At 39.3% G+C, this 121,896-nt stretch overlaps 6 protein-coding genes across 7 annotated transcripts; 5 read left to right on the forward strand and 1 right to left on the reverse strand.

Moving 5' to 3' along the window:
• Positions 1-18,825: 18,825 nt before the first annotated feature.
• On the forward strand, positions 18,826-49,717 carry LOC134817454 (uncharacterized). Its single transcript, XM_063826594.1, has 17 exons — positions 18,826-19,692; positions 20,042-20,203; positions 20,689-20,813; positions 20,966-21,044; positions 21,382-21,544; positions 21,846-22,040; positions 24,675-24,819; positions 25,141-25,285; positions 25,961-26,085; positions 27,464-27,536; positions 27,683-27,751; positions 27,884-27,956; positions 28,410-28,555; positions 28,917-29,057; positions 29,436-29,563; positions 47,265-47,386; positions 49,509-49,717. Exons 1-17 carry the CDS (start codon positions 18,826-18,828, stop codon positions 49,715-49,717), a joined length of 2,967 nt encoding a protein of 988 aa, XP_063682664.1.
• Positions 49,718-49,787: 70 nt separating this feature from the next.
• On the reverse strand, positions 49,788-55,504 carry LOC134816463 (uncharacterized). Its single transcript, XM_063825315.1, has 11 exons — positions 55,188-55,504; positions 54,599-54,768; positions 54,211-54,290; positions 53,820-54,002; positions 52,670-52,891; positions 52,336-52,517; positions 51,975-52,103; positions 51,370-51,869; positions 51,037-51,250; positions 50,684-50,818; positions 49,788-50,490 (listed from the first exon to the last, which is right to left on the reverse strand). Exons 1-9 carry the CDS (start codon positions 55,307-55,309, stop codon positions 51,120-51,122), a joined length of 1,719 nt encoding a protein of 572 aa, XP_063681385.1. The 5' UTR covers positions 55,310-55,504; the 3' UTR covers positions 49,788-50,490; positions 50,684-50,818; positions 51,037-51,119.
• LOC134816464 (uncharacterized) lies at positions 49,900-60,882 on the forward strand. The gene is made up of 9 exons (XM_063825316.1): positions 49,900-50,007; positions 56,006-56,213; positions 56,410-56,559; positions 56,897-56,999; positions 57,812-57,948; positions 58,240-58,380; positions 58,559-58,672; positions 58,779-58,911; positions 59,635-60,882. The coding sequence occupies exons 1-9, from the start codon at positions 49,969-49,971 to the stop codon at positions 60,110-60,112; spliced, it is 1,503 nt and encodes a 500-aa protein (XP_063681386.1). The 5' UTR covers positions 49,900-49,968; the 3' UTR covers positions 60,113-60,882.
• Positions 60,883-62,284: 1,402 nt separating this feature from the next.
• Positions 62,285-64,255, forward strand: LOC134816615 (homeobox protein HEX homolog pha-2-like). The gene has a single exon (XM_063825548.1). The coding sequence runs from the start codon at positions 62,712-62,714 to the stop codon at positions 63,672-63,674; it is 963 nt and encodes a 320-aa protein (XP_063681618.1). The 5' UTR covers positions 62,285-62,711; the 3' UTR covers positions 63,675-64,255.
• Positions 64,256-78,284: 14,029 nt separating this feature from the next.
• Positions 78,285-101,016, forward strand: LOC134816472 (uncharacterized). Of its 2 annotated transcripts, none has more exons than XM_063825328.1 (6): positions 78,285-78,343; positions 83,359-83,398; positions 83,674-83,809; positions 83,934-84,035; positions 87,677-87,732; positions 98,059-101,016. In XM_063825328.1, exons 1-6 carry the CDS (start codon positions 78,321-78,323, stop codon positions 100,786-100,788), a joined length of 3,087 nt encoding a protein of 1,028 aa, XP_063681398.1. In that variant the 5' UTR covers positions 78,285-78,320; the 3' UTR covers positions 100,789-101,016. The 2 variants fall into 2 exon arrangements, with proteins under 2 accessions (XP_063681398.1, XP_063681399.1); XM_063825329.1 differs by having other exon boundaries at positions 78,311-78,343; positions 83,359-83,402; positions 83,677-83,809.
• A 531-nt stretch (positions 101,017-101,547) lies between these two features.
• LOC134816473 (single-minded homolog 1-like) lies at positions 101,548-120,587 on the forward strand. The gene is made up of 14 exons (XM_063825331.1): positions 101,548-101,670; positions 107,312-107,469; positions 110,495-110,565; positions 110,848-111,071; positions 111,324-111,493; positions 111,912-112,015; positions 112,213-112,394; positions 113,331-113,437; positions 113,744-113,897; positions 118,417-118,479; positions 118,608-118,713; positions 118,916-119,314; positions 119,601-119,744; positions 120,072-120,587. The coding sequence occupies exons 1-14, from the start codon at positions 101,618-101,620 to the stop codon at positions 120,171-120,173; spliced, it is 2,037 nt and encodes a 678-aa protein (XP_063681401.1). The 5' UTR covers positions 101,548-101,617; the 3' UTR covers positions 120,174-120,587.
• The last annotated feature ends 1,309 nt before the right edge of the window (positions 120,588-121,896 follow it).

Consider the following 121,896-nt stretch of genomic DNA (forward strand, 5'->3'; position numbering starts at 1 on the left):
GGCCGTTATCGAGCCTGCTGCCTGCTGCCTGAGGTACCGGGGCAAAACTTCTATACTACCAATGGTAGAGATCCGTAAGGATTTTTCCCTACTCCGCTCGAGCCTATAACGGGTCATTTGTTGGAGGACTTCGCCGCGCAAACTAGCATTCTTGCTTCGCAGATCGTTGCGATCTGCTTCGCAGAGCAACGATCTCGATGTGGATGCAGGATGGATTGACATCGTTTGATCATTGTTAATGATCGGGCCGGGGGGGCGCTACTTCGTAGCACTTGCCATCGGGCCTAACATTTCGAGAAGAAAGCGGCACGCGCTACTTCGAAGAAATTTAGACGAGTAACTAGGTAGTGCGCCATCGACAGTGAGTCGCGCATGCCGACTGTAGGATGGTTTTTTAGCGCTATAAATTTCGGCCAGCACAATTTTATTCAAACAAATAGATATTAAGTATCCTTCCCGACTTCACCTAACCATGTGCTTTCGCGCCACTGCGGGCGCGCTTGTTTCACAAGTCAAGAAAAGCACCTATCCACGAACACCGATGGGAAGGTTCGTGCGCGCGCGCGCAGTGCTGACAACAGCGTCTATGTAGCGCAGGTAGTCTTGGCACGTCTCGTCGTCTCCCTCCAGTAACTACTTTTCAGGTCTTTTCAGTTAAGACAGCTAATGCATAAGGGCTGACACAAGTTAAATTTATAACAATGTCAATAAATTTTGTAAATTTATAGCTTTCTGCCAGAAATAAATTTTCGGTTTCTATAGTGTATAGGGGTTAATTAGATATAAACTGCAGTACAGCTGTACTTACACCTACATTCACAAGCACAAAGCATGCAAGCTCACCTGGTCCAAAGAGCGGGAAACGGAGGACAAGGTCTGGTGACGTCATAGTCACGTGACCTCATAGGCTCATAATCACGTGACCTCAGACCCAATCAATTGGGTTCGGGCATGGTCAGCCCCCTGTCACCCGATCTTGAGGTGACGTACGACACCTCGTTTACGCGATCAATGTCTGAAGGCTACAAATTTTTACATGCCAAATTCACAAGATTCTTAAAGAGGTGTGCGAGATGACGATATACATAGAGTGTAGAGGCCGCATAATTATGAGGTCTACATAAGCGATTCATAATATCACGACAGGCCCTATAGCTCAGGTGACGTACGTGGTGTGATGATCGAATACTTTAATCGTAGGCTATGATAAATGCCTCATGTTCATTTTAATTTTGTAGTATTCACTTTTAAACGAATAAAATAAAAGAATTGTGGTATTATAATACAAACAATCAAAATTCACGATCAAATTATATCAATAAACAAATATTTACTACTATGTTACTGAGAAAATACTACAATATAATCAAGGTACGATGTTGGATACCTGAGTTCTATATCTTTCGATAGCAACTCCATCTATGTATCTGCTTAGCTTCCATCACTGATCCTGGTACTTGAGATTCCAGGTGTGGCTTTAAACAATGTTAAACCAAAGCCGCCTCTTGGAACACTGCTTTCTTTACTCTCTTTGTAACACCAAAGTAGTTTAGTAGGGCTGGTAAGGTATGATGCCAGAAGCCTCTACACCCAACCTCTACCGTAAAAAGCTGAGCTTTCCACCCACTGCCATGCAGCCCAGGAATAAGCTCTCTGTTGTAACGTGCTTGTTTACGTTCTACTTGGTCACTAAAGTTACTCTCGTCACCAACTGTCAACTCTACTAATATGACCACCTTTCCTTTATCAGACCAGACTACAATATCGGGACGTTCTGCAGTTCCGTAGATGTGCTGGGGGAACTGTGCTGGGAGGTCATCTTCGTCCCAGATAATCTGCCAATCTTGGTCTTTCTCAAAAGGGCTCTCTCTTTTCATCTTCGTCTTCGGTTTTTGGTAACAGCTGCTAGATGACTTGAAGCCTGTCCAGTCCTGAACTTCAAGTTTAAAATCTTTGTTGTTGAACTTCTCGATTTGATCCAGTAGGGATTTCGCAATGACCCGCAGCACGTTGTCATGCCTCCAATTGTATCGTTTGTTGTTCAGCGAGAAGTTGCAGGCTACCAAAATGTGCTTAATGTTGCAGTGTCTCCATCCGCAAAGTGGACAGTGTCCTGTGTCAGCATAGTTCCACAGGCTCATGTTTGCTGGAGTATTTGCAACGTCATGGGTTGCATTGAGGTGGAACTTAAGAAGAGCAGGGCTCATCTTGTAGTTGTAAATAAGGTTGTTCCAACCTAGGTCTAGCTGCATGGTGTTTTCCCATGTTAAGAATTGTCCTTGAACTCCCTTGTCTACCAGTGTCAACAGGATATCCTGCTCTGAGATGTGGGATACCAGTTCTTTCAGTTTTTCCTTTTCACTGGCTACACTCCTCTTGGATCCCAAGCCCATCCTGCCTTGCACTGTTACCCCTACTAACTCTCTGAAGTAGAGATCTCTTTCTCTAGCACTCAGCTCATTAGTGTAACCCCACCGACTGCTCCCTTCTTGTTTCTTGGCCCTGTGCTCGTAGACCTCCTTAACTTTAGGATCCTTGCTGTTCTTTAGAGAGTAACCTTTGGACACCTGAAGGAACTTGTATAAGTCCGATAGTCTTTTAAGATTCAATCCAAAGCAATCCTTATTTCTGTAAAGCACACTGACAGTAATTGTCTTTGTTACACCTAGCCATTTCTTCAGATACTTCGTACATATTGCTTCAAGATCTTTGACAAAACTAACCGGGAGATTGTAGATCATCAGGTCCCAGGAGAGCTTGCTGGTTAGGAGGTTGTTGTAAATCCAGCATTTCATCACTCCATTAAGGCCTGATCCGTCCACTGCCTGAAACAGTGTAATCAGTTTGTCTTCTATCAGCTTCTTGGTATCTTTGAGGCCCAGATCCACATATATCCAATGGCCAAGAAACTTCATCGGTGTATTTCCAATAAACTGGATTTGAGCTCCATCTATGAAAATTTCAGGGTCATAGGACACATACCTTCCATCTATAACCTTCATCCCCAGGGATACGCATTTACTCGGCTTGGCTTTCATTTTCCTTGACCAAGTAAGAAATCTTTCCATCACATCTATTAGCTTCTTCATCTTTTCCAGCCTGGGAGACATCAGAGTTAGGTCGTCAGCAAAAGCACGACTTGACGTGCTGCTAGAACTAAAAGACGGCTTGTAACCCAAGTCGCTTTGATTTTTCAGGAGATCCAATAGTAGGTTGAAAACTATTAAGAACAGTACAACCGATAGAGGGTCGCCCTGAAAAAGACCTAACATATAAAAGAACCAGTTTGTTTTCCAGTCCTTTGTCACCACTCTCACAATCAGCTCATCATAGTACCTAAACATATATTCTATGAGCCAGTTTGGGAACTTATAATGTCTTAGAGCATATATTATCAAGTTGTGGGGAACCCGGCCGTAGGCGTTCATTAGGTCCACCCAAACTGCAAAGATCTGTCGTCTATTAGATTTGGCATCCTTCAACTCTTCCATCAGAGCCTGAGTATGCTCGAGGCAACCTGGTGTCTTACGCAGGAATCCTTTCTGGATAGACGTGTCTATGTAGCTATTGCTGACCATATACTCTAGCATTCTGTCCGCTAGTAATCCCATCTGCAACTTCCCACTAGTGTTTGTTTTAGTGATGTTTCTGAACTTACTAGGGTCATCTAAATCCTCAGTTTTTGCTATCAGAATGGCTTCACCTACTCGCCATTGCAGCGGGACTCTCTGGCTTTCCCATAGAGAATCCAGCAATTTGAATACTGCTTTCGCCATTCTGGGACATCTCTTATATACCAGATATGGGACTCCATTCGGACCAGGTGATGATTTATTTCTACGGCTTTTCAGCTTCGTTTGAAACTCATCCCAGTCTAATCTCTCCATCTCAAATGCAGTCTTTGGTACTGGGGCATCGGGCAGTCCTTTAAGCTTTACATATAGAGCACTTCTCTCCTTATCACAGTACTCATTCTTAAAGAATCTGTCAGCCACTTCCTTGGAGAAATTAGGGGGTTTGTTCTTCTTATCCCCGTCCAGCAGTTTCCTTCCAAATTGAAATGGGTTTTGTTTAAACTGTGACTGTTCCTTTTTGCTCTCCTTATTCTTCTTCTTCCTGAGCTCATTACGACGGCTTTTGTTGTGTAAGCGCACGAGTCTCAGGTACTCAGTCTTAGCTTGAGCCAACATATTCTGATCATTGCTTCTCCTAGCATCTTTCTTGTTTCTCTTAGCCTCTCTCTTGGCCAAGCGAATAACTTTTGTCTCCTTGTTCTCCTTTTCTTTCTGGGGAACACGAGGTTTCTTCGCTTCCTCTTCACCGAATCTGCTTTCCAGATAGCTGTATACCAGCTTTTCTACCTTCTCCAGTCGAGACTCCACGTCCTCTGCTGCTACATTGTTCACCAAAACAATCAGGTCTTCATCAATTCCCTTCCATACTCCCTTCTCTGCTGCTGTTGGTAGTTTAAGTTTCTTTGTGACCTCCATCACTATGGCAGGCGGTTCTAAGTCTTTAAAGTGGAACTGTATATCAGAGCTTGCAGGTCCCGTTTCTGCGCTGTGGTTGTAAACCTGGCTTGTTCCCTGCTCCGACAAATTATTACGGATGTCATCTCCCCTCACCTGAGGCTCGGTTATGAGCTCCGCCGGTCTCATCTTACATCTCCACAGATGTTTTGCGACTTGTTTGAACTCGCGCTTGCACCATTGACAAATATTGTCGTCCTTTCTCAAAGGTCCTTCATCAGTTAATCCGGGTTGACCTTTGATGCTCCCCACCTGATCGGAGGTCTTGAGGCATTTATCTGTATATTGTTTTGTAGTGATTGCTTTCTGTAAAGCGGGGGCCTACTAAGCCTATTGCTAAACTCTGCACTTTCGCAGGGGTCATCAGTCTTTCCAGATGTCACCAGTCTTTCCCAGGCGTCACTCGGTCTTTCCCAAGAGTCACTAACACTTTCGTCAGAGTCAGCTGTCTTTCCCGCTGTCAACAGTAAAACTCGCCTCCCTGCAAGGCGCCATGTCCATTTCCATTGTGAGAAAATACTACAATATAATCAAGGTACGATGTTGGATACCTGAGTTCTATATCTTTCGATAGCAACTCCATCTATGTATCTGCTTAGCTTCCATCACTGATCCTGGTACTTGAGATTCCAGGTGTGGCTTTAAACAATGTTTTAAGGGCCCAACACTCAGCTCACTCAGTTGATGGTAGAACAGTGGGTCTTTGTGCGATGTTGTAGCAGGGACTCCACTTCTTGTTTTCTCTTGCTAACCAGATTGCATAGGAACATCTGAGAGCAACCAAAGCCGCCTCTTGGAACACTGCTTTCTTTACTCTCTTTGTAACACCAAAGTAGTTTAGTAGGGCTGGTAAGGTATGATGCCAGAAGCCTCTACACCCAACCTCTACCGTAAAAAGCTGAGCTTTCCACCCACTGCCATGCAGCCCAGGAATAAGCTCTCTGTTGTAACGTGCTTGTTTACGTTCTACTTGGTCACTAAAGTTACTCTCGTCACCAACTGTCAACTCTACTAATATGACCACCTTTCCTTTATCAGACCAGACTACAATATCGGGACGTTCTGCAGTTCCGTAGATGTGCTGGGGGAACTGTGCTGGGAGGTCATCTTCGTCCCAGATAATCTGCCAATCTTGGTCTTTCTCAAAAGGGCTCTCTCTTTTCATCTTCGTCTTCGGTTTTTGGTAACAGCTGCTAGATGACTTGAAGCCTGTCCAGTCCTGAACTTCAAGTTTAAAATCTTTGTTGTTGAACTTCTCGATTTGATCCAGTAGGGATTTCGCAATGACCCGCAGCACGTTGTCATGCCTCCAATTGTATCGTTTGTTGTTCAGCGAGAAGTTGCAGGCTACCAAAATGTGCTTAATGTTGCAGTGTCTCCATCCGCAAAGTGGACAGTGTCCTGTGTCAGCATAGTTCCACAGGCTCATGTTTGCTGGAGTATTTGCAACGTCATGGGTTGCATTGAGGTGGAACTTAAGAAGAGCAGGGCTCATCTTGTAGTTGTAAATAAGGTTGTTCCAACCTAGGTCTAGCTGCATGGTGTTTTCCCATGTTAAGAATTGTCCTTGAACTCCCTTCTTCCCTTGTCTACCAGTGTCAACAGGATATCCTGCTCTGAGATGTGGGATACCAGTTCTTTCAGTTTTTCCTTTTCACTGGCTACACTCCTCTTGGATCCCAAGCCCATCCTGCCTTGCACTGTTACCCCTACTAACTCTCTGAAGTAGAGATCTCTTTCTCTAGCACTCAGCTCATTAGTGTAACCCCACCGACATTTATATGAGACAAAAATTCATTACCCCGCTACTAAATAGTCTTCATTCTCGGTGGCGTCTACTACTAAGAGAGACAAAAACTCAGATGGTCTCATGAAAGAATTTATCACAAAATTAACACAAGAGAAATAATAGGACACTGTCTAGCTGACGAGAGGAGGGAGAGTAGGAAGTTCGAGACCGCTTCAAAGGTAATATTTTCTTTATAAAACGGGAAACCATTGTCAGATGAAGTACTCGACATTACATTTCGCTATCCGAAGAAACAGGTTCGTCGCTACAGGGCTCACTTTGACTAGTTCCTGAAAAGGTACATTTAATGTAATTAAAAATACAATTTAATACAATGTAAATGTTGCTGTTACAAAACCAACAGCCATCAGTAACAGTGATAATGACCGTAAATCAATAATTTAAGAATATCTAATGCAGTTTACGGTACTGGCAAACATAGGAAAACTAAAACAAATAGAGAAGGGCCTTTTTAAGACAGATTGCAAGAAATGATTAGCATACGATTACGATAACCATGAACCGAGCTACACCTGAGATAAGATTTGAGATTGAAGTCACACAGAAAGGCGTGTAACTTATAAATATGCTTATAGCTCCCAACGTAACCCCTAGCAACTCCCTATATAAATATTGCTGATGACTATCAGAATGAGGATATTTGGTAAACCTCTTCTCACAATGCAATGGAAGAAATTATCAACAGCAAAATCAACCGCATCATAAAATTTGTGGAACAAATAGTCAAAAAGATTAGAAGAGGAAGCTCCCTTTGGGTAACCTTCTAGGATTTAACATCAGGAAATAACCTAATTCCAGGAAATAACATCAGGAAATAACCTACTTCTAGGATTCAACATCAGGAAATAACCTAATTCCAGGAAATAACATCAGGAAATAACCTACTTCCAGGATATAACATCAGGAAATAACCTACTTCCAGAAAATAACCTACTTCCAGGAAATAACATCAGGAAACAACCTACTTCCAGGAAATAATATCAGGAAATAACCTACTTCCAGGAAATAACCTAATTCCAGGAAATAACATCAGGAAATAACCTACTTCCAGGAAATAACATCAGGAAATAACCTACTTCCAGGAAATAACCTACTTCCAGGAAATAACATCAGGAAATAACCTCCTTACAGGAAATAACCTACTTACAGGAAATAACATCAGGAAATAACCTACTTCCAGGATTTAACATCAGGAAATAACCTAATTCCAGGAAATAACATCAGGAAATAACCTACTTCCAGGATTTAACATCAGGAAATAGTTTCTATAGTGTATAGGGGTTAATTAGATATAAACTGCAGTACAGCTGTACTTACACCTACATTCACAAGCACAAAGCATGCAAGCTCACCTGGTCCAATGAGCGGGAAACGGAGGACAAGGTCTGGTGACGTCATAGTCACGTGACCTCATAGGCTCATAATCACGTGACCTCAGACCCAATCAATTGGGTTCGGGCATGGTCAGCCCCCTGTCACCCGATCTTGAGGTGACGTACAACACCTCGTTTACGCGATCAATGTCTGAAGGCTACAAATTTTTACATGCCAAATTCACAAGATTCTTTCTGGGTGTTACCGAGAGAAATAGGGTGTCCTGAACTAGGCGAGAAGTCCCCATCAGCATTTAGGATATAAACGCCCTCAAAATATATGCAGTTGTCTGGATACTCCTTCAATCTGTATCCAGTTCTTAACAAGTCCTGGAGATTCTTTGATATCATTATTCCTTCCAGGACATCTCTTGTAAACTGTGTGCAGGATAATTAAAATAAAAACAAAGTTATTAAAATACAACGTACCATGCTTTCTGTTTACAGGACTCAGGAGAGTGTTTGGTGTTTTCTACCTGGCACACGTTCCTTCAAAGTTTGGCTCTTTAAACACCAACTCACTGACAGAAGAAATAACATATTAACTGCGATATATTCGTTCTGTTAAGACAAAACTAATATGTACAGCGTATTCATTGTACTACTATTCAATCAATAAGATATTTTATTCGGGAAGATAATCAAACATCAAACTTCATCGGTGAATTTCTATCGACACACTAGCTGCAGTTTTTTCTTTACAAAATTAAATTAACTTACCACAGGATGTTCGGACCAAAATAAGTGCCAGCAGGAAGAACATGGTCATTGTATAGGTGGACAATTGTGGACATATTGTAGCTAAAACTGATATAATTTATTGAGGTGAGGACGAAGTAGTTACTTTAATTATACTACGTGGCCACAGTCAATGAAACGAAAAGTAGGCAGTACAAAATGCTATTGAAAACAATGCATATCTTGGCAACCCTAAAAATATGAGATGCAATGACCAATGACAAAGGTGGTAGCTCAGTTTAAAATCTTCTGGAGTATAGTATCTATTATTTAACACAAAAGAATTTAACAAGAATAAAAAGTTTGAGTGTTTTCGAGAATCATGGGCATTCGGCAGTATAAGGAAACAATACAGTACAACTAACTGAGCTTTCTGAAAATTTGATAATATTAATCTCAAATCTTATCCAACGAGAAATTTGTCGAACACAAATTATTCAAAGCGGCTAACAAATGTGAAATGACTAAAACGACACGCGCGGCGTCGGATATGAGGACAAAAGCGCGGGTAATTTTGGCACCACTGTACAGTGGTGTCGAAATCGTTGGGTGGGTTCATGGCTAGAGCCCTTTTTACCGCCGTGAGGCGGGCGCGCGCTACTGCAAGCGCAAGGGCTCTGGATAGAGCAATTCCCGACCTCTGAAGTCTGATTGCAACAAAAATTGGTAAGCTTACTCATTGACTTTCAAGAAAGGTGTCCGAAAAGTTTAAAGCATATCCAACCATCAGACATTATGTTACAGCTAAAAGCAGCGTATTTTGCCTCATTTTGATCACTATATCAACTCCGATATCCACCAAATTTTTCGGACAGTTGTGAAAGCCCTATTGGAAGGTCGTCGCCAATTTTTAGAATGATCTCATTCAAGGAACTGTAGATATATCCAAATAATACGACAAAAATCAACGAATTTGGTCAAATTTTGCGACTTTTACAGCTAATTTTGCTCCAAAAGCCGCGCACCATCAAATATGGCACCTAGACGAAACTCACTGATCTTTCCAAAAAGGTATGACAAATTTGGTATTGTGAAAATTCTCACAGTCTCTAGAAAACAATGGTACAAAAATTTTCAAAATCCGAGCAAGTTTATTTTTATGGTGCACCCCCTAGAGCTAGTAACATCCGTCAACATGCAACAACCACCTGTGAAGCAGTGGCGTAACGACTAACGAAAGGCCCTGCTGACCCCGCTGTGCAGGGGGGCGCCGTCTTAGGGGGGCGCCAAATCGTCGTTTGAATGTGGGACAATTTCGAAAACTTAACTAAAGTACTAACAAAACTGTGCGTTTTGCTCTAGATACACACTTTTTTAGAGACTTTACCGGCGTATTCTCTAAAATCACCTAATTTGTTCAATTTTAGGGCCCGCCGCGCACAAGTGCGCAGCCACATTATATATTGCAGCTTAATTAAATAAAATGAGAATCGCGACGAGAAACAAATATACAATTATTCATTTTTATAATATTTTAAAAATGAATAATCAATAATAGTACAATTTTTGTTATAAATATTGTACTATTATTCATAAATAAAATTTAAAAATGAATGCTTATTCATTTTTATATTTTAAATTTTGTTATAATTGCAAAGCCAAATGTTATGCTTTTATTAATAATTCACCATGGCTTATGTTATCATACGTTGTATGTAGGAGGTGCACCATAAAAATAAACTTGCTCGGATTTTAAAAATTTTTGTACCATTGTTTTCTAGAGACTGTGAGAATTTTCACAATACCAAATTTGTCATACCTTTTTGGAAAGATCAGTGAGTTTCGCCTAGGTGCCATATTTGATGGTGCGCGGCTTTTGGAGCAAAATTAGCTGTAAAAGTCGCGTAATTTGACCAAATTTGACCAAATTCGTTGATTTTTGTCGTATTATTTGGATATATCTTCAGTTCCTTGAATGAGATCATTCTGAAAATTGGCGACGACCTTCCAATAGGGCTTTCACAGCTGTCCGAAAAATTTGGTGGATATCGGAGTTGATATAGTGATAAAAATGGTGCAAAATACGCTGCTTTTAGCTGTAACATAATGTCTGATGGTTGGATATGCTTTAAACTTTTCGGACACCTTCCTTGTAAGTCTATGAGTAAGCTTACCAATTTTTGTTGCAATCGGAGGTCGGGAAGGATACTTAATATCTATTTGTTTGAAGAAAATTGTGCTGGCCGAAATTAGCGCTAAAAAACCATCCTACAGTCGGCACGCGCGGCTCACTGTCGATGGCGCACTACCTATTGTATGACCCGCTGCGCACAATTGCATTTTATGTTTACAACCTACCAGGACGCGCGCCGAGTTGGACTCGTCGACGGTCCAATATATGGAACAGATATTTTACGAGTATCACCCGTTAAACGATTGCACGGCCCCTGTATTACGTACGCGTACAAACAATACTTAATGAAACGACAATGGGGGTCACGACGTGATACAAGGCTTATGATCTTTTGCGATCTCAAAAATGAATGTGTTAAAATTATACTGAGTCAACATTTAAACAAACTTTTAAAGGTACGACTATATGGAACAGTTTGGTTGATAAAATATTCGACAAATGCACTCCTAATGAAAACAATGTCATGGTCCCTGGCTCTAGTAAATTTTCCGACCTTTCCTCCCCCATCTCAATTATCAAGAGCCGTATCAAAAAGCTTTTACTTGTAACCCAGCAATTGACAACACCCTGGTGTGAAATTGAGTGGCTCCCCCTAAATAGCTGGGGCATTGAACCAGCTTAGTTGAACAGCATCCCATCCCTTGCATACAATTAATTACAAAAGCGGTAATTACACCTGTTTCAAAAGCATCCTGTCTGGAAGTTCCCTGACTGCCGTGTGAATCTTTGGATCTATTTTTGGATCTATTTTTATATTGATATGATTTTTATATACCTTGTTTATTTCCATGTCCGCCCGAACAAACCTGGCACCATCAAATCTTACCTCTAGAAACACCAGAACTCATCAAGCCTAGTGTTAAACTTCGATAAGAATGAGCTTGTGTTTTAAAACAGAGTCCTTTGACTTTGTTATTTTAAAATTGAAGAATCGTTTGGCCACAACTCACTTCGTTCGCATTATAGATCTTCACATTCACTTTCACTTTCACCATCACGCACAGTACAGGGTCATACCTCAATACAAAATTATTATAGGGCACAAGAACAAATTTGTTTACAATTATCAAAATTTGTTGAGCCCAGCAGCTTTCTTTCCTCTCTTCCCCCGTCGTCTGGAGTGTGTGATTTTTGTCGATGTCCGAGCTCTTATACTTATATTTATCTTTAGTTTATGGTTAACTTTCTGTGATTGGACTCGGTATTTTCGTCCCGGCCGAGTGGGACGATGCTTGCTCGCCAGTTAAGCTATACTGTAGATAACACTAATTTCTACAAACTGTAGAATATTAAATATAAAATGTGTCCAGTATGGCGCAAATGCATAATTTGATTATTTTTCGACGCCGTCGCCGGGGTGAGAGTTATCCGAAATAACTGCATGCCCCTACGATTGCGTCACCACTGGTGAGCAAGCATTTGTTTGTTGTTTAGTTGTGTTGAAAGGGAACATTACTTGATTAATTCATCCATTCGGATTTTAATAACGATGAGCTATGATATATACCGTTCACCTTATATTATTGGATCATATAATACAATTTTATTATATGATAAGATTTTACAAACGAACTTGGCACACAAAAGATTATAATGCGGAGGTTGGCTGGCTCTTTGATAATAAATACGACACTCCAATTTACAGAATGCCTGCTATAGAATAAAACAAATAAATATTATCAGACTATACATACAGCATGAGTAACTGGTGGATAAGCCCTCGGTAAAAACGGATCCGGAAAAGTCATTGTGGCACTCGGGTCCTTGGTATTGTCGTCGGTATATTGTCCATTACCTACGTTCTGCTTTCATAGTTTAAACAATAGTGAGTTCTAAATATACAGCTTTAAACCGACTAAGTATGAATGAATGCGGGGAAAGCTTAAACGTGCACTATCAAATAATCAACACAGCCACGCCCCGCTTGATTGGACAATCAAAGATTTTGACTGCAACAATATTGTCTTCGAAAGATCACTACTTGCTGGTCACACACATGTCAGCGAAATTCCCCTAGTCTAGTGTTTTCCAAGTCTTGTTCTGTGAGAAAAGTATGTGTGAGAAAGTCTTTAATAAAATAAAATGAATGTATATTTTTGAATTTTTAACATTCAATTTGATAATGCAGTATAAAGAAATTTTTAATTAGCACTGTATAGTTTAAGATATTTATATTAGCTTATTATAACCATTGATACAACGAACATAATTTTTCAACAGCTCTCCAATATCCATCTTAAAGTTGCATCTTATATCCTCAAACTACACAATTTAAACTTAGGCATATATATAGTGTAGACTTTCTGTCACAACAAGACTGTAACCCATAGTAACAAACACAAACAGAACCCCTAACGTCTGCTAACAATTTTCTTCTGATCCTCATATGAGCCCTGTCTCTAAAAACTCAACTGAACTAGCGTTTTGGTGTGTGCAAAAGCTTTCAGGCACGCACATTCCCTGCCCCGTTAGTTGCCTGTCCCTTCAAAATCAAACTAACAGTCAAGGACAAAAAGGTCATACACCAAATGAGCATTATATTTTTATAAATTGTTTTACATCTCTTTACTCTGTAAAATGTGCTAAAAATTAAATTTAAAATTTCAATCAATCTACACTCCTAAAAAAATTTAAAAAGCATGAGTAACTCGTAGTGATGTATGATTTCTAGAAACTTTAAATTAAATTTGGCGCTCACAGGTCCTCATGATCATGTGATCGCCGCGTGAGGTTCTGTAAATGCGCAGGGCACCTTCGAGCTTATATTATTCACCTTACTGAGGCAGTCAACCAACGCGCGGCTTTATTTTTATGATATGATATGTTTTGATTGTTATTAATAAATACCAAAATTTAAATTTGTTTTCCTAAAAATTTGTTTTCCTAGTCTGAATTCAAAACTAGTTGACCAGCTACGTACAGTTTCCTGGACAACTGGAACCTTTTGGGCCCTGCACAAGCCAATAGCATGTATGGTCCTGCAGTGGGGTCTCCTTGTCCTTGGATCTGTGTTTTGATCCGTCTTTTCTTAAAATTTTCCATTTGTGTCACTTAGACTCACCTATTATATGTTAATCGACACCACTGGTCCTAGTTAGATTTAGCCATGGCACGACTACTCAAACGTAACAGTTAAATAGGTGTGACATACTATTATATTCTTATATTTATATCATATGAATTGATTGCACTGCTAATAAATAAAATACTATGTTTTACTAAAAATACTTTGTTTTACTTTACTGTTCAATATTGTAAAGTAAGTGAAGATTGGTAAAACACTCAACCTGTTTTGAAGTGCAAACTATATTATTGACTTTACTATGCATGCACTATATAGGGCAACCGGTTTACTAAGCATATTACTGGGCGGCACTCAGCCTGTCATTCCGCCGAATCTCTATTCGGCGTTTATCTCTATTGTTTATGAACATTATAGCCTGGGATCCCGGCCCCAGGTAATACAGCATACAGTTTACTACAGATAAAACCCGTTCTAATACCGTTGTGTCCCGATTTACACCGGTAGAACTATCTAAACTAATATTTTATTTACAGGCTTTTAGGTTTATAACCTACCAAAACGTGCGCCGAGTTGGACTCGTCGACGGTCTTGGGACAAATATTTTACAAGAATCACCCTTGAAAACAGACCAAAGCAGCCGTATTTTCTAAATGGAACATTGAGCCACTGCATGTCACTTACACAGTAAATCTGTTTGTAATTTACGCATCTCTTTAGGCAGGAATAGTAATCATAACTTTAGTCGTATGAGTCATGAGTGCCAGTGACTAACATAATTGCTTTGTGTTTGCTAGATAGCTATAAAATATACACAGAAAAAGTGACCATTTTGCAGCTGTAATTATTAGGTTTTTGCTCATTTTGGTAACAATTTTTTGTTGACTTAAATCAAAAATTAAAAAACAATTTATTTATAAATCTTAAATGAACAAAGATTCTCAATAAAAGGTTTCCACTCGATCACTAGATTCCAGAATGGAACATCTTAAGGAAAAAATGATAGAACTATATTCAATATTGTTCTTAGATAGTCAGTTGTTATTGCAGTAAAAGAAATCCATCCCAACTGAAGATAAAGCAATTTTAATGTAACATGCAGTAAACAAAACGTAACCCCAAAAAACCGATCACAATGTAGATCCATATTCATTGCACATGCGCTGTACTGCACTCGTTACTATGCAACTTACTATTTTTCGACAAACTTGCACGTGGGCGGCCATACAGAGAGAAACTTTCAAATTATAATATGGATTATCAGCATTGTTATCAAAATGCTGCTGTATAAGTTCAGTCAATTCTTTTGAGAAAGAATCAAGAGATGTTGTTGATGTACATTCCAAAAAAGGTACCCCCATCTCTTTTGCTTTGTCTCTCCATTCGAAGGATTTTAACAGTTCATTTGTGTGTTTAGGCTTCTCCATATCCTCTAAGTCTAGTGCTGTCACTGTGCTATCTACATCTCCCAAATCTGATTTCATACAAACCATCACCATCAGTGCGGTGTTGGACCAGTTCTGAGCCATCGGGATCCACTTCATTATCACATTGTTTAATGAATCTCTGTCATCAATACTAAAGCAAGTCAGGAAAACTTTACTTCTCAAAAACGTAAATTGTCTGATGTTATCATACTCCTTTTTCCCACTTGTATCCCAAATTTCGACAATCGAATCCTCAGTTTCAACCTCAACTGGTTGAGGACTCACATCTGGTATCCATGATAATGGCCAATTTCCTTCAGAGTAGCGGGCCAAAAGAGCAGACTTCCCTACGCCACTATCTCCCAGTAGCATAACTTTAAACTTCTTTTTTGGTGGATCAATTTGACCAATATCAGTTGCTCTGTCGTCAGATTTGGTGTTTAGTAGCTGACGTCGTTGGAAGTCAAACATTGGACGGCCCATTTCAAAGGCTCCTAAAGAACTTTTTCTTCGAACTCGTGACTTTTCATACTTGTCCAGATCCTCAGACTGGCTCCCTAGTATAGAAGATGACTTCATTCCATTATCTTCATCTATTGATGATTGGCTTGCACTTAGAGTTTTATTTACTGGTGTTTTTCGGTTGTTACTCCTTGGTCCTCTGTTACTATTTGATCTCTTAATGGAACCAGATCTCTTAATGGATCCAGATCTTGATACCTTGTTTACTGACAAACTCTGAGTCCTCCGTACTGAAACCTTTCCCGATGATTGGGGTTTTTCTTTACTAATCCTTCTAACATCTTCAACTATTTCCTCTCTTCGTTTACGACATCATTTGTATCTTCTCCTATCTTCTCCTCGTTGAGATGAGAAAAATCATCGTCAGCTGGTTGCTCAACTGATAAGCTAAAATGAGAAACTTCTTCAGTCATATTGTTACATACTGGAGCTAGCAACAAAACAAAACACTTACGAAATGGGTGGGCTAGGTTTGTGCAGTCTCAGGATGCAGTTAATTTTAATTAACTTGATTAGGCAATTAGGCCACAACATTGTAGATGTACGAATTAACCCGAATTTTGAGGACAGGCTACTCTGTTGGCTTATGAGCTTTGATATCAACAATATCTCATGGTAATTAATTGTCCTTCCATATCAACGAGTAAAAAATTAGATTACAGTTGAAACAATATTATTCCTTCATCTAAACTTCTAACTGCTTCGTGAACAGTCAGGGCCTGCAGCTAACATTAATGAGCACATGCGGTTATATTGTTCTAAATAAAGAGTTTCTCATGTGAGAAGTAATGGATCACAAATTTAAGCGATTGGGTCCTTATTTTGTGACCCCCTTGGGAAATCACTATGTTTTCATCGATATGCATATTTATTTGTATTGATTTATATTATAACAGTATAACGATATAAATCGATATCATTACATAAAATGTGGTCGTGTGGATGGCTGAGAATTGTGACTGAAAATAGCAGGAGTTTAGTGTTTATGTAAGTGTGTAATTGCACAACAAACACAAGCTTCCTACACTCATATAATAGTCAAAGAGCGTTGCACCAAACTCATTGTATTTGTTGAAATTGTGTGGTTAGGGAACAATCCTTCATTTTCAGTTACACATTACGTATGTTGTTACTCTATTTCTAAAATCATAACTCGATTTCAAATCATTACTTTATTCGAAATTAGGAAATACCTTTATAAGAAGTGTTATTTTCTCGAATTTCGAAATGCTCATTTGACGCTGCGTAAACTCTCCCTCATAGCAGTTATGAATGGTGAGCCAGATGTCTTTACAGCCCTTGTTCCACATGTTTTCTGTTTCTCATCACCAAGTGTGAGAATAATAATAACTGTGATACCTGAACTCTCAGAACATGTCTTGTACAATACCCCCACTTGAAATACAATCCGTCTTTTTCTAGCTACGCTTCACATGGTACAGTTAATCACAATTGAATCGAAATTTGATCCAGTCTTACTTGCCCAGTGCCCACTCATAAAACAGCTCATAAAACGTTTTGAATATCAAGGTGTCGAATTAATTGCTTGTGTTAGTTATGGCATTTTTTTTCAACCGAGGGAGATGAAATAACAAAACTGACGATATCAGATATATAGTAATGAATTTAACTACTAACGTTAGTTTCTCAAGACATGAAATAAGCTGATCTACTCACTGATATAATAGTAATACTTTGTAACCTAACTTAAACTTATCATTTGCTGATCATATTCTTGTACAAGTTTTAGATAATTTTAAGATTTCCTTTTAGAAACTCTATTTACAGTACGCACATGTCACCATGGTAACCATGGCAACTCTCGTCGTAATCCACAATCGCATTAGGTTTTCCAAAGTAATCTGCAAATAATACCCTCTTAATTGAATACAGTGTATATTTGAGAGAGCATGCTCGTAAGAGAAACACGTGGCATTGTAACGTGGTTAGAGTCACGTGATAGGAGTCAGCACTCTCACTGTAACCATGGTCACGTGATAACTGTCAATACTCCTACTGTAACCATGGTCACGTGATCAATGTCAATACTCACACTGTAACCATGGTCACGTGATAGGAGTCAGCACTCTCACTGTAACCATGGTCACGTGATAGGAGTCAGCACTCTCACTGTAACCATGGTCACGTGATAACTGTCAATACTCCTACTGTAACCATGGTCACGTGATTACAGTCAATACTCACACTTTAACCCTGCTGACTATGTGCTCTGCGTACCACGATCCCTTCACTCCGGTCTTCTCAGTGATAGTTCATTCTCTTCTTAGAAATGGAAATAAATAGTCACCCATGTGGCAATTTGAATCATGAATTTGAACGCGACTATTCTTTGCTCTGAATTTAGTGCATCAGATCCATTGGTTCAGATTTAGTTTCCGGTGACGTCACAATTCAATTAGTTTTACACCCGTTGAAGTTCACTAGGGAACAGCGCGCAGGGGAAGGGCTGGCGAGTGTTTAATAAGTAAGCAACATGCACATAGTCCTGGTTCAATCAATAAGTGAGGGGTTGCCATGGTTACAATTCAGGGTTACTAGCCATGGTTACTATTAACGAGATATCACTGAAAGGAAGTGTAAGTGAACAAGTTTTATTCTCACGTGCAGACCAATAACAATATGATATTAATCACAGGCCTGGTCTGATCACTGGCCTGTGTTTTAATTGTGTACAAAGTTAGGCCTACTACCGGGCAATCACCAACTCATGAGTTGTTTGATATGACCATTTCAGCATTGGATGTGGTGAGATCGAAATGTTGATCACTGAGCATATCCCGATCCGAATTATAATCGCGTTCAATTTACGCTGATCCTGTTTTGTCAACTTTACTGCTTTATTAAAACACTATGATATATTTGTTATTTTATGGTCATTATGTAGCGGGTTTAGCGGGTTAAGCGGGTTTTCAATGCAGTATTGAGTATGTTTTCAGAATAACCCAAATAAATTACATTAATAGAAACTTAATCCTCAATAAAACGTTAAATTTAAGTACATGCTACCTCATAACCCGTGCGTTATGTATTTTGATTCATGGTGTTATGACGACGAAGCCAGGACGACTCATTTGGCATGTTACATGTTAATTTGGTCCTTTTAGCGTGACGCTTATTAACCATTTAATTAAACCGTCGCAGTAGCATTAAAATTTGGTAAATCCTTGTGTTGTTTTAATCCCAATAATGATTCTGGCACACCCTTCATGCCTGCCTATAGGTCGATCTAATCCCAGTGCTTTTCTCAGAATGGTAATATGTTTACTTAGCCTACTCCTACTACTCCTACTACCTCTCCTCTCCTCTTCCTCTTCTCTCAAACTAACACCTATCTTAAGTGAACACGCACTTTGTAACGACCACACACAAGCTAAATACTACATCGACAAAAAGGAGCCGGGCTCCTCAAAATGGATCATATATCTGGAGAGTGGTGGAGGGTGTTCCACCAAGGAGCGGTGTAAGGAGCGGTACAGCTCCTCTACTATCCTCATGTCTTCAAAGTGGCTGGATGACTATGTTGAGATAGACGGTCTGGATATTTTGTCATCAGATGACGAGAACCCTTTCAGTGACTATAATCATGTGTATTTGCCGTATTGTAGCAGTGATATGTATGTAGGAATGAACGAGAAACCTGGTTCAAGTTTTGATAAAGAAGATGGAAACTTCGTATTTGCTGGTTACCACATTGTACAAGGTCTCATGGCGGATCTGAAAAACATTCCAGAAGCTCAGTTCGAGGATATAGTCCTTGCTGGTTCGAGTGCGGGTGGTATTGGAGTTATTAACCATATCAGGCTAACTAAGGGACTGTTCCTCCCCACTTTCAGTGATGTTCGTGTTCGGGGGGTTGTTGACTCCTCCTGGTTTATTAATTTCGAAGACAATTTCCTACTTTTCTGGGACTCTACCAGTGCAGATGAGCTTACAGGGTACAAGAGTTTCCCTAACATGGTTTCTGATGAGGATACTAGAAAGCAGTGCTCTCTTGAGTATGGGGGAATGCCCTGCTGTTTTCAAGCAGACTGCATGGAACATCACATGGCTTTTACAGATTTAGAGCTATTGTTCATACAAAGCAAAAACGACATTTATCTTCTTCAAAGTTCTTTGGTGAGTACACTCGAATTTATTTGGAGCTTTCTAGGTAAACTTTTTAAAGTGAAATTGTGAATAAGTTTTAAAGTGTTATCACTTATCGTGAACAATCCTTTTTTTAATTAACATTTAAAATGTTGTTCATCACTTCAGTCTAGATCTATACTAACTAATACAAAGGTGAGTTCATAGTGTCGTGAATAATGACGTATATGTGACGTATGTGTGACGTATGAAGTTACATATGTGTGACGTTTGTGAAGTATGTGCCCAAACATTCCGTGCCTCGTTAGTGGGACTTATATAGAATAATTGAATAACTTATTTTGATAAAATAACATAAAATTTGAAATACTCTACCCAGATAAGGTCCCTGCAGTCAAGATCCCTCCAAAAGAAAGGATTTGACGCTATAGCTCTGTCCCACGTAGCTGATATAGCGTCAAGTTACAGTGGCGCTATGATACTATCTGTCAACTCTACCAAGAACACTAAATTATCATACTACCTGACTTCCTGCTTACAGGTTGGAATGTCTTATCAAGCAATTGTTAACTTTATCAAGGCTTTAAAAAAGTCTTTATCCACTTCTAAAAGTTGTGATATAGTGTTTGAGATCCTTATTAACCATATCCCTCGCCACTAAGATCAACGATGTTATATTTCAGACAACATTTCTAGCATATTCCATGCCCGATTGTAACTTTTGTAACCTCTACTTGTAACCTTTGTAACCTCTACTTGCAACCTTTGTAACCTCTACTTGTAACCTTTGTAACCTCTACTTGCAACCTTTGTAACCTCTACTTGTAACCTTTGTAACCCCTACTTGTAACCTTTGTAACCTCTACTTGTAACCTTTGTAACCTCTACTTTTAACCTCTACTTGTAACCTTTGTAACCTCTACTTGTAACCTTTGTAACCCCTACTTGTAACCTTTGTAACCTCTACTTGTAACCTTTGTAACCTCTACTTTTAACCTTTGTAACCCCAATAACTCTAATTGTCAGCACGTTTACCTAGCTCCCTCTTCTTTCTGGTCTAAAGGTCAGCCCCTCAACCAGCTGGACGAGAAGGGGTTTGCGGAGATCTACCAGGCTCTTAAAGACCTCGACCTCGAGACCTTTCCTATCAAGTTAGCTAATCATCCTGCTGATTTGTTAAACTGCCAGTTGTTTTGGCGCGAAGTTTTACGTTTTTAAGGGCAATTAAGTTGTACATAATCTGTGTATTTGATTATAAAATGCGTAATAAGTTATGTTAATTTTATTAGTATATATTTCCTAGGTTTAATCAGTTGATCAGACCTAAAACGATGTATAGTGTCAAAGTTGGTCCTCCCGAATATCCAGAGAAAACACTATCGGTAAGTAAATTAAAAGATATTTAAAATTTGCCTATTTTAATTGCTTCATCAGTCATCTTATCTTTTATGTTTCTTTAGCGCATGCCAAAGGTCGTGTCGTCCACGTGGGAGGTGGCCGACTGCCGAGGGCTGTCACTTTCCGTGCCTGTCACTAAGGCTGTCACCTCGATAAGTGGTGAATGCTGGCCTTCTGCAAACAAGTGACAGAGCATGGCAAAATGACCAGTGGCAAATTCGGAACTTCTCTCACACCAGGGTACCATGGGTTTAGGCAGGTTGTATCTTTTAAAGAGGGGCATTCTTGATTAGAAACTAAGCTCAACTTCGCTAAACCCAGGATGTTATATCAGAGTGGGCTGCTGACTCCTCGGAGATGATCTACGTGCAGGATGGTTGTGTGGGTATAGACTGTAATCCTACCTGTCCTGATAAACTTGAGTTTGTTTACACTACCAACTCCTGGTCCGACACTGCAAATATAACTGTCATGTCCATATTAGGTTAGTCACTACTCACTGGTAATGTCCATATTAGGTTAGTCACTGGTAATTTTCATAATATTAGGTTTGTAAAACTCATCGTTTACTCGAGGGTTATTGACAAAGTTGTTCACAGTATGTCTTACATGAATTGACTGTAAATATGTACACTAGAAATTTCCACAGCCATGTCAAGCAATTTCATCATGTTTCTATACTTTCATAGATTTTCTATGTCGTATTTATTCAATAACATTATAACATTGATTCAGAGGAAGTAGCAAGTAGCTATTTGTCAGACCCTGAAATAGCTCCCCCTCAGGTTCCATAACACTGGTATGTCTGATAATGAAGCTAGTAATGATGGTCCTGCTATCCTGGCTCCAGATCCAGCAGAGGGATTACAACCTGGGTGTTGTGGCCACAGAGAGTTTTATACCCGCTCTGGGTCCATCTGATATGATGAGTGTTTCGTGCGTTGATCTTAGTCACTCCATCACGTACGTTATCGACAAAGGTATGGACTTTATCTGTTTTGCTGATTGATCTGGGTAGAGGTGGGGGACGTGAACCGTAACTTTCCTGGCACGTGACTGTGGTTAGCCAGTCAGCTTCCAGTATTGACCAATCAAAATTTAGAATCACTGTCACGCGTGAGAACAAATATGTTTCACACCCTCCACCAGTATCACTGATCGATAGATTGATTTATATTAGATTGATGACTTATTTTCGGCTTAAACTAGATATTGATGAAACATGAGTGAGATTTTAAGCGATCGTAAAATTAAAATGGGGGGGGGGGGGGGGGGGGGGGGGTGTCACGTCCGTCTATGTCCGCTTGTCTCATAGAATCCAAAAAGGACAGGACATAGGCGGACATAGGCGGACATAGGCGGACATAGACGGACATAGGCGGACATAGGCGGACATAGACGGACATAGGCGGACATAGGCGGACATTAATGGACACCTAAATTGCTAAATAAAATGTTCAAGTTTTGATGTTATAGGGGGATCATGTTTTTTGTCCGTTCGGTACCCTATATTTTCAAAACGGACTAAAAATAGAGCGGACAAAAACGGACAAAAATGGACAAAAACGGACAAAAATGGAAATAACATTTAGATGCTTCCTCCTCCTACTCTTCCTCCCCCTGGGTCTTCCTGATCTTCCTCAGTCCTCTTCCTCCTCCCCTCCTCAGTCCTCCTCCTCCTCCTCCTCCTCGTCCTGAGTCCTCCTCATCAGTCCTCAACAGTCCTCCTCCTCCCCAGTCCTCCTCCTCCTCCTGAGTCCTCAACCTGGGTCCTCCTCCTGGGTCCTCCTCCTCCTCTTCATTCTCCTCCTCTTCCTCCTCAGTCCTCAGTCCTCCTCCTCATCCTTCTCCTCAATCCTCCATACTCCTCCTCAGTCCTCCCCCAGTCCCCCTCCTCCTCCTCCTATTCAGTCCTCCTCCTCCTCCTCCTTCTCAGTCCTCCTCAGTCCTCCTCCTCCTCCTCCACCTCCTCTTCCCTCTCAGTCATCCTCCTCCTCCTCCTATTCAGTCCTCCTCCTCCTCCTCCTCCTTCTCAGTCCTCCTCAGTCCTCCTCCTCCTCCTCCTCCTCCTCCTCTTCCCTCTCAGTCATCCTCCTCAGTCCTCCTCAGTCCTCCTCAGTCCTCCTCAGTCCTCATCCTCAGTCCTCCTCCTCCTGGGTCCTCCTCCTCCTCTTCATCCTCCTCCTCTTCCTCCTCGGTCCTCAGTCCTCCTCCTCCTGGGTCCTCCTCCTCATCCTTCTCATCAGTCCTCCTCCTCCCCAGTCCTCTCCCAGCCCCCCTCCTTCTCCTCCTCCTATTCAGTCCTCCTCCTCCTCCTCCTCCTCAGTTCTCCTCAGTCCTTCTTCTCATTTCTCCTAAGTCCTCCTCCTGAGTCCTCCTCCTCTTCCTTCTGAGTCCTCCTCCTGAGTCCTCCTCCTCCTCCCTCTCAGTCATCCTCCTCAGTCATCCTCCTCAGCCATCCTCCCCAGCCATCCTCCTCAGCCATCCTCCTCAGTACTCCTCAGTCCTCCTCCTTCTCAGTCATCGTCAGTCCTCCTCCTCAGTCCTCCTCAGTCCTCCTCCTCCTCCTGGGTCCTCCTCCTCCTCCTCCTCCTGGGTCCTCCTGGGTCTTCCTGATCCTCCCCAGTCCTCTTCCTCCTCCCCTCCTCAGTCCTCCTCCTACTCTTCCTCCTCGTCCTCAGTCCTCCTCATCAGTCCTCAACAGTTCTCCTCCTCCCCAGTCCTCCTCCTCCTCCTGGGGCCTTTTCCTGGGTCCTCCTCCTGGGTCCTCCTCCTCCTGGGTCCTCCTCCTCCTGGGTCCTCTTTCTCCTCCTCAGTCCTCTTTCTCCTCTTCCTCCTCCTCCTCCCTCTCAGTCATCCTCCTCAGCCATCCTCCTCAGCCATCCTCCTCAGTCCTCCTCCTTCTCAGTCCTCCTCAGTCCTCCTCCTGAGTCCTCCTCCTCCTGAGTCATCCTCCTCAGTTCTCCTCCTCCTCCTCCTAGGTCCTCCTTCTGGGTCCTCCTCCTCCTCCTGGGTCTTCCTGATCCTTCTCCTCCCTCTCAGTCATCCTCCTCAGTCATCCTCCTCAGTCATCCTCCTCAGCCATCCTCCTCAGCCATCCTTCTCAGCCATCCTCCTCAGTACTCTTCAGTACTCTTCAGTACTCTTCAGTCCTCAAAATGTTTGTCCGCTAATGTCCACCAATGTCCGCTAATGTCCACCAATGTCCATCCAAGTCCGCCAATGTCCGTCCGGGTCCGCCAATGTCCGTCCGAGTCCGCCAATGTCCGTCCGAGTCCGCCAATGTCCGTCCGAGTCCGCCAATGTCCGTCCGTGTCCGCCAAAGTCCCAAAAAACACGTCCGTTGTCTCATAGAATCCAAAAAGGACAGGACATAGGCGGACATAGACGGACATGACACCCCCCCCCCCCTGTAACGTAACGAAAATATTTTAAACGGTCATATCCTGTCGAAACCCAGGATGCATGACATGAAGAATTCGTTGTACCTTTGTATGAAAAGCATTAATGTATTCTGTGTAAAATTATCTTTATCCCGGTTGTTGCGACAAGTGAAGATGCTCTTATTAGGGAAAGGAGTTTACTCAAAAAGCATTAATAGCTGAACCCCTCAGATGAGGGTGAGGGAGGTACAGGGTTCAAGAAACTGGAAAATGATGTCGAGGGTAACGGACCTCTCCTGGGAAACGGGAAAGTAAAATTATCGAACAAGCCCTCCAAACTCTCAGTTATCTCTACACATCTCAATAAAAAGACAAGGTATATTCCTGATCTCTTTGTTCGTGATGTTCTTTATCGATAGGTGAAACAAAGTGGAAGAATTCTTGTCTCAGTGTCTAAAAAACTTTCTTGTTTGTCTAGAAAACAGCTTAATTAAGTCAACTTCATTAAGTCAACTTCATTAAGTCAACTTCATTAAGTCAACTTAATTAAGTCAAATTAATTAAGTCAACTTAATTAAGTCAACTTAATTAAGTCAACTTAATTAAGTCAACTTAATTAAGTCAACTTAATTAAGTCAACTTAATTAAGTCAACTTAACTAAGTCAACTTCATTAAAACAACAACACCCCTCAACAGTAAGAAGCAGATCCTGGACAAGGTGTCCGTGTACTTTAACCCTTCCTCTTTTGTGGGTATTATGGGTCCGAGTGGGTGTGGCAAGACCACATTCCTGGATGTGGTAACTGGACGGAGAGAGATCAGCAGTCATCAGCAGGCAAAGGTACCGTGGAATATGTTTAATTTTGTTTTGTTTGAGAATGTTGCATTGGCTATTGTGGCTTCTAAGACTCGCTTGAAAGATTTTTAGTGTGTGATTCAAACTCATTCCTTGAATTATTGGTCGGCCTAAAGTCTAAACAACATCTTTGTAGCGCTTACGCAGTAGAAGGAAACCAAGATCTCAAGTAAATAACCGTTCCCAGATTTGTTGTCTCTATTTGATCAGTAGTTGTGAACTGTGAACTGTGAACTGTGAAGTGACTGTTAACTGTGACTGTTAACTGTTAACTGTTAACTGTCTCTGTGAATGTTGTTGTTAGTTTGATGCTGGTTACACTTGTCCCCCAGCTGTATTACTGTTATAGACCAGTAACAACCCAATTGACACCCCGCCCACAATACTCGCTGTTTATTGAGATATTGCAACTCTGGAATCTTAGGAATTACGTGATAATGTTGGTTTAAATACTTTGATAAAGTGATAAACAGTATTTAAGTGGTTGGGGCCGGTTGGGGCCAGCTGGCTATCTTAGTTGCGACTGCTCAATTCTGTTTATATCAAGATTATTTATAATCGTGATAATCATGAGATATTTATTAGAACATTATTGCATAATTATGATATATTTGTTAAAATTTGCTAAATTAACAACATATCACCGGATCCTCTTATTAGATTCTGATAGACGGACAGGATTTTGATGGGATGAAGGAGGAGTTCACTAAAATGTTGGCGTATGTGCTGCAGCTGGAGAGACCGTATCATGAGGCACTGACCGTCAGGGAGAATCTCACTTTCGAGTTAGTGTGAAATAGTGAAATATTGAGATAGTGAAATATTGAAATAGTGAGATAGTGAAATAGTGAAATAGTTAAATATTGAGATAGCGAAATAGTGAAATAGTGAAATAATGGATTTATATAGTATCCTGTCAAATGGTAATCTCAAATAGTCGAGTGTCAAATAGTGGTGTTACTTCTTACTTCATTGCTGCTAATGACTAAATGGTGACTCATTTCATATAGTAGAGGCTCTTACGGGCAAAAAGACGTGTTTTCTGCTACGAGTTTAGAGACCTAACCGCTAATTGGACACAATAGTATGATGTCTAAGAATCGATAATATGTTAAGAAGTATAAATTTGGCCTTATTAGTCACGTGCTATACCAATGCGCGTTTTAAACTTTGACAGTCTATTACTCTAAGGCAAATAAAGTAATTATATTCATATTTTGTCAGCAATAAGATTACATTTTTTTCTATTTGGTGTGAAAATATGAGCTAGAACGGACATAATCTCGCTGAGTTATAGCTGTTTGAAATTTATGATGAACGCGCGGATGCCAATTGATAACAACTAAATGCTTTTGCGCGTAGTGCGCGTCGAAAATTTGGCAAAAACGCTTGCGGAGTGACAATATTCAAACTTCGATAAAGTATATGAAGTGGGTACTTCTCGGAAAGGAAAAATTTAGGCAAACACGATGTGACTATTTTTGGGTTGATTTAATACAACTGCAAAAAATTATTCAAACTTCAAGCAAAAAAGTCAAAATTTTTACCACTTTTTTGGATTTTTACCCCCAAAAAAATAGAGGGATTTTTCAAATTTTTAAACCATCTTGTGCGGCTGTGTTTTAGCTATCTCCATGCAAGTTTTGCCGACATACCAACAAAATTAACTTGTTCAAAATATCAAAAAACATGGTTTTTTTGGCCTATTTTTTGCCCAAAAATCGGTTTTTTGCGGGTTTACCCCCAAAAAGTCAGTCCAATCATCTTAAAACCACTTTTAATCGATTCTACGGTCAAAAATACGCCTAATAAGGTGTATCTGGGGTCCCTAGCGTATCGGGCAGACAATGCCCCTAAGAGCCTCTACTAATAGGAAACGTGCATAATTCATTACCATTTGATCCGCATAGTAGGCAATAGCAGACATTTAATGTATAGGACCGGAATGAAGGCTATATGGTATGTGGTATGTGGTTACGATATTACTCAGATAATTCTACAGGACCTGAGAATGATTAATCACGTTACCTTATGATCAATGAAATGAAAATTTATCTAGATCGTTTGGGCAGGGCCTTAAAGCATATCAATCAAATTAAATCAAAGAAAATGTGCTGCGTCTCATATCTCTGTCTCAAGCTTATACACTTATAACTCTACCAGGGCACTGATGAGACTTCCCAAAGACTGCCCTCTCAGTACTGTGTTTAACAGGGTCGAGACTGTTCTTCAAGAGGTGCGTCTTTCAAATACTCATTGCACAATTATCATATAATTAATAATACCATTTCCTTATTTTCCACCTTTAAATAAAATCATGAATTCCTTCATCTTTACTCGATATTGTTTTGTGATATTTTATTTTATCCTTCCTTATCTTAGTGTGGATTAGATAAGATAGCTGATGCAGTAGTTGGTGGAGATGCTGGGGGAGGTATCAGCGGTGGCCAGGTTTGTAATCTAGATTTTGTATCACAACTTCTCGTCAAATATCTAAGAGGCTGACAGATAATGAGTCATTACAATACGATTTTACCCAATCGTTTTACTTCTTATCACTAGTGTAAGTGTGTTCTCTTTCAGAAGCGGAAGCTATGTGTAGCACTCCAGTTGATAGACTACCCCAGTATCATCTTTTTAGACGAACCAACATCAGGTTAACACCCTAGTTGTAGTGATAAGAGTTGACGGTAATAATTATAAGTTTAGTGTAATGATAAGAGGATTAGTTGAGGTTTTCCCAAGCGATTTATTCTAATTTTGATCATATTATCACCGCATGACACATAATCATGTATTGTCTTATTGTTTTGAGGTGTCGAAGAGTAAAATGCTATCACCCGTCCATTAAGGAACCAGTCATCAATACTCTGTCCTAGGCCCTTCATCCCTTCACCCAAAATTATTATTAATGTGGATATTTAACACCCTGCTTAATGGTCACTTCAAATTGTTTTCATGTGTCTTTGTAATTTTCAATTATAACATGACGGTTAACGATTAACAAAACCCATCCTCCCTCATTGTCTCCTCAAATTCAACCCAACCACAAAATAAGTTAAAACTTAAATAAGTTAATTAATTAATTATAACTCCATCTGCCCCTCAGGTCTAGACTCTACAAGTTCGTATGAGCTGATGGCGATGTTGTCCAAACTGCAAGTCAGCAAAAGGTGTATAGTGCTGACTATACATCAGCCCAGACAAGAGATATTTCACTTGTTTACTCACATTCTACTTCTCGTCGGCGGACAGGTTCGTTCATACAGCATATTATTCAGCGTGCGAAGTATGTGCATATTTTTTGTTGCTCGGCTTCAAATTATAGGCTTTTCTCCAGTTATATCAATCGGTTTCCTCGTTATATATGTAGATGTTGATATATCTTAATGGATTATGGGTGATCAGGTATGGCCTCGGCCTCTATACGGCCTCCGCACGGCCATATAGAGGCCGTATCCTGGCAACGGAGAGGCCATACCTAATTAATGACCTAATCTATCTCTCCTCTTTAGTGCAAAATGGTCAATACTGCTATCTGTATTATGAAATGAATCGAAATTTTATTCAATAAAACCTTTGTTTGATAAACTAAACCAGCCATTTTCACAACTAGGTTGCATTTTACGGCTCACCCCTGAAAGCTTACGGTGTCCTGGAAACAGCTCTGAAGAAGAACAATGTGGAAATCAAAGATTTTGTGGGGGACGCTGACATCAAAAATGAAGCTGATTTACTGATGGACATGCTCAATAACGTTAGTCTTATCGAATTTCTTACTTTAATTGTGCAACTTATGAACTGAGGTCCCACATCCAAAGTGGTGATCCGAAAGTTTTGACTTTTCTTTTATTTCAAAAACCGGTTACTTAAGTCTAAGAATTGGGAGGTATCCATGGAAACTGTGACACTTTATGGAGCTGAAACGTTTTGTAAACTTTCGTTATCCAAAAAATAATTTAATCTGAAAAACTGTGAGTAAGCAATTAAAATTGATTACTCACATGACACATATTATATATATTACAAAAATGTTATCTTATCACCGATATTGCTCAGATTTGACTGTATGTGAGCATTAATTGCTGAAAGAAATCTCAAATCACCGAACATTTTCTGATTCTTCTCTCCTCAGGAGAATGCACAAAAGATAATGATAGATTACTACAAAGAGACAGAGCTGGAGAACGTTAAGGAAATAATCGCTAAGACAAAACTTTTACAACCGTTCAACAAGGATACGATCACATCTAGAAAGAAAATGTTAGTTTTAACTTACATATTTTAATTTATCTTATTATAATATATTATTATCTATCTTATTATTACATATATTATATTATATATTCCAAGTTCACTTACAGTTACACTGTGAACCTCCGGCAATAAATGTCAAAGATTCTCAAGTAACGCCATTTCTTTACTGATTCACACGTCACATCTAAAATTATTTGAATGGATGAAATAAGGTCAGATTGAGTCTTTAACTTCAACAAAGATCTGGCATTGTATGAACCTTTATACTCGTGACGTGATGTGTGCGTCATGGCTGTAACTATATTTCAACTGGTTCAGAGAACCAGTACATTTAATAAAACACTCCCCCGCACGACGTGAGGCGCCCCTGGGTATCACGTGTAAGTGAATACTGTTAACACTGTAAGTACTGTAAGTATTATAAGTTATGTAAGTAATGTAAGTACAATATGTCGGCATAACATAATGTAAGCAGCAGACTCACAGACACCCCACTTTCCCTACATCATGTACTCTCTCCCGGACAAGAGAGAAGAGGAGAAACCTTAACTAAATTTACACTAAAACCATTAGCTACGTAACCCGATCTTGCGGCTTCAGAGAGCTGAACCAGGCTGGCTTCATCCCAGCGGAGTTGTGATGTAGCACTGGTAGTTTGTTGACTGGGATGGGAAAATTAGTGGTCGGTTGTCTTGCAGTGCGAGATATACTGTTACTCCGTATATTATCAATAACTAGCTACATATTGCATCACAGTGTTGATAAGACGGAGATTGGATTGTTTACGCGGATACATTATGTGACTAAATTTAGCAGCACGTTTCTGCACTGATTACAGATTACAGAGACTTGTGTTACCCTATAATTCGGCAAATATTTGGATTCGAAATTTTGTGTTTCGGTAAGATCGAATAGTTGGATAGTGAATATTCGGCTGACAGGATCGTTTTGGAGATCCGGATATCCAGTTAATTCCGTATTCGTTCACCAAATACCGAATTCTACCAAGTTACAGTATTAATAACTGATATCGTCATTCATTAATCAGATTATAATAAGATAATAAGTGAGTATAATTTGAGCTCACCTAGTTTTAGACACTGAACCATTTCCATTACATCATTACCGGGCTACGATTACTCATATTCTGTTTTAACAGAAACCGTATTACTGTGGACATGAAACTTTTTGGATAACTGAACAAAATCTGTAGACATATTATGTTCTTTCTATGTTATAAGAAAATTATAGAATTCACCAAAAAGTTGTTTGGCCGAGTTTTGCCATTACATGTTAAGTTCGACTTTTTATTGTTACCTGGGATTTGCAGTACCCCGGTGGTCTTAATAAAGCAAATATACTTCAGATATCTCTGTGAGTTGCAGTAAAGTAATCATGGTTATCTACTAGGGGCACTCGTAGCATCCATCGTCGTCATGAGAATAGTCCATGAAATTGCTCAGATTTTCAGGTTACTCGCAAATATTACTCGAATCCTGTGCAAGTGCACTTTTATAGATTAAGCTAAGGTTAACGGCCGTTTTACGAGATGTATAATATCGTGAGCAATAGTAAAATATTATCAGAAGAAGTTTTTATATTTTCTAGACTGGTACCCTTTAAAATATAAATTTACATTTTTGAGGACGAAAGTGTTTTTTCGAATTTATCCGTATTTTGTAGGTAAGCACTGAAGCTCCGTTATTGAGAAACATAAAACGTACAGCAAATCAGATTACAAAGGCAAAAGAATACTCTTGAAGATAATGATTATTTAACTTATTTAAAATACAGCTTCAACTGAATCGACGAAAAATAATTCGAAATAAATTGTAATTCAGGTTCACAGTTACCCGCCAATTCCCTAAAATTTATCAAACAGCCACATTTGATCCTGTTTTAAAAATCGTATCTATTCTCACCTTTACGTTTTACATCTTTTTAATCGCAGCTTAACATAATAATAATCAAATCAGAGTCGTGAAAAAAATTGCAACTATATATTATATTTCTTAATTCTTCATCGATCCATCGAAAGGTTGGTCAAAAATGTTGCCTAAAAGACGTTTGAACTATACCTTATTTGTCAACTGCAAGTTAATAATTCGTCTCTTAGATCTGAAGGTTTGCTTATCACGCCATTATTTAAGCTTTTAAGTGATGGAGAGATCGAAAACTTAAAATTAACGAATATGGTATTCCTTTATCCACATTTAAATCGTCCAATAAAGAAACATTTACGGCACGCACGAATTTAATGACGTACAGGATGTTTCTAGAGTCTTTGAATAATTTAATTTTTCAATAATTTGAGTCAAATTTCATTCTGGATTCGTTGAGTTACTTGAGGCGGCTTCTGGTCCGTCTGCAACTGGAACCTACAACAGCTAGAACCTCTGCAATAATTGGAACCTCTGTTACAGCTGGAACCTCTGTAACAGCTAGAACCTCTGCAATAACTAGAACCTCTGCAACAGGCAACAGCTGGAACCTCAGTAACAGCTAGAACCTCTGCAACAACTACAACCTCTGCAACAGCTGGAACCTCAGTAACAGCTAGAACCTCTGTAACAGCTAGAACCTATGTAACAGCTGGAACCTCTGCAACAGCTGGAACCTCTGCAACAGCTAGAACCTCTGCAACAAATGGAACTTCTGCAACAAATGGAACTTCTGTAACAACTGAAACCTCTGCAACAGCTGGAACCTCTGTAACAGCTGGAACCTCTGTAACAACTGGAACCTCTGTAACAGCTGGAACCTCTGCAACAGCTGGAACCTCTGCAACAAATGGAACTTTTGTAACAGCTGGAACCTCTGCAACAGCCAAAACTTCGGCAACAGCTGGAACCTCTGTAACAGCTAGATCCTCTGCAACAGCTGGAACCTCTGCAACAGCTAGAACCTCAGCAACAGCTGGAACCTCTGCAACAGTTTCAGTAGTTTTGTCCACGAACCATCTCCATTCCACCCATAGGTAGACAGTGACCTTCTTGTACAGCTCACTGTTGAATACTGGATTCAGGAAACTGTTGAAAGGGATCACCACCAGACCAAACATTTCGAATACCATAGGAGGGGCAGGGTTGGTGGCCATGTACTGGAAGTAAGCTGCTGTGAAGATGAAAGGAATCCACCCAATAAGTTGTGTTCCGATCATTAGAGCCACTTTTAGCGTCAGAGCATTGGAATTGTTGTCCTGATTTCCGTTGTGTTGACCTTCTGCTGACGCTGCTGCCAAACGAGCTTTACTTTTTCTGTCCGCCCTCACGATCCTAGAGTAAGTAACCACGACAATACTAAGAAGCACCACCAGCACTGCAAAGTAACCCAGCTTGTATGTCTCGTACGAACCCTGAGCTTTGAAGATGTTGTGAACACAGAGTCCTGTGTTACCATAGTAACCTATTTCTATCGTGTCAAAGATCTCTGGTTTGGACGTTATATTCCTCATGCCCGCTAAAGCTTGGTATATATTCGCATCGCCGTGATACTTGTTCCTATAGATTCGTTCCAGATGGGAAATATTCACAGGATTTTCACTGAAGAACGGATTATCTTCTATGTTTGAGAAGAAGATTTCCGTCCTGAAGACATTTTGTACAAAAGCGAAGGGAAGCAAAGGAAAGATCGAATGAGCCACGTTTATCAAAAACATCATTATGGAGACAACGACAACAGCTCTCTTTCTAATATTAGTCCCAACTCTGCTAGTGCAAGTCAAGCATCTCACCACACTTACACAAGCAACCAATATCAAAGACCCATGAGACGAGAAAGAGAAGAGGACTCCAAGGGCTGAACAGTATTCACTTCCTCTCCACCTCCGCTCTATGATACAGTAGTCTCCTTTTAACTCTAGGACTACTGCTGCTACCACCACACAGCATAGGTAAACCCCCATTAATCCGTCATAAACGAATATTTGGAGTCGCAGGATTTGGTCAATTTCTCCCCTTTTTGAACCTGGTTCTCCCAGATAACACATTCGTCCCTCGTAAATATTCAGTGTGACTATTAACAGCCCAATCACTGTAGTTACAGCTAATATAACCTTGGAGTGTATGAGGAATTTAGAGGAGGCCAATATCCCGAAGTCACATGTTTCACACTCGTCAGCTCCGTTAGCACAATCCTTCACGTGATCACAGACCCTATCCTCTTCTATCCAGTAACTTGTCTCATTACTGCAATAAAACCTGTCCGGGCACCCTTTCTCATCTGCCTCATTCTTGCAGTCAAGGTGTCCATCACACAGAACAGTAAGGTGGAACGCCTCATAATCATTATACATATCGGTATACAAATCTCCGCAGAAGAAGACCATATCGAGCATGTGTAGAAAGGTAAATTCCCCACTAACAATGTTATCGCAAAACGAAACCCACATTCCTTCTACGAAGCCTGGTTCAGTACTACAATTGTTTTTGCAGAGCATGGATAGGTTAGTGTTTAAGTCGGCCAGTATGTTCGCTATACGACCATTATCAAAGAGTTGTGTAAGACATTCGTAAATGGGGTTGGTTTTTTCGGGATCCTCATGATTTGAAAGGGGTGCAGATTCAACTTCTACCGTGCAATTTAGATCATTGATCACCCCGTCATGTTCTGCTAGCCAATAAGTGGCTGGGGATAAGCAAAGTTTTATCCCGCCCATAAAGTTTGGACAGGAAAGTAGCGCAAAGTCCGGACAGAAGCACTCATCTGAGCCATCTTCGCACTGTTGAACACTGTCACAAACCATTTCAGAAGAAATGCAGCCTGACCCGTCAAAGCAGTAAAAGTAAAATGCAGATGTGTTAGCCGGGGCATCTGCCGCGCAATGGCATTCGTCAGTAGAACAATGGGATACACCATCACAGACAAGACTGATCTCTAGCTTGCAGAACCAATTTGTACTCATGGTGGTCCTGATATACTCTTCAAGATTGTGAACACTATAGAATTTACCTGTGCTCGTCAGATCGTGGAATATGTCAAAGTTGAATCTACATTTGAAGTAATCATCAACATCAGACATTTCATCAGAAGCTGCGATAAAGCTCGTGTTGGAAACTGGAGTTACTGTTGCTAACAATTTAAAGCAGTCCAATTTGTGCACCGGATCAAACAAATCTGGTACTCTCTGAAATAACCTGTAGAGTTTCCTATAGTTGAATGTCAGGGAATTTTCAAGCTGCTCAATCATCAATATCTTGGTTACAAGGACCATAGTAAGAAGAACTAGTCGCCGCATGACGTTACATGGGATTTATTGGCTCTAAAGTCTTTACTATTGTTTTGGCTATCTAGAAAGCTGTAGTACAGCTAAGCAGCTACATCAGGTCTGACACAGCACCTTTTCTTGAAGTCCGGCCGATCCTGGACCTACCTAAACATAAAGCAAACTTGCTCGTCAACCGAACAAAATTAATACATAAAAAATATTGCCTGAAGAAATGAATGAATAGTAAGAAGCCTTATATATACATTTTCTGATGCATCAATTTACGGTAAATATATTATATATATATAATATCAATTTGGGCAATAAATAGATTTAAATACCGCAGAATATTTAAATAGCAATTTAAATGAATCTGTTTATTGACAATTTGCAGTTTATCTAAATCTCTTTAAGATAAGATTCTCAAATTGTCTTAATTGTTAATCGATTAATATTTCAAAATTTTAAATGGGTATGGAATTGTTCCTTAATCTTCTGCACCCTCTGCAGAGAAAACAAAGCGGCTATTTAGATATTAAATAATTTTAAAGACCATATTATAAAGGGTGTTCATGATACAACAGTACGGTTTCAAAAGACTGAAATTGAGATATTATCGATTTACAGCCTGGTTTTTCGGCCCTATAAATCACATTATACCAGATATTGAGCTAAAAATCGTAGTTAATTGTAGTTTAGCTTTACTTTTCATATAAAGTTGGTTTGATTTAAAAATATAAATTTTTGGGTTGAAAGCGTGTATGCCCAATGCTCATATATGGACATGATCGATTGATTGATTGCAAACCGAGACGTTGCCCGGGTGGTTCTAATGTCAAAATTTAATCTCTTTTTTGTTTTCTTTTTTTAAAATTAAATACTTTTCAAATTTTACAGAGTACAGCAATAGATGAATATAAAATAGAATCGTTCAAAATATCGCCCCCATCTGTAAAATATGATGGGCACCCAAACACGGTAAACACATAGTGAACTATGTCCGCAGTAACTTGGACCCATTACATCGGATTAATCTAAATCCAAAAATTTATGAAAAACTATTTAATAACAAACAAATCCATGGTGAATAACTGTGGATATATAGTCAAAATTGGTAATTCAATACGTCAAATTCCAGATACATTAGATACAGGTCTGATATGGTCATTAATGTGTGAGAAGGTGTGCGGGTGAAGTGTTATATGATGTTGAAAGTATAGGAAGGTAGATAAAAAAATTAATAAAACAAAAATAATAATAATATGGGAGCAAAGAGACTAGGCTAGACTGTTGTTTCACTATCCAATAAACATTTCCATAGATGCTTAGTGACCTCAGCTTTGAAAAAACTAGTAGACACAATCTGTCTTACCTGTAAAGGGAGTCCATTCCACAGTATATGGGTTCTGTAGAAAAATGATTTTGCCAGTGGGCTATTTGAGGTACATGTGGTGTGTGAATTCTGACTTAACTTAGGTAAAATTGATGACACAATAGACAGACTGTCGAGGTGGCAACGTCTTAGTCGAGAAGTGCCCTGATATAAAGAGAGATAGTGAGGCAGCGATACAGGAATTATATTGTTAAGAACTTTGTGGAAAAAAATAAGATCATTCAAGTCAAACTTTTGAGACAAAGGGAGAATGTCTGTAAGCAGTCATCACTTGCTTCAGATTCGTAGATTATTTGTAATAATTTAGGTTACGAACAACAAAAACGAAATTAATAATGATGGTATAAAAGGGTACGAAACAAAATGATTAACAATCCAATTACTACAAAATACACTTCCTAATTACTCTGACTTATAACGCCCTACATCTACTGTAAAACACACGTCCTTACTCTACCCTTACCTATCACGGTTAACCCTCGTTAACCGTCTCTAACGGAGTCTTACCCTTAAACTACACTTACATAACACTTTCAGCCCTCGCTGACCGTCCTTATATCAGGCCCAAATCCACTATAGTTCATTCTCGCTCTACCTGAGCCCGATTGTTGTTGACCCGAACCCACTCGTGTTGGATTAACCCGTGTTAACCCTGGCTACAACACAGCCTTTTCCTGCTCTCCTGAGTTAACCAATGTTGACTCTCCCTACACCTAAGCCAGACTGCTCATGTCCTCCGCACAGTTCCACTAACTACAGTCCACGATAATGCTCTCTCCAGGACCCTAACGTAACAGGTCCTGGCTCCAAAGTATCCTACATCAATGGCCCTCGATTCGGGCAAACTCAATCTCTTTTGCCAGCTCCAGCCCCAGCCCCCAGATATAAATAATGCCGCGTGCGTGTTTTCACTCGACATATCCAGACACCCAAGCTCACGTGCCCCTGCTCACACCTTAGCAGCTTTCCTTCTCTCACAAAGCCCTCCCTCTGTATCATTGTTCCAGGGTGCAGGTGTTATAACTCCCATCTTTAAGAAGCTATCTTTAATCATATATCTTCACAAAGCTTTTTCTCTATTTGATTGTTTCTCCTCTAGGGTGATATATTTCTCATCTGCCCAGGTGAGGTTCCACCCATAGTCTCCATTGTCTTCTCTTTCCCTAACTTCATGTTACCGGCCACCCTTTGTAATAGCCATGTGCCATGTGGTCTTGTAGAAGGAGGTAGTAGAGAGGGTAAATTGAGAGCCTGGAAAGACCACTTTACCAAGCTACTTGGACAACCTCCAGTAGTCCCAAACGAAGAAGTGGACATACCAGTCGTACATCCACCACAAAACATCAGTGTGGATAAGTTCACCAAGACCGAACTGGAGGAGGCTACGAAATCGATTAAAGAAGGTAAGGCATTTGGAGAGGATGGAGTTGCCCCTGAAGTACTGAAGAGGGTAGATGTTGATGATTTGATCCTTGACTTCTGCAATAAAGCACTAGTTGATGGCGATGTTCCTGACCAATGGAAGCACCTAAACATTGTGCCTGTTCCAAAGAAAGGGAATTTGACCAAAGTAGATAACTATAGAGGTATTGCACTGACATCTATAGTGAGTAAGGCTCTCAATAAGATGATACTGAACAGGATCAAACCTGCCATGGAAGTCATCTTAAGGATCAATCAGAACGGATTCAGAGAGAGTAGGTCAACAACTAGTCATATTCTTGGCCTAAGAAGGGTATTTGAGGGAGCCCGGGATAAAGATCTGACCGCGGTAATGCTCTTCATTGATTTCAAGAAGGCATTCGACAGCGTGCACCGTGGACTCCTCATGAAGATCCTCCTGGCATATGGAATTCCCAAGGAGATTGTAGGCTTGATACAAAGAATGTATGCAGATACATTTGCTCGTGTGATTACCGAGGATGGTCTGAGTGAAGCATTCTTCATTCTAGCAGGAGTGATGCAGGGAGGCACTTTGGCGCCTTACCTATTCATAATCGTAATTGACTACATTATGAGGGTGTCCCTAAAGGGAAGGCGAAGGGACTCTGGGTTAACTCTACACCCTAGAAGAAGCCGTCGCTATCCGGCAGTCAAGGTCACTGATGCGGACTTTGCTGACGACCTTGCTCTTATAACAGATAGTGTTGCAGAGGCACTAGATTTCCTCAGGAGTCTGGAACTGGCGGCCAACTCAGTTGGACTCCACCTCAACGAGGGGAAAACTAAATACATGAGAATCAACATAAGAGATGATGATAACCCGACTCTGGTTGCTGGGAGTGGGAAGAACATTGAGAAAGTCGATGACTTCGTATATTTGGGTAGTAGAATGAAGAGTTCGGAGAAGGACTTCGAAGTGAGGAAAGCTAAGGCATGGGGAGCGTGTCACCAGATGAAGCTTGTATGGAAGTCGGATATGCGTAGAGATCTCAAGATACGACTGTTCCTGGTTACAGTCGAGTCCATCCTTCTATATGGCTCTAAAACATGGACGGTCAGCCAGACCCTCGCAAAACGTATTGATGGATGTTATACGAGAATGCTGAGGATGGCACTGAACATTGACTGGAAAGAGCGGCAGACTGACGCCAAGGTGTATGGACACCTCATCAGAGCATCTGATAAGATAGCTGCACGGAGGATGAGACTCGCAGGTCATTTAGCCAGACATGAAGAACTATTGAGTCATCAACTTCTCTTCTGGGAACCCCTTCAAGGACATCGTCGAAGGGGAAGACCACATCTCACATACATTGACATCCTTCGGAAGGACACGGGGCTTGACGACAGCAAAGAGATTAACAAACTCATGCTGGATAGACAGATTTGGAAGAAGACTATTTCTGTTCGGACGCTGAAGCCGCCCTAAGTCGAGTCAAGTCGAGTGTAATAGCCATGTCCCGCCTTATAACTCTGGGCTCAAACTGCGATCATAACCTATAATATCTAATATACTAAACTAAAATCACGGCTTACATGTCGACAAGCTTGCACTTTTTGACATATTGCTCAGGTGGATAACTGCGGCCCTCTTCAGACAGAATCCATTTAATAGCTCTCTTTTGGATACTTTCTAATTTATCACTAAGTGATTTATTACAAGGGCGCCAGATTATGGAACAATTTTCGAATTGGCTACGAACCAGGGAGAGGTAAAGCGCCCGGCGACGTTTCTGATCAATGACAATATGGCCATCTCTTCTGACCATACCAAGTTGTTGGCAGGCCTTAGTATAAATTCTGTCGCACTGACTATTCCAACTTAGCTTAGGAGTAACATCTACTCCAAGATCTTTTTCTAACTCTACATACACAAGAGGAGAGCCATCAAGATTATATGCGAATGGAGGAGATAAAGATGGTTTTCCTGAAACAATAAGCACTTTACATTTTGCTGGATGGAATCGCATTTTGTTTCTTAGTACCCAGTCAGAGAGATAGTCTATATCCATTTGTAAATTAGTATTATCAGAAGATGAAAGTATTTTACGCCAGATTTTTGTATCATCGGCATACAAAACAATATCAGTATTATCCGAAAGGCCAAGAGGAATAATGAATATCGTTGATAAACAATACAAAAAGTAAGGGACCAAGGATAGAGCCCTGGGGGACACCAGAATTAACTGAGAGGGTAGATGACATCTCATTACCAATAACCACTCTTTGGTAACGGCCTTGAAGGTAATTGGTAAGAAATTTGAGAAGTGTACCATCAATGTTATATAAGGTCTTTAGCTTATGAAGAAGGATATCATGATTTACATAATCAAATGCCTTAGCAAAATCAAAATACACAACATGATTGATAATGTTTTCGTTAAGAGACAATGCCAGGCTATCACAAAAGTCAACCATATTGGTTGTGCATGACTTGTGCTCTAGAAACAAATATAAAATAAAAATAGTGATAATTCCTAAAAAGGGCACTGCACTCTTAATAGGAAAATGCCACACTGTGTAAATCAGCGCTTAACGACGGAATTCAAACCTCATGTGACAAATATTGCGAAAACTTAAAGTTTTGTATGCTCCAAGGTCCAACGGCCAAAAATAATAACTCAACAAATAAAATTATTTATCACAACGGAACAAGTCCCCATCCTCTTACGAACACTATCGTCCCTAATATAATAGCAAGACATAATATATTGAACAAATTTACTGTAAAAGCCACACTCATCTCAATGATTTGTCTTCAGTATGAATTGTCCGACACGGAGATTATGTGCGGCGACGAAGAGGAGAGGAGACTGTCTCACACTTTCTTGGACAGTGTCCGGCTATTGCCCAAATAAGAGGTCAATATTTCCAGGACTATTACCTCTCCGTCAACGACATAATATTTGAAAACCAACACATTTCCACTATTGTCAATTTCGCAAACCGCACAAAACGCTTAATTGTGCCCGAGGAGCTGGACCAGACCGGTGTGACATAGCGACTCACATGTTGTCTTAGCTCATATTTCTGTTTCAGAAAGCAAAGAAACGTTTTATAAATCTTTACTCCACTGGGAAGTATGAATAAATTAAATTTTGTAATGTTATTTTTATTCATGATTAATATTTGATAAATTATTACCTTTAAATTTGATGGAGAAATAGTTATTTTTCCATGTAGTGTGATGATACTTTGTAGACATTAGTGATGATGTTATGTCATAATTTTTACTTTACTTTACTTTACTTTTTTCACATTCAGCTGACACTTCAGCGTTCCATAATTTTTTTTTAAAAGAGAGGCTGGACCAAGATGGCCCATGAAAGGATAGCATTGAGATGCTCTGCCTACCTCTGGGGTGTGGCAACCTTGTGAAAGGTTGCCGGTGAAATCAGAGTGACTGGTGGAGGATGGTCTATAGAGTGACATGGTTCAAAGTAATACGCTTATATGCCAGCTAAGTTTGGAAGAGTAATCAGAGACGAGACAGCAGATGAGTTAGTACTCTAAGTCACCCCAGTCTGATCCAGCTCTTCCGGCATGTTTAAGCGTTTGGTGCGGTTTGCGAAATTGACAATTGTGGTGATGTGTTGGTTGTCGAATATGTCATTGACAACGTTCCATCATGAATCACCCCTCCCCCCCCCCCCCCCCCCCCCCTTACACTTACCATCCTCCTCCACTAGTAGACGTTAGATCCAATAATTATGTTTATGATATTAATTGGTAATTAATTAACTCCATTTGTTTGATTGATTACAAGTTTAAAATGACTTAAATCGGTTACAAGTTCTTCATAGCTTGATTTCAGATTTCTGTGTAAAGAATGATAGACAATTTCTTAAGAAAAGAAGTTACAAGTATAGAAATGAAACCCAATACTGAAAATCTTAAAAATATTAATCAGCAACACGATATACATACATGTTTACAAAATGAAACGACCGGTTGAGTCAGACAAATGTTTCAATCATGATACAAAACCATGATATCATCAGTGACAACTGAGGTATAGGAACTAAAATTAAAATTACAAAGCTAAAAGTTAACATAAACATTCACTCGTAAAACAAAACTAGGGTTTATTAGATATATGAGTCATTAGATTATAAAAGGAGTTTCCTTTTAAAATCTTTTATAGCTCTCGGCTTGCCGATTGAGCACTGTCAGCAGACGACCCCACCGGCCACCCACAATTATATACATATTATACATAATGAATATTACATGAGGGCACCGCCTCCGTTGCGGGTCGGAATAATCATGTCAGGGTGCAATTTTAGAATATTATTAAAAGAAAAAAGAAAAAAAGTTTCATTGCTGTTTTTTGTAAAATTTGAAAAGTATTTAATTAAAAAACCAGAAAGCTTGTGACTAGAAGGAGCAGTCAGCTATCAAATTGGAACAAACAATCACTTTTTCTTCAGACCACGTTGTTATATCACTTCGAGATGGCCAGGCCTACTCTCATGCTGTCTATATGTGATGATTAATTCTGAAAAACTAGGGACAACTGGGGAATGATCCCAGAACCTCGAGATTTCGCGTCTCTTGCTCTACCAATTGAGCTACTGACCCTGATTCTCAGAGCGAAATCACCACTCATATACAGCACAATTTCATGCTTTGTGTGGAATATCATTTATCATTTATCATTTACACAAAGCATGAAATTGTGCTGTATATGAGTGGTGATTTCGCTCTGAGAATCAGGGTCAGTAGCTCAATTGGTAGAGACGCGAAGAGACGCGAAATCTCGAGGTTCTGGGATCATTCCCCAGTTGTCCCTAGTTTTTCAGAATTAATCATCACATATAGACAGCATGAGAGAAGGCCTGGCCATCTCGAAGTGATAATGATAATTAAATGTTTCGCAGATTGGCAATTGATCGGTGTAGTTGGTGTTGTACACACTGCACTGATAATGATATCTCGTTGAACGTGTAATGTAAATATAGTGTGGATACATGCGAATATATATTCTAAATAACACGTTGTTATAGGTTGTATTTATTTCATTAATCTAGATTAGAACACCCCTTCCTCAAATACGAAGAATTCTAGTGGACACTTAGTTGACACACAATTTAACACGGTCATCATAACAACTATAATAAACCCGTTAACGCAACCAGTTTTATTTGTGAGTATCAGCACTCTCACCTTATCTCTCACCTTATCTCTCACCTTATCTCTCACCTTATCTCTCACCTTATCTCTCACCTTATCTCTCAACTTATCCCTCACCTTATCTCTCAACTTATCCCTCACCTTATCTCTCACCTTATCTCTCACCTTATCTCTCACCTTATCTCTCACCTTATCTCTCACTTATCTCTCAACTTATCCCTCACCTTATCTCTCACCTTATCTCTCACCTTATCTCTCACCTTATCTCTCACCTTATCTCTCACTTATCTCTCAACTTATCCCTCACCTTATCTCTCACCTTATCTCTCACCTTATCTCACCTTATCTCACCTTATCTCTCACCTTATTTCTCACCTTATCTCACCTTATCTCACCTTATCTCTCACCTTATCTCTCACCTTATCTCTCACCTTATCTCTCACCTTATCTCTCAACTTATCCCTCACCTTATCTCTCACCTTATCTCTCACCTTATCTCTCACCTTATCTCTCACCTTATCTCTCACTTATCTCTCAACTTATCCCTCACCTTATCTCTCACCTTATCTCTCACCTTATCTCACCTTATCTCACCTTATCTCTCACCTTATTTCTCACCTTATCTCACCTTATCTCACCTTATCTCTCACCTTATCTCACCTTATCTCTCACCTTATCTCACCTTATCTCACCTTATCTCTCACCTCATCTCACCTTATCTCTCACCTTATCTCTCACCTTATCTCTCACCTTATCACAGTTCACTTCTCGATAACGTATCTCAACATACACTGGACTTCATAACGTAGTTAGTTGAGTTTGAAGAGTATGTTGAGGGTCTCTTAATCGGGCGATGTTGCCTCTTCCTCCTCACCTTCTCTATCCAAAACCTTATGAGAAACTGCCTAAAACTAGACACAGTCATACAGTACAGAATGAAGTTATACATCACGTTTATCGACAGAGCAGACATGGCAATTCTGTACCAGTAAACATGAAAGAATCCCGGGGTTTCCTCGTCTATGAGGTAACGTAGGACTATGTGGAGCGAGATGGGGATTACAGACAAGCAGAACACAACCGCAGTGAGAATTACCGTCATCAGGCCCTGCCGTCGTAGATTGTCTCTCTGTTTTTGTGCAACTTTCCTCGCTTCATAAATCAGCAGTCCAGTGGTTGTGGGGACGACCAGGTTGGGCAGCACTGTCAGGATGGTTCCTATTATAATGGGGCATAATATCCCCCACTTGGCTGAGGAGAACCTGTAGCGGCAGGCGTAGTCCCGGTAATCAAACGTTATATCGTCTTTGTCTACTATGAGCATCATCAGAGGCAGGATAGCACAGTAGATCCAGATCCCAAAACAGAGGTTGTGAGCGCGCCTTTTAGACCACCGGCCGTCATTGAGCGGGAATTTTACGAGCAGGTATTTGGTGGTGGTCAATGCTGCCATGAGGTGCAGACTGGCTGGGAATGAGTAGAATGCCAGGTATGACCTAAAGTGGCAGATTGCCTTTCCTAGGATACTTTTGTTTGCCAGCAGAGAGATGAGGAAAGTTACAAGTACCAGGGAAGAGATAATGTCGCACACAGCTATGTGCTGTATGATTGTCACAGTGAATCTGTGGAGCTTGATGGCCTTGTACTTGATGGTTGCTCCTAATATGATGAGACTGCCGATTTGTCCAGATAGGATTGTGATGAGTGCGAAGCCTGCCCATGTGAATCTGGCCGCCTCGTTGTGGATCCCGTACAGACTGTAGTTTGAGAAATTAGTTTCCATTGTCTAGCATTTATCTGAATGGTTATTGAACAATGAACATGTGTTAGTATCCGTACGATTAACTGTCAATAGTTATCAATTTACACGTGTTTCTAGTCGTATTATCAAACGATAAAACTATTGCGAAATATGTACAACAATTCAAGGCAGTAAAGTTGAGCCACAAAATTGATCAACTATTGCTACTCGTATTTCTGTCAGGACAAACGAAAACAAAAGTTTAAAAGATAAATTCTGGAGAAAAATTCCACAAAAAAGGCACAAAAAAGGCACAAAAAAGGCAAATTTTTAGAATCTAGATAGTGACTCGACGGAAGGATTAATGAATGGTTGTCTCTGTCGCAGACAGTTTGAGTTATTTATACAATATCATAGCCTCTCTGAGTGGCAGTGTCACGAGGGTCAAGTTACAGCAGGGTAAAAATAAATTCTCAGCTTAGTAGATCCAAAAGTGATCATTGAGTAGCCACTGTTGGAAGATTCTCAAGAGAAAACCGAGCAATATGAAAAATCATGTCGGCAATCTTTACATAGTGTAGAAACTTTCTGTTGTGCATAATAGAGAGACGGAGAGGTAATGCTGAAACGCTTACATGAATATTTGAAGTAAGAAGATGAAGCTAGATAGCTAGATGTACAAAGAAATGATAGCTGTTCGAGTCGCTCAAAGTGTACGTATATTTCACTCCGTCATGTCGTTATGATCCTTCAAACGGCAGTATATTATCAACGTTAGTAACGTACTTCTATGTTGGATCTAAAAGACTGGCTCAGTTTCTCAATAATCTTCGTCTAAACCGGCCACTTTCCGTAGAATGATACAGCTGCATCCTTTGCTTTTGTAGTTTTATATGAATTTAATAGTGGTTTAGAATGAAGAGAGAGTGACATATTATTAGCTTACCAAATTGAACTTTTCAACCCAGAAGTAATGACGTAACTTCAATGTTATGTGTTTGAAAAAAAGCGGTTAAATTATTTCTGTTAGCCTGATCAATGATTATTTCAAACATATACCAAACAACTAGATATTATGTATCTTTTTAGTGCAAGGGTGAGCGTTCTCCACTCGATGAGCGCCTTTAGTATTTCTTTACTGGCATGTTCTTCTGAATAGTCGAGTGAGTGATATTCACCAACCCCCCCCCCCCCCTCCCTCCAAATCTTTTGACTGAATTTGAAGATTTAACTTGTTTTCTGTCTCTTATAAAGAGGTTATACTATGACACATGATACGCAGACACTGCGGTACCTGTAACATCATATCTCCACATCCATCAATAACAGTCAATGGACAGCGAGCCAAAGCAGTGTCTGGTACATGTGTCAGCTACAATGTTGTATACCTCTTCAGTTGCCAACTTTGTAATATGTGTTATGTAGGAAGAACGGTGCAGCCCCTAAGGGCACGAGTAAACGAACATCGCGCCCATTACTAAAAACTCATTTCGGACAATACGTTTGTCCCTGAAGAAAACGACGACGGATTCAGCTTGGGTAAACACCTTGTAGAAGTTCATAACATGAAACAACGTGACAATTTCAACCAGGCTTATAAAGTGTCAATTCTCAGTAATAGTAGCCCAAGAACTCTAGAAGTGGATGAACACCGTTATATTCAGAAACTAAGAACTATACGTCCATTGGGGCTCAATGCCATGGACCCGTTTGGGATTCCATTATTGGATTTATCTTAAAGGTTTTCCATTGCATTGGGGCACAAGAGTTATGTTTTTAAAAATATTCATATCGTTTTTAGTTGTGTCATTTCATTTCCAATGTTACACTTTGTAGGAACTGATATTAACCGAGTTTCTGATTCAGGATGTTACTGAAGATAGTAATGAAAATGTTTTAACACCTCAGTACTGTGTTTTACTACAGCTCAACCTGCTCAGTCTGACTATTTGGGAATTTAAACTCTTGACTATGACGTGATATTAGGAAAGACGTTTGCGTCTCGGATTATTTGTGCCGCAAACGTCTATCATTTGAATCGAACATCATCTGAAATACTGATAGCATTCTTATTTACCCAAATTGAGGCAGCAAAGAAATTATACGCAAAAGATATATTGTCCCCGAAAAATGAAATGAAATTTAATTTTAAATTGATCCCTTGATATACCGCGTATGTCTGAACAATCTAATCTACGATTCTCTTCTCCCTTCAACGAGATAAGTAGATATAGCTATCTAGACGCTATTAGCATGTCAACATCAGACAACTTATAAGTGTTAAATATTATGCGCTCTTTACGGGCTCGTTTAAAAGAACCCTAACTATGTTGAAGACAAAAGAAATCCAGACTTGATCACTTATAGTTTACTTAAACAGAAAATAATCGGGAATTTATTGCTTCTTTTTTACTTCAACAATATGTCAATTAGTCGTCCAACGACCAACATCCACTTTATTTTGCACGTACATATTATGTATACTGTGAATAAAATAGTTGTTTTTCTAGCCCAGTCAAAATGAATGAAAAATTATAAATTTATTGTCCAGCAATTAGACCCAACAATTGAGATTATTTTACTTTCCAGCCTTTACGGGGTACTCTGTAAATACCGAATATAATGTTGACCCCAATAATTCCTGTTAAAATTAGCAGGTATTATTGCGGTGTATTGACCATTCATAAGCAATAAACCCCAATAATTGAGACTAATTTATATAAATGCACTGTTCTGGTACTCCAACACACCCTGTATATAATACACCACCGGGTAACACACTCTTTCACAGGCAGCAGGCTGGTGGGTTTATGAGGACAGTGCTGGCGCTGGAAAGTAGAATAATGTTACAGCAAACCCTCTTTCAGATCCTCTACCTTCCTCTTATCTTCCTTTTTGTACCCCTCGTTCTTGGTAAGTTTATACGTTTATAAGTTCGTGGTTTGTAAGTTTGTAAGTTTGTAAGTTTGTAAGTTTCTCTGTTTGTAAGTTTCGAAGTTTATAAGTTTATAAGCTTGTCAGTTAGCAGTTTGTAAGTTTTTAGGTTTGTAAGTTTGTTTGTTTGTCACAAAGGATTTTATTTGTTGCTGAATGTTTCGCATTAAGGCAAAAGCAAACGGCAAATTTTCTGCGATCTCTGCCAATCGTTATGCAAATATGTAAATTAATAGAGACTGCAAAAATGCACTGTTTGCACAGAGTTGTGTACACAAAAGTATGTATATACAACACCAACACTCAACTGTTGTTTATCTTCACACACTACACACTTGACTGAACGTGACATTTTTATCTTTAGCCTGAAGGTTGACACATTCCATCAGTCATGTTTGGAAATCCTTGATGACAGAATTTTAATTCATTAAAGTAGCGGCGAGAACATGAAGGGTTTGAAATATTTTCTCGAGTTGAGCTGTAAGTTTTACTTTACCTTTTTGAAGTTTGATCGATGATAGCGCATCTAAAATACTGTTTGGTCTTTAGTCTGACTGAATCACGTTGTATAGACAACAGTCATCATGAGTCAGCTATGTTTGGAAAACCTTGATGACAGAATTTAAATAGAATCGAATAGTGGCGACGACTAGACCCTTTTCTGGAATAAAATTTTGAAATATTTGTTCAGACTTTAAGAATGACACTGCTTTGAAGTTTAATTAATGTAAAGATATAAGATCAATGCTGGTAATAAGCAACTTCAGAAAGTTCTTAGATCTGTGTATGATGCAACGATCTTTTTATGCCATTCTAAGTTCTCCTGATTTTTCTGCTCGTTAGCAACTCACAAATGATGTGCTGTCAATTTTAATCAAATTCCCGTACTTAAAACAGAGATATGATTATGTAGTCTTTCAGCTTTCTAAGTACGCGACTTAAAATCGAATAAAACCGTCTAGAATTAGACCACTCAGCTAATGACGCCGAAACATCCAAAATATCAAAGTAAGAGCACTTTAATGATTTCTTTGTGACTTGTTACACTAAGCCACACTGTTTCCATCGCCATCTTAAAGGAAAAAGAGCGGTGAGTGGTTACTCGAGTTACACTGGTTACCATGGTCGGTCCAGTGGTCAATGTTTTATTGATTGTCCTCGTGTAAAGGATTTATATTATATTAGATACACCTTTTCGATCAGACTTGTTACTTTTCAAATTGTGTTGCCTCCAATAATTTCATCTTCACTGCATGGGCAATTTCTTAGTAATAAATCAAGAGGTTAGTTGGAGCGCGCGGTGCAGCACATGCGTTCAAATTTTCATGAAAGTTATTCACGGCGATATTTTTCAATCGCGCGCGCGCAGTAATGTGTGCCATGCGGTCGGTTAAGATATGAGAAGAGAAGAAATATTTTTACTCCGAAATTTGATGATCGGACTACGTATAGCGAGCTGTTTTATCCGTCCATATGTCAAAAAGCCAATTGTGAGTCTCGAAATTAATCATTACATTAATCAATTAATAATCATCATGTATATATAATATGGACTTCTATGTATACCTTATGACATGAAATTTGTGTGACGTTTAATTGTGCGATTTTCGTCAAAATCGCACAAATTAAGTGAGCCAACATTAATCTCAAGTGACGCATATTTAAATGAGCGTACTAATAAAGTTCGCAGGCTCAGAATTACGGACGTCAATTTTTCCTTATTATTCCTTATTAACGATACGTCGCACGATGTATGTTATTTGATTTTGTTTAGAATTAGCAAGAATTTAAGTTGGAAATAAAACTGATCGGTTTTTGAAACACTACTGCTTATTGAGATTTCAAATTTTTAATGTTCTCTTATATCTTTATAACTTTATATTATGATGCGAGTTGGAGGGAATTTATGTTCGATTTGACACGAATCAGCGTTCAATTGTGTTACTTAATTGAACGCCAATTGAATCGTTTATACCGACTCTTGCAAAATATTTTCTTAACCTTTGTCTCATGTTAATCAGAGTGCATTATACCCCCTCACATCAATTCAATTGTTAAACTGTAAAAATGTGAAAGTCACATACAACCCAAAACCCTTCAGGATACGTTTACTACAAAGCAGCACAGTCTATCCTGATTATCTCAGTGTATTGCGTGGTCACGTGCATGGGGCCCCTGTTCATGACCTCTATCATTATGAACCTTATAAACGACACTCTGAGGGTATTCCTTATGCAGTATAAAGATGGTATTGGCTGTTTGTACCACGTTGTTTTCATGGTACTGAGAATTGTGAAGCGTTGCTTCTAAGAATCCTTTCTTAGAAGCATCTTTATTCTTTGAAGATTTTAGTGACCGTTTTTATTTAGATTCCAATATTCAAATCAATACAAATGGATTAAATTTAGTTGACAATATTTTAACAATATTTTAAATAACCCAGATTAACGAATCTTCACTACCTGCTAAAATAAAAGCCCGAATTTAATTTTCAGGTATTTTACCGGCTGGTGGGAATCACAACATTCCCAATCTTACTCTGCAGTGTTACCATCTACTTCATGGTTAACCAAGAAATCGACTTTTGGACCTTTTTCCAGGTTTGCTACTGTTCAGTTTCGACCTAACTTTTTATAGGGCAATATATATCTCGAATAGCAAATTTCAGTAACCACAGACCACTGATTAAATTATTAATTGACATGCTGACTACAGAAAGAAAATTAACGTTTGGAGACAGGAATCTACAGTAGACTGGTAGATTGTCTACCATTTAATAATGTATTCTGTAATGAAAGGTGACAACATATCATTCCCTTGGAGCACTGAAACACTCCTCTACTCTGAATCAAAGTCTGTTTTGCCGGGGGCACTAAAAACTGTACTATCATCTCTCTCACTCTCATCTCTCCGGCTCCTCCCTCCCAATCTGGACCTAGCCGAGATCCTAGTACTGATGTCCGTGTGTGTCTCTCCCTCATCAGATGAAGTAGAGGTAGAACTAGGAGGTTTAGCTGGTGGCAGACTGGAGAGCTCACCCTGTATTGTACTGTGGTCTGTGTAATCCTGGTCTGTGTCTTGGTCTGTGATTTGGGGGTGTTATGTGAGTGTGGCTACATATTGCTACATATTACGATGTACAATTCTCTTGCAGCTTTTGTAATAAAGATATCATAAAATTAACTCAGTGCGTTAACCAAATTTGTTGAAAATTTGCCCGAATTAATATTACAGATTTGAAACTGCATGCAATGATTATCTCCAGTCTTAACTCGCCTGATCTAGGCTTTGTTCGCATTGAATAAGCTCTGGAAGTAAGATCGGTATCCGCCTCGCTGAGTACCGTGCTCTCTTTTACTGTAAACAGACTTCCAGTCCCACTCGTAGCGTCACTCTCATCGTATCTGTAATCTGGGGATAGTTTATTTCAGAAGTACTTTCATGGTAATTGGGAGTTAAGCTCATGCTTGGCGCAACAAAAGGTCGTTTCACAAAGAGTTGAACAGATTTTACTCCTAGAGAGTCGCACTAAACTAATATCTGATACTAATCTGTTGACTTTGGGATATTATAAGATCCGCACTTTACGATTAAAAACTGTCCCAAATAACGAAGAGACTAATAAAAACCTGGTTTTGGTGGTTTAACCCTTCCTTTGATAGACCCGTCTACTGCTCTAATGTGAGAAGATATAGACCTAGTGGAGGTGTTGTCAGTGTATCTGGAGGGATCCTGAGGAGACTTCACTGGATCCTGGGTAGTAGATGGTACTCAGATCATCCACTCCTGACTCGGCAAGTAGTTCCAAGTTTGACTTGTACTCTCCTAGTAACTTCTCTTTTTCTGGGGTGAGAGTATCACCAAATTTGATTTTCATTGGGTTTCACGTAAGTGATTAATTAAAGAGGTAAAGTTTCTATTCAAATAAAACCTCTAACTACAAGTCTAGAGGTTCATTGCACCTGATCTGAGGTGCTCCATCTCCCTCCTGCTGGTAGTGATGATATCCAGCTTCCTCCTGTACTCCACCGTACTCTTATAATCCTCTACATCGGAGGTAGCATCAGTGTACTTGCTGAGAGCGGGGCTAGATCTGGGCTGGGTCACAGCTCCGTTAACAGAACTGTGATCAGTACGGATAGTAAGAGTTGGGGGCGGGGAAGGAGGGAGAGTTGGAGTGATCGCTCTCCAAGAGCTTCTGTCTGTTCTCGCGCCGACTGAAGATGCGCGCGTCGCGTCACCATGGGAACCAAACAGACTGGTGATGCCAGAAGCAGTGCTGTGGTCTGTCCAGGCAGTGGTGAGAGATCTGTCTGTTTGGTGGGGTGAAGGGAGGAGGACCGTACTGCGGTCTGTTCGGAGAGTTTCAGCTATTGTCGGGGAGATGGTTGATTCTGAGACGGGGTTGTAAACTGTGCTCATGTCAGTTCGTTCACTTCTGTACTCACTATTCAGCCCCAATCTGAAGAGAAACATTTCACAAGATCATTATCCACTCCAAAATGACTTAGTTAAAAGTTCATAAGATTATTCACAACAATGTAATAACAAACGGTCATTTATATACCTTGATCGGACACTTCTGGCAAAGTTCCAGACGGTACTGTGATCTGTCTTCATGCTGTACTGTGAGCTGTACTGAGAGATACTCTCATACACATGCTCTCTTGACGCTGTCAGCCATAACCGTAGTCGCCTGTCAAGAGGAACGTGGTTCATGAGTTGTTGTTGTGAGCGCCTATCTTAACTAACGACTTTCTTTAAAGAATCACTTTGTTTAAAGCTAAGGAAAGGTTCACGGCCTCTGAAACTAGTACGTAACCACGATGGAAGGTTAAACTGTGGTATAGTAACATTAGCTTCTCTGAAGAGTGAATGGATAAACATTTTCCACTACTCTGCTCCTCAGTCCCCAACCAGTAGCTAACCTGTCCCAGCGGATGGTAAGCAAGGGAAATGTGGCAGCGAACAAGAGGACAGATCCGGAAGTGAGGATGTAAGTAAGCATAAAGCCGAGGGAGAGTTTGAAAGTTTTACTAAGGTAGATCTGAAGAATGTCCCCGAACCCTATCACTTGGCAGGTCGCACAGACTAGATACACTGCCCCTACCTGTAAAGATGGAACTTTTATTAGGATTTACGTTTGGTAGCTGACTTAATCATAACGAAATAATCTCAACCACCCATCTTAACAGCACTTTCTAACTTAGATAAGTTCTTGAATAAAATTAAAAATACTGAACCAACTGAAAATACATCTACCTGAAATACACCCACACTGGTCCTAAACTCCCTGTCCTCCCATCCCTTCTCACTGATACACGCTGACACGCCCACCAGCCCGGTACACAGGATGGTAACCATGGAAACCAGGACTAAAGGGGCGTAGTCCAGCAGGATAAAGAAGTAGTACGCCCATTCGGGGGACTCTCTTTCTATAACAGCGTACATTGGCAGGAAGATGTTAGTTGCTGTGTTTCTCATCTGCAGGTAGCGGGGCTCGTTAGTCTGTAATTTAGCCAGGACACGTACGGTCGGGTTTTTAGTAAATGTCAAAAGTATACTCACCCTGATCGCAGCCGATGTTAGCACACGTACGGCCAATGCTTATGGAATATGAAAGTATTGGCCGTACGTGTGCAATACTTAAGGCCACAGGGGGGGGGGGTCCAAGGGCAAACAATTTTTCACCCCAGTTGGCAGACCACGTACTACCTGACGCTCACACACCACCCCTAACCCCCCAGAGCGCCTAGTTTGTCGTAAAATTGAGGTTAATATTTGCCTATTTTATTAGTTAACCTCACAAATAACCGGTTATTAACATTTTTTGCTCTCATCTTAAGTTAAACTTATCCATGGGTACCAATTAGCCGTCCAACGTCAAGAAAACTATTATATGCCCTTTATTTTTTTGAAAAATTTTCTTAAAAATCTGTCTTTAGGCTCTCCTGAAAACACCTGACTGAGATAGTCACAGTCAGGAAATATGAGGAGATTTTTAAAATTTTGCTTCTAACTCTTTTTATGAGGTTAACTGTCGAAAATTGTCGAAAATATCGTGACGCGCACTCATTGTTAACCTCATATCTCAGCTTAGGAGCAAAATATCAAAAATCGCCTCATATTTCTGTTGGACGAGACATCGACAAACACTTTTGCCAAGTTAGGTAGATTTCTGCCAAAACCTTATTAAATGTTTTCATTGACAATAGAATTACAGGTAAACCTCAAAATTTGACGCGCGATATCTACACATGGGAGACTTTTTTTCGTTGAAGACAGAAGCATTTGAAAATTTAGATCGAGCTCTACAACATATGTCAAAATCTCAAAAATGACCTCGGACCTCCCTGTGGCCTTAACATCTTGTTAAGTACTGAAGGCCCCACATATCCTGACATGATCTGACCTGTATTGTGTACCCGAGTCCTACAGCCCACCCTACAATCCATATCAAGCTGACTAGTAAAGGTATCCTGAAATTCAGATCCTTCTTCTTGAGGTAAACTTCACCAGCTCTAATGACGGTTACCATGGCAACTAATAATGGCATGACCCTGGACGTTAGCAGGGTCAGTATATTCGTTACCACCTGAAAAACTTAGTCTCATTGTTCTGGTCTTCTTCTCGTTCATTAGTTTGCTTCATTATGAACCGACTATCCTATTATCTCATTATCTGACCCAATTATATCCAGATATGCAGAATACAGATAGATATGCAGATTAAAGATTGACCGTAAACGTGGTGCCATGACAAAAGTTATTGATAGTTTTATTGAAGTGCCATTAACAACAGACCTGGAACTGAAGCCAGGTCTTGCTCACATGTACTTCTGGAGGTTGGGAGTTACAGGGCATACTCAGTGTGAAATAGGTTCCTGAGAGATACATTTACAGTCAGCTCTTGGGCGAATGCCAAAATTTTGGCAAAAGCCAGATTTTCGATAATAGCCAATTTGCAAACTTTTGGATAAAAGCTGCATTTTAATGACCGTTCTAAACCTTATGCAATCTTGGAGGGGGATATTTAAAACATATAAGTGATACGAAAGATTTTATTAGCAGGAGCTTTCAAAATACTTGTGTAAATCGTCTTCAGCTTATGCAATCTTTAGCGATCTGCCAGATCCTTTTTGACAGAATTTCTAGATTGCTCTTTTTGTCACGTGACCCTTTACCAACTCACCGGTATGAAGGAAAGCTACAAGCCCCACCAGCACATTCACGTAACTAATAACAAGATACACAGAGGACACCGCCTCCTGACGAGTACTGTAGAACCGGGCTACTACCAGGTTCAGGACCACTGATAGTAGTCCGAGCACTGGTACCAGAGCCATCAATATGATGATGTACCTGCGGGGGAGGGGAGAATATGAGGTGCCTCTTAGTAGACCTGGTTCATTAATATAATGTACCTGAAACTAGAGAGGGACTTTTAATGTTGAGTGTTACATTTATCATATAGAGTATAGACTAGCCAAGCTTTGTCAAGGTTTATTCTGTGAGCTCCTTAAATCGTTGGCCAAAATACGATAAATTATTCATATTACTTACTCTTTGAAGTATAACCTGATAAATATTAGGGGAGTGTGCCAAATAAACACTCACATTTTACATATTTATTCCAAACATTTCAAGAAAATAGTAGGGATGATTCAAGAACCATGACACATTTTCTAAGAATGCCTAAAAGTCGTTAGTAAAACTACTTTTAAGAATTAAAAAGCCCCCCCCCCCCCCCCCGCCCCCTTGAATATATTCATGTTACTCACTCTTTGAAGTACCCATTGAGGACTCTCTCAGAATACGAGTGTTTACATCCTCCCCAAAACTCATAGTCACACCACAGGTCCTTACAACCCGAGAATCCCGGCTCGTTTATCCCAATCGTCATTGTGAAATACCACCAGGGAAATTCCTAAACAGGACCCGAACCTTGGTGGAACAATGAACTGGGGTTTTATCCTGATGGTAATGGCTGGTCACCCCGGTGGAGGTGGTGCCTGTTTTGTTCTGCTAATCACCTCTTGTGGGGTGGTTGTCTTGTTTTAGTAGTGAACCTTCACAACACATGGGGTCTCTTTCCTCTAGGGGCGTGCTGGTAACAAAACTATTAGATTTATGTAAAGAGATAGAAAAGCCAGGACAATGCAAGTGCAGACAATGGCATGAGCTTACACATTGTGACATGTGGTGGAGATTTCAGGTGTTTCTACACGATTAGCTGAATTTGCATAAGCAGCTGGAACGAGTTTCGTGATTGTATGTGATCTGGTTATTCTGGATGCGCTGTCATGAGTCAGTGTGTGGGTGTGTAACAAGAGTTTAGATCTGACAAGACTAAGGAGCTGTCAGCTTGAAAGCTTCAACGTTTGAAGAGGTGCAGGTGTTACCCAGATAGCCAGATAGCGGGATGTGACCCCGTTTTTATGAGTTTTTCCAAGTGACTGATGTTTGAAAGCGGCAGATAATTGAGGCCACAGATTTGTCTGAGTGACAGATTATAGGTGACTGATTTCACAACTAACAAATATAAGAGACATAACATATTACACAATCATAATTTCACAACAAGTAACCCTTATCTCAGGTAACTGTGATCCTGATAGGGCTGTGCCAGGCGTGGATTGGTGTATTCTCTGCAGTAGTGTACGCAGGTCCTACTATTGCCCTCAAGATATGTCCCATGGTTTCAGCCTTATCAGCCTTCACAAGCGGGTTCTTGGTTCCTGAACCCAACATGCCGCCCCCTTTCCAGGCACTGTTTTTCTTTAACCCCACTTTCTGGGCTATTCAAGGTTAGAGATACTGTCATATACATTATACGTACAATTTAGATGTGTTTATTTCATGGGTTGCACTTTATATTAAAACCTGATCTCGACAGAATGACAAACATTGTTTAAGCATTACTGCCATAAGAGGCTAAATTACAACTATTCTCGACCTAATTTTTGTTCGATATTGTATAACTATTTGCTAATTCCGCCTCAGCGATAGCAAAGTTACTACTAAAAGACAAACTGTTCGGGTGTGAAGAATACACCAGCAAACTCTCCTGTCAGATATCCTCTGGAAACTTTAATCTCGCTAGTTTCGGGTTTTTGGACGGAGATCCCGTGACTACGGGGTTTATTTTACTTGGTGGGTACTTGTTATTCTCCTTGGGATGGTTAAGACAATATTACGTCAGCAACAAAATTGCTGTTTACCTTAAGTTTGTTCCGAAAGAGGTTTGAGGTTGGGCCTGTAAAGGGCCAAGGGGGGTTGGCAAAGAATATTGACTGTTACCGATATGATATGAGGGGAAAGGAGGTCAAAAATGGAAAAAAGAGTTGCTGACGTAATATGTGAAAGATCCCAGCTTTGGTAAATGGAAGGATGTGTTTACTGTTTATAACTTCGTGAGGGAAAGGACCTTGATGTAACTTGGCGGTAACTTGGCAAAGTTCCAAGTCAATGATCCAGTATTTCTTACCAGGTTTCATCGTCCTGACCCAGCTGTTCTCTGTCTGGGTTTTGTTATTCAAACACTCTCCTGATTCCATACACAAAGTATTCCTGAAGTGGTTATCCAACTTACGGTAAGTGCTTAAAGTCTATTTTTTCATCCTAATCAGTTCCCCATTTGACATGAAATACGCCTCCTTAGTAATCGGAGGAAATAGACTAGAATTATGACTTCATGATGATCCTGGTCCACAGTCCGCAGATATGTCCTAATTTTGGAAAGCTTTGTGGCAGAGGTTAAATAGTTTGTGAAGTGGTTCAGATGTGCACATGATGTGTACATCCGACACAGCAGTCCGACCAATACATTCAATGTCATTCAACTCTCGAGTTTTGTGTCAGATGTGACACGTGGGACCACATCACCTGACGTCAAATTGTCACGTGGGCTCGTCACAGAATCACGTGGTCGCAAACGAGCCGCGTGATTATATCACTAGGTCACGGGACAGTTGTCAGGGACATCACGTGATGTTGTGATGTCACGTGATAGTTGTCAGGGTGATCACGTGACAGCATGTGCAAGCTGACAGGGAAGTCGGTGGGCGCGTGGGATGATCACCACGTCTATTCACTCGTACATTCAATTAGCTGTAACTTTTAAAAGTAAACCTACGATGGACATGGTACTCATTCAGCCCCCCATTACTGGTCACAACCGGAAGTGAGGGGTTTAGGGTAGGGCTGAGAAGTTTTCAGCTGGTCTGGCTGTCAAAAAATTACATTCAAAGTTTCGTACACAACCCAAATTCCAAACGCTTGAGAGAATCTTTTACTAACCACACTCTATACCACACTCTATACTTCTATTATACACACTCTATACGAATAAGTGAACTGACTTACATTTCTCATGTCATTTCTAATAAATAAATCTAAATTTCAGATGTTCCATAACGCTACCAAGGTTCTTTGCAAACGGGAAGGTGGCTGACGGAGAACTGGTGATTGTTCGTACCAAAGACATAGAACCGAGGAAAGAATGGGCTAAAGTTATCGGCAAGGTTATCAAACAGCAGCAAGGTAATCATTACTTGGAATGAATTTAGAATTAACTCCTTCCTCGTCTAATTGTATCTTATGTATAATTCATGAACATGTCTCTATAGTCTATACTCTAATAGTACTCTAATTGTACTCTAATTGTACTCTAATAGAACTCTAATAGTACTCCAATAGTACTCTAATAGTACTCCAATAGAACTCTAATTGTACTCTAATAGTAATATAATAGTAATATAATTGTACTCTAATAGTACTCTAATTGTACTCTAATTGTACTCTAATTGTACTTTAAAACACCCACTTCTTCAGAAACGTTCACTACGGAGATAGAAGCTGGTCGTATCATAGAGTCTTCCTTTTTAGAGGGGATAGGTCATTTCTTATACAGACGTGGTACTAACTCTGAGACTATACTCGAGAGTCACAATAGAAATTACAGAAACCAGAATGGTAAATCAGAGTTCTTTTGTGGTTGTCGTATTCATGGTTGACGTTTGTAGATAGAAAGATCAAATTCTACGATATCTTTTTGAGTATACATAGTACATAATAATATGAACGTTTTTACTTCTGCGAGGTTAAAAAACTACTAATAAATGATATGTAATTTTAACAATGATAATTTCAGGTGTAACGGACGAGATGTTGGAAAGAATAATCCTGATTCTACGAAATGGTCTGAGACCAGTAAATGAGAGCTCAAACAGACCGGGGGAGCACCGGAGTAGCTCCGTCCATGGTGGTTCGTCTCTCTTTTTGTTTGAATTTCTTCCAATTAACTGTATTCTAGTCGTAATGTTTAATCAATGGTCTTGATATAAAACGCCGTAACGGGTTTTCCTTATCAGGTGGTGAGAAAGGAACCTACAAGATAAAGAACCAGGCTGAGCTTCAAGTCCACCAGATGCTTCTGGCAAACAGGAAACGTCAGTTCCAATCCAAGTTCAAATCAGCCGGCAACAACGTCCGAAATGCCCAAAGGTTAGTTAACCATTTATCTGACAAATCTTACCCCAAACTGGTTAATGTTAGAAAAGTCCCGAAGTAACGTTTCTGTAGTAAATTAAGTTGGGGACATGGTCCAGACCATTGTCTCATACTGTTCATGTGCCATAGATTTCTGATAAAACGGAGTAGTGTAAAATACATCAGGAGTGAAAGTGAACAAATGTTCTGTCGTGTTGCAATGAATGTTGTGAGGTAAGAAACTCTTGAGATCTGCAGAGTCCTCAGCCCCCTGGATATTGGAGTTGATAAAAATCTGATCAGATTTACATCGATAGCATCTCATTATTCTCATTATTCTCATAACTCCATTGCAATTGAAATAGTTAAATTGATTTAAGCACTTACCGTAATTGGTTATTTAATTAGAAGATACAGGCCACAGGGGCTTTAATTGGCCTGGTCAACATGACAATATTGACGTTTTCATCAAGATATTACTCAATTAGATATCATCTGTATAATTCTCAAAGCATTCCCCACCTATAATGAGCATACCAAGCCTGTCCTTACTTAAAACCACACTATTATAATGTAAAACATGACGTAACCAACAACTGTCCTGATATTATCTTAAACGTGCTCACATCACTGAAAATTAGTTAATTTCACTGTATCTCAGCTGACTTCCACCCAGTTTCAGAACAACAGGTTTAAGGTAGGTAGGTACAGTACCGTTACACCCGCACTCTATTTCAGACTGAACAGTGATGGCATTGAGATGAGTGGAGGTCTGACTCCCACCACTGAGTACGGAGCACCAGGAAGCACAACCTCCCTGCTCCCAACTAAACCACCACTCCACGTGACTTACTCGTGTCCCACCCCCAGGAGGTTCTCAACTCAGGATCCTTTGTGTACCATACCAGGGAGCAGGGAGTCCGAGCAGGATGCTGCTGATATGGGGAGGCGGGGCTCGGCTTTCGGGAACTTGCAGAGCTCGTCCCGTGAAGACTCGGATAGTCCCGAACAGAATGAACAAAATGATGATCAGTTCAAGTCATTTATTCGAACCTTAAAACCTCGCAAAGAGAGGTGCGATCAAGTTGAGGATTTTGAGGAGCACAGACTGTCCGATCTGGTTGAGAATTCCGTCTCGGTCAGTCCCGTTCTAGCGGCTTCTTCTCCAACTTCTCCGACCAGTTCAGATTACAACAATATTGTAACCCTGGTGTAGCAGTTTCCTTGGCAAACTTCCTATCAATTTATATCTCCACGATGGAGAAACTAACCGCATTATATACTGTTACTGAGTGCAGATTAGCTGTGTTTCGTTAGACCGTATGAAACATATAATCAGAAGGAAAGGAGAAATTGAATTCACGGACATGGACAAAATCATTTCAGAGGGAATCGTTTCTGTGAAATCCTGCGATTCTGTGAAATCCTGTTTTGGTTTAGTAACTCTGAACATGTTGCTCATAGTAGTATTACAGTAACGAAGTTGAGTCTACATTTAATTTAATTTGAGAAGTTTGTAGATCACATAATTGTGGGTCGGACCTAATCACTTATGCCGAGGTTATGTGGGTTTAAATACAGAAAATAAGATTTTCATATTTTCTTGCGTACTGTTGTACGATATACACATGGTCCCCCGGATTAAAAATTATATTATATTATATTATTTTGATGTTTTGATATGTGGAATGACTGTTATGTTTAGTTGACAATTTAATATAATTGATATTTGTAGATCTTAATGATGACAATGATGTTTTGAAATTGAAAATATTCGAGTTGAATTATTGAACCTTGGTCCGTTGGGGATCTCATTTGAAGTTAGAAATTAGTTTTGGAGAGTTATCAGGGTTTGTTGAACAGGCTAATTTAAATAATAGCGACTCAGTCTTGCACTAGTTGCCCCGAATCTAAGCTAGTTTTTATTGAACAATGATTGGAAATTGTCGAATTTGTATCACATTTTGTTCACGATACGATGTTCTTAACCAATTGTTTAACTTTGAAAATGCTTAAAAATTCCCACTAGAGTTTCCACTACTTAAAAAAATGTAAGACTAAGAGCACATCTATATTAATTTGTATATAAAGATTATTATTTAACACGACTTGATACCGGGTAATAATGGAAAAGCCCCTGAAAAATCGTACATCTAGCTATGAGTTACCGTACCCAAATGTACAAACATATAAGCTTATAAGATAGGGTGGTCTGATGAAGATATAGCTGGACCTAGCATGTCAATCAGCAGCCAGCTAATATCTTAATACCGCTCCATCCCCCATTACGAACCGGAACTTCAGCACTACAGCTCCTGGCATCTCATTGGTCAAAACTGCCCACGTGCCACAACTCTGCTTCCTTATTGGTCAAAGCGTTCTGTTGATCATGCAATTAGGCTGATATAGCCTGAACGTAGCTATGACAACCACCAAATTATTTGATTCAAATGCATCTGAAGATTATAATGTAGGTCTGCTTTATCCTGCCCACTGTTGACGAGAATAATAAAAGTTAAGAAATCGAGAAGTAAGAACCATGTATGAACGGATCGTTAGATCATAGTGGTATATCTTGAGTCGTGATCGCTGCTCATCACCATGGCAAATATATCTTAATATCATAGTCTCAATCTCTCACCTCACTGAAACTAGACGGAAACCTAGTAACGTTAACCGGCTCAGAAGTGAACTGTGAAGGGTAAACATGAGATCTGTGTGTCTCATTTGTCACCTTGGTGAGGAATAGCTATTCCTCTCTCTTATTTATCCGAAATGACGGAGCAGCCGTCTGGAAGGGGGGTTCCCAGTCATTGGGAACAAAGACCTGTCAGAGTGAGAGACAGAGAGAGTGGTGATTGAGCGGGGGCTGCACAGAATAACTACATATTATTCAGAGCAGGAGCTCGTTCCCTCTGTTCCTTAGTAAACACTGAATATAACACAGTCAAGCTCCTCTCAAGCTGTTACCTACTATACGTGCTCACCTCCTGAACAATGTTCTACAATTAGCTCTCCTGAATAATGCAATTGTTCCATGTGGGGAGTAGCCGAGTTTCTGAGAGGGAGCAGCTCCAATCAACAACCCCCAGCTTCCTGGTCCACGCTCTCCGCTCTGTACGCTCACATTGTTGCAATCCCAGCTCCAGCTCCCTCTATTCCAGCCGCGGACCCGGAAAAGGGAGCCTGAGTCTGACCAATGGTAATGGTCGAGATTAGGGCAATTGAAGCACTTGATAGGAGAGCTTATCTCGGAGTGAGGAACGCGTCACGTGGTGGTTCACGTGATCACCAAATATGTGCAGCTATTGTTCCAGAGCGACCGGATAGCGATCTGCTGGACATGACTCAATCAAACCCGCCACGAGTCATGTGACAGCGCCCACGTGCTCGCCCACGTGATCTTACCTTGTCAATATAATGTTTCAATTACCCTGGCTGCTGGCTAGCAACCGTCGAGAGAGAGGTACCTCATTACCCGTTAACTACATCCTATTGGCTCTCGCGGAGGCACGTGACCAAAATACCGGAGTGTGACTGGCTGGAATGTCTAATCACAGGGGTTATAAGTCTCGTGTGACAGGAAAAGACTACAATCCCACCACCACACATGATTAGCTCTCGCATAGCTCTGCTGTGCCCACTATATAATACTGCTCAATAGTTTTGTTGTTTTACATTTCTGCACTCGTGTGTATATTGTGCCTGCATCTCTGAGCTGCTCTCTCTTTGACTAGTGGTCTATACCGTTTCCGTGTTCCATTTGCTATAGCACAGTTTATAGTACGCGTCTCGAGCGGCCGCTATTCATTTATATGACCGCCCTTTGTCAATTCGTCATGGCTACCGAGGATAATATTGTTCCGGCGTTCGAGGGCATTGATCCTCCCCTACTGGACCCGTTAATGGTGGAACACTTCAACAATCTCCAGTCTCCAGAGACCTCACAGCTGAGCGGCTCTCCTGGGAGACCGAACGGCAGTAACTGTGAAGGATCTAGTGTTAATCTCCAGGGTTTGTCTCTGGATGACCTGATAAAACTTGTTACCCAGCTCTGTGAATCTGATCCCTCATTTTCCGAACAAATTCTCTCCGCTCTGAACGGGGACACGTCGTGCGATGAGAAAGATGGGAGTAGACCTAACAGTAACGAGGCGACCGCCAGTGAACCCATGATTGTTGAGTCAGAACCCCCACTACCTGATACAAACACTCTCCTCAAAACATTAAACCAGAGTTTTCTTCTCCAGGAGTATAACAACACCCTCGCTCTTCAAATAGCCCAAGCTAACACCAGACTTTCTTCTAACGGCCTCGACTCTTCAAATCCTGCCCAGTCTTCAGTCCTTCTCAACGCAGAGTCTCTACAGGAGGCCATGAAGTCCAATCTGTTCGTGATGGAAAACAAGGGAAACAACTTTGTTCCACTGAAAGAATTCCGGAGACCTGGACCCAAATACACCAGGAAAAACTTCAGTCCCGAACAGATAGAGGGACTCGAGGCAGCTTTCCAGGAGCATCGATTCGTGAAGAAGGATCTTAGAAAAGAACTTGCCAGGAAGCTGAACCTTAGCGAGAGGAGCATATCGTACTGGTTCCAAAACAAACGTGCGAGAAGTAAACCTCCGATAACGATGAGCAGTGAGGCGGCTCTGAAAGCAGCTCAACAACAACACGGACTAGAACCACAGCAGCAGCTGGATCAGCAGCAACAAAGTCAGCAGGATTCCTTGGTGGCAGCTCTTCAGCAAACCATTCAACAGTCCTGTGCCACGTGATCGTGACTGAAGATGTGTCCCAGAGAATGGGGTGTATCCTTGAATCAGACTCACAACCAGACCCTCAGGTCCCAGTAAAGTGGCTACCACAACGACCTTTCTGCAAAACCCTGGAATTGCCCGATTGCAGCGACAGCTTGTCGTATTAATGAACAGAGACAATGAAACATTAAACACACCTTATCAGATAGCTATGGCATGAGATTTATGAGGATTATTTGGATCAGTTTATTTATACCCGTATTTGTTAACAAAGCTGTTAGAAGTTATGGTGGAAATGAATTACAGATGTAAACTTTATACGCATTCATTTTTACCAATTGAAGTTAAGATAATGAAGCTACTTATAGGTACATATTAATATTTTGAGTTTTTACCATGTTGATGCTGAATATTGTTTTGAATGATTACGTTTATAACGGTTATTATACGCTTTTATTATATTTCGTGGTTAAATTTGTCAAATATCTTTTCATCTAAACCTCAATATGACATTATGAGCATATAAAAATAGCTCAACAAACAAAAAATTAAAGGAATTGGAATACCCATAATTCTAATGATGTAAAAGTCTGATTCCATACTCTAGTTGTTCCCTCCAACTTTTGGCGGTCAGCCAACAGCCCTGACAGCACTGCAGCTCATACTGATTTGAAATGATACGCTACAATCAAAGTTAATTGCTCTCAATTACCAAGCTAATTGCTCTCAATTACTGTGCTAGTGATTAACCAGCAACCTAAGGCCTAGATCCTTCGTCCTAAGACTTAATCAGTTTCAGGGAAACAGTAACACAGTGTCCTTACCGTCAGCATTATCTCAACCTGGCTGCAGTGTTAGAAGAGCTAATTTCAAACGATCTGAAAGTCTTGAGTCCAGTCAAACGATATGAATGATTGATTTATTTATCATGATCGACCGTTGCCATGGAGGCCGCTAAAGAAATCCCTGGCTGGCACAGAAGCGGGTGATCACGTGCGGTTAATGAAACCAGATGATTTGCTGTTAGCTCCATCATTCGGTGCTGATTGATTTAGGGTTTGATTTGAATAGCTACTGTTCTGCAATATAAGTGGCAGGGGGAATTTTAATAGCTAGCCTCAGCAGGTCATTCAGTTGCACCCACGTGACGCAATATCGGTATCAGGATTGGGTATCCCCTTTAATGAGGCGCTGTGATTGGACTTTATGAGCTTCAGCATGTGATTTTGATGAATCTTGAAATGCCAAATCGTACTTTCGGCGTTTTTATTGAGTGCTAGGTGAACGGATGATGTTAATTAGAGTTACAGTCCTGTACCAGTCATTGCTCGTCAAATACCATTGTCGGATTCCAACGCTCATGATCAGTAAACCCATCTCATTATTCATAATAATTGAGATGGGTTGATTCTGCGGAAGAGCTGTTCCAGTTAATCGTCCATTGTTATCTGCTTTCGAGTTAAATAATATTTTATTGAAGTTAAGTAATATTATTATAATGAAGTGTATTACACTGTTACTGTGGCGACCATGCATCTAACAACAACGTTACACAAAACTCAATCTGCTAAACTTAAATACATCTCAAAGTTGGTACTACTACTTCTTCATTACCTGGGATCCATTTCCTGTCACGCTAGTGACTAGTCTATTATAACGGGTAAAAACGTTATTGCAGTTTTATGCTGCAATTTGCAATTGATATAAACCGAAATAAGGTATTTTAGGTAGATCGGCCCTACTATAGTTATATACTATTTAGTGGAAGACCAAATTATTGTTTGTCGCGGGTTCGACGCGTTGTTTCTTGTTTACGTTACTATATACTTATAGTAATCTAAAATACTATAAAAATTTCCCAAATTTAAAGAATCGATGTAAAAGAAATAGCGATTATTATTTAAAAATAATTGAATGTTGGGTTTTATAACAAATTCTCTCGCTATTAGTATTGTACCGTTCATCCTGGTCTTTTTTCGAACTAACAGTGAAGTTACAACACGTACCTTCAGTTAAGTTCCAACTCAAGCCCTTTACTTGTCCAGCTGCAGTAGTGGTAAAAAATCTTGAATTTCCTCGATTAGCGCAACAACTACAAGTATATATTTTAGCCAATTTAATCTACCTCATATTCTCATCAAACTATCGTTAACGGCAACTGATTTGTTTAGTACATAGTACTCCTAAAGTTAAACTTGCTAATAATAGTGTTTCAAATTCAAGCAGTAATGACACTCAACTAAACCAATAAAATGGATGTGTGCAAACGTTTTAGTTTTACATAACATGGAATTTTACATTATTCTGATGAGGTCAGAATGGTGGTGTACACTTGATGGGAATCAATGATGTAAATAATAATATTGGAAGAACCCTGCCCGGCCATGCAACCCTTCCCAGATTATTGGTTCCTGGTTCCTACACGTGATCAATTGATGTTATGGACTTTGCCTGTACTTTTACTGGGGTAATATTTCGAAAAAATGTAAACGCTTTTCATCCGTCAATCTACACCATACGATACACGTCGATTCGGAGTTTGATCGGTTAACCAACTGTGAACTGTGTTGTCGTGTATTGATGAGTCGTCAACGTACACTTTACGTGACGCGTCATGTGATCGATTAAATTTAAGAGATGGATTCATGTAATGGAGTTATTGGAGTCTTTGTTTTAGCTAAACGGCACGTATAGTACTGTAAATGTAATCTGGGGACCGCAGGCTTTTGTGTTCACACATTCAACATACCATGAACATTGAAGAAATTGGAAATGGTGCATTTGGCATTGACAGGCTGAGTGCCGCCCAGTAACACGTACTTCAGAAATATACTTCAGTATATAACGTACGTAATTATAATTATATTATATATTGTATATAGTTTATATTAATATAGTTTGGTGATCTTTGCACTTTAATTTTAGCTAAACGGCACGTAACGCATTATTATACTTATAGTATTACATATTACGTGTAATAATTTTAAACGTAATACTGAAGTTTTACAAGATTTACAAAATTAAAATAATTGACAAGATTTATACAACATAAAATGTATAATATAATTGTCAGATATTGAGTAATTTATTTAGCTTGCTAGATATCGTCTATTGCTCGCTTCTCTTATTACGTATATTCTTTTCAACTGTAACTACTCAGGAAGCTTGAAAAAAGCAGCACGACTTTATCAATATCAATTTGTAGGTTGATACATGATAACCTTATACCAAAACGCGAACGCGCGCCGAGTTGGACTCGTCGACGGTCTAATATTTGGAACAAATATTTTACGAGTTTTGCCCGTTAATCATCAGACATCAACCAGACTTTATATCAGTAAAGTCTAAAAGTAAAACATGACATAAAATATAGGCGCAGGTTATATTATCTCCGCCAAAAGCACATCCAATTTGGTACGTATGAAATATGTTTATAACTTCCTTGATTTTGTTATGTAGGTTTATAACCTTTATAATAATATAATACCAAAAAGCGCGCAGAGTTAGACTCATCGACGGTCCTATTAATAATAATATTTGAAACAAATTATATTTTACGAGTATCAACCGTTAATTAATATTTGGAACAAATAGTTTACAATTACACCCGTTGATCGCGTTAAGTCGCGTCTAATTTTACTGGGCCGCGCTCGCGCTCAGCCTGTCATTCCGCCGAATTTCTATTATATGCCGAATTATGTTTATGAACATAATAATAGCCTGATCAGGTCCCCAGGTAAGTCTGATTAAAATCATAGCTAAGGTCAAAGACTACTTTTCCTCACCGTCCGTAGGGTTACTGGGCCGCGCTCAGCCTGTCATTCCGCCTAATCTAACAACATTAAAGCTTAGGGTCCTCAGGTAACCTTAGGGATACTGGATGGCAATTTCAATTCGGGCGCAATTAGATTTTGACTGCGTTCGTTCTGTGTACATTAATTTGTAATTGTAAATGCTGATTCATAATTAAGATTTGAATGGTAAATATTTAAAATTAAGTGTTGAGGTACACAAATTTGTACGCGTAAAATTTTTATATTATCTTCCATCTTCACAATTACTTTTAACGGGTGATACTCGTAAAATATCTGTTCCATAAATTAGGACCGTCGACGAGTCTGGAGTCCAACTCGTCGACGAGTCCAACTCGGGGCGCGTCCTGGTAGGTTGTAAATCTACAATATTTGATATTACTTTAAAACTTGACCATTGTTAATGATTTGGCCCGGCGCGCGCTACTTCGTAGCACGTGCCATCGAGAAGAAAGCGGCGCGAGAAGAAAGCGGCGAGCGCTACTTCGAAGAAATTTAGACTTGTAGGTTTACAACCTACCAGATATTTTACGAGTATTACCCGTTAAATTTAGACGAGTAACAATGCATCCGTCAACTTTAAAACCAAAACTAATTTGTATTGATAGCTCAACAAAATAATGTTGTTCAAGCATAAACAGTTCAAATATTGTTTGCGTTTTATAAGCTAAGCCTGTCACGTGCGCGCGTTTAGCAAAAATGGTAATTATTTGCTCTCAACTCGTCAATAAATAATTTGCATGCTATGTAAAATTGTATCACGTCGTGGCCCCTATTGTTAACGGATGTTATTAGTTGTCTAAATTTCTTCGAAGTAGCGCGCGCCGCTTTCTTCTCAAAATACCCGAGGCAAGTGCTACGATTCAACTCAAGCGCAGTTTTAAAAAAACGGTACTCATAAAATATGTGTTTCAAGACTGTCGACGCGTGTTTTGGAGGTTATAAATGATAAACCTACAAAGGTTTTTTGCCAAGTTTTTCGTTTTGTCGAAATAGCGTTTCGTTTATTCATTATTAAAATAATGCGTTTCCCCATAATTATAAATATAATTGGGGCTAGGGAACATTTTGAATAATTCCGGTAGAACATTTTAAAATTTTCTAAAAGGAGCTTTTTTGCCGTTACGTCCCCTTGTACTTGATCGAAATTTGACTGAAATTTGGAAAGTGACACAAGTTGCCATCAAGGTACGGTATGGACATATTCAAATTTCAGCTTTTCGCGAACTTAATTTCATTGTGACCATTTTACCCTTTAGTTCCTGGTTCCATGGGCAAATAATACAGTGAACAAATTTGCACATATTTTATTTGCGAAATAAAATTATACTGGTGACCCGGGCAGAGCAGGATCAAGACTGCAGCCATTAGAGTCTTGATTTGATTTGATTTGAAACTTTTACAAAATAGCAAATATACAAATGTACAGCAAATCGAACAAACATATAAAATGGGCCGAAATGTATAAATGCTATAAAGCGTGGGTCAGTGAAACAAGTACAGAGGACAACTTTCAAAACAGAAGTTTTATGGCCGCCCAAAGTCTCAATAACATCACCTCCACCTAGTAATAGAATTATGAAATATGAAAAGTGTGAAACAATCAAATAATAAAATATTCAATATATGGACACGTTCATTGAAGTTTGAGGAAATTGGTAAATTTCTAAAACAGCGTTTTTGACGATAGTGGTTTAATTTTAACATATATTAATCTAGCGTGTTCATAAGTTCTGAACATTAGCCACGTGACCCATACTCCCATATGCACTGCTCAAAAATAAAATGTATTGCTTTTAGGCACTATTATGTAAAGAATGTCACATTTTTGTGACATTGTTTACCATAGCTGCCCAATTAGCATTTTTTGGTCTAAAATATAGTAGATTAGGTCAATCTAACAATTATGATACAATGTAGGCCTAAAGGGCAGTGATCGAACGGCTTTAAGGCAACATTTCGTAAACTTTGTCACACTCAGAATACGAGACCTCTTTTCTACTGTGAGGTGTCCTCAAAACCCTTTCAACTCATTATTTGATAGTTCTTCTGCCAATCATAGCCATAAAATATGTTGTTTTGAAAAGTTAACAAATACATGCACTTGGCTATTGGGAAATGATGTAAATTCTGTCACATTATATGGAATTTGAAATTCTGGGTGAATTTCCGAAATCATTTATATCTGATTTTGGTTTGGAAGGCGGGAAAACTCTATATATGAGGACGATACACGGATACAGTTGATTGAAGTATAGGGCAGTTGATGTAAACATCGTCACAAAATGATACGAAATCGTAAATGGACACGTTCATGTTGAAGTTTAAGGATATTGGTAAACCAAAAAATATAGCGTGTTCAGAAGTTCTGGACATTAGCCACGTGACCCATACTTCCATATACACGGCTCAGAAATACAATTTATTGTTTTTAGGCACTATAATGTAAAAAATGTCACATTTTTGTGACTGTGTTAACCATAGCTGCCCAATTAGCATTTTTTGGTTTAAAATATAGTAGATTAGGTCATTCTAACAATTTACAATTATGATACAACATTTGGCTAAAGGGCAGGGATCGAACGGTTTTAAGGCAATATTTCGTAAACTTTGTCACACTCAGAATACGATACCTCTTTTCTACTGTGAGGTGTCCTCAAAACCCTTTCAACTCATTATTTGATGGTTCTTCTACCAATCATAGCCCTAAAATATGTTGTTTTGAAAAGTTAGCAAATACATGCACTTATTGGGAAATGATGTAAATTCTGTCACATTATATGGAATTTAAAATTCTGGGTGAATTGCCGAAATCATTTATATCTGATTTTGGTTTGGAAGGCGGGAAAACTGTATATAAGGACGATGCACGGATAGAGCTGATTCAAGTTAAGGGCAGTTGATGTAAAAATTGTCACAATAATAATAAGGGCAGTTGATATGAAGAAAAAAATCTATCTAACTAATGCAATGGCTGATGTGACGAAATTTACATTTCTTGACCCTATTTTGAAGAAACATGCCTCGATTAGAATTCAATATTCTTCCAGGAATTATTAGTAGGTTACAGGGGTGTAGGAAGCGGGGGGGCAGGGGGGGCCATCGCCCCCCCATGAAATCTGGGCAAGGGGCGAAAAAGGGCCAACTTTTTAAATTAGGTTTCTAAAAATTTTTGGGAAAAAAAATTATTTCCCCGAAAATTATTTAGTCAAAAATTTTCTAAGTCAAAATTATTCAAAGTTTTTCTGAAAACTACTTTTGTTCATGTTTCATGCTACCCTGATCATTATGAGCCAAAAATATTTTTTTCGGTTTTCGAAGTTCGATGTATGTTTTTGGACTCGAGGGTTCCCCTTTGTAATGCGATCTCGGAAGGCAGGCCTCCCCTTCGCAATACGAGCTTGGAAGCGGGAGCTCTGCTTTCAGAGGTACGTATCGAGAATGACTCGAACCGAAAATTTTCTAAGTCAAAATTTTTCAAAGTATTTCTGGAAACTACTTTTGTTCATGTTTCATGCTACCCTGATCATTATGAGCCAAAAATATTTTTTTCGGTTTTCGAAGTTCGATGTATGATTTTGGACTCGAGGGTTCCCCTTTGGCCTTTGTAATGCGATCTCGGAAATCAGGCCTCCCCTTCGCAATACGAGCTCGGAAGCGGGAGCTTTGCTTTCAGAGGTACGTATCGAGAATGACTCGGACCGAAAATTTTTTCAAAGTTTTTCTGGAAATTACTTTAGTTCATGTTTCATGCTACCTTGATGCTACCTTGATCATTCTGAGCTGAAAATATATTTTTCTGTTTTCGGTTTTTTGAAGTCCGTGCCTACATTCGGAAGGTTGTGGATGCGATACTGATTGGTTTCATATACTAATTATAGAAAACGAGAATTTGGTCCGTAGATTTAAAGGAAAATGCGCAATTTGACGCGGAGAACTGAAAAAAATCGAGATTTGTCGTGAGGCCAGAATCTGAAAAATCGCGATTTGTCGCGGCAAACGTGAAAAATTGCGATACCGCACATGCTGCAATTTCCTTTTGCCCTTACCCTCGAAATTCAGGATTTGGCGCGAAGCGCCAAAAAATTTAGGGTGTGGCGCGAAGCGCCAAAAAATATTTTGAATTTGGCCCCCCCATGAAGAAAATCATTCCTACACCCCTGGTAGGTTATTATTCAGCAAATCAGAACTCAAGTTTAACAATTCTGAGTTTAATTTTACTAAGTTACCGAGATGTGACGAAATTCACTTTTCCTGCCCCAACAGTATAATTTCAATGTGATGAAAAATGGGCATGGGTTCAATATTTCCTTATCTCTGAATTAATCATTTCAAACTATAATTAGGACTGTTGATGTGAAAGAAAGTGTATCTAAATTTTACAATGACGTATGTGACAAAATTTACATTTCTTGACCCTATTTTGAAGAACCATACCACGATTAGAATTCAATATTCTTCCATGAATTATTAGTAGGTTATTATTCAGCAGATCATCAGAACTCAAGTTTGACAATTCTGAGTTTGATTATACTAAGTTACCGAAATGTGACGAAATTCACTATTTCTGCCCCAAAAGTATAATTTCAATGTGATGAAAAATGGGCATGGGTTTCTATATTTCCTTCATCTCTGAATTATTCATTTCAAACTATAATTAGGACTGTTGATGTGAAAGAAAATGTATCTAAATTTTACAATGACGTATGTGACGAAATTTACATTTCTTGACCCTATTTTGAAGAACCATACCCCGATTAGAATTCAATATTCTTCCAGGAATTATTGGTAGGTTATTTTTCAGCAAATCAGAACTCTAGTTGAACAATGCTGAGTTTAATATCACTAATTTACCGAAATGTGACGAAATTTACTTTTCCTGCCCCAACAGTATAATTTCAATGTGATGAAAAATGGGCATGGGTTTCTATATTTCCTGTATAAATCCATTCCAACTATAATAAGGGCAGTTGATATGAAGGAAAATCTATCTAAGTAATGCAATGGCTGATGTGACGAAATTTACATTTCTTGCCCCTATTTTGAAGAATCATACCTCAATTAGTATATAATGTCACTTTATCACCATCACTATGTCGATAAATTAGTTATTTTGCCAACACGGAGCAAATAAAGTTGTAATATTTTTTTTGTGACGAAATTTACAAATTTTTACCCTGTTCAGGTGTTGAAATTTATCCAATGTTAACATATCACTGCCATATAATAATTTATATGACCGGCGTATGGTTGAAATATTGTTAATTGATTCATAGTACGTAATATAGGGTGTTTAAGTTGGTATACTAATATTTACTCAATTTCACACATGTTGAGATATCATACAAATTTATGTGACTAAATTTACCTATTTCTGCCTTCTGTATTTGTATTTGCCTATAACAATGAAATATGTGAACAATTCCAAACACATTCAGCTCACAAAATAATGGTAGACTATTCGGCATTTCTTGTCAGGATGTCATAAACATCCCTCATATAAATTTCTTAAATGTGTGACGGAGTTTACATGGTGCTACCATTTAAGGAAAAAAGTTGCTAAATATGTAGATAATAGTCATATACAGCTATTCTATGAATTGGAAATTCGAAAATTTGGTCAAACACGGCAACAAGGGGTCCATATAAACTCCGTCACGTTTTTATAGTGTGACAAAGTTTACAACTCACTGCCGGCCGCATTTAAGCGATATCTTATCGTCTGATAAAGATATCGTTATGCGACAAAGTTTATCTAGAGGATGAAACGATTATCTTAGGGTTAGAGGGTTTATATAGTTTCATAGTGTGACACATTTTACATCATCGTGCCATTCAGTAGGGTCACTAATATTTACCAATATCCTCAAACTTCAATGAACGTGTCCATATATAGTTGTCTTTTAAATACAGATAACTTCTGAAAATTCTTAAAATAATCATCACTCCTCCATATACTGATCAGTATCCAAGAGACATGAATAACTCATGATGACTTCTTATCACGGCTACATACCTTCCCGTACCGGATGTAGTGGTCGAGATGAGTCTGTTCAGCCCTCTTTTTCTTCAGGTCAGTGACCAGATGCTTCCTTGTTGCTCGTTCTTCGCTGGATCTGTCTGGACATATCCATACATCTTTGTGCGTCTCCCTCAGTCTCCCTGTTTTCATCAGAATCTGATGAACCGCTGTTGAGCTTGGGACGGTGATCTTGACTGGTCGGATAGCCGTACTACCTGGCCTCTTCCAACCGACTCTAGTCGCTTCGAAGTGAGGTTTCTCCCCGATCTCCTCCAAAACTGCGGTAACTAGCGCTGGAAGCTGTTCTTCCTCCTCTTCTTTCAGCCCAAACACGATCAGGTTCTTGCTCCTGTCCTCCTCTGCAGCCACACTCTTCATCACCTTCTTCAGGATTTTACTGTTACAGACCGTACCACTTGCACTGTTCTGTTGAACAGCTGCACTATAGTTCTGAATCCCAGACTCCACCGTTGTTTGTACTACATCTCCTCAACAGACGTCTTAAGCAACTGTAGTTGTTCGTCCTTCTGCATCAGCAGCTGGCCCTGCAGTCTGATCACCTTTTCTTTGTCTGCTAGTGCTTCCGTCTTGAAGCACTCGATGATCTCCTTCAAGAGATACATCTGACTACTCTGCCGACGAACAAGGTCCACTGCATCCACAATCCAGCCAGACAGAGTCAGTTTATCCTTAGTCTTGATCTTTTCACGACTTTCGTAGTCAATTTCACGGTAGTCAATATGCAGGTCTTTTTCTAACTGAATGGACCAGCGTGCAACACAGCCTTCCACATCTTCCTGTTGATCATAGTTGAACTCCTTAATCAACTCCTGGGATCGGGTCAAAGTTGGGTCATCCGCCATAGTGTACTTGTATAGTAATGTACAAGTACACTACCTAATTTGTTCAATTTTAGGGAGGGGCACCAAAAGGGGATGGGCGCCAACAGGGGGGCGTTTTTTTCGGCAGGGGGCGCCAACAGGCAACGTTACGCCACTGAGCATATTCACGATTTTTTTAGCTCAATTAATTGAGTGAATCGAAAAGAGAGAGCCAAAAAGTCGTATCAATGTAGTGAAAAATTGGCCATGGAACTAGAGGGTTACAAGTTCACTGAGGAGTGAGAATGGCACAATACAAGACACGATTTAATTGAGGTACTCAAAGTTTTATTTTCAAAGAAAAGCTATTTCCCAAGAAAGCTTTGATAAACGGAAAATCATCGAAGTATAAAAAGAGATTTTGGAAGATTTTTGAAGAGGAGCTTTTCTGCCGTCCCCTTGACCAAAATTTGGCGGTTTTGAATGAAATTTTCACCAGTGACCAATCAGTGAGAGTGACAGAAGTCGACATTAAGGTACTGGAAGCAGTATATTCAGAGAAAACTTTGATGCAATGAAAATTTTGAGTATGTCCTACCGGCGCGGTAGGACATATTCGAATTTCAGCTTTCCGCTACCCAAATTTCACGGTTTCGACTGAATTTTTCTTGCATGACCATCTTACAAGTTCACTGAGGATGTCAGAAGACTCGATGGAGATACACAAAGAACTATTCCCAAAGAAAGCTTTGATAAACGGAAAATCATCCAAATGTAAAAAGAGATTTGGAAGATTTTTGAAGAGGAGCTTTTCTGCGGGTCCCCTTGACCGAAATTGGGCGGTTTTGACTGAAATTTTTACCAGTGACCAATCAGTGAGGTTGGTGAGAGTGAAACAAGTCGCCATTATATTATATTATTATTATTAAGGTTGCCTTCTACACCTACAAGAAAGTCTGGTTGAATAGTTCTGTTCAGATCAGTGAGAGTAGAAAGCTGAAGCTGTACGAAGCTCTTGTCACTTCAGTGTTGTTGTATAACTGTAGCAGCTGGGCTGCTCCTGAAACCGTAATGGCATCTGTCGACGTTCTTCAAAGGAAGCATCTGAGACAGATAATCAACACCTATTGGCCTACGGTTATCAGCAACGAGAATTTATATAAGAGATGTAATGTCAGACCCCTTACTGAAAGGATCAAGAAAGCAAGATGGAAGATGCTTGGGCACGTTCTCAGAAGCGGTGATGACACTCCCGCCTTCTTATCTTTCAGATTTGCATGTTTAGGATGTTTTGACTACAAAGGAAGGAGGGGCAGACCTCGTTCAAATTTATTTGATTTATTATTAAAAGACATTATGACAAAACAAATTATTGTGATTGTAAATAAAAGATTTAGTTTAAGTAATTTCAACGATTTAGTGTACAAAGCTCATGATAGACGCCTTTGGAGAAGTTATGGGTGAGTCGAGACTACTCGGCCACTCGATTTTATGATTTAATTTATATTATCTTGTGTTTGCTGTACATAGTTGATTAATAATTATTAAGGTACTGGAAGCAGTATATCCGGAGAAAACTTTGATGCAATGAAAATTTAGAATATATCCTACCGGTAGGACATATTCCCAAATTTCATTGTTTTGACTCAATTTTCTTTATTGAAGGGGAGATTACTGCTGACATTTTTGGTTAGTTTGTATCAAATAATTATTTAAATTATTATCTATTTTGGATACAACAATTGCATATTAATTTAATTTAGAAATTATCATATTATCTAAAATCCAATCTCATTTGTTTATTCTTTGTAAGCTATGATTTCACTAAATTGATACTGCACTATAAAACGTCCCAATCTATCAATCGTGTTTCACAGTTTGCGAAATATATCCGTAGTAGTGCATACAGGAAACCTCCATGGCTTACAATTGCAATGTTTTGTTCTGGCCGGTATTGTATCCACTTTTTAAATGTTCTTACTCTGTTGTATAATTCATCTCGTGATTCGTATTCTGGCCACCACACCTGCAATTGATAATAATTGAGAAATAGCGCGACACTAGGTGAGACTTTCTTAAAATTTACTGCCTTCAATGTTGTCTAGCATCACAAAATAATCACAAATTTCCTTATAAAATTTGACTATAATTTATTGTTGCTAAAGGGATACCTCTGGCGTCTGCATGAAATTGACATAGTGCCAGACACGCTTCAGCTGACTGACAGGCCTTCCTTCGTTACATTTGGCATCACATAGCTCTGTAATTAGACTACATGCTTCCAGTCTAGCAGTCTGAAATAGGAATACAAGCATGACTTTTAGTTCTTCAAAAGAACAAAATTTACATAATCAATAATAATTGTAGAATCTGTGTTTTATTGAGATTAATTTTGTGCAATTTCCATCTTTATATAGTTTAGCGTTGATTTACGGATGTCAATTGCAATCTCAAAGTAAGATAAGTGGGAGCACTTTTGTAATGAACCTAGATTTGCCAGGTATAGTACCTGATCAAAAAATCCTCCTGATGCAGTCTGCAGAGTTCTTGTTAGAGGGCTTACAAGAATGACTTGTGGAATGTAGCCATGCTTAACCATGTTGATCACTTTCCTTCTTAAATTTTGTACCTGATAGAAGTATGAAACGAATTATAAGTTAATTAATCAATGTATTAATAATTGTAGGTCTGCTCAACAGCTCAATTTATTATAATCTTGGATAATAGATACAGTACTACAATATAAAAACTACAATCTGATTGATCACTGCTACCGTCCACGTCTATATAAACATAATAGAATTATACACCCAACCATAATTAAAAACGTGGGTAGTGGATGGTAGCTATGATCAACCGATACTACTTTCAAGTAAGTATCCACATTAGTTCCACATTCTTGGAAATGAACTGTACAGAAAAAAAGGATATTGATTTGAACATTTTAAAAGAATGTTAGCTTGCACTGTGGAAACCTGATTGTGGCCGACTGGTGTCAATTGTGGATCCAGGATTTGTAAAGCATTCTGTTTGAAGCCGCTTGCATACAGTGAATTGTGGTAAGCCTCAGCGTGTCTGACAAACAGCAATTTTTTCTTTATACTCGGAACTGAACGTGGTACAGGTGTCGGGAGGGTCTGTGTTGGGGTCTGTGTTGGGGTCTGTGTTGGGGTCTGTGGGGGAGTAAGGAAGGTTTGTGAAATTTGCTGAGGATTCCACTGTTTTTGAGGATTGTCTCTTCTGTTTGCTATGTTGTGAGTAAATACTGACAGGTTTTGAGTGTGTGCCCCGTTTTGATACGAAGGTTTTTGTGATCGGTCGTTAAATCTGACTATTGGAGTATGTTGGTGGTGGATGCAAGGATGAGAATTCCATAAGGTCGGTTGTGAATACATCTGTTCAGACATCTCACCAGACTTTTGAAGCAGCGACAAGTAAGATCAAATGAAGTCAAAAACATAGTGAATACATAGTGAATACATGCGATTGTCTACATCTTAAATTAGACTGGTAAACCACGAGAAATATGTTGGTATGCCATGCAGAATACCATGGATTAAGGTGTTTGTGTAAGCCTACAATTTAACAAGTGACATCACCCATGTTTTTAATTGGATCTTATCACTTATGTAATGACTTTTGGTTGATACATATTACGTATACATACATATTACATACATATCTGTGTTTCCTGAACTATACAAGTGTCGTAACATGTTCCGAGAGATGATCTTGACAATGAAAATCAGGAGTTACGAAAACTACTGATTCTCAGTAACAATTAGATAAGATTTAAATGAAGTCGCATTATATAGTAACTAAAACATATTAAATGTTATCTTAATATTAATCTACATGTGTGATATTTTCTGAGAGCACATTCATAGTTTCCTTTTATTTTGATAATATTGCTTCTCAATTCAGTTATTAGTTTAAAAAAATCACTTTCAACTTTTTACTTGCAATGTTTTATAGGTAATAATATGAGTAAAGAAGAATAACAGGAACAATGAACTGGGTTGGTGGTTCAAGGTTAGTTTGAGTGGGTTAAACGTTTGTCTCGAGGTATTTTTTTACCATATAAAATAAAATAATAAAATTTGGTAGCTTAAACACAAACTCTAAGCCCAGTGGATAAACCACAAAACTTATGCTCTATTGTGTGAAACAAAGATACTAGATCAAGATAACTATCAAGGAGTGTATGCATAGGACATAAAAAGTTTTGGAACGAAGATGACATGCTTATGAAGCGAGCTAACAGTCTAATTGCTAATAAGTTCAAAAAGATCATGACATTAGGTTGCATCCTAAACAGTTTAAGCAAATAACATAAAGTTATATTGTCAATTAATCGCTCATGCCATGACTTAACTCTTGACTTACTTGACTTGACTTAAGGCGGCTTCAGCGTCCGAGTATTGATGCGCTGTCTCCATAAAACTCTATCCGCCATAAGTCCGCCCATTTCTCCAGTGTCGTTGAGACCCGTGTCAGCTCGTAGGCTATCAACATAGGTCATGGCTGGTCTCCCCCTACTCCGCACCCCATGAGTTGGTTCCCAGAGTAGCAAGCGGTTTGCGACTAGTTCTGGGTGCCGGTGGATATGGCCTGCTAGTCGCATCCTGCGCTCTTGGATCTTCATGGTTGCTCTCGGTAGGTTGCCATAGACTTCTTTGTTGGTTTTTCGCTGCTTCCAATCCACATTAAGTGCCATCCTTAGCATTCTAGTGTAGCAGCCATCAATGCGTTTCTTCAATTGCTCTGTCAACGTCCACGTCTCAGAACCATAAAGAAGTATTGACTCAGTAGCAACAAATAGACGGATCTTTAGTCCTCTTCTAAGGTCAGACTTCCACATCTTCTTTAGCTTGTGGCAAGCTGCCCAAGCCTTAGCTTTTCTGACCCGCAGGTCCCTCTCTGTTGTTGCTATCCAAGCTCCAAGGTAAACAAAGTCTGTCACCTTTTCCAGCTGGTTTCCAGAACAGCTATTAAGACTGCTCGCCTCCTCTGTCATGTTCAGAGTCATGAACTTAGTTTTAGTGCCGTTCATGGCTAGCCCAACACTCAGTGCTGCTTTCTCAAGCCTGTCCAGGAGTAGTTTTGCCCCTTCAATGGTATCAGTGATAAGGGCAACATCATCTGCAAACTCGACGTCTGCGATCTTCTCGGCCCCAATCCTTCTACTCCGTGCAGGCCTGAGAGTGAACCCAGAGTCCGAGTCATCATCGTCTATAGTCACTGTCATGATATAGTCAATCACGATAATGAACAAGTACGGGGCTAGAGTGTCTCCTTGCAGTACTCCAGCCAGGATATCAAAAATTTCTGTTATACCATCGGCTGTAACTACTTTAGCCTTTGTGCTCGTATAGATACCCTCAATGAGCCGCACTATGGCTTCTGGTATGCCATATGCTTTCAATATCTTTATGAGCAAACCTCTATGCACACTATCGAACGCCTTTTTGAAATCAATGAAAACCATGGTGGCCTTAAGATTTTTGGCTCTAGCACCCTCCATAATTCTTCGTAGAGCCAGGATGTGCGATGTTGTAGAGCGCCCAGGTCTAAAGCCATTCTGGTTGTCCCTTAAAACTTCCTCAAGACTTGGCTTCATCCTGTTCAGCAACATTTTGTTCAGAGTTTTACTGACTATCGATGTCAGAGATATTCCTCTGTAGTTGTCGGTCTTAGTGAGGTCCCCTTTCTTTGGCACAGGAACAATATTGCTGAGCTTCCATTGATCGGGCATGAGACCATCACATAATGCATCGTTGCAGAACTTCAGGATGACGTCATCGATGTCCACCCTTTTCATCACTTCAGGTGAGATACCATCATCACCATAAGCTTTGCCTTCTACTATCTGCTTTTTGGCAAGACGTAGTTCCCCAATGGTGAACGGGCCATCCTCTATATTCAGTGGAGGGTGTATATTCCTGATCGGAATGCTATTGTCAGGGACTGTGGGTGGCTGTCCAAGTAACCCAGAGAAGTGCTTCCTCCAGTTCTCAAGACGTTCTGTTGAGCTGCCCCCTTCCACGAGTCCACAGCTGGGATTTGTCCTCCCTGAAATATCGTTGACAAGCTTCCAGCTTTCCTTGTTCTTACAACGATCAGCAGTATCCTCAACTTTCCTGATCTTTCCTTTCAGGATCTCCTCCTCTACCTCTTTGTAGCAGGCCTTTAACAAATCCTTTTTAGTGGCGACTTCCTCTCTCTTCTCCTCACAAGGCTCCTGATGGTATTGGTCCTTGGCCAAGAACAGTCCCCTCCTAGCACTGTCCACTCTTGGGTCACTTGAGGGGTCAATCTGCTTTTGTCGAGTCTTCTTTGGCAGAAGGCTCTTGTTTGCCGCCTCAATAGCAACCATAAGCTTCCCGTAGCTTTCAGTGGCCCCATCATCCTCCTCTACCAGGCCAGAGAATCTATTCCGAACTTCAATTGCATACTTTTTTTGTAGCTCACCATCCGACTTCAGGGCACTATAATCATAGTTAACTTTTTTCGGAGGCCTGTGTCCTTTCCTAAAGCTAACTTTGATCTTACACACTACAACTCTGTGATCAGATCCCAACGACTGAAAAGTGTTGTAAACTTCAGTGTTCTTTAATGAGTTTTTCCACTTCCGCCGTATGAGGATATAGTCAATCTGACCTTAGTTAAGTGTCCCATCGGATAAGAAGGTCCACCTCTTGTTGACCTTCTTTCTGAAGCGGATATTGGTAATTTCCATATCACACTCCAGGGCAGTGTCTCTCAGTAGCTCTCCATTCCGATTGGTACGAGTATGAAAGTACCAACGGGAATCTTCTTCACTCTCCTTTCCAAGCCGGGCGTTCATATCTCCCTCTGTGATCAGCAGGTGGTGCGCTGGCACATCATTCATAGCCTGTCTAAGGGTGTTATGGAAATCCTCCGCTTCTTCAACTAGTGCTGCCTCGGTAGGACTATAGGCAGTTATAGTTGTGAGTCTGGGATTTCCGTTGAAAGAGATAGTCAGCACCCTTGAGCCATAGGGTTTAATGAGGCTGATTGCGCTGTATGCTCTTCTAGTCAGCAGAAAGCCCACTCCACCAGTGGCTGCTCCTGCTCCATTCCTCCATGCTGAAACAGTTACCAAGCTAACCCCAGGTCCTTGAACTTTTCGATCTTGATCGGTTCCTGGTGGACAATCCTATGTTCTTGGATCCCAAGGATCTCCATGCCACTCTCCAGAAACTGAGTCACGAGTTCAAGGCGCTTGTAACCTTCTCTAGCAGTTCGGACATTAAATGTCCCTACTAGAGCTACCTCACTACAAGAAACCAATGCATCCCCATCCTTTTTTTGTTGTTTTAAATGTTATTTTTTGTGCCGGGTGAAGGAGCCGGCATATCATCTGTCACCCCTCTCCTAGGGAGTTTTAGGGTGGGAGAGTCATCAATCCGGTCCCCTCCGACATCTAAATCAGTGGTAGGGACTTTAACCCTAGTGTTATTATAAGACATCATCAAACTGCCATAACTTTTCTTAAACAGGTGAGTTTTTAATAATGTTTTGAACAGATAAACATAAGAACAAGTCTTAATTTCAATTGGTAGTTGGTTCCAGATTTTCGGAGCAACAGTCTGAAACGCTCTTGGGTGCGATCTTGTAGATCCGACAGGTAGGTGTAAGGAGGAAGTTCTTCTGCTACTCGAACTAACAAATGTTACTAGATCACACAGATATGCAGGAGCAACACCATTGACTGCTTTGAAAATCAGTAAACATAACTTAAACTCAATCCTTTCCTTCACCTTGAGCCAATGAAGGGATTTGAGCTTCTCCTCGACTGAGTCTCTCTTCTTTAATCCAAAAACCAGACGGCATGCTCGGTTCTGAATGTTCTGCAGCTGCGTAATTGATGCTTGACTACAACCATAGTAAAGCGCATTGCAGTAGTCAAGCGATGAGATTACAATTGCTTGAGTCAGTGTTCCCATCTGTTTGGTTGTTAGGAATGTTTTCATCTTAGCAAGGTCTCTTAGTTTTAGAAAACACGATGTTTTAAGTTGCTTGATTTGCTCACCAAAGTTTAGTTGAGAGTCGAGACGAAATCCGAGGTTCTTTGCAACAGGTGACAGTCTGACACACGTCTCAGAGTTAACAAACACGCCCCCTATAGACAGCTGCTGGAGAACAAGCGGTGTCCCAAAGACAAGAATCTCAGTTTTTCCTGCATTGAGCTGTAGATAATGTTTTTTCATCCAGTCATTAATTTCTTGGAAACATTTGGGAACATCGTCGATAAGGACGGTGGGCTCCTCGTTTGGCTTGAAACTTTTATACAGCTGATGATCGTCGGCGTAACCCTGGATGGAGAAGTTCAAATCATGTGCTGCTGAGTACAAAGAGCGAATGTAGATGTTGAACAGGACCGGACCCAGCACAGAGCCCTGTGGGACTCCAAACTTAATCACTATCTCATAAGATTCCTCATTTCCAACTTTAATCGTTTGACATCTACCTGTGAGGAAGCTGCTGAACCATTTCCAAGCTGTCCCTGTTATTCCCAACTCATTTCTGAGGATACTGATATCTGGATATTATCCGGTTGGAAGAGACAAGGACAAGTGAAACAAGGAAGTTAGGAGTAAGGGCAAATTTTCGGCGTCAACGCCATCTTCAGGCTCAAATTATTTGTTATATAGTAGTGTTGAAAGTATTAAAACAGATATCAGTATTTCAATCATGAGACTAATAAACAGCGAACTACTCCGTTATTTGATATTTCTGAGGATGTTCAGTAGTTTGCAGTGGTCAACTGTATCAAAAGCTGCGCTGAGATCTAGGAGAAGAACAACAGTTGCCTTGCTTTCTGTAGATGCAATGAGCAGATCGTTAACAACTCTCACAAGCAGAGTCTCGGTGCTGTGTTTTGATTTGTATCCAGACTGCTGTGGGATCCAGACTGCTGTGGGATATGCATATTATTGATAAAAAGTATCCTAATATTAATCTTGTAGTACTTATTTTGGCATGTCTTAACCATTATGATTATAATATATAATACATTTCAGGAACAGGATCAAGCTGAATGAAGAAGAAAAAAAGAAAAAGGTTTGTCAACTTAAATTTCTTGAACCGTCAAATGCTAGTCAGTGAACTCACTGTTCATAAATTCGGTCCAGTAATTTTGAAAGTGATACATCTATTTAAATCAAAGTTCTCTCTAACTTCCAGTCTTCGTGCTACGTAATCTGCTTTATTATCTCCCCCAATTCTGTGCCCATCTATTTATAATTTGTATGGAAATTAGGTCATCTCAATAGCGTAACATAATTAATAATTAAACTGATAGTTAAACTGGCATATTTTAAGATAATTTTATTTAGGAGTTTTTTGAGCGTCAAAGACATCGTGGTAAAGAGGCATTAGCAAGCTCAAGTAAATCAACAGTGAGTCAAGATGTTATCGGGATGAAAACAGTAGATAAAGCCAACAGGAATCCGTGGCAACTCACCACCAAAGGTTATTTTATTTTCAGTTAAAGATATTATATTAATCTGACTATTTTACTCGTTGCTGTTGCCTGTTTGCAAGATAATCTTTCCAAGGTCTTATTAATATTAAGTTATTAATCTTATGATAATAGGAGATCGCTCTCAAAAAGCAAAGTTACCTGATAATGGCAGTTTAAAGAGCAACACTTCAAGATTACATCATGTAGACATGTCTCCTACTCTTGGAAAGTCAGGTAACAGTTAAATAGTAAGGACCAATAAGACCATGTACGAACATCTCAAAACTTGCAAAAGTAACATAATGTCATATTATTGCCCTCGTTTTATACATAGTTTCCTACTTTTCGTCAAAGGGATGAATTGGGGGGGGGGGGGGGGGGTTGCAACGACCATTAATGTCAGTAGATGGAATTTTGTCAAAACTGACATTGTCATTAATGGTCATTAATGGTCATTAAATGTCATTAATGGTCAATAATGGTCATTAATGGTCATTAAATAATTGAATTTCTGAACTATCTTGGAAGCAACATGTCCAAGAAATTTACAATTATGATCACTTTGTACAGTATCACTTCTACAGTATCACTTCTAGATAAAGTTTCTCACAGCCCCCTACATAGATTGCCAGAGTCTCGTTTGAGAAAACGAATTAATATTCGCCTAATAGAGGCTCGGACCTCGGTTTCGGAATGAGTGCCAAGCACCATTCTGTTATACGTTGGTAACTTGTCTTGCCTGTTTGCTTGTTTGCATTTGACTTAGTATAAATGCTTGTTTGCAGTTGACTTAGTATAAATGCTTGTTTACAGTTGACTTAGTATAAATGCTTGTTTGCAGTTGACTTATTATACATGCTTGTTTGCAGTTTGCGTGGATTTGAATTGTATTGATTTCCTTTATTTGTGTTGATTGCTTTTGATAATTTGGATTTTCAATACCTCCTCACAGTACCTTCTATGCCATCGTCGAACATTGCCATGGCAAGTATTTCTCAACTCTGGTATAGGGCTGCTTTTAATCTAATGGTTTGATGTTACGATTTACTTTAATTAAATAGTAATTAGAATATTTTAAGCGAATGCTGAATCAGTTTCTTTTACTTATTTGTATAAAAAGTCCTACTTGAATAGTGACAGTGATTTAATTCGTGCGAAGGCCAACCGTGTTGCATTGCAGTTTTCCGAACTGTACCCTGGTGATGATGAAAGAGAAGAGGAATCAGATAATGAGTCAGATTTCGTCGCACCAGATAGTGAAAGTGAAGACAAGGATCTTCATGACTTAGTTACTATAAAAAACAAGAAAATGAACACAAACACCGCTATTACGAAGTTCTGTAATTTTGGTAAGACGATATTTGGAAATAAAAGTCGGAGATCGAAATTTTTTGGTACCGGCTGTTTCGAGGGTTCTGTGCCATACCAACCGGGCTGCAAAAATTCTTCTAAGCCCTGTCAACGTCGAACAATTCGAAAGGGCGACTCATTAAGTGCTACCTTTGTTCCAAAAAAGGCTAAACGTCCCCTTCGTTGCCTCGGTACCATCTTATCAATGAGTGTCTCTGCTTCAAAAAAGGGCAACTGCAGATCTAGACGAATTCCTGCCGCATCAATTTGTCCCTATCATGATGACAGTGCTCGATTTTGGGTCAAAACTGCCGAAGGCAGAGTATTGAACTGTAAACGAATTGTTCTATCTTATCCTAGGAAAAGATCAGCTTTTTTGTTGTCCGATTCAGACTGATGACGATGTATTTCATGAAGTGCTAAAGTTGAATAAGTTCATCTACTGTGTAATTACTATATATAATCGAGTGGCATAATGATTTGGCTAAAATATAAATCTTGATATGATATAAGAACGGGAACGAAGTATTTAATTTTAATACCCGTGTTATTATTATTTTATTATTGATTGTTATTTTACTATTGATACGATCTGATACTCCTAAATTACCCTTTGAATTATTATTATTGATAACTATAAGTCACCAACTGTTATCTGGTTTAAATCCCGTGGCCGGAAAATTTGTTCTTCATTACATTCGAACTTAATAAATGTATATATATGTAATCCCTAACTCACTCTGGAATCCACTCAAGTGATATTCTGGAAGGTCTGCCTAACCACGGAAGATTCTATTCTAAGTTTTCTCTTTCGAATCTCTAATTGTAAATGTAAAATAATAACATATACTTGTAGTTAGTTAACTTAAGGTAGGGTCTAAGTGATGCAGGCGTCCGTCCTTTTCGCTCTAAGAAGTGCCGGAAAAAACATGACCATTAATGTCAGTAGATGAAATTTTGACAAAACTGACATTGTCATTAATGGTCATTAATGGTCATTAATGGTCATTAATGGTCATTAATGGTCATTAATGGTCGTTGCAACCCCCCCGATGAATTTCAGATTGACGAAATGGAATTATTCCAGTGCTTCGTAACAGTTTTACGAAAGAGTTGATAAATCCGGATTTTTGGAGCCAAATTATAGCCACTTTGGAGCTGGGGAAAAATAGGGACATTGGTTTAGTTGCCCTAGGTCATAAATTGAGTCATAACTAATTGTAAATGATGGATCAAATTATTATCTAGGCCTAGGGGCCATCAACTAAAGCTGCAAAAATTGTCACAGGGTACATAAAATGAACGAAAATGAACGTTTTCCTAATAGCGTCCATGATGACCCAAAATAGGTCGAGTTGTAACGTGTTTGTGTTGATCCTAGGACCACCCCGACCAAGTTAACAAGTCATCACATTTCTAGAACCGATGTGGGGGGACCAGGGGTATGAGGATTGAGGTGTCCCGAAAGTCCAATTTGTCCCAATAATCCCCCAGAGTGGCATCCACTGTTATGTAAAGCGCGAAAATGTTTGTATGTGAAAAATCTTAAATTTTACACAGCATGCTTGACATAAACTGCGGCGCGCACATGTTTTCAGTATTAGTTTGCGCGTCATTCTTGGCTACCTTACTCGGGATTATTATGACCGGGATAAAGTGGTGGGTTTAGGGTAATTTCGCCATATTTTTCCCGAACCACATTTTCACCGGTCGTTAATAAACCCGCCTACTCAGCTTTTAGGGTTCCCAAGGGGTATGGGTGCTCATATTTTAATCGTTGTCTTATATTCACTAAAGAAGACTATTGGGACACTTGTTGTAGGTTTTTCTACTTCATTTGGCTAAAATTGCAAAAAATTCACCTTTTTGCCCAATTCTTGTCATATATCCTTATTGTCAAATTTGATTTAAATAGGCCAATTTTTAATTTCTTAGGTATTGACTATCTCTATTCTCTACATAATGAAATAGGACTCAAAGTAAAAGTAACAGTTAAATTAAAACTTGAATTAATTAAAACTGATGAAAGGGATGATCCAGATGAATATAACGAAGATGATTACAACTTATTGGAAGACTAAACAGCTCTCCCTTTATCTTAATATCGATCTGGTTGTTACGCTTCAAATGTTAAAAATTATTTTCCATCTAGTTTGATTAACCACGAGTCATTATTTCTGTCTACTTTCAACAATTATTGATAATTCGACTTGTTTCACAAGTTTTAGCAATGCGAAAATTTCTAAACTTGCTTATCTCTAATTAGGAAATTTACATCTGAGACAAAATTTTTGAATCTAAAATTGAAAGGTTGGACACCGGTAAAATGGCGACCGGGAAAATGTGGTGGGTTTTGAGCAATTTCGCCATATTTTTCCCGAACCATATTTTAACCGGTCGTTAATAAACCCGTCGTAATAATCCCGAGTAAGGTATATTATTAATTTGATCTGTTATGTAGCTGCGAGACGTCAAACTCAGTGCTGAGTGCTATAAACTTGATACAATATCATGTGTTCTTTCAGGCCTAGATAGACGTCCACAAGAAATACTCCAAAGAGCTTTACGGGGTCCAAGCGCAGTAAGTTACTTATTACAAATTCAAACTGTTACGATAAACGATAATTTCTTCGGGTCCTGGTAAGGGCCTAGCGCCTTGTTTTACGTTAATTGTAGGAAACAAGCTTGACTCACCTAAACAGTTAAAAGTCGGAAGTGACAATCCTTCACTACTATCAAATAACCGCTAATTTTGCCAAACTTACTGCTATTGTGACCGGTGAAATCTATACTTTTACACACTTACTGTAACTCAGCTGCTAAACAATTCTCCCCTTTACTTAGACTGCCTAATCTGCAGATGGTGTCATCACTGATCAGTCCTGGTTAATTTACAAATTTTCCTTAGGTCTCTTGATTTTCAATTTTCCAACAAAGTTGAAGTTGCAAATGCCATGTTACTTTTTTTTCTTTTTTTTTCAAATTTAAATTTGTATCCATTATTTGACCAAAACCCAGAATTGGGTAGAGTGGAACGCTGCCAGTTTCTCTCTTTCCCGAACAAAAGTTAATGATATTAATTTAAATGACCGTCCGTAAATGCAAAATGATACCGAGAATGAAATCAGTCGCTCGCTTTTCCCATTCATTCACGGCTTACGGATTGTAATACTAATAAGTTTCGATTAATTACATCAATCACATGCTGTAAAAATCTGCTTTCGGGTCGATACCTAGCATTTCGGGATAAGGGCGGTAGTTAGTGTCCAATAAGCTGATGTTTATTGGATCGTTATTGCTGACTACAGCTGCCTTCGGGTAGTTCTTCTTAATCTATTACAATAATTGTAATTGTAAATGAATGGGAAAAGCGAGCGACCGATTTCATTCTCGGTATCATATTGCATTTACGGACGGTCATTCAAATTAAGGTCGTACATCAGTATTCCGACGGCAGTACGGCGGCAGTACGGCGGCAGTACGGCGGCAGTCCCGCGGCAGTGCCACAGCAGTGCCACGGCAGTATAGTGACAAAACTTATATCAGACTTTTGATCCAATTATTTCATGAGTTTGATGATCACCCAGGAGCAATAAAATAATTTTTATAATAAAAAATAATTTTTATAATAAAAGAAGGTAGTCGAGTGTAGTCCTCCGTCCTGCAATCTTTACAATCTCTGAGTTTGATATCCTGAAAAGTAGACGGACTAGGGATACTGGGGAGCTGAGAGTAGAGCTGAGAGAGGAATCCATTCTTCAAGGTTTAGGTGTTCAGATGTTGACGATAAAACGAGTTGATGAGCACAACCATTGAGTCGACTGCTATATATACAACATGGCCTCACCTTCTCTGGTCGTTAGGGTCTTGTTAGTTCATTAGAACATTTGAATATAATTTGAAACATTACAGAAATGTTGTACAAATCGCTCAAACACACACACTCGGTTTTAATTCGGTAAAATTCCATTCGAAAATTAAATGATTCTCAAAATGTAGGTGTCTAATGAAAATGTGATACTGTGTGACAAAGTTAAGAATGTCGTAGTGAAAGAGAGTTAACTGTCGATAAATTCATGTGAGGTACTATCGAAGTTCAAAATGTTGTGATGGGTGACATGATAATGACTGATAAGAAAAAGTTTTCATGTCAACTGTGCCAAATCCATAACAGTGTGATTACTGTCAAAGTGTCTACCACTAGGAACTTGGACGAACAAGTGTACCCGAGGTGTTCTGAGAGAATAAGGGGACAGGCTCGGGAACACGAACGCGCGCTAGTCGCTAGGGCAAAAAAGTGAAATGCACAGTAAGCGAGTTAAAAAACGGAAAATTAAAATGCCGTTTGGGCCAAATGCAGTGAGCCAGTAAGGTACGGTCGTAGGAGCAAGTGGCTCTGAATACTAAAACTGATGAGGCTGATGCTGAAAATGAAGACTGAAAGAGGGGGAAGCAAAGGAGAAGGACAGGATGCAGGGGGACAAGAAAAAAGAAACAAGAGTGGAGACAAACCACCTGCTGAGGTCTGGCTAAAATCAGAATGCAGTGAGCGGCCCATGTAACATAATCGTCCGTGGCAGTCTACCCCGTACGCAGACTACGGTCCAAGATTTCAGGCGCCAGAATACACCTTTTGGTGCAGAGCTGGTCACGACCAGGGTCCTCTCGGATACCCCGTCTCGGAGGTCGGGCCAATGGAGCGATCCATTGCTGTACTGACAACCATTGTAACCCTATCACTCTGAAGGCCCCACAGTTCCTACATGGACGCACGGCCGGAAGCCCATGTAGGGACGGAAAGTCCCAAGAGTCGCTCATAGCATCCGTCACAGATCCAAAGCAAGAGGAGAAGGAAAGGAAGAACGAGAAAAGCAAAAAAGAGCTGAAGGACTACTTTCCATCTTCAGCACGAAGGCTGTCTTTGTGCTTGAGGTTCAGACTGTACATTTCTCTGATGGTTGAGCATGAAAGTCTAATCAAGTTCACATCCTGCTCGTTAAGGTTACCGTAAAGATCTTGGGTACGAGAGAGAGTGTTGACAATGTTGGTCAGTCCGTTGTCATTGCTGTTTCCCAAGCTTTCACTAGCTCTGGTAAACTTGTCTCTGATAGCCTTCCCTTGTGGGCAGGAAGTGAGAAAGTGTGTTTCATCCTCTATGATCCCGGTTGATCCTTTCAGTTCACAAAAAGTGCAAGTTCTGCTCTCTAGAGGTGTGTTTTCGTATCTCCCAATTTCTATGCTGAGTCTGTGAGAACTGCACCTTATTTGAGCTGTTGATCTTCTGTCATCGAGAGTTCTTGCATAATCTAGGTAAGGCTCCCATGCAAAGACTGTTTTGACGTCCTTGTAGAAAGTGAGTTTCCTGCTCTCGTTAATCTTTGATCTCCAGGAGTCTGTAAACAGCTTTTGGAAGTTATTAACCAGCTCGTCTGGACTGCAAGCGTCTGCAAACGCAGTTGCATTGAGTAAAAGCGAAGAGTTCCTTGCATATGTTCTAGGATCAATGTTGTTGAAGCACTTGATGATGTTTTCTATTCCAGAGTACCACGAAAGATGCAAGTTTACTTGCTCAGTCATAGCAGCCTTCACCAGTTGAGACGATGGAAGACACATTATCCTTTTGAAGTATTTGACACTTAGTTTTAATACTTCGATCAGTAGTGGGTACGAACCTGTCTCACCCCATGCAGTTGCATTGGTAGCCCGTCTGTTTATCCCAAGGAGGAACTTCAGGTGACGTAGGTGAACCTGCTCGATTTGTTGCTTTGCCATGTGGGTCATTGAGTTGTTCAAGTTTTGATCCCTCATGAGGCGCGAAAGAACTTTTGTTACCTCTGGAAGAGTGGGTGCCCAGACTTGGCAGCCGTACAGTAAGATGGGCTTAACCAGTGAGTTGAAAAGCTTGTGGAAGCATGAGGCGTCAACAAATCTGCGATCGATTGTGCTTCTGATGCTGAAATATGCTCCAAGCCCTTTGCGGTAAAGAGAATCAGTGGCTTGTCGGAATTTACCATTGCTACTGATAAGAATACCAAGATAGCAGTAGTGGGAGACCATCTCGATGTCGTTGCCATGTGCTTTGGGACGCCAACTAGGGGTATCCGGAGCTTTACTGTTGAAAACCATAAACTTGGTTTTGGATATATTGATTTCCAGTCCCCAGTTATCGCAGTACGTCGTGATGATCGTGATAATTAGCTTTTGCAGTGATTCTTGGTCAAGGGCAAGAATGACTAAATCATCAGCCCAGGCTAGATGAGTTACTGAAAGTCCTGCAAGCATGGGGCAGTTGGTTAGGGCTTCGTTGAGGAGATCAGAGAGCTCTTTGAAGTACACCTTGAACAATTCTGGACTAAGAGGGTGACCTTGCTCTGTCCCTTTCAGGATACTGAAGGCTTCACTGATTTTGCCATTGATCTTTATATGTCCTTCCGACTTGCTGTACATGTCTTTGATGATGTTGTAGAACCCACCATTAACACCATAACATGATAGTTTGAATAGGAGGGCCTGTCGACATACAAGGTCAAAGGCTTTACGAAGGTCAATGAATATAGCAAAGACCTTCTGTTTCACTCTCTTGTACTTCTCAATGATCGACATCAGAGTGAAAATGGGATCATTACACTGGCTCCCTTTGGTGAATCCAGCTTTATTGGGGGGGGATCTGAATGTGTCGTTTGCCGGTGTGTGACAAGTCTCGATAGCAGCATTGTTGACAATAGCTTGCCAATGCAGCTGCAGACTGCAATAGCTCTGTAGTTATCGGGGTTTCTAATGCAGCCTTTCTTGTGTAACGCATGTGATGCGCTCAGGCCTCAGATCATATTACGAGTGTCTCACATCACTTGCGATCACGTTACTGATCCGAATTATAACCAACACTCGATTCGTGATCTGACCTAGACGGCCGGATGATGAGCAACGATAAATTTTTGGGGAAGTACTTGGGCTCTTGAAAAGATACCAGAAAATAACCAGAAGTACCTGCAATGAATCTGAATTATTTTAATATTTTATTGCTCCAGGGTGACAGTTACTGATTTAAAGTTATAATGATATTGTATGAACTTATTTACAACTTATTGATTTCTCGAAATATGTTTTTAATTCACAAATCAATGTGAACTAATCATCAAAATCATGGAATAATTGGATCAAAATTTTGATATAAGTGTTGTCACTATACGGCCGCGGGACTGCCGCCGTACTGCCGCCGTGCTGCCGCCGTGCTGCCGCCGTACTGCCGCCGTACTGCCGCCGTACTGCCGCCGTACTGCCGTCGGAATACTGATGTATGACCCAAATTAATATCATTTACTTTTGTTTGGGAAACAAACCTCATAAATACCTATTATTCCCTCCGATTTCAAAATAGGTATAGGTATCTAAATGTATATTTATGGTTATTTAAACTGGATTTTATGGTTATTTAAACGAATTAAAAGTATGTATAGGTATTTAAATGTATATTTATGGTTATTTAAAGGTTTTGTTGTTTTTTCAGTATTTTTTCTCAATTTTAACATAATATATATAATTGAATTCATAGTGTTAGCTGTTTTAAAGTGTTTTTACTGCATTCATGAGGGGGTTGATATCAAGTTTTAAAACCAATTTTGGGGGGGGGGGGGGGGGGGGGGGGGGGGGGGGGGGGGGGGAGGGGGGGGGTTGATACCAAGTTTTAAAACCAATTTTTTGGGGTAGGGAAAAATTGGATTTTTTGCCTTTGGTTGATTAATTTGATCAAAGGATTATGAACAGTTCAGACTATCAAAAGGTTGCTTATATAGAAGTTTCTGAGCATTTTGAACAACAATTAAAAATATTTCCAAAAAATATTTGTAATCGAAAAAGTTTAAGTAAAAATCTTGTCATGAAATTTTGACGTAAAATTTCAAAAAATCAATGTTGCTCACAATCTTCTGAACATCCAAAAAAGTAACTTTTAGCTGCCCTAGACGATCTTTGGTAAAATACCTATAAATACCTATTATTCCCTCTGATTTCGAAATAGGTATAGGTATTTATGTATATTTATGAGATTGACGCCCCCCCCCCCCCAAATAGAGACACTGGCAGCGGTCCACTCTACCCAATTGTGGGTTTTGGTCAAATATCATCTCGTTTTGAATAATGTAAGGGTCCTTGACAAAATCAAAATGATAAACTAATAACTTAATTAATAAGGAGGTAATTTCAACGATTTCGAAATTGTACCTTTGAAAACATTTCTTTGTGTTTAGGTAAGCATATCTGTCCATCACTGACCCAAAATACCACTTTATCCTCATTCAAGTTGGCATTTAATTCATATATAATGCCATTCTGTCGTGGGAAAGCAGAATCTAATCGAAATCACGAAACATACGAGCAAAATTCTCATCTTTCAATTTCGCACGTGCAAACTTTGAGCGAACGTTACGTGTACATCCAATATTGAATCACCGTAAATTTTTTTCATATTGGTATTTTATGTTTGATAAGCATGCAAAGTTTCAAAAGATTTCAAAACGAACTTGCATCACAACGGGACTCCAAAGTTGATAAAAGGTGATATTAGCAATTTTCCATCAATTTGGGCATGTCCCCACGCGTGCAACCTCACATCCAAAAAGTTAAAATTTCCTCGCAGATACAAGTTTTCTGTTTTCTTTGGCCCGAATTGCGCTCGTGAATTTTCCACTTACGCAATGTCGGCAAGTGAAGCAGGACAGTTCTTAAGCATTTGGAGCTTGGCCCCAGAAATTATTTTGCGTTTTTGCTTGGCCACATTAAAATCTACAATAACAAAATATCTGAAGCCCTTCAAAATAGTGTGTTACAAAATGGCCGCAGGCAAAAATTATCACACAGATGGCATAGAAGCAATTTGGCAGTAGAGATCATTTTCAATCACAGTTTCAAAAACGATTCAAAGAACTGTTAGTTTTTTCCTCTTTCATTTGTCAACAATTTTGAATTATTTTTTGAAAATTTCCTTTTCACCAATAATACAACAAACAAATTCGTATCAACATTTTTCAAATTGAGATCGTAAACTTTTAAAATTTCCTCTTTGGCACCAAAAATTTCCTCCGAAATCGAAAATTTCCTTGCAGATTATCTGCCAATCTGCAATGGTTTCTGGCTATGGGCGTGCAACTTTTTGATTTTAAAATTTTAAACTTTTAAACTAGCCTAATACAAAATATAGACCTATAGGAAGGAGAACTGAGCTCCACAACCCAAGGGATGGCCCAACACCAGAGATTACTAAATTATCACAAAATGTTAAATGGGTGTTTTATAAAATTATTCTTCAAAAAATCACAACTATACCTTCAACAGCAAATATCTTTTCGAAGGAGCAAACTAATACTTTCCGGTAGATCCGCAGTAGTCCCATTACCTTAGTATTGCTGTACAACTACTACAGAAGCCTCAAATGTTGAATTAAATTACTCCTTAATGCTCTTTAAATGTTTTGAACTTAAAATATGCCTGCTGAACGACTTTGGATGAGTCTTAATGCCTGGAAAAACTGTAAAGGGGGTATAATAATATAGGGGGTAAATAATATAGTGAGTATAATGGCAACGGCCATGCTTGCCAGCACATATTCTTAAACAAAATTTTAATTCTGCCATATAACTTATTGGTACTCATCAAAGTTTAAATAATAGAGCATGTCACAATTTTTTCTACATGTGAGGGAACAATTTTTAACCTGAATTCAACATCAGGGATCTTCCTTCTTTAAGCTTTTGAGGAACGGTTAGCCTCATATCGAAAGAGCTACGTCAATTATACCCTAATCAACCGAAAACGTGTTGGAAAGTTGGAAATTGGAATCTAGGCGAGCCAAATCGTTTATAATTTTAGCCGTTCGAAATTTTAGTAAAAGTATGACCGGCGAAAAAAGTATGTCTCGCCGAAGACCTTTAAACTGTTAATAATAATTGGCAGACTTTGCAGACTGCAGAGGTCGAAAGTATTTACTGTTGAGGTAGATCTGGATGTTTAAATTTATGAATAGAAAATTGCGGTGCAAGTACTAAAGTTCGTCTTCAGGAAAATTCTCTCGAAATTCTGATTTTTTGATTAATCACCCTCAAACTTTCAGGATATGTTCTTAGGATCAATTAGAAGCGGACCCTAGAGCCAGAATTTTGAGATAGGCCTTTAAAGATTTTTAATTTGATTTTTAAAATCTTGGACCTCGTTTTTTGTCGATTTAAAAAAAAATTTTGGTTTTATTAAAGCTGTACAATTAAAAATACTAGTATTAAATACGGTCTATAATCGGTAAATACCCCTAAATGGTTTCTGTTTTACCTCGCACCGCCACGAATAATCTTGCAACATTTTTGATATTGCCCCGTGAGTCCACCTTTTAAAATAAATATCAAAATCTTTTTGAATTACTGTAACTCATGGCCACTCTGCAGTACACTGTAACTCATGGCCGCCCTATACACTGTAAGGTCATGGCAAATAAAATTGAGCTATTTCAAAGAATATGTATGATTCCCTTTTAGTTCTTGTATTTTGTCTTAATATCCTACGGTAGGTCAATATCCTACGGTACGTAATTCCTCCGTGATTTATCCCTATTTATAAGCCAGACGTAAAATCAACGGACGAACATCATTATTGTAAACTAAAGTTGCGCTGTTTATTTTCCATTATATATAGACCTTTTAACCTGAGAAACTATAAATTTATGATATTACGCAATTGTTTTCAATGCTGTTAAATTCGCACTAAACGTATTATTCGAATAAAATTCGCATACGAATTTTTCTCTGAAAATTGCCGCATTTAAAAAAAATATACAAATACAAAATACGGGAACAGGAAATTACGTGCCCGCATCAAAATGTTCACGATAGTTGCGGCTTTGTATGGTGGAATATTACTAAAACTTCCCGCAACACGTACGTGGTTAAGTTACTGGTTAGTGACTAGCGTGGGTACTGACCAAGATCGAAAGGGGTTAAATTTAGCTCATACCCGAAGATCTTATGGAGTAAACTAACTTCTCTTAATAAACTTGAAATCACTTAATTTCCTCCACAGTCTAGTCTATTTTTCGAGATTTGTAAGTTTGAGATTCGAAGTATAACGTCACAATTCACATATCCAACTAGATTATAGACTCGAGAAGGCTGCGCGTTCCCACAGCCGCATTTTAACCGAATTTTCCGCGCATTTTTTGGCGAATTTAACAGCCCTAAAAATTAAAATTCTTGAAGTTGTAAATTGGCGAATTATTCGCGTATTTTTTGAGGACTCTAAATACGCCGTACTTTTTGACGAAAATTTGGCGAATTTAACAGCCTGGATTGTTTTAACTTAAAACAAGGGTTTGCATTATCGGTCCAATACTCCAATAATTTGTATCGCCGATAACCGATAATAATTTTTATCGCCGATAACCGATAATAATTTTGAAATTATCGGCGATAACGATAATTATCGGCGATAAAATTGGGTCATAACAATGAGCTAAGTTTCTGTTGATTTGCATGACTGACATAATCAATTACACTTTCGTCACCTTTGTGAATGAGGATTACGGAAGTCCTGAGTTACTGTTACCTGAATTGTAAACACGTAATTTGAAATTCCACAACCGCATCGTAAATTTATTAAGAAAGCATTTGCTAGACATTTCAGCCTGAGTCTTCTTTTCTATGTACGGTACGATCAGGGGTTGACTTTTTGGTCGTTTGACCTGGGGGGATGTGGACGAGTTAGCACTTATAGTAATAAGTTAAAGGCTAAATTCTAGAGTTAAACTAAATGCAGATACTGCCTGATGGGAAAAGGAAGTAAGATAATGTGAAAGCATAAAAGCAGTGGATTACACGTGTAATAGTCAAAGTAGCTCAGCAGTAGGAACGGTGATGTCACTATATTAATTATGAACAATGTAAGCTCAATAATATTCATGTCATATATTATGCTCTAGTGAAATTTTTGTCTGCTTTTAAATCAGTCGCCGAACAATTTAGTCTCAATAAATTTGGTTAACAACAATGTTAGTCAAAATTTTGGTAATTTTGTAATCTAGCTAGGCACACTTGGGGCACAAAATTGAATTTCCTGGGGCACACTTAGGGCAAATGCAGTTGGAGCACACTTGGGGCACAGTCGAGGCCCCAAGTAACGTTTTGCCCCAAGTGTGCCCCAAGCGTGTTTAGTTTACTTAAACTGTACTTCGAGTCATTTTTTTGCCGAGAATGTGCCCCAAGTTTGCCCCAAGTGTGCCCCAGCTGTGCCCCAACTATATTTGCCCCGACTATGCCCCAGTGAGCCTCAAGTAACTCAGGTGTGCCTCAGGTGTGCCCTAAGTGTGCCCCAAGTGTGCCTAGCTTGATTACCAAATTGCCAAAATTTTGACTTAATTTATGATAGACTAAATTTGTTATACAAAGATAAAACAACAAGAGACAATTAAAAATATCACAAAAGAACAAATAATAATAAATCAAAACAAATATAAATATAACATTACATATAAAAATTTAGGTAAAAAATAGACTCAACCCTTTTTTGTTTTCTGAAGAGACCGAGATTGGATGTTTGCTTTTAAAAGAGATTATTCATTTTTCAAATTTACACACCAATTAAGCAGCTTGTAAATGGTTTGAGCACATCTTGTTTTAGACAAGAGGCGAAATTTCGAAAATATTCAAATCAACAAATTTGCCTTTTATTTTAATCCCGTACATATTGTCAAAGTTAGGAGAAAAATGCGCTGCTTCGCAACCCTTACAATTTTCTGACTGTTGATTAATTGTTCAAATATAGAAATAAATGAATTCGAAATTCTCACAAATTTTCACAAAAGAGTTATTTGTTTTTTACAGTGATTACCACAATTCACAATAATTTACAAATACTACATATTACATTTTAGGTACCTGCCTGGTGCACCTCAATCAAAACATCCCCCGACTCTCAACAAGACTCAACGAGTCCCAAAAGATCTGCTCAGAATGCGGCCGGTATTTTTGACACAAACAGAAACATACCATACAGTAAACTAGCTAACACGCCATCCTCCTATCGAGTTAAAAGACAATCAAATGACTGTGACCAACCTTCAAGTTTTTTTGATGAGCTGCCCGAATTCAAAAAGCTTAAGAGTAGTCAGCATTGTGACTCGAATGCTTCTTCGTCAAAGTTTGGAAACATTGCAACACCAGGGTATGTAAATGGTCAGATATTCAAGCGGGGTGATGATACCATTGAATTTGATGACGGAAAATCTGGCGACACAGGAGATGAAATGTACAGTTCCCTTTCCTCCTCAGCCCCAAAGACTCTTTCAATTCATAAAAATCAAACCAGCTCCCCAAAGAATATAAACAGCTTACCAAAACCAGTTTTTTCAAATTCGACAAACCGAGGACCAAGAAAAGAACGTCATATTTGGAGTTCTGAAAGTACTGCGGACGAAAATCTAAGCTCACTTTTGGCTGCACCACAATCAGACGCCAACCTTAACAAGAGTGTTTGTGGAGAAGCATCAAAAATTACACGCTCTCAGAGGCATACTTCAAAACCTAGCAATGCAGATAATATGTCCTTACCCTCCTATGGAATATTTGACGAAACAAGAAACACGTTTCCCTCTGGTTTTCGTTTTACCAACTACTCGACACCTGCACATCCTGATGCATTGCAAGACTCCTCATTTCTTGCATCACAGAGGGTGTCGCAGGGCATGATGGACAAACGCTTCCGCAACTCTTGGTTATCCATGAAGGACACCCCTCTGGTGTCGAAACCAAAACTTGGTGATCCAAAGAGGGGACATATGTTTTATGAAATGGATGAGACTCGTGATTTGTTTTCTGGGGAGATTTCCATAAATAAGATTGATACGAGTCTATCACCAAATATTGAATCTGCGTCAAAGCGATCTATTGTAAACGAAACCGTTCTGCTAGACAAAACCTTTTCATGTGGTCAGAAGATTCCTTCCTCTATTAACTTCTATCAAGAAGATTTAATCGAAACAAACATTCAATCTGGATTAGATTATTCTGTCAAACTAGAAGATATTCACGATTGCTCGGTTCCTAATTTATTGCCAGTTAAAAGACCAAACGATGAGAAACCTTTCAATACGGAAACTAGAGAAACTTCCATCCAGACAGAACGAACAAAGGATGGTCTCGTTGGTACTCAAACTTTCAAATCTATATGTTATTCACTTGTAGATCATCCATACTCCAAAGCAACAGTTCATTTAAAAATTGTACTATCTGCTATAAGAAATCTAGTGTCATTGGACATTGAACCAGCGAAATTTGAGGTTGAAACTCAAACTGTTGATGTTTCGATTTCGGACAAGTCACCTGGTGAAAAATCAAGCACGCAGCACTCCGAGTCTCCTTCACAAAAGGACCACGATATGGACGAAATAGTTCACTTCGGAGAGACAGACTTTAGCTCTGAGTTAGAAGTAGTAGATAGTACACCTACAGCCTGTTCGCCTTCTTACAGTGACAGCATAACTGCTGACGATTGTGTCGAACAACATGATGTGGAAGAATTAATGAGCAATGTTGATCAAATTGTGTTTTCCACAACAGATTTTGAAGATTGTGTCACCGATATTTTGTCCCAAGAACCTGTTCGTGTCCCCTCTGAAAACGAAAATGATGATCTTGGTGAAAATGAAAACTTAATCTTGACTGAAATGTCTGGTAAATATGTTGATAAACTGAAATGTGAGAAATCTAGTCAAGATTCTTTAAATACGCCTTTGGAAGCCTCGACAGCAGTGGGGAAAACTTCACCAAACCCTCCTTCTCCGAAAATTAAACCGAGACCAATAATGTGGCCTGATGAGGAGATGTTTTTCGTTAAGCTTCCTGATATAATACATCAACCATCTAATCATGAATCAGATAGGATTGACCAGTCTCTTGGCAGCCATTTGAAGTTAGGCAATGATAAGGAGAATGTGTTCACCAAATCCGTTGAACCAGAAAACATTGTCTTGAAAATAACGAACTCGAAACCTGTGAAAAGATCATCTCCAAAAAGAAAGTTTGTCCCGTTTTTTACTTCTCAGACTGTAAAGAAATCCGTACCAAAAGGTACAGAGGAGGACCCTATCAAGCTAAGTCCAGAAATAAAATTCGTTGGATCTGATAAACCGAATGTTTCGAAGAAATCACCCTTTATGATTGTCGGTAAAAAGTCAACCTCTAAGGCAAAAAGCACAGATGGAAGCACTTCCTGCACTGAGATTATTCAGCTCGATGGAAATATTTCAGTTGCTTCAGAATTGAGCATGGATGAAAATCGACAAGAGTTGAGTGAACTAAATAAGAAGTGCTTTTCTTCTGAAAGTGCTGAACCATTCATGATATCAGAGTCGACACCCAATATTATTATGTCTACGGTTCAAGAAAAAATTGAATATTGTAAATCGCTCCCAAAACATGATATCAACGGACATTCTGAACCCGGACTGCCCTCAAATGACAACCAAAGTTCGAATAACATTCAACCTAAGAGAACTCAATCCATTTATTACTCGCAACAACTGCTGTCTACTAATCAGAGGCCTATCGTGATGTTCTCGTCACAACCAATTAGCAAACTTGCTGAAATCTACGCTTCAAAATAAGCTTTTCTTAGTATCTGATGAATAATGAATTATTGTACCTCCACGACCCACGTGCCTGTTAGATATACTATGTTAAACGTGACTCAGGTGTGTTAACCGTAAAGTTAAGATTTATTTTATGGTGATTTTCATCTTACAATAATTGTTATGGTTTTTGAGTGGTTCAGAATTGAGATGGCATGCAAATCGCATCACTGTTATTTAAATTATTGTATGTCAGTCACTGAGAAGTAGGCTAAGAGTATGCAATTGTTACACGTTGAATGATTGCAGTCCAACTCAAATCCTGGTACCGCTCGATAAAGCTGCATGAGCTCTCTAGCTGCTGTCATGTGACATTTTCAGTCACGTGCTCTGCGTCACTAGCCAATCAACTTGCTGATTTATGCCGTCATGTGATTTATCTGCCAGTCAATTGGAGTTTTATCAGAGTTTTATCAGATATATTTGTACAAAGGTTCTAAAACTGTATCGGATGTAAATCATATGGGCTAATGTTTTTGTTAACCTAATGTAAAGCTCGTCAACTGTTTACCCGACCGTGTTTGTTTTGACAGTTCATTGGTTTCGGCATTACATTGGCCGCTAATTAGTCGGTATAAGACCATCAACTGCCAAGTAGTAACTCTCTCTCTCTCTCATTCGTGAGAGAGCTCGCTAAATAGAAACGCGCGATAGCACTCTCCTGCTCTCTGATTGGAGGATCACTCTGTGACGTCACACCTACTCTCTCTCTCTACTCTATCATTCAAGTAAAACATATCAATAATATAAACTTGTTCGTTGTACCTTGTTGTGTTTGCTGGATATTTTGCACTGCACTTCCGTCATGACGTCATCATTGGTTCTGGGACCGGGACCTAAACCCCTGCCTGCTAAGAAGTGAGTATATTTGATATGGTGTGTGGCTCCCTCCATCAGCTGCACTCCGTCTCCAAAATGAACAATTGGTATGAAAATCACGTCGCATTAATGGGTGTCGGCCTTTGGGAACATGTCTTGTTATATCTTGCATCTAAGCTTGTTTTATGCAAATTATCGATCAACCGAATCAAGTTCTCGACGCTCAGTCACGTTCTGACGTTAGTTTAAAACTGTTTGTCCAACGTAGATCGGATATGGAGTTCGTGCAGCTCTGTCAGGCGGACACTTATTGCATTTTATGAAGTTTATCATGCTTTCTCGCTAGCTCGTGAAAAATTCGGTGCACGCTTTGGAAGCGTGAGTGACTGTAAAATAGAACATCTACCTTGGTACAAGTTACATACAGGGAAGACTTTGTTCCCCAAAACACATTAGACAGCAACATTCTATATTTCTTGGCACTCGTATCGCTCCCTGAGTCTTCACTTGCTTCCACCGACATCAGATTTTGAATACAGTCTTCAGTTCGGCGGACTCGTTGTTTTATCATGCTGATTTTAACTCTAAAGATCGTTTTTAGTTGAACGAAGATGGAACCGCTAGGTTGTCGGGAAAAATCTCCTTAATTTTGGAGTCTTATTCTCCTTTCGTTTAGATTCAGTTAGCGGATTTTTTGCTCTGCCTGTTCTAGATACCTGAGTGGTGCTACGTGCAGACGATTATCTTTCTTGTGTTTTCATCCGTTCGGTTGCCTGGGTATCTCTGTTTCTTTACCAGCTGAAAGTCAAGATGAAGATTTAGATTTGTAACGTTCATTATTACCTCTTGGGTAGTTCTAAAGTCTGTCTTGCTTCAAGACTTGAAGCAAATATTTCGTCCTAAAAGTAAAATTCAACTGAAAGTATAAATCAGCTGACGTCTGATAAATAGAGCACAAGGTTTATCTATAGCCACGTAGCTAGGATTCTTGGGCAGGGAAGAATAACCGTGGGCACTGATTTCTTGCTATTTCTTGCTAAAGTTGGCCCGGGGCTAATAGACGTAATTTTAGCAATACAAAACCACAAAACAGCAAAAAATGACTGCGCATAACTTAGGTCTTTAGACACGTATCATAGCATTCAGAGATTTGATAAAGCTCAGCTTCCGCGAAGAAAAATGGTAGATATACAGCAGAACTGGAATATTTCAAATTTTTCAAATACTGGCGAAGGCTCGGGGCAGGCGAAGTCGTCTCTTTGCTACGTGGGTGGTTTTAAGTCGACTTTATTGTTTCCAAAAGTGTAACAAAAATTGAAAAAAAATTTGTAAGATTTTTAAATTTTAATTTCAGTGGTCAACCGTAAATATTTGGATGTCTGGAAGCACCACTGTCTGAAAGCTTTCTGTTTCTATAATAGAAAGACATCACTATGAGCTTTATTGTCGTCAGTTTTTGATATCAAGGGTATTGGACAATTAAATATTTCTCTCGTTCATTTTTGCTTTTTAACAAAGACCACTTTTGAGTTACCTAGCCCGCCCTGTTAGTTCATAACTGTAACTGCAAACCGTTTCAGACGTAAAGGAGCAACTTAGATTGTCTATCATCATATTTTCTTGCTCTCAAAAATCACTGGCTCCCCATTCCATTTCTCATGGTTGCGTTTCTATATTCTTGGAATGATTTTGCTTCACTGTACCTTTTTTTGGCATAATTATCTTCAAGGTGCTAACACTGCGTATGTCTGAAGATAGTCGTAAAGTCTAAACTGTTTTCATCTAAAATTTCATTTTAACCATTTAATTGACGAAATTAAACAGCCACCACGAAGGTTGTAAATATCTCCCAACTTTTTTAATACTGAGGCCAAATGGCTCTCATAGTTATTGGCAATCGTATCGTCCAAAACAGAGCCATACATCCTATTTGTTGCCAGGCTTTTTTCTGGAATCGTCTGGCCTAATCATCAGCTGTTTGCTTATCGAATAATACTTTGCAGCAACTTGTTAAACGATCGAATATTAGATTTTACATTTGTAGAACATCGCACACGGCTCTAGTCATTCTTCTTTCCCCGCGAGTAGTACTCAATATTGTGTCAGTGGGGATGGCAATTTGTGGCCCCATCTCGTCGCTACTTGACCTCTATTTCCGGCTAGAGGTCCTCTCCCCACTCTTATCTCGCTGCAGAGTGTGCTTGTACCTACCATGCACCTTGTAACCATGTACTACCCCGTTCCAACCATGCAGCCCCTACTTGCGGGGTGCGAGGTAGCTGTGCCCTTTCACATTCCCATTATCCGCTATGACCTGTGTTAGTTAGGACAACTTATTGACGGTGTCATCCAGCAAATGGGAGGTAATTGGATCACCTCTACTTCGCACTCATCTCCAGGTCACCAGTCTACCGACAATTCATTAACTACAGATAGAATTGCTGGCACCCTCATATCAGCTATAATCACCCAGTCAAACACCTATCAATACACTCTCCACAAATCACATACCTTCTCGAACACGTGGTGTTCTCAACCTTAACAAGATACAATTCGTTAGATACTTGATTCTTGTACCAGTCCTTCGTCTCCAAGTAGAGAACTAAAATCCGCGGCTCCGGTATTCCGCTGTCTTCTCTTTGACCAAATCCTTGTTCAAGGCTTAGTGCCAGGCTGAGGGTAGTTGTTCTAGGTTCGGAATCTACCTCTTTTGTTCCGCAAACAAGAGCTCCTGATATAGCTCAATGTCGTGAGTTTTGATAAGTAAACGTTTAATGTGAAATCGTTTGAAGTGATTGTAAATGAGACCGTTAGGATTTAGAAAGCTGGATCTGTAATGAGGTTTGAACTGTTTCTGATATTTAAATGGGAGTGGTTGTGATTTGAATCTTGTCAATTTGTAAATACCTCATCAAACTGTGAAATGGACTGACTGGAACCAAATCTTTTCTGATCATATAATAGATTTTCAGATTTTCTCCTAAACTTTCTTAAATGATCATTGATCTCCTTGGCCTTTATCATTTGACAGAGTTCATGGGCAATTCACGGCATTTTTCTATTCAGACATTTGACTGAACTAAAAACTAAATTTAGTAATCTTTTGACTGCCACTGTAAAATAATCGTCCAATGACGAATATTATCGAATAGCTCATTTCTACTATTAAACATTAAGATTGAGCGATAGACGGGCTATTATTTTAGCAGGGAATTAATCAATACGGTAGAGAGATGAATTAATCCCACCTCCATACACCCTCTTTTAATAGCGACAAAACTCAACGTCGCGAAACGGCGACATCTCCCCCCTGCGAGCGCCGTCACCTGACACACCTCCTCCAATCAGATCAGAGTGACTTGTCAGAATCTAGAGCACGTGACCCCCGAGTAGTGCCCAAATAAGGACAAGTTGCAACAATGCGTCTTATAATAGTTCGCATTCATTCCCGCTAATACCCGACCAGTGGTCGAGTCATGCCCAGGAGAGTGAAAATTCGGAGCGAGGTCATGGAGAGAAGCTGTTAGAGTAACAGTGGTGACCTAGAAACCAATGGTGGAAGGTTAACTAGGTCACGTGGTTTATCGTTGCCGAGTGTTCTGTGCTCAGACATATGTATGTATCTGTTGGCATGGCAGTGGGTTCTTTAAAATGTGTTTTAAAATCCATGCTAAAATGTTTCCTTCTTTGTTTTGGGGTGGCTCAAAGTATTTGGGTGTGGTGGATTGAAAATCGATCACAAGTAAGCTGTTGAAGGAGGGTGAAACCCTTGGGCCGGATGGAAGATTTCTTCATGGTCGTGGTTGGCTTTAAGTGGCACCTATCTATCATTATTGGCACCCACTCTGTCAACCTTTATCTACATGAAAAATGTAGGACCCTCAAGACAGCGGAATCTGTCAATTTCTTGATATAAACGAAATATGGTCCAATGCATGGTCCTGCACTGAAAACATTGACCAATGAGCTGATTAGTTTCAGCCCACGTGCTAATCTCTGAATGTATCGGTTATTTTTCTTACTTTCAAGCAGCGATAAACCGTTCTAGGCTTAGACACTTAAAAAGCGTTTATCCAATCATTCAAAATTGTAACATGTAAGGCTCGAATAAGAATGTACGCATCTCACATGACTACAACCCCCTCATCTGATTGGCCTAGCACGAATTATATTTTCCACATCTCATTTCAAAAGCAAGCCGCCATAGTACTGCGTTTACGCAAGACAATTACATTTCACTTATCCGATTAGGAGGAGGGTAATTAGGACCGGAGTTAGAGGGAGGATGATTGTTCGGGTGAGAGGAGTAGTTGTAACAATATTTCGTTACAATGTAGCAACTTTGCCCAGGTGAGGGTTCTGGGGGTGCCAGGAGCTGACATAACTGGTGCGAATAGATCAGGCCGGATGCTCCCCTTGTTGCTGTCTAGAATAGACGTGACATTGGCGTATTTTATGTTTTTTTCTTTATGTTTCTTGAAATGCGGGGCGTTGATTCTTCGCTAAGATATTCGAAGTTTTTAAGACTATCCGCGGGAATTGCCTCTATTTTCACGTATACCAGCTAAGCCCATGAAAGGAGAGGCCTCCAATATCATTATAAGATTATAACATGAATCCTGCATCACGTGCAACCGCGATTGTACACAGCTTTTTAAATTACACTTGACTATCCGGAAAGCTGTGTTATGTAACAAGTATGCTGCATCATAACAGGCAGGATTGCAACAATGTAGCTATATTTCAGTACCTTCCCAGGCCTTGGTACGGGAAATAATCTTTGTGAGCTCGCCCGCACGCCAATCAGCGGGTTCAAATGTGGTCACGTGACAGATATCCGCCAATGGGGGAGCAGAGAGTATTCTTGCCTGCGCGAGCATAGCCAATAATTCGTTCCGAGATGGCAGATATATTTCGGTTGAACATATTTATGTTTCATGAAACTTATGAAATTAGGGATGTTTTGGTGGAAGGATCTGGTTGGAGCGGTCCCAAACCTAGCGAGACCGTGGATTAGGATACTGGTGAGTTCGTAACACCAAGTCTAAATAGCAGATCTCTTTTTCCCTAAAACTTTTAATAAGCCTATAATTAAGGAGACCACTTACCCTGTCTCCTTGACACTTTAATGAGATTTTTTTAATTGTACATATTTGTAGCAATAAAACACATTGTAGTGGAACAAAGTAAGTGTAATTAACTCCGTTGAATTCGCATCAAGAGGTATCCTGACAACTGGGGCACTGGTTCGGCCCTGGCCTAACTTTGGGGCCATCTTTATTAACCTCGTCTTTGTCCTCACCACGTTCCAAAATTTAAAATCCTGTTCTCATACTATTACCAGTGCTTAAAACATATCCTCGTCTTGTTCATTACTTGCCCATTAAAAGTGGATGGCCCCAATTGTATTTGTCAGGATACCTCTAAAGATGATCATGTAGTTGCTCAAGAAAATGGCATCTAACTTCTGTTGTCCAAAATTGAAAGATAGCACATTAAATATTTTCATTTTCATATTTACGCATCTATCAAAACCTGGTTCCCCTGTATCAAACATATATTACTTACTCTCTTATACATGTTTTCTACAGAAAATATGACAACATACAGTGCTTTGTGTCATTTAAGTGTGTCTATAGTAGGGCATCCTAATATTCTAACCACCCTCTCTCCCTGTCAGGAAGAAGTCGTCTTGTGTAGCCCGGGAGAGGAGAACTCAGATAAACCAGACACTCTGTGAGCTGGGGGCTCTGCTCTGTCCGGATCAGGATAGACTTGATAAACTAACAGTTGTTAGACTTGCTGCTGCTACAATCAAACTCCATGCTTTTCTGAAAGGTTTGTCTTCAGCTCTATTCATCTTGCATCCACGTGATATTGAGAGGTAGTAAAACTAGCGGGCTGCGATGAATGGGGACTTACTACCTCATGGCAACATTAAATAAATTGGGTCTGTTGCATAAAAGTCCGTAACATAAAAGGAACTGAGATCTGGCAATATTACACCTCAGATAAATGAAAAGTTATGATAAAGTATTATATAACTAGACACATGCAAATGTAAAATAGTATATAATGTACTTTTATCAAATCCAGTAGATCTTTTAAATGCCATAGGAAGCAAAATTACCATTTTTATAACATCTTTCTTTTAAATTTTCTGATATTTGCTGATCAGAATCACTTTTGAGGAAAATTTGTGAGCATGATGATCAGGAACTAAGAACGTAAGATCATTCAGTGACACCCAACAATAATTCACGGCCGCAATAAAAATTTGCCACCAATGTTGCAGTATTTCCTTATGATCTTATTTTTCCAAAACAGTAAGAATTACATCAGGGCTTAACCTCATCATCAGAGCTAAACCTCGTTTTAGACCCGTATTACATCAGGGTTAAACCTCGTTTTAGCCTCAGTTGACCGTTAAGTCTGTCAGACAGTGCTAAGTGACTAAGTGACCTCACTCTGTCAACCGAATGCTCGTCAAAGCAATCTATTCTCCGACCTAATAATGTTTTTATCAGTTTTTATGGAGCCACGGATCTTTTACCGACTAACCCAATCAATGATGGGTTTCCTATTATCGTCAATCAATAGCCACCCAATACCAAAATAAAGACCCTAATTGGGTCGTATTCCTGGTCACTATGATATCAACTGCCCAACCCTTAGACCGTCAGAGTTTAATCAGAGAGCGAGCTGGTTGTTGGGTCTACCCTCACTGTGCGCGCTCTATCACACGCCTCACAACCTTCGAGGAGTCGTGATTTTCTCCTGCTTCTTCCATTAGCCCGGACATCGCATCTGCTCCCCACTCGGTGACATCCACCAATCCACTGCGAGTGTGGCGGTCAGGGACCAATCAGAGACCAGATACGGGTCAGGCGAGAGGTCCGGACTGGAAAGGCTAATCTCATATATTCAGCGTTCTGCAGTAACTTGAAACAATAGAATAAACTAAGGGGAAATTAGCTGTTCAGATGGGTTTGTCGATCATGACGGATCCAGAAGAGTATTTAAACAGTCTGCATGATGGGCATATCCCTTTAATTTGAAACATTTAATTGAACAGTTTTGGGGGCCGACAAAAACTACAAAGGTGGGTCACTGCGTCAACCTAAGAATTCAAAAGTTTGGAGAGTTTCCTAAAATAGAAAGTACGTGTTGGGTTCTAGCTACGTATCGTGAATTTGTGACTTTTAATTCCTTTACACAAGTTACAAATACAAAGTTTGTGATGGATTAGGTAATCCCTGGTTGCTCCGATTGTAACAATTTGAAATAATGCTTGGTGTCCAAGCCTGATAATTCGGATTGACTTCAGAACTACTTGAATCTTTCTAGGCTAAACAACTTTTAAAATACTATCCAAAAACCCGAAATAGATAGCAACAAATATATCCAACAGTTTTTACTAAGATCAGACGACAACTAGATTTATAAACTAGGATTATGGGTTACCTTACATATTTAAATGGTACTAAAGGTGGTGGTTTTTCGAAAAAAACACCATATTTTGGGGATACATAAATTAAGGTCTGAACCGGGGGGGGGGGGGGGTGCAGGTACTTTTTTGATGGAACATAACCCTAAAAGTACCCGAGGGGTGGGTGGGTGTTTATTGAAATTTTCGAAAAGTATCATGGTACTTTTTTTGTCCCAAAAAAAAGAATGGGTACCCCAAAACATGATTATAAAAGTACATGGTACTTTTTCATTACCAAAATGTTAGAATTGGGTTTTTCTGAAATTATACCTAGCTTGTTGTAGATCTAATTGGGTTTTTCTGAAATTCCCGAAATTATACCTAGCTTGTTGTAGATCTAATTGGGTTTTTCTGAAATTATACCTAGCTTGTTGTAGATCTAATTGGGGTTTTCTGAAATTATACCTAGCTCGGTGTAGATCTAATTGGGTTTTTCTGAAATTATACCTAGCTTGTTGTAGATCTAATTGGGTTTTTCTGAAATTATACCTAGCTCGGTGTAGATCTAATTGGGTTTTTCTGAAATGATACCTTCCCCCTTTAGATATAATTGCAATTTCTGTAGCGGAAAACCTTAAAAAACCTTAAATTTGCACTTTATTGCATTACGTTTGTCCAAACTTTTGCACTGTGGACCTTAAAAAACCTTGAATTTAACTGTTTTGGACCTTAAAAATGGGTCAAAAGGGGCCTTAAAAGATGTGAAAAAACCTTAAAAATGACTCTCAAAAATGCCGGCAACCCTGCTCACAAGTCACATCGAGGTGTCAGAACATCTTCAGTTTAGGAAAACTGATAAACAGGAATTTTTTGAAAAAAAAGGAGGGGGTGGGGGGTCATTCGGTAAAATTTCGAAAAGTACCGTAGTACTTTTTTGTTATTCCATTCGTGAAGGAGGTGGGTGGGTGGTTTTTTTCAGAAATTTCGAAAAGTCAGCATATGTTCCATCAAAAAAGTACCTGCACCCTGTAAAATAAGGAGATGAAAAAATCCCCAAATACCATGATTTAATTTGGGGTACGAAATGTGGCGGTTTTCGGTAAAAATTCCCATATTTTCGTTCCCAAATCACTAAGGTCACCATAATTATGTTGAACATAATTATGTCTCGTAAGGTATGTAGAATCATTGATCGTAAATTTAGAGGACAAGTTATCTCGCTGCTCAAACTATGAAAGTACAACTCCAGGCTGGTTTAATTCTAGCCTGGATCCAACCTGGTCAATATCAAAAGAAATGATCTCGCGCAGGTTATTTTAATTTCAACTGAAAAATTTAAAAAACTGTTTCATATAACTCTTATTATATTCTTGTTCGTTACAATGTTTGATAAATATTAGTTTTAAGCGTTGTTAAGTTGTAACATATCCGCAGGGGTAGACCAAAACAGACCCTGTCAGAGGCTGCAACACCAGAGACCCTCCCTTACCAGACGATTTGCTAAGGTAAGGACTACGGACCTCATGTACTAAATAAATGATCACTTGACTTACTTGACTTAAGTCGGCTTCAGCGTCCGAGTATTGATGCGCTGTCTCCATATAACTCTATCCGCCATAAGTCCGCCCATTTCTCCAGTGTCGTTGAGAGCGGTCATACTAATGACGCTCATAGACATAACGGATAATTACTCCGGGAACATTTGCACTATTAATTCATATCGAACTTAATCCTAGATTAATTCCATTAGATTAACCGCCGGATAATCACATAAAATTATATTTTAGATTCTGGACGGATTTGTGATAATCCTAAGTGCGAGTGGTCAAGTTCTCTACGTCTCTGACTCTATCAAGGACTCCCTAGAACACTCGCCCCACAATATAGTTGGAGAGTATATCCACAGTTTGGTTCATCCTGATGATCACGATGAGATAAACCTGAATCTTGTCAAGGAGACTACTCCTGTTCCGGAAAGTTCCTTTAGAAATACAAGCAGTCGGAAACGAAAGTGAGTGTTTTGTAGCATTGGAAATCTTACCATATATAATTATTTTAGTCCCTTGAGTCTTTTCACCACTTTAGGGTTAGACGGGGAGTTGTAAGTAGTGAATTTTAGATAATGCGATTATGTTTAAGTTGATGAAGTTATTCCTATTTTCAGTGATCAATTTAATCACCTCATTATAAATGACGAAACATGTCCAGATGAACATGTTCAAGCGGTAAAAAAGCACTGCGTCTCAAATTATTTTATTTTTAGATGTACCCGAGAGAGTAAAAGTAGCAGTACTGTTTACCACAAATCGGAGAAGATTCCAGGGGGTTCAACCCCCAGCACCTGTGATATTGATATCGAGATGGGGGGTACACCACATCTTCCCATCGGATATGATGATCTAAACTCTCCTGATCCCAACGCTTCGCTTAGAGGTACAATTTTTTCTGTGCCACTATCAAATTACTGTAAAAGATTAATGACTAGATGAAGTAAAATTGCTGATATGAGTGCAATGCTCATCTTTTCATACAAAGAAAGCCTTTAAAACAGAACCACATCTAATGTATGACTTATGTTATGTATATATTAAATATTTGTTATATGCGTATGTGATAATACGTAGTTAGGAGATGAGACTGAGCCTTTGCCTGGTGTGATAAATGGTACTTTATAGATATCATCACATTAGTTTAACACATCCGAAGATGAACAAAAGAATTAAACTACAGATATGTACCTTTTCTTCGCCGTTAACTGATTGGTATAATCTTAACAATGGGTCAAGTTAATAGTCTTTAATATAGTTTGATGTTGATTAGATAAAGGAGCTTTTACGTTGCTTCATTTCAGTTCTTCATCCATTGTCTAAAACACTCAAACGGAGGTTTTTCTGTCGAATGAAGTGTTTGCAGCAGCGAAAATTCAAACGACTCGTAAAAAACTGGGGATACAAGGTAATTTGTGTTGTAATATTTTGTTAATTTGTACTTACTTTTGGAATTGCTTTCTGTCAGTTTAACATTTTTTCAATAGAAGCATAATTGTCATCACATCAACTTCTGAGGACCAAAGCCGCGATTTTTTTCAATCATAACGATGCAATTGATATTATTTTAGTAATATTCTCCAACCTAAACTTCTCTCCCCCCAGACGGTCTACTGCAGCGGATACCAGATGTATGACACTAAAGAGTCGGGTACCCTCTCCTGTAAAGGTTTCATAGGTCATGTCCGACCTCTACAACCCCCTGCTATATTCGAGATTCCCCTGGTGGATGGCTCCTTTATGACTCATCACTCTCTTGATATGAACTACATCTTTACTGATAAGAGGTTAGGCTGCTCTATACATGTTCCACCTAGTGAGCTTGTTACGTACTCTAACTTGCAGATGGTGTACCTAAGATGGTTATTCTGCATCAAGATTACACAATTTGTCCCGCTAGTCCTTAGTCCCACAAGGCGAAATGGATGTTGTAATTGAGCTGGAAAGGTTGCAGAGACCTGAAAATATGTACCTTAGAATTAGAACCCGATAACCGCAAAAGCCACTTTTATATGTACATAATATATTACTGGACTTTAATTCGGGATATGTTGAACAATGTGCCTTTCAGCCTTCGTGGACGATTTCAATTTTGGTATAATTTTGCATTTGAGAACAGTAATTTAAATTTCTTTTAACATTAACATTTTACAAGCATCAAATTATATGTACTACAAAATATTTTGCCAGCATAGAGCATATTAGTAGGCACAATATATAATAATTTTCGTCATATAAGTTTAAATCTGAATTAATGAATAATTAAGTAATTAGCATAATAATGGGCGCAATATTAAGTAAAGTTTACTACAGTTTATTGTTCAATGATTCAAAATAAATGTGTTACAGTTGAACTGAGAAATGAGATATATACCGTGCTTCTCTATATAAAATGGGTAACTAGTTTGGTCTTTATCTTGCCAATTTGGGTAACTAGTTTGGTCTTTATCTTGCCGATTTGGGTAACTAGTTTGGTCTTTATCTTGCCAATTTGGGTAACTAGTTTGGTCTTTATCTTGCCAATTTGAGCGTTAAAATTGTCAAGGTGCGCTTGTAGGTAGAGTGTTATTTTCCATTTTGTGGTTTCAGTAAAATCCAGAAGCACCTGGCACTTAAGCGATAGGGGTTAAAAAACATTTCCTTTCCAACCTGAAATTGAAATTGTGCTGTACATGTGTTATCAATCAACTAAACACTAAAGTTCTAATTCCTCTTATTTGCAGGTTACAAACAGCGCTAGGATACCTTCCTGAAGAGGTTTTGGGGCAGAGTATCTACAACTTTGTTCACAACGATGACCTCGAGAGGCTCTCCAAATTCCACAAAAACTGTGAGTCACTTCACCTCTCAAATCTCAACTTATGCAAATTGTGACTTACAATTTTTCAAGTCACCTTCAAACGTTATTTACAAGCCTTAAAACTAAGCTTACCATCCATTTAATATCATACATTAATTAAATATACATATTATATAATAATATATTATATAATAATATATTATATAATAATATATTATATAATAATATATTATATAATAATATATTATATAATAATATATTATATAATAATATATTATATTATATAATAATATATTATATAATAATATTATATATTACTCAACGTCTCCTCCTCAGTACTGGATAAAGGCGAGTGTATAAGTGGTTACTACAGACTAGCTGCTCACAACAACGCAGGCTGGGTCACTATCCAGAGTCAAGCTAACATAATCTACAACAAGAAGGAACACGTGACCGCCGACTATATAGTCTCCATCAACTACATTATAGGGTGAGTTTAGGACTTACTGTTACACGCCGATTGAGCGCGATTCTGGGGAAACGTGAAATCGGGGTGATTTCCTGGTAAATCGAAACTCACTGTAAATGGAAGTTTGTGGTTTAACGAGGCATGGTTTTACTTTAGGAGGCCGCACATTTGCTTTAATCTGTAGTTTGTATTTATGTATGTAGAAATAGAATGAATTCTTAGAAAGATGGCTTAAAGTTAAAGAGGTATTTAAATGAATGATCCCTACAACTCGATACTCAATTCTCGTCACGAATTAATGGACAAGTACCTCGCATAACCATACTATAGTAGTTCTCTGTTGTTAAATTCAAATACTTTAAGGACTACTTACGTCCTACTTACTGTGCTTACTATGCTTACTGTGCTTACTGTGCTTTCCGGTTGAAATCAATAATTCGTCCGCACAATCTGTAGCCTAATAAGTTTTACTGATGGCTGATGGGCAACACCTTAATCCATTATAAGTGCATACTGATGGGGTTAAGAGGTTTTATATGTTTTAAAGTTTTAAGAGGGTTTTTGAAGACACTTATTAATGGTCCGAAATATAAGCAGCTACGAGTGATTAAATGAACAAGAAGGACTCGTTTATTCTCGGCAGCAGGACTTTAGGACTAAGCTCAAAGGTTTTCATTAGTTTGCCATCTCTAAGTAATTTGAAATGTTTTTGCCGTCTTAACCCAAAAGATTAGGCCATTTTTGTCGGTTTTTACCCTACTTTGACGGCGTGTATCAGTATATTTAAATTAAACCGTTGAATTGTTCTTTTCAATTATATTTCATACCAAAAATGAAAAAAACGCGGTATAAACAATTTCCATATCTTTAGTGGTTCAGACAGACCCTTGAATTGGTTGGTTGCAATTGCATATTATAATGCAACCGCTAGGCTATAATGGGTAGATGTGGTGAAATGAGCATCATGACCTGAGTTAGTTCCATCAGTGTTCTAGTCGGAAGGTGGCCACTATAGCTATAATATCGCCGAGCTTAAGAATTTCGATTAAACTTTTTCATTAGATTTAGAAGTTTAACGACGATTTTTGTCAGATGACCTTACTCTTACTAGATGATGCATGGTGATGGTTTATGTTTTTGGTTATCGCCGCGGCCAGCTTGCCCCTCGTTTTTTGCCGTCCTAAGCGGTGCATTAGTGGGCTATGATAGCGCAGCTTGGGCACGATAAGTTCGGGTCTGATTAGAATCGTATGATTTTCCCATTATTGTGATATTGTGTTATTGGCAGCGATGGAGTCGGGGTGTGATCGATGAGGGACATTTTTCCTTTGAGAAAGATCAATATCAGTATCACTAAGTGGACCGTGGTTTATTTTGCGCTGAGTCCGTTATTATATCAATCTGATTTAGCTTGAGCTCAAAAAAGTGAGTAATATGGTTTCCAAGATCCGCCAATACAAAAAAGGAATTGGAATAAAAACTTGTTGTTTTTTTTTGCGCAGCTTGCTCGAATACTAGTACTACCGAATACAATTACTTGAAGAATTTTGGACAACTTGCGCAAAAAATATAGTTTTTGGATGAGTTTTAATTTAAAAAATAAATGTTGGGTGTCTCTGTGTCTGTTTTTATTTTGTGCCTGTTCTCGGACACTATAGTTCAAGATTGATGTCCTGAGGGGATGATGATTAATCACTCTACACTCGACTGTCACTTGACTTTCTAAACCCGTTCTCTAGATAGCGCTGATTGACTTTTCGAAACCCTAACCCTAACCCTAACAGAATCCCTAACAAAAGCATTTGCTAAAACCCTAACCCTAACGAGAAATTAGTCCAACGGCAACTTCCTTATATGGTCATATCACGTGATCGAAAAAAAAATTCGCCCATATCTCGCCACTGGAGTATTTAAACGCATTTTAAATACCACTCGGCTGATTTTAGTCGTATTCCACAGTTCTAAGAGTAAACATTCTATTATTCCGAGATTCTTCTAGAAATATTGCATATTTCCTTGTATTTGCTTTGTAGACTGTGGTGCTAAATTAAGCGGGTTAATTACACTTTTATGAAACTGGACACATTTCCTTTGAAACCTCTCGCTGAGCAGTGAGCTTGTTCAAATATGCAGAGCTTCTTAATAGTCAAATATGTATAAGCTTGTCTTACTTCTCGAAAGTCTAATCTAACCATTGATACATGCACCATGATTAGATACATCATTATAATCATTGTACGGAGTGTGCGAGATATATAGTGGAACTGTGTCGGAAGGTCAGGCACTCTGTCAAGAACACTTTAGCGGCCCTTTCAGTTCAGTTCGACGATAAGATTTGCTCATTTTAGCGGCTCTTCTAGTGCATTTTAGGGGTAAGAATCTGCTCAAATTTATTTTGGTGGCTCCGAGATTCAGTTTAAATTTTGTTCATTTGGTTTTGTATTTTTCATAATCTTCAATCTTAAAAGAACGTCTTATTGAGCAATGAATGATAGTCATTATGATTTCGAGATGCATTGTGATTCCGTTAATATATTGAATAATATTGACCAGTCTTTCATATTTTAGTAGAAGTTTAATGGCGCATATTTTTAGAATTCATCTTGCATGACACAATCTTCTAATTCATGTTTTAAATCTATCGAGTCGGATACTAGTTTGTCACTGTGACTACTCACTGTATGTGCAATTTTCTTAAGAAAATTAGAGTTTTTTCATAATCCTAATGTACTAGTCGAGATCCGAATCCGAATCAGGGGATGGACTTTCCAAAACGCTGATTTTGATCTTTTTACTCCTTTCTTTTCTTTTTAAATAATGTTGCTAGCAGTGTATCACAATCTCTGCATATTTTAATTTTGAACCGCGATTTAAGGTTTTCTCTGCCATTTGACAACAACAGTTCCACTATGTAGGTAGTCATTTTCAAACAATAGTCCCTTTAGAAAAAACTCATTAAATCCCGAGCTCACAATTGGCTAGCTCTGAGTCCACATAATGGGCTCCTGGACTAAATGTATTCTCTCTCTCTCTCTCTCTCTCTCTCTCTCTCTCTCTCTCTCTCTCTCTCTCTCTCTCTCTCTCTCTCTCTCTCTCTCTCTCTCTCTCTCTCTCTCTCTCTCTCTCTCTCTCTCTCTCTCTCTCTCTCTCTCTCTCTCTCTCTCTCTCTCTCTCTCTCTCTCTCTCTCTCTCTCTCTCTCTCTCTCTCTCTCTCTCTCTCTCTCTCTCTCTCTCTCTCTCTCTCTCTCTCTCTCTCTCTCTCTCTCTCTCTCTCTCTCTCTCTCTCTCTCTCTCTCTCTCTCTCTCTCTCTCTCTCTCTCTCTCTCTCTCTCTCTCTCTCTCTCTCTCTCTCTCTCTCTCTCTCTCTCTCTCTCTCTCTCTCTCTCTCTCTCTCTCTCTCTCTCTCTCTCTCTCTCTCTCTCTCTCTCTCTCTCTCTCTCTCTCTCTCTCTCTCTCTCTCTCTCTCTCTCTATCTATCTATCTCTCTCTCTCTCTATATATCTCTCTCTCTCGCTCTCTCTCTCTCTCTCTCTCTCTCTCTCTCTCTCTCTCTGATGAAGCAGTGCTGCCTGTGTCCCCTAAAAGGGATTGCAGTTGGTTCTTTTGTTTTGAAATTAAAAGGCCTACAGTGAAACCTCGAATTCCGGGCCAAATAAAGCTCCGATTGTATCGCATGTTTCAGCTTCATTGTGTCCCCTGGAGCGAGGTACGCACTTAAAGTTGATACTTTTTGTGAGTGCGATCTCGCATCTTTTGTTATCGTCAATGTTGCCGGTCCCGTACTACTCTTTTCTTGCAGCACTTTAAAGCATCATCCTTTGTACAGTTATCATATGGGCTTCGCTTCTTGATATTGTATTTAATCTCGCAGTCAAATATGTGTTGATACGACGGGGTTGTGTTTTACTTTTAGTTCCTTACTTGCCAAGTTTCCTGATTTGTATATTTCATACCTGTATCAGATACTCTAAACCAAATAGTCCTGACTATTGACTCCTGATATTAGTACTCCCGATATTATTAAGTTCCTGATATTATTACTCCTTATATTAGTAGTCACCAGATACTATAATTGTACCACTGTTATCCGACTGTTGCACAGATTCTGTAATGTGTATTACTTCTTCTTACAAGAGTCCTCCAAGTCCAAATAATGGGTGAGATTTTAGCAGCCTTGTTTTATACTGGTTTACCTTTTTCCCCTTTCGTTAGTCAAAATAGGTAACTAATTTTTCGATAATTGTCTTAGAAATAGAAATGACGTTGATTCTAAAAGATAAATAATTCTAATTATATACTTATAGCACACACATATCATGGCAATACGTTTAACTTACGAAAGTTAAACATCTGCCTTGTTCACTTCAGTAAATCCCATTTGTAATTGTAGAGGCGTAAGCTTAAAACAAATGCAAACAAAATCGAAACTGAAAATTACCAAATACAACTAAAATGAAGCAATATGAAAACTACAGATTTCAATAACCAAACAAACCTAATTATAAGATATTCATAAAACCCTGATCACACATTCTTGCAGGCAAACATCGCCCCAGATGGAGTCCTCCCAAATGGACAGGTCATCTTCAGATACGTTCAACAGGTAAGGAATATTCTAAATTAAAATTACACTTACAGCATCGTTTCAAAATTAATGAGTTCCATGCAACGAGAAAATGTACCAGATCAATTATCGTTTGATCAACCATTTCATCATAATTTTCAAATCAGGTCGAATGTGACGGTGGAGACAGTGCCGAGACCCGTTCAGATTAGTGAGCTGATGGAGAATGGGCTGTTTTACACGAGCACAGGAGAGAAAGCTATTCCTTCCCAGGTTTGTTCTTCATATTTGTTAGTGTTCTCTGGATATTTGTTATGTAGTTTTCCCAGCTTTGTTCATTTCTCCAAGATGTTCGAAGTTACTCAGCTGATACTGTGAAAATTAGTTCTTTTTGCCCTAGCAATATTGGATTTTTTTAATTCAAAAGATGTTTGTTATTCTGATAACCGTACTATTCAACACACCATCCCTCCAGATAACAAGGCACACATCCCAGCAACGTGTAGAGCCGACCCCTAGTTTCTACTCCACCTCTCACCTGCAGCCGTCACGTGAACAAATATCACGTGACCCTCACCAGTATCCTGCTTACGTGGCTACCCCTCAAGTACTATATAATCCTGCTACTTTTGCTAGGGAGATGGAGCTGTCTTCCCACAATGTAACGCACGTGCAGCGCGAGGTTGTGCAACCTGTGCGCGTCCCCGTTGTCAGGGATCTCACGCATCTATCACGTGATGTCACTCATTTATCGCGTGACGTCACGCAAATACCGCGCGAGCGGGTGCAACATGATATCACGGAGTTTATCAACACTTCTTATCATGGTCCGAATACAATTCCTTACTTTCCTACCACATTGCCGCCATCAGAGGTAATGAACGAAACACTTTCTACTATTACTTGTTAATTTGGTGGTTACCTTAGAGTTCAGAACGTTTGTCATATTATGAGAATCGTGGTTCGAATTTTCACTGTATTTTTACTTTATATAAATAGTTGAATAAATTACTCTTATCTTTATAATCGATATCTGGGATAACTGCAACTGACCAACAAGTGATATCTACGGAGTCGGAGTACTTCAAAATCACCACAACCCCTAATTACTTAATTAGTAATTACTACTAATTAGTAATTAATCCCTGATCCTCTCTCAGTTATTAGATCAGAGATACAGCATGAGACTAGGTCCCCCAACAACCTTGTATCCAGAGTGTCAAACTCCCGGCTTCCAAAACGTCTACCCTCACCAGATCAATCCTCTCCAGCACACAGCCCGACCTCCTCAAGTGCTGCATACGGTATGTTGATTTAGCATCTTTTAGTCAGTTTATTGACCTGAGTGATATCGGGATTTGAAAACACAAACATGCCCCACAAACGTGCCCCACAAACGGACCTCACAAGCGTGCCCCACAAACGTGCACCATTTCCCCACCAAATAAATGCTATACCCAAGTGTACCTTCTTTGTAATCTTCTATGTTGTTTTTTATGAAGTCTTTGGGGCTTGATGACTTTGATGGCGGTATACTTTAAACCTCTAAAGGAGAACTGTCCGACCCTGCAGCTGTTTGAAATTTACCGAATAACGTCTAGTCCGCTGTATCTCAATATTATTCGTTTCAGGCTCCAAGTGCAGCACCATACATCGAACACCTGCACGTTGGCAACTATCTGAGATATCTTGAAGAAGATCATGTGTATTACGATTCTAACAGAGTCAATTAAATGATTACATAATTAAGCAGCTAATTGGGTATATTTTCTCGAGGATCATGATCTCTGATTCATTTCTGGTAGGTTCAGATAAACCTGAATCAATGGGCTCAATACATTTACAGAATATAATTAGTGAACAGTGAGTGATCAGGGAATTCTTTTTGCAGTTTTATTTTTGTTCTATTCAAGATTTCAAGAGACTGTACAGCAAGTACGTGATTTACTGTCCCGTCAATTTGACGGGTATTTTAACTTTTTGACAGAGGCTAATTGATTGAAATTCTGTTTAATGTGTAATCAATGTTATATTTATTTCAACTGTTTGAGATTGATGGATTTCGTAGTAATGAAATTAAATTTGTTTCAGATGTACTACTTATTGTGCTTACTTTTAATGACACTATTATAATTATAAATCATATACAGCTTGTTTTCGTTGTTGAACGGTTTCAAGTGTTCAAAAACCTTAAGGGGGGGGGGGGGAGGGGTTTAAAGGGACACCCTGCTTAACAAACTTTTAAATGGTTTGGTTTGACAAAATGGAAAAATGATATTGTCCCATTTTCAGTTTTTGTAGACGAAAAAATGGGACAATAAACGAAAATGTTTTCCAGAAACCAATTAGTCTGTCAACTATCGATGGAATATGAGTTATGACATAACTGAGGTGTCGGAAGTTTGTTTCTGGTCCGAGGAAGCTTATTACAGAAAGCTTTACAAAAGGAAAATTCAGATTTTACAAATTCTGCCCCATTGTCAACTATGAAAATTTCCGAACAGAAATTTGACAGATTTGGTGGTTCTTTTGCCCAGTGACCAATTTCCCTGCAGTTAGCTGAAGATGGTATGAGACCAAATTGAGGTACTGGAAGTCAAAATCCCGGACAAAATGGAAAAGTTCCAAGTCTGACCGCACTGGCCCTTGGGCAAAGTTTTCTCTCAGTTGCTGCTACTTGTTAGGGATATCATATTATCAATTGACATAATTTGATAATTATAGCTGCGCACTGGCACTAGTGCAAAATATTTTAATATTCCATCTCAATCTCATCATTCATGGAGCTGCAGCTAGTTATTGTATACTGTGGTACTGATAGTGGTACTGTTTAACATGGATAAATCTTAGCACTTATAGTCATCTCTCTAGATACTGACACTCACCATATAGCGGTGCATTAGTAATAGTTTGTAGTTTAGTGCACGAGTTTGTAAACTGTAAAGATTTTAACTATAATTATATAAAATGAAGATCGCCGTTTAGGCTTAGCGGGCATGGTATTGTTAAGTTGACGCCTCCCAGCTTGTACAATTACATATTGTTCAAGTAAAAGCTTGCTACACGTTGTATGCCTCTCGTGCACGCCGCCCCGCGATCAAAAGGGGTTACAGCGTGTGTCAAGTAAAAGCAATACCTACTGATGATCTGCAACAGGATTCTAAACTTGAGTAAGAGAGTCAAAAGATAATTCTGGTAGTGCAGTACTACTACTACCAAGGTTGAAGTGCCATGAAACTGGTTGCAGGTTGGGACTTGGGCCTGAATAGAATAGACGACATTGACAATTGACATTATGATAGTTTTTAAATTCTCCACGCTCTTTACGCTGCTATTTGCTACCCATATATAATATAGAATAACACAATACATTTTATCGTTGAATATTATTGCATCGACCCCAGTGTTACCTGGGGACCCCAGGCTATAATGTTCATAAACATTAGAATAGAGATT

The sequence above is a fragment of the Bolinopsis microptera genome, chromosome 6 (assembly GCF_026151205.1).
Source record: "Bolinopsis microptera isolate Bmic1 chromosome 6, MBARI_Bmic_1.0, whole genome shotgun sequence".
NCBI classification, from domain to species: domain Eukaryota; kingdom Metazoa; phylum Ctenophora; class Tentaculata; order Lobata; family Bolinopsidae; genus Bolinopsis; species Bolinopsis microptera.

Excerpts from the sequence above, each read along its gene's own strand:
- LOC134817454 (XM_063826594.1), top strand. The coding sequence starts at position 18,826 with ATGGTAATATGTTTACTTAGCCTACTCCTACTACTCCTACTACCTCTC. Across the intron at positions 27,752-27,883 it reads GAGGTATCAGCGGTGGCCAG|AAGCGGAAGCTATGTGTAGC; the intron begins GTTTGTAATCTA and ends GTTCTCTTTCAG. Across the intron at positions 27,957-28,409 it reads TTTAGACGAACCAACATCAG|GTCTAGACTCTACAAGTTCG; the intron begins GTTAACACCCTA and ends TCTGCCCCTCAG.
- LOC134816464 (XM_063825316.1), top strand. The coding sequence starts at position 49,969 with ATGGTTAACCAAGAAATCGACTTTTGGACCTTTTTCCAG. Across the intron at positions 56,214-56,409 it reads CACTTTCTGGGCTATTCAAG|CGATAGCAAAGTTACTACTA; the intron begins GTTAGAGATACT and ends ATTCCGCCTCAG. Across the intron at positions 57,000-57,811 it reads AAGTGGTTATCCAACTTACG|ATGTTCCATAACGCTACCAA; the intron begins GTAAGTGCTTAA and ends TCTAAATTTCAG.
- LOC134816463 (XM_063825315.1), bottom strand. The coding sequence starts at position 55,309 with ATGACGATTGGGATAAACGAGCCGGGATTCTCGGGTTGTAAGGACCTG. Across the intron at positions 52,518-52,669 it reads CCAGTGTGGGTGTATTTCAG|GTAGGGGCAGTGTATCTAGT; the intron begins GTAGATGTATTT and ends CCATCTTTACAG. Across the intron at positions 52,104-52,335 it reads CTTACCATCCGCTGGGACAG|GCGACTACGGTTATGGCTGA; the intron begins GTTAGCTACTGG and ends TCCTCTTGACAG.
- LOC134816615 (XM_063825548.1), top strand. The coding sequence starts at position 62,712 with ATGACCGCCCTTTGTCAATTCGTCATGGCTACCGAGGATAATATTGTT.
- LOC134816472 (XM_063825328.1), top strand. The coding sequence starts at position 78,321 with ATGAACTGGGTTGGTGGTTCAAG. Across the intron at positions 83,399-83,673 it reads AAGAAGAAAAAAAGAAAAAG|GAGTTTTTTGAGCGTCAAAG; the intron begins GTTTGTCAACTT and ends AATTTTATTTAG. Across the intron at positions 84,036-87,676 it reads TCCTACTCTTGGAAAGTCAG|GCCTAGATAGACGTCCACAA; the intron begins GTAACAGTTAAA and ends GTGTTCTTTCAG.
- LOC134816473 (XM_063825331.1), top strand. The coding sequence starts at position 101,618 with ATGACGTCATCATTGGTTCTGGGACCGGGACCTAAACCCCTGCCTGCT. Across the intron at positions 111,072-111,323 it reads ACAAGCAGTCGGAAACGAAA|ATGTACCCGAGAGAGTAAAA; the intron begins GTGAGTGTTTTG and ends TTTTATTTTTAG. Across the intron at positions 119,745-120,071 it reads CTCCTCAAGTGCTGCATACG|GCTCCAAGTGCAGCACCATA; the intron begins GTATGTTGATTT and ends TATTCGTTTCAG.